At 48.4% G+C, this 144,179-nt stretch overlaps 1 protein-coding gene and 1 non-coding gene across 3 annotated transcripts; one reads left to right on the top strand and one right to left on the bottom strand.

Annotated features, from left to right (window-relative positions):
* Window positions 1–29,998: 29,998 nt before the first annotated feature.
* LOC144155649 (uncharacterized) lies at window positions 29,999–110,755 on the bottom strand. 2 transcript variants are annotated; one of them, XM_077687227.1, is made up of 2 exons: window positions 110,353–110,755; window positions 29,999–33,608 (listed from the first exon to the last, which is right to left on the bottom strand). In XM_077687227.1, the coding sequence occupies exons 1-2, from the start codon at window positions 110,648–110,650 to the stop codon at window positions 32,806–32,808; spliced, it is 1,101 nt and encodes a 366-aa protein (XP_077543353.1). In that variant the 5' UTR covers window positions 110,651–110,755; the 3' UTR covers window positions 29,999–32,805. The 2 variants fall into 2 exon arrangements, with proteins under 2 accessions (XP_077543353.1, XP_077543354.1); XM_077687228.1 differs by lacking the exon at window positions 110,353–110,755 and adding an exon at window positions 72,988–73,272.
* On the top strand, window positions 87,028–87,191 carry LOC144156376 (U1 spliceosomal RNA). The gene has a single exon (XR_013319766.1). It is a non-coding gene; the product is annotated as a U1 spliceosomal RNA (small nuclear RNA).
* Window positions 110,756–144,179: the final 33,424 nt, after the last annotated feature.

The following is a 144,179-nucleotide window of genomic DNA, read 5'->3' as shown; positions in this document are numbered from 1 at the left end:
AAGGAGCGCCGCTACTGGGTTTACGCTGACTTTGTTTGTTTTCAGCGGGGAAATAATGAAGAGGAGCGATATCTTGGGGAGTGGCGCCGCCAAAGACGAGCGTATGTACATTTGTCGGAAATGAGCAGCAGCGGCGAAATGAGCGGGTCCTCCGCGGCGCGCTCCGACGCGAGCCGGGGGCTGATTTTGCTGCTTCTTGTTAGCCACTCGTCGGTCGCCGTCGCTGCACCTCTTGCACCCGCTCTCCTCCGTTCGGGGCCGGCTCGTTATTAGGCCGGTTCGCCTGCCGGTGCTAGCGGCAGCCAGAAGCGGTCTCCGGTCACGGTAGCCAAATATTGACGGCCTCTCCTTGCCCCCTCTCCCCGCGCTCGGACTTTTGCTCTTGGCTGGAAACCGGATTAGCTGGTCAAAGACACCCCTCGCGGCCGGCTCTTTCTGCTGAACCCCTTTTCGTTCTGTTTGTCGACGTTCTTGCCTTGCTGCTTCGGCGCGCTTTAAAACTTCTGCTCGTATTTGTTTTAGCCCCGCCCGGCTGATGCCTCGCACTGCGTCTGGATGTGCGCCAACGTGTAAGCGCGTGCTGCACGCTGTGTGCCAACTAGGTTCCGAATCAAATTTCCGCAGCTTGTCTAAACAGAGATGTACCCCGTCTACTCGTCTCCGCGCGCCTCGGTACTTTTTATCCGCGCAACGAGCGGCGCTTCTTTTTTGTCTCCGCGCGCGTCGATTCCGCGAGGAATGCGCGCCGTGCGGCGACGCTTCGCGTGCGCGCCTCATCGCGTGCAGCCGCGTATGTTTTACTTGTGTCTTGGGGCGCGAGAGGCTCTGAATGCAAATGTGATTAGCGTTCGAAACAGCTCGATGAGTCAAGTGTTGATTTTGCTTCGTCGACCTCCCAGCCTGTTGTTTTTCACCGCTGTTGCGTCGCGGAAAGGAGGAGGCATTAAGGGGCCCCCATTATAGCTAGGGAACAGTAAGATAGGAATAAGAAAAAAGGACAGGCAGCGGTGTCTTGTGCATTGTACATGGAGGTTTATTGCCTTTTCAGCTGAAGATCGGAGCAAACAAAACAAGGCAAAAAATAATTCTACCCTCGCAGAAAGCGTAAAAACAACCAGGGGAGATTACAAAAGATAATAAAAATGCCAGACAGTACTCACTGAGAAAATTTAAGCGCGATTAGGTCGAAAGGGAGCTTGAAAGTATGTGCTGATCGTTCTAGACATAACCATCGTATTGCTCTTACAGCGACAGGTGATAATACCTTATAGGATTTACTTATGCGTCGGTGTGGTGCGCGGGTCGTGTGGTCGTCGCTGCGGGTTCGCCTCCGTGCCGAGCGTGTGGCCATCGCGACGCATGCCCCGCTGAGGACAACGTGGGAGGGGCGAATGGCACGGAGAGACGCGACACTCTAGTGGCAGCGCAACAGGTTTTGAGCAGGATCACCATAGCAACGGCCGCAGGTGCGAGCACCGCGGCGGGGGAGAAAACGATGGTGTACCCCTTTCCCGGTTCGTCACTTGCGCCATGTGTGCGATAAGGTGACTTTAACCCTGTGCGCTATATCCCTTCGTGTGCCACGTGCCGCCGCCTAAAGAACCCGTCGTCCCCGAGGGGGTTCGCGACCAAGACGTGCACATGCAGCCGCATGTGACTTCGGGTACATTTCCAGGGGTGGGCGAACAGCTGTTGTTCAGCTGGTGCAACAAGTTGCTGCAACACTGGATTAAAAAAAATGTACTGAATAAAACATGCGCAATCGGCTTGTTTCGTGTTTTTTAATATCTTGACTTCCTGCAATTTAGAGGAACGGAAGAAGAAATGGGGAAAGGTAGAGAGTTTTCCTGGCAGCGCATACAGTAAAGTCCTTCGGACTTACGTAGTCTTCGCTAGACAAGCAGCATATTTCAACCTTTGTGCAGTCTGTGTGAAGCAGTGTGTGTATTTCGGTACCAAAAATGCGTTAGGGTTTAATGACCGAAAGGTGTGACCGTCTTTCGTGTTATTTGATATTTTAACGGGGTTATGGCGCAGCTTTGTTTAGATAGCATATGAAACTAACTACCTTCGTATTCCAAAGTTTACACCACCGACTGGCGTTCCCATGGCCTGCGCTCAATGAACGGTCGTCACTAAATGAGACACGCACTCACACTCGCACGCGCGCTCCTGCACATGCACAGGCCCATTCCGCATGCTCACACGAACACCAGCACGCTAACTGGAAGCCACGCCCCGGTTCAGGGTGGCACCTATGTGCCACCCTGCGAAGTCGCAAATCTAAGCGTTTAAAAGCGCAACGGAAAGACGACGGACGTATCGGGAAGAAAAAGGTGGGCGCTGCTGGTCCATCTTGTCAGCGCCCGTACACGTATCCATCAACTGGTTATTTGGCTGCAGTTTCATAGTGTTACTAGTTACAGAATCCGGGTGCAACATTTATGGGTTCTTTTTCTTTCACACTCATGACACATATTACCTACACATTCTCACACGCACGCGTGCTGTAAGCGTAGCCTCAGTGCGGTAAAGGGTGTCACTCTTTTTAGGCATTCGAGTATTGTTTCACTGCATTATTTGGGAGTGCTTGGTGGTGCACGCTTTACAGGGGCCACTCTTCACTTGTTTCGCACGAAAAACACCGAAATCACGACATACGGGAGGTTTTGTTTTTCGCCTCCTTCAGAAAAGCGATCGCCGCAGCCGGGATCGCACCCGCATAATTGTGCTCAGCAGCACAACGCCTTACCCACTGAGTCGCCGCGGCGGGTGTGACGTAAAATGAACCTGTTTGTCTGTTTCTTATACGTTCAGCCACAGTCAGGAATAGAAAAATTTATAGCGAAAAAAGCTGCACAAGAACAGCAGATTTGTTCATGAAAATCTTCCTAACGGAGCAACAGATCCGTAGGACTGGTCTGAATGAAGCTCTGCATCAAGACTGCGCTGCTGCGCCCATCTCTTCTCGCTGCTCACCAGCGAGTCGATCCTGTTTCATGAGAGCGCATCCCAGGGAATAACGAAATTGCGCTATTTCGGCGCAACTTGGTCGTTGGGACCAGAGATATCGTACACGCCTCGCTAGTTGGTCCTGAACACAAGCGGGCCCTAGAGACACCTTCCCGCAGATGCTCCTGTACTCAGCATCACTATAATAAAGCTGCGTTCGCCATTTTGGCTGTCGAAGTATCTGGGAAATAGAAATAGGCAAGTAAATATTGGAAAAACGAAATCAGATCCCATGTATGCATATTCGAGTTTTTAAAAGCTTCTAAGGGCTTGTGGATTTGGAAACTTTTCCATCTACACAGACATGTAAAAACTCTTTCAGGCGCAACCGTTCTTATAAGGAGCTTGAATGCGACCGCCTGCACGATTATGGCCATGGTATGTGGCATAGCCGGACATTATATGCATGCGTGCATGCATACATGCATACATACATGCATGCATGCATGCATGCATGTATGTATGTATGTATGTATGTATGCATGTATGTATGTATGTATGTATGTATGTATGTATGTATGTATGTATGTATGTATGTATGTATGTATGTATGTATGTATGTATGTATGTATGTATGTATGTATGTATGTATGTATGTATGTATGTATGTATGTATGTATGTATGTATGTATGTATGTATGTATGTATGTATGTATGTATGTATGTATGTATGTATGTATGTATGTATGTATGTATGTATGTATGTATGTATGTATGTATGTATGTATGTATGTATGTATGTATGTATGTATGTATGTATGTATGTATGTATGTATGTATGTATGTATGTATGTATGTATGTATGTATGTATGTATGTATTTCATTCTCTTGCAGTACCTTGAGTAGTGGCAGCTGTCTAGTTTTTAAGATTATCAGCTGTGCTAGTTTGAATATCTTCTAGGTTCTCAGCAGAGCTGAAATGGGACAAGGCTTATTCGCAACGTCGTCTTATCAACATCGGGTCGCGTATTGCTTCAGTTTTAAGTATTTTGTTTTTAGTAAAGTGTGACAGGAGTATTGCGACAAATATTGACACCGCTATTAAAATGCGTTGATGATTACCTGGTCGTCACAAGGTTGGTAAGGCGAGAAGACGAAAACCTTTTAGAAAAGGCGGTTAAGGAGACCTTTGTGGCGTGTTCGGAGGGCCTGAAATTACAGACTAAAGGTGGCTTGGAGTTCTTTGATGCCTGTTTCACTTGTAGTGGCGAACACGCGTGTTGGGCGTATAGGCCGCGGTCAAAAAAGGCAATTTTAGGCTGTAGTTCAGCTCATTCGAAGATAGTGAAAAGGGGTATTGGCGTTAGCTGTCTTCGCGGAGCCCTCGAGAAGTCCTGTCAGCACCAAGTTGCTCGCTTATGAGATGCTGGCTTCCCTCAGGAAGTAATAGCGTCGGGGGTGAAAAGCCTATTGCGTGACGTTAAGTCAGGCGCACGACAACAAGGGCGAGATGAAATTCGCAAAGAAAGGAGGCATAAGTGCAGGGATTTATACACTCCCCTAACACCCCCCTCCAAAAGGATTCCGACAACCCCCAAAAATATTCCACAACCAGAAGCACCCTGCGAAGGGATTAATGCACAAAGAGGCAAAAGCCAATGCCCGTACCGCAGGCGCGGATAGAATACAATTGTATAATACCAGGGCTACCTACTCTGTGCTTGTGCTGCTTATACGAGCGCAAGAAAGGAAAACGCTTCTTTCATTACTCGTTCATGACCTGAGTTCCACGCTGGAAGAAAGTTAAAATGCACGCGGACTGCTCTTCAGCACCTCTCAAATGATCGAAGATACATGTTGCAAGTTTCTCGTCCAAAAATAGACGGGATTGAGTATCAACAGGCGTCTCGACCGCCTTTGGTGACTGAGCAAAGCAGGCATGACGAACGGGCCGCGGTGGTGACCGTTTCTCCTTTCGGCTCCGGCCTTTTCTGTGGATGATTCCTTTTTTGCTCGAAGTCTCAGGGCGTTTCACACTCCAGCGTGCTTGCTTCCGACATTTCCTGACGATAACCTGTCATCAAAGTGAAGTGTTCTTGCAGGATGGACACCCGAATGACTTTTTTTCTTTTCCCCTTTAATCCTGTGTTTATAGGAAGCGTTGCACGTCCTATCCGGGCGTAAGTCGGCGCTGTTCGGAAGCTTCCGGGTGTCTATGAGCTTCGCAGGCAGCGGTCGTTGGAAGCGCGTGCCCGGGAGCTTGGCCGCCGCAGTTAATTTGCCTTTGTGCGCGCCCATCACCTGCGCTCGACACGTGTTCCAGCGCGACGGCCCCCTCTGGCGAAACCCAGTGTCGGCCCTGGAAAAGCGAGTCTTGCCGCGGGGGACGCGCTGCCACTGCAAGGGCTCTCGGCGCGCCTGCTGACGCTGCGAACCTGTCCTGTCAGAGTCGCCTCTCGCTGCTCTTGCTCTTCTTTCCTCGTGAAAGGGGAAAAGAAAAAAAAAAGAAGAAGGAGAAAACCACGGAACAGCGAGCGCGAACTGAGAACAAAATTTCGGCTGCATAAAACAGCGACGTCAGCCTGCCGTCGTACTCCCAACTGTTGTTTTCTGAACAATGTGGAAGGGGTCACGCTCACACTGCTCAAAGCAAGTCCCACTAGGACAATTGTTGAGTCCAACAACAATGGCCGCTTTGCACGTGTGCGGCACGTTCCCTCCTTCAATAAAGAAACTGGGTTCTTTTTTGTCCCGCACTGCAGCTAACGCGTTATTGTTCCGCATTTAGCGCGAGAAAAATCTATCACGATGTGTTTGGGTTTTGAGCACCATGTGGATTCTTTGACACCCCGCTCATTTGGATATGTGTATCCCGACCGAGTATGTACGTTAGCAATAAAGGAACGAGGTGTATGGACGCTGCCACGATGCTTCGAAATATGGCTTGAAACAATGCTTGTCGGTGCATTCCTGAGCAGAGAATTTAGCACAGAAAGGACAAAGCACGAGGTGAGCGGCAAACGGGACTGGTGCAGTCATGTTCCCCTCTAGTGTGTCGTCTCTTCCTAAGGTAAATTATTCGCCGAAGGTTGGAACAGAATCTGCGTTTACAGGAATGGGCACATAGCAAAATTCGAAATAGGCATCCACTTTGGCAAGCTCTGCAGTGCAGGTGTATCTCCGATGCGTAATAGATTTTTTTAGAGGCATTACAATGTTACTGTGCATGTGTGTGGAACTTTGAGAGTTGGGCGCTTTAACAGGACATGGGCGTGTGTGATGACTGACACAGTAGCTATGGCGGTACGACTGCACAGGAATTTCACGACGATGGTGTGAGCCACCGCCACGAAAGTGTGGATAGTTATACCTATAGAGGCGTCTCCGCGCGTCACGCTGAGCCCCTTAACTCGCTGGTGACTACTGCGCCGCTGGACGAGGCAGCTGCGGTGTGCGCAGCTCTGTTAGGGACGTGCTGAAATCATGTGTCCCCTCGTTCACCTCCTTTGGACGCCGAACATTTGACACCGGCAAAGAGCGAAATCTCGGCCATGTTGTTGCCTGTAAAGGAAACACTAGGATGACACATGTGCGAGCAGGAGTTTGACCAAGAAGATTATTTGTCCCTCCCAAAGCTAATCGAACGCACGTCTTTTAAAACTATTGTACGAAGAGCTGATTCCCGGTACTGAAGGAATTTCTCCTACAGCACACCATCTTTCAACGAAGCGTCAGCTCCCGTTACCAATCGTAGCGCACAGTCAGGGGTCATCGCCAATTTTCGTTTTCTCGTTTATATTTTTCTTGCTTTATACTCTATTAAAAAGTATTTGTTTCTGTTTTTTTCCCTAGTTTGTTCTTTTGTGTTGGGGATGAAACCTTTCTGGGGGAGACACCGCAAACTTACGGGCTGTTCGAATAAAAAATGGCCACTGCTTGCCTCGGCTTACAAACGAAAGCAGCAGAAGCTCAGATTGCCAACTGAACGATATGGCCAGTCGAAGGTTCCGTACTGCGAGCACTCACTACCGTCGTTTCTTCAGTTTCCGAAGCCGTCGTCGAAGTCGAAGGCGAGAAGTCCATCGCCGCCTCTAAAGCTCGTCGCTTTCGTCTTTCTGTATCCTTCTTCCAATGCCTAGCTCGCCGAAGTTCCCATTCTTCACTCGTTTCCGCCTGCCGCTTAACGCGCTCGTACTCGCGTTTCCCCTTTAACTCATTAGCAAGCTGAGTGACGTCTGCAGGGTGGTCGGACGCAGCTTGCCGCTTTTGCCACTCGGACCGCGCGCACAACAGATCTTCAGCACAGATGTAATTCTGTCCACCCCCTACTATTCGAGACAATATCCTAACCCGGGCGCTACCTCGTAACATGCACCCCACAAACCACGTCGCTCGTAGGGAACAACGCGCACGTTACCTGGCAGAGAAATACCCCATCAAACCGACAACCCATTATGTGGATACCGCTAGCTACCGAAACCACATAGCCTATGCCTTGGCGGTCATCAACAGTCCTATCTCTCCCCCACACATCTTTCACCATCCGCACTTACTTACCCAGTGAGGCGGATGAGGCGGCAATAGCGCTAGCTCTTTCTCAGAGCCCTACCCCAAAAGTCATCTTGTCCGATTCTCAATCTGCTTTACGGAACTTTGCCCGAGGGCACATATCAGCCAAAGCTCTCAAAATTCGTCTGCGCAATCCCCTCAAAACGCCCGTGGAGGTCGTGTGGACACCTGCCCACCCACACAGCAGCTCGAGATCTTACTACCGGAGCAGGCCCTTCTGTTACCCCTAACCACGGAGCGCAATCCGCTCGAGATAGCCTTATTACGTAAGCGGCTATCACCGCGCACTAACGCCTCCTCCTCCAGAAATACCCCCCGGCCCACTCATCACCTTCTACAAGGGAAGAACGCTTGTGGTGGCTTCTTCAAACTACTACCCTTCCGTGCCGCGCACACCTTCATCGCATATACCCCGATCAGTACCCATCACCCCTATGCCCCCACTGCGGAGATGTCGACACCATCTGCCATGCTATGCGGGCATGCCCGTAAACCCATTATTCCTAATCCCTCTGTTGATCAATGGGAGGCGGCGTTAGGCGGCTCTGACCCCGGGGTTCAGAAAGCCTTGGTGGAACGTGCTGCAGAAGTCACCGCCGGGGTGCGCCCAGTGGTCACCACCCGCCCCTAAATTGCATACTGCAATAAAGTTTATTCCTCCTGCTCCTCCAGCGTCCTTGCTCCCTTCTTCCCACCACGGCTGCACTCACCCTCTTCCTCCTCCTTTACGCCCTCCTCGTTCACTCACTCCCGCATTCACGCCGCGGCGTCGTGAAGGAGGGAGGAGGGGCGGAGCTCGCCGCGGCGGAGAGTCAAGTGGTATCACTTCAAGGTCAAACTCTCACGCATGGCGAAACTCGCTGGACAAGGCCAATATGGCTTTCGCCCTAAATTTTACACAGACACTTAACGCTCCTTACGTGTATGAATACGAAAGCCGAGAAACGGCGCAGTTCACCACCGATTTCTTCCACTGCGCAGTTCCCGCCGCTGAAGTCACGTGGCTTTTGGTACCGTTCATGTTGACGCCGACGGCGATGATGGTCACTTTTCACGTTTGATGAGACGTACCGTAATAATATTCCTATGGCAAATTAAGTTCCGTTTTCAATTCGTCGCCTCTCGTGACTACACGAGAATGCCTGTCTGTAGAAGTTGCCTTGTCTGCCTAGCTGGGAAACGAAAGGGAAGTATTTCCCGTGAGGGTGTGATGGTCCTGACCGGCTTTATAGATAACCACCTGCCCATGCTCACCGTTTCCGCGTGCCGAATTTATTATTGCTTGTTTTCTTATTTTAGTTTGTAGGCGGCCGATGAGGCGGTGCGGCAGGGCCTACATTTATTTAGAGTTGCGTGGGGACGACAACATGGGCCCGAGAATCGGAGAGCGCCCGTGGAGTGCGGCCGAGCAGCGCAGAGGCCTGGGTGTTCTCTTTTGTGGCTCGTCGTGCCTCTCGTGGACACGCGCGCTGCTGACGCTGGCACAGCGGCCCATGGTGATGATAGTGGGCTGTTGCTCTCGATGACGAAGTGGCCGCTACAAGTTCATCCGACACCACTGCACTGACTGGCGCTGCATTTAATACCCCTTTCTCCGCTGTATTCGCGTTTTCTCGGCCTGCTATCGTTGTTATTTCGTCTTTCTCTGGGTCCGTTGGGCTCAGTCTTTGCCGATTCACACTGGGGGAAGTGCACACCTTCTGTGGGATCGGAGGCGGGCTGAAATAAAAGTTTGCAACGCGAAATTGTTACTTGGATAGGCTGGCGAGAGCGTGCACACGGCTGGAAGTCCACCGAACGCGCACACACCCGGATATCGTCCGCAAAAAACTCCATGCACACAGCTGCTTACCGTTTGCTAATGCGTTCCATGGCACTCCACGCGTTTGATAGCGTGCGTATATCGAAAAGATTAAATCAAAAAGAAATATTCAACGCGTTTCTTTCTACAGCATGCAGCAGAAAAAAATAATCAGGAAGAAGCACTTTGCTCGCACTGTTTCATAGAGTGCATCAAAAGGAAAAACGGGAAGAGGCACTTGGCGCGCGGTTGATTCCCATTGGCTTACGACGCATAGCTCGAGTAAAACAACAACAAAAAACTAGCGTGCGTCGGAAATATCCCACGCAGTCTTGGCATTCAGCTTATGAAGCAGTGTACCTGCAGCATGAATAGTAATTATCGAAAAAGTACCTGCAGTGAGTGTGAATGCTGACGTTGTAGGTTTCAGGTTTCAGGTTTCAGGTTTTATTGAAAAATATTTGCATACAGGAGAAGAACAATGGCAATTATTATTACAGAAGGAGGTCCCAGAGTTTACACTGTCGAGGGGACCTCCTGTGCTGAGTACAAAAGAAACGCACACACAGGCAGGTAGAGCGTTACAGAGATCAGTGAAGCGATATTTGGCAAAGAACAAAAAAACATCAACAGAACATAATTAAACAGATATATTCAAAGAACGGGTTAGACGTAATAAATCAAGGTTAATGGTCATTGATTACCGGCAAACTGTTGACCACAAGTGATTTTTTAAGCAGTTATACAATAAGCGTTCAGAGTTGATGAATTTGATGTTTGTGGGCAATGAATTCCAAAGAATTATTCCTGAAAAGAGGACTGTTTGTTTCCCGTAATTAGTGCGCACTTTTGGTAGTAGCATATTGTTTTGTTCCGTGAATCTGGTATTATTGGGGTTTAGTAATTGTGGGGCAGAAATATTATTAACGGCAGTACCTTTATTTCGAATTCGACGAATTAGAAGGCCGAGCTTTAACTGTAGTGAGTATGTGAGCGGAAGAATGTTCAGATTTCGGTAGATTGGGAGGGCATTGGGAGGGCAACAAAAGGTTTTGGGAGGGCAACATAGATTGGGAGGGCAACAAAAGGTTATAACAAGGTTTAGAACTGCGCTAGTTGGTATACATTCATTATGATGAAACAGCGGACACTTAACGGGGAAAGAGAAGGACACAACACGAGCGCTCATGTTGTGCGCTTCTGTCCTCCAGTTAAGTTTGCGCTGTTTCATCATAGCGAGTGTAGGCTATAGTCGACTTAGGATAGGTGCGGCGACAAAACTAGCTAAAATAAAACACGTTCGCGAAATAATGTGCTGAAAGATCCTGCACTATTTTTGCATCGTACTCTCAGTGAACATGTTGTAAGCGATAGTATTTGTTGCGCGCAGCTGAGCAAGCCCTGGAGGCGCACGGTAAAGGCAATACGTTTTCACCAGGCACCGATTGCTTAGGTACGGGGGCAGTGGCTCAAAAAGATATCCCAAAGACAACTGTGGTTCTCATCGCAAGCATTGTACTGGAACGGCTGCCATACCTAACTTTGCCTTTTGTTGGGCTTGCAAGCCACCCCGACGCAGCTCTTACAAACGGGGCGCTTCAGTTATGGTGAGAATGCCGCAGCCACTGAAAAGGTTGCCATTTATAATTGCTCCTTTTGCTGTAGAAACATTACGTTTTTCCTCAACAATGACGGCGCTTCCACGCGCAGAATGGGTGTTTATACAAATTCGAGCCTTCCCTGTGAACTTTTGCATGTGCATAGACGAACCTCACGTCAAAAGGAAGCTCCTCGAAATAACGCGAAAGTCGACAAAGTTTCCGCATGTTTAAATGAACGAAAGTGTTCGAAAATAAAGAACGCTAGTCGAGCAGGCGCAGATGGCAGCAGTGTGGTTTACCTGTGTACGCTGACGTTTGCATAGTTAAGGAACGGTTCTAGATTTAATCGGGTATACTCGTTGCTGGCCGGTATTATAGGTAGTGATCGGTACAATCGGCATTGATTGGTACGACCGCTACATCTTATTCGAGCAGTCGCAGGCCCCACTGCGAGCGAAGGGAAGCTGGCGAGTTGCACGGGGACGCGGGTTCGATTCCCGGCCGCGGCGGCCGCTTTTGCGATGGAGGCGAAAAGGAAAAAAACGCCCGTGTGTACGAGATTTCGGCGCACGTCAAAGATTCCCAGGTGGTCAAAATTAATCCTGAACCCTCCACTACGTCGTGCCTCATCGCCTGCGTTGCGTCGGCGCGTTAAACCCTACAAACAATCAGTCGAAGCTGGCGAGTTTGGGAATTAAACTTAGCCCAGCCTGTCGGAGCGCGCATTCCCTATACGGTAGTTTTTTTTTGGGGGGGGGGGGGGGGGGGCACGCTGGCTTCCATTGCCGTCGGCAGCGGTGGGCAGGTCACTACCTATAAAGCTGGTCGCGATGGGGGTAATTAGGCTCACCGACCGGATGGCATATTCTATTTTGAGGCATTTAAAGGAAAGGTTCCCTTCCCCATCATCGCCCCACCTTGTCTCCCCACACACACAAAAAAACTAGCAAGGGTATGTGAAGTCTGGCTAAGGCTGTCGAGTTCAATGAGGGGAAGTGCTAGAGCAGGAAAGCGAAAGCAAGTGGTGTCTCGCGAGCCTGGCTGCATCGCCGGAATGTGAGGCAAGGCAAGTCTGAACTTACATTATTTGGCCCCAAGAAACTGGAAGAACGACAACTTGCCAACAGTGGGCTGCTCTAGGCACGAGAAGTGCTGTGTGGCCCGAGAAGAGAGCGAAGGGAAAAAGCAGGGATAGGGAAGGAGAACAGAGCGAAAACTCGAAGCGCTGGGTAAAAAAAGCGGACTAAGCGGCGCTGGTCTCCTCAGCGCTCCGCAGGGCCTACAAACCCGGCTCTGTACGCGGAGCCGCCGGAAGAGCTTGTCTCAGCAACAAGCCTAGAGCGGGCCGTCGCAGTGCCCAGGCGGTCTCGCTGTCTGGCATGGGAAGAGACGGGAGCTTAAAAGATGAGGGGGACGAAGAACGAGAGGGAGCCCTGTGTGATAACGGATTGAAGCAACGTTTTGTAGCTCCGCAATCAAATTGCCCCGCGTGCTTCACAAGAGCAAGGGAATACGTAGTGCATGGTTATTTGTTACACGGAATAAATATGGTGCTAAACCAACCACTAGGGGAAAGAAGCATGCAGACCTGCGTCGCTGCTTCAGAGTGACGCGTTTTGCGCAGCTTCTGGCTGGTAACGTTATGGCTGCTAAGAAGACTTCGTGAGGTACTCCCGTGTTCTTAGTTTTTGTAGCGTGAGCTACACTGGCCCTGGTTGAGCAGTTTCGCGTGGCTCCTGGAGAGTCGTGCTGTGCATGCGCGAGGAGCAGTGACGTCACACAGCGCACAGAACGTTGCTCGCTGCCCGGCGTCTCTCACACACCAGCGCCCGGCGTCTTTGCCGACCTCCGTTCCACACGTGGCGGCACGGTCCACTTGATGATCATACGAGGGGTGGCCGGGTGTTGAACCGATTGCTCGTGCGTCGCAGCAACACCGGCGTGCGCCTGTGTAACCAGCTTAGCTCTGGGGCGATTGGTGGCGCTGCGCCCGGGCCGCTTGATAAATATACATAATGCGTATACCGTGTGTGTGTTTGTCATTGAAGCAGCAGTAAGCATGATAATCAAGGTAATCCTAGACAACCACGAAAGCTAAGAATAACCAGCTGAATCTTAGATCACGCTACGTATATCCTGGCATAGCCGAGCTAAGCCACTGCTGTTTTTTTTCCCTTTGAAAGCAACTTTGTGTTGGTGTCGATAACATAGAGGCGGAGAGAGCAAACAGAAAGGCAGGTTGATTGCCCCACACGAGGAAAGGTGTTGGGGGAGTCACACGAAAAAAGTTGGCCGCGTGTCTGCTCAATTCCCTGCAAATTTCGTCGAAAGACGATGGTCTTCTGCCGCCTCTGCCTCGTCAACGCTTTTCTTCTCTCCCCCGCCCACCTCTCATGTAGGAGGTTTGCTATAGCCAATTCTAATTTCCCGCTCTTCACTGGTTGCGCCATCTACTGAAACCTTTTGTTAGTGTTGAACTCGGGACACTTTCACGAGGTCCAGGCTCGCGCTAGCTCTGGTTGTATTTTTGGGCCAAAGTAAGGTTTCAGCGCGGCTTTCTTTTACTTGCCATCGCAAATATCAAGAACCAATCTTTTTTCAATTAAAAGAGTACTCCGAGTACCAGTTGTGCATTAATGTTTCGCCTCAAATATGCCTAATGTTTTCTTTTTGTTCAACAATGTTGACAAGTATGAAGTATGTTTTTAGATTTAGTGGTTGGGAAAGGTCTTGGCGACATAAACTTCTCGTTCCAGAATTATTTCAAAATTTGGCCATATGGCTGAATCGAGGAACAGGTGCCCACAGGGCGGGCTGCGAGAAACCCTGCAGCATGCGATCTTCGATTTCCGAGTTGCAAAGACCTACTGGAAGTTCGGTCAAAAAGTTGGCGCACGCACTAAGTCGCGCGACGTGTTTGTTCTGTTTTTGCTGTGCGTTGGTGCCCAGATCATCTGGAAAAGGCGCGACTCCGCGGCCGCAAAAGTTCCTGTTTCCCATGTTACGAAAAATGCGCTCTCGTCTATTCGATCATTTGGAGGCTGTGCTCGCCGCGCTGGGGGAAGAGCAGTTCCTTCAGTGGTGGTGCACTCGGTTTATCCGTGTGGTAAACAAGCAAATAGAAGTGTCTATTCTACCCTATTGACTGTTGTATTGATGGTGAAGTGTTGTCGTGAACTGTGGAGGTTCTGACCTGGAGTGAACTCTCGGTGTAATAGTGGTTATCGTAGTGTGTGTACTAGTGAACTGTTGAGAACTGTAGTGAGTGGTGTGATAGAGTTGCGAAGTGATACATGTAGTGTGCATGGTTTCCTGCTTGAGAGACATTTTAGTATGTTTTCGATTACAATCTTTGGAACTATTGTTATTTTTAGGCGACCCGTGTAGTATTTAGCACAGCGGGTCTTGGTATCGGTTATGATTAAATTTTCTTTTCGACAGGTAGGCAGACAGACACACAGACAGACTAAAATTTCCGGGTCTGAGTAACCTAACAAAGACTATTGTCTTTAAAAGAAGGAAACATGAGCGAATTCACATGAGCGCTCGTAGTGCAGCGCTACAAATGTTCGCATACGACGTTAGCGTCCCAGAAACGGAGTAGATTTTTCAGTCGATCGTCTTCTTTGGGAGCGAAGGTGGGGCCCATTTACTAAGACTGTCTCCACCTGAGTGGCCGAGCATCCAACCGGCTTAGGTTGGTGGACAGCTCACGTCTGTCAAGGAGGCCAAGGATGGGTAAATATTTCCTATTTCACAGAATTTAGGATAAGCAGGATTATTACAGCCAGAGAAATCGCGAAATGAAAGCGGGAAAAAAATGAGATTCAAAAGAAGCAACATAGGCAGCGATTATTTCACCTTCAAAGCAGTCTGTTTTGAATTTCGCCTTCGACATGTCTCGGCCTAAGCCGGCGGCTAATCACGTAGCCACACTCTCGCTGCGGACGCCCTAATTTAGCCCTGGGAATTATCTCCCCGGCGCTTTTGCGCCTCATTCGCGGCCGCTTTGTTATTGTCGTCTCGGGAGGTGCGCGCGTATGCCGGCCACGGGGCCCCCGCACCTTCCTCGCCGCCACCGCGGTGGGCAAAAGCAATGCGCAGCGCATGATCTCCTCATTTGCACCGCGCCGCGAATGCCCCGCCGGACGACGTAGCTGTTAGCGGGAGGCGCTGCCAGGGGCCGGCCGTTTGGCAGCGGCGCCCTGGGCGCCAGGACGGAACAACTCCCTGATTACCCGCCGGCGTTTGGCTCCTGCTCGGCGCGAAACAGGCCGACTCATAACGAGCTACGAGGAGGAGGCGGCTGCTGCCTGCAGGCCGCCGCCCCCGATGCCTCACCCGAGCAGTTCTTCGGTGGTTTCATCTGCCGAAGCCATTAAACTCATAATGACGCGAGCCCTTTACCCGGTCTGATTAAAAATTTAAAGGTGGCACAGGTGATCAACACCCAAAAACGGCTTGTTTATCCGGCCTTGCGCGCTTCTGGCTATGTTATAACAGACGCTACGCATGGTTGCAAACAAGGAATGGCCCCGGGTGGCCTTCTTTTTTTCCCCTCTTTTTTTCCTTTTGGAAATGTGCAGTCGCTATAATTTCTGCTAGGCGCAAGGGCCCGCGTATAAAGCTTTAATGAAACCAAGTTAAATGAAGCAAAGCGCGAGGCTCTGCTTGAACACGTGTCTGGCCGCGCGTTATTTACCGGCGACAATTAAGGCCGCAGTGTTTCAAGATCGCTTCTTTTGAAGCCTGGCGCGGGCTGGCGCTGGCAGTCTTTTCATAATGCCGGCGGGGCTTACACACGCTGACCTTTATTGGTCAGGGATGGCATCAGCTCAAAAGTGAAACGGCAGCCTGCATTGTTTCATGCTAATAACTGAGATCCGACTATAAGACGCGAAATTTAATTAGAGATCCTGCGCACTTTAGTAAATCATTGCAGCCTGTGGCGGGGAGAGGAAATTTTCTGAAAGCCGGGTGAAACAAAGAAAAGATCGCGCACATGCCAGGCGACCAAAACCCCCCGGGCGTGCCTGCACACCTTTTGATTAAATAAGAGATTTACTGGATTTCGCCTTTCTGGGTTAATTTTTATCGGACGTTCCCCAGTACGTTGTTTTGTACTTGACTGCCCACCTGAAGGATAAACATGCACCGTAGATTGCACGGATAGTTGTGCGTTAGAAGAATGTAAAGAGGCAAATCCTTAAATTGATTTTTCTTTTCACTAAAAGCGGTAATTGAAATTGCTCACCGGAAGGTAGTTAGTGTTAAAACGATTTAAGTAATGCACCATTCGACATAAAACAGGATCCGCATGTCTGTGTGCAAAAGAGTGAAAGTAACGCCAAGTCGCAGGTCACTGATCGGAAACTGCCGAACTCGCATTCTGCTGCAGTAAGTTGGAACCATGCGCTATAGAAACGTAACTGGTGGAAACGTAACGTAACAAAGCGCTGTGGAAACGTTACTGATGCAGACGTGTGAATTTTTCTTTTCATCTCAATTACTTTGCTTTGTTTACAAGAGCTCTCTGAAGAATCAGGCGTCAATACCAGGCTTCTTTCATCTGTTTTTATTCTTTGTGCCTTTGGTCATTTTGCGTGCCCTCCGTCGGACGTTCTGTGGGCCATACGGCAGCCATTATGTGTATCACCTCTTAGCCACGACGACGCTGTATTTTTGAACTACCTAGTTCCCTAATTCTTTAGCATTAAATCTCGGACGACAGCTACGCCCTTCTTATGAGTTGTGAATGCAAACCAATTAGGTCCAATGGAACGCCGCTGAGTGCTCCATCGAGCTTTGCCCTGCGAGCAGTGTTTTAGAATTTTATTTGGAGTATTTACGGTAAACTGGCGCGGACGGCCACTTTTTGCTATAGCCGAGGTTGCGGCCGCCATCTATGTAAGTGCTTCAGACACCAAAACTTTTCAACACCAGACCAGCTTATACTCCATGGTCCCTGCGCTTTACTCTTCCACGTGCTGACATAGCCTGGTACAGTATATCTGTACACCTATCTATACCTATACCTGTACTATACTATACACTATACATTATTTGTCATTACCCCAGCTACGAGCAGTAGGAAGAGAGAGAGAGAGAGAGAGAGAGAGAGAGAGAGAGAGAGAGAGAGAGAGAGAGAGAGGAGAGAGAGAGAGAGAGAGAGAGAGAGAGAGAGAGAAGGAGAGAGAGAGAGAGAGAGAGAGAGGACGAAATCTCGCCTAAAAGGCTGGTGGAACGGGCAATGACGGCAGCAAGACAAACCAGGGTTCTGGATTGAAGAATACACCCACCGCACGCAATGATGCTGCAATAAAACCCTATTCCTGCTCTTCATAGCGGTTCGGTACGTGCTGCCTCGCAGAGCGGCCAGGCTCACTGGTGACTGTTGCGCTGCTGGGTGAGGCCAGCACGACGCATGCTTGTTGACGTGTCGTCGTCGCCGGACGCCGAACGGCGGTCGCGGCCACAGCCGCAGTCTGCGCTTTCCACGTGTCTCTAGGCATACCCAGGCGCGTCCTAGCAGCGCGCGCATGTGCTTTATAAATGCGAAGCACTTGGAGCGCATCTCAGGAGATGGGAAGTTTTGGAGCCGTTTGGCTACTACAGACGCCAGGCACCGGCTGTTTAGCTCAATGTGCCATTTAGTCCGATGGTAAACGTTGGCCAATACAGCTCTGTGGTTTGTGCTACTTTTGGGTTACGTAACCCCGCGTGACTACTGAGACTCACACGAAAGGGAAAATCCCGGGGGTAAGCGCTGGCCATTGCACCTACGCAGGCATATGCTGCGCGGCGCAGGCATTGGAGGGTTTAGGAGCAGTTTCGCAGCTACAGACGTAGAATGTCGGAGGAAGGTTTTTTTTTTTTTTTTGCTGTGTAGGCCATTTATTGCTTTCGCATTAAAACATACAAGCGCACAAAATTATTTGTGCTTCTGCAAGTGCAGCGCGTCTAAATCTATGAGGGCGATTGTGGGGGAGGATCCCTGAGCTTAGCGGAGTTACTCATGATTCAGTAGAATCAACAGTTGAGCTAGTTGGTTATTGTATATAATTAAATAGCGCTTGAAGATGAGGGCGAAAGAACAGGAGAAGGAATATCGCCATCGTGTCTTCTATTCTTTCGTACTCAACTCCAAGCGCTATTTAATGATGTGCAAGATGATTGGCGCTCATACATTTGTGCGATGCACTATTTGAGATTTGTGTGCATCACAGCCAGTTTTAGTCAGTTACACTCACAAGAATTGTTTGGGTTTACCAATTTGACAGGTTCGTGATCATGTAGCATAAGTTCATTGTTGTTTCTTTCTGCCATACATTTTATTCTCAAGGTCTCAAGAATTCCCTGCAAATTTCCCTGAATTCTCTTTTCGCAGCTGATAAATCTTAACGTGGATTCCTGTTCGGCTATGGCCGTTAGCCAGCGCCACCTATGTATACTTTACGCAGCCTTCCGGATGCAGACACCGTTCAAAGAATCAGAGTTTCAGCGTGAAATAAATTCCGCTACCTCTCCCCCTGAGCAGCATTTGACCATGCTTGCTTTGCATGCTAGAGCACTAAGTTAAAACTGCCCGTATGAAAAAGAACAAGACATTGTTGGGTAATTGACCATTTTTTATTGGCTTAGATTCAGTGCACGCCGGTGTAGTGCCGAATTGGATCAACTATGCATTTAGCCCACTCGGGTGTTCTCTTGTGTGTGAAGAGCGATATGCTTCGGCGAAACATTGATGCTCTTGCAGCAAATCCTTTTGTAGTGGAATCGGGAGCGCACTCCATGGTGGCATTCAGACTCCCGCTGGCCAGCCTATTGCGCTTACGTGCCTTCACGTCGCCTACCCACGAGGAAATCCGCTCTGCGTCTGCGTTTGATGCGAGGTCTAGTTTATCGACATTATTATCTTTTTTGCTCCACGATTCCCAAAATTCCCTGCATTTATTAAAGAACTGAGATTTAATTAGGCTCCAACCAATACAATGCAAAAAGGCAAAAAACCCGACGTTTCGAAGCCGGCTCGGCTTCTTCTTCAGGGGTGACAGTGGCCACGCTGCAGCTGCGTCTTATAGTCACATTTGCTGGCCTCGCACAGCAAATGTGACTTCTGGGGCCAGCCAGACTTCTGGCTGGCCCCAACCAGACAGAAGTCTGTCGAAATGTTCACTTTCAAATTTATTAAAGATTCCGTTTTTCCCTTTGGCCGAACTTACGGCCGGAAATTCCCCGAAAAAGGGAAAATTCCCCGCACGGAACATCACTGCCCTCGACTACGGTGCTTAAAACGCCATTTGCACTTTTTGCGCGTGATAGTTAAGAGCTAGGGAATAATACAGACCCCGAAGGTTCTTTAAAAAAATTCATTACGCGTAGAAACCGATTGGGCCTCTATTGATAGGCACCCCCCCCTCCCCCCCCCCCCCCCCCCCCCTTCCCACGCGCACACTCACACGCGCGTACGCCCACATACATGCTTCCCCGCGGTGCGATTTGTGGCATCGCGAACCTGGAACGGTGAAACTGGATCGTTGGAGCTTGAGTAAGGTAAAAATATGTAACTGTAAACTAGGTGTACGTGAGAGCTTTCGCTGAGCACGCTCTTTTCCAAGGTAGGAATCTCAATTCCTGCACGTCACTTAGCAAGCTCTCTCAGTGCTATTGGTAAGATTTGCTTACGTTTTGATTTCGTTCGAATGTTTTGCAATGTCGTACGTTTATAATCGGAAGATTTATGCGGGCAACGCGGAGATTTCACGGTTAGTTACTGTCGGTGCTAATTATATACGCCATATAGGGGCACACGTCTGAAATGATTGGTGTGGTCTGAGATTACTGGTGCCACGCGACGTGTCCGGCCATCAGCCGCCATGATGGGTATCAGCTACAGGTATCCGTAGCACGGGTATCCGCTAGGTGGCAACGTCGCTCGCCCTTCCTCGAATAATTTTGCAGGTGGCTTTTCTTCACGATTTGCGACGGGATTTCTTGCGTTGCCAAAAAAATAGAGGGAAGACAAGGGAGAGAAATATCCAAACAAACAAAGCATCGTTTTTCCTCCAACAAAAGCGGAAAGAGCTTAAGAGCTTTCAAAAGCTTCATCTTCTAGGTATAACAAGAAGTCATGAAGCCTTTAGTGTGCCTTTAAAGTACACCTTTATCTCGTACAAGCGAGCGTTTTTTTTATCGCTCCCGCTTATATAAGATAAGCATCCAACACTCCGAGAATCGAGGGGACGAGGCCATGCGTGGTTGCACAACGCCTAGTACGCCTCCGCGGTGTGTCAGCTGGCAGCCATATGAAAGTCTAACGAGCATGTTAACGCCATTTCTATGACACCACCGCTGCTTTTCAGTTACGTGAAATATAAATCTATCCTACCGTGATAAAGGACGTCAATGCAACAGACATAATGCAGCGACCTGAGCTAAAATAGGATAGGATATTTTCGATCAATAATTGATTGATTGATTGATTGTAGGGTTTAACGCGCCGACGTAACGCAGGCGATGAGGCGCGCCGTAGTGGAGGGCTCCGGATTAATTTTGACCACCTGGGATCTTTAACGTGCGCCGAAATCTCGTACACACGGGCGTTTTTGCTTTTCGCCTCCATCAGAAAAGCGGCCGCCGCGGCCGGGAATCGAACCCGCGACCTCGTGCTCAGCAGCGCAACGCCTTAGCCACTGAGCCACCGCGGCGGGTTCGATCAATAATTCGATACCCCTGTAAACTGTATGACGCTAAAGTAAACGGCCTGAGTCTTTGGTGCCCCGGCTGAGCAATCAAATTAGTCGCGCGAAGAGAAAGCAAGAGCATACTCTTCAGCGGTTGGAGGTGCCCAATGCATCTGCTGCGGTGTTCGTGGGCACCATCTTCCGGCTCACCGCCTCCCGCCACTAATGGCAGCAATGGTAAAGCCAAGGAGGCTGTAGAGCAGACTCGGTGAAACCAGTTGCAGCCGCCATGGCGGGTGGCGCGTGGCTCCTTTTGTCGGGCCTCGATTCGTTCTTTCTGCAGGCGTCCTTGGGAGCGCGGGATTGGTGCGAAGCGCGTTTAATAAGCGTCGGTGATGGCCGCGCGAGGAAGGGCTGCTCCCGTGGCTGGCGGCAGACAGCGGCGCTCGAGAGCAGCCAAGGGCCGGTCATTACAAAGCGGCCCGGCCATCCATCATTCCCACCGCTGTGAGTGGCAGAGCGGCCGGAGCGAGAGATTTGAGCCAGTCGCGATTTCCCTACACCAGCCCGAGCTCCATCTCGGGTCGCTCGCGAGGTCCCCCGCGACTCGGCCCCTAATAAATAGATAACAGAGGTGCCCTCTCCTGGCTGCTTTCTTGGGTGAAACCTGGTGCCCAAAGAAGTATAAATGGTCAATCATTAAACACACCGGCATCCGGGAGCCAGTCGGCCGTCTCGTTCTTTCTCTTTCTTTTTCTACTTTTTCAATCACCGCATCCATCATGCGACATATGCTTTTGCGACGCTCGTGCTACTCAGCCGCCGCCCACTGGCCTGGCCCGACGTCACCGCCTTCGCTACTCGGGGAGAGCCATTTGTTGTGCGTGGCTGTCGTAGCCATCTCGGTTAGGGATTGGCGCATGGCTCGGCATGGCTCCGAATGGCCCACAACAAGCCGCCATGGCGGCTCACGAAGCACCGCTCTTTTGTTCTTAACCTTCTTTGTACTGGGCATTATTTATGCCCTCCGCAAGCACGGCCAGCGCTCGTTTCCTCCTCTTTGCTTCGTTCTCTACTCCTACAGTATTCACCGTTGTTCGAGATGTTGCTGCTTTCCGTTTGCACTCGCAGCAGTCGAGATGGCCACCCTTTTAGGGAGAAAGGGAGGTGTGTACTTCGGCGGAAATAAGCCTACGAGCCTGCCCCTCATCTCCCACTCTATATACTTCGGAGTTGATGTGCAGGTGAGCCTCCACTCCCTTCTACAATGCCGCGACGCACAAATCAGACTGCGTACGAAGCACCGAAGTGCGGTATATTAGCCAGAACGCCGATGAATATGATGACACACTCCAGTTATGCGTATCTCAAACCACAGGGTGTGCGTAAGAATTACATACTGCGCGTGGACCTCAATTGCATATGCAACCAGTTGAGGGTGTCCTCCCCTCCTCCCCCACCCCACCCCCCGAATTACCTGCGTCTAAAAACGTAACTGATTATGTTTTGTCAAGTGGTAAATAGGTGGCAACGATTACCGTTGCACTTAGTGTACCGTGAGATCATAACACTGATGCAACAACACATTTTGAGTGCCCCACACAGTGGTGTTTCTTCACAACGATGTAGGGCCAACAACTCACCACGGCGACAGCTCTAAACCACAGAACTGAGACAACAGAAGACATGGCCATCGCCTTGCAGCTACCGCCGTCACCCCCCGTAGCGAACACGCCATACTGGACGATCATCCCAGACCCCCAGGCAACCCGTCGCAGCTACACCTTCGCCTGTATCTCCTTGCAATTGTTTTGCTTCGTAAAGCAAAAAAATCAGGGAAGCTTGCACTCACGCGCAAGACTTGAATGGCGGAGCTGTTGTGGGTGAGCACTGCGGGACACATAATTAAGTTTCAGTATCATTGTTACATGCATAGTTACGGTTCTAGTAATTGTCATGTGCATCGAAGAGGTCGTCGTCTCCTTCGTGGCGAGTGGTGGATGTAAAGTCATCATCAGCATTGTAGACTTCTACCAGCTCTTCGTTATCGACTCGAGCCAGCGGTGGTGGCATCTGCAATTCGTCTCGGGAAAGATTGGTACTCTCGTAGCCATGTCTCCAATTATCCATAATGGTTTCTAGAGAGTGCGGTGGCCGTGGTTGGTGACCTCTCACAAGCAGGGTGTCTTTTCAATTTAGTAGGACTTGACTGCTGGCTAGTTGGTTCATGACGTCTTTTGCGCAAACTTATTCCTTCGTATGCCTTTCAACTTTAGCATTACCGCTGAAGTTTTTTAGATGCGCAGTAGCGCTTGACGACAGCGCCGGAGTCCCTTTTTTTTGCTAAGCCACTGCGCGAGCCGGGCTCGGCGGTCGCCTCGAGGCACGCGCTCACGAGCGCTCGCCATTTTCTCGCTCCTCAGTGTTTTTGCAACATTTTTTTTTTTGCTAAAGCCCCTGCGCGTGGAGGGGACGCTCGGAGGTCGCCGCGAGGCACGAGCTCACGAGCGCTCGACATTTTCTTGGTATTTTTTTTTTTTTGCAACGGCGAACTTACGGCCAGTGACAACAGCTCCGCTGTTGCAAACACTTGCTCACTGCCATGTCGTCTGGACGCCACGAGTCCCTCGAGGGAAATGAAGTGGCAACATCCCGGAGCCCACGCTCAAGCACTGCGGGCCCTTTTGCAAGGCAACGAGCTACCAATTTAGCCTCGATTTCAGGGCTCATATTACTCCATTCCCTTTATTACATGAGCTAAAGCAACCATATTCTACATCTACAGCAAATTGCTACCCTCACGGCACTTTACCATATGCCACGAACTATACTATCGGTAAACCGCAACCATGTTCCACGTGCATCGTATGCGAATGCTCCCAAACCTTACACCTTACCCCTAATCCCTACCCCAGTCATGGAGCCGTGGGTGGGGCCGCTGACCTATTTTGAGCTTTCTCACCAGCAAGTCTTGAGGCTAGGGCCCGGATAGAACGTCGAGGGAGGGGGAGGTAGCCTTTATTGTGGCAAGGAAGACTCTACGTCAAGTGGGGGAAGTGGCAATAGAAGGTGGGGTGTTTGTAGCTTGGGGCATCTTAAATGCGGACAGTTCGACCCAAAACAGGTGGGCTCCTTGGAAGGCTGGAGAGGCCGCGTGGGGTGAGGAGAGCAGGCTCACGACTCTAAACTGCTCGCGCTAGACCGCTTTTTAGAAAAAAAGTGTGCAATTAAAGCAAGCACAGAAGGTTCCAGTGTACGAGGCCCGGATAGAACTTCAAGGGCAAGTCAAGATTTTACACAACGATGTAAAATCTTGACCTTTATGCCACTAATGTCCCCTTTGCCCGAGCGGACTGGAGCTTCAGTCTCGCACCGCACCTGTATTCTTCTTCTCAGATCCTTCATGATTCGGCTGGTGTTGGGCGAGGCCGCTGACGGTGGCTATCGACTTTTTCCTCACAAAGCCTTTGGGACTCGCATGGCCTGCTCCAGTTCTCTTACCAGAAGTTTCGCCAGGTGGACCATCTGGGTAGGTCGCAACTTCATGAGGTTGCCCGCTTCTCATGCTGTTTCAGAGTCAGGCTTCCGGAGGCTGTGGTTGGCGTTTTCGTGCAAACGTCTGTTTTTAAAAGCTTTTAACAGCGGAGCTGCTGTTGGTCGAGCCTTTTCCTCCGTCTGCTTGCAGGAACCGCCTCGCCGGCAGTTTCCCCGGACCCACCGATAGAGGGCACCGTGGTCGCAGGACGGGTTTCTCTCCATTTCGCTGGGGGAGGGAGAGGGGAGGGAGGCTCCCGCCGCTGACATTTAGCTTCCGATTTTTTTTTGAGCGAACCATAGAATTTGTCCGGCGACGGCGCTGCTGTTCTCAGGCGAGCGCCCGTTTACATTGGAGACGACACAAGACAACCACAGCTCCGCTATTCCCAGCAGATTTCACCACACTGGGTGGAACTCAGTGTAATTTTTTGTAGGACCTGCAGGTTACTACTTTGCTTCAGGGCGTAGTAAAAAGGGGGAGGGGGTCCTGTAAAGCAGTGTTTTTTTTTCATAAGATCTACGCAAACTCTGCATATATACTCCTGACATTCTTTTTAAATGGACCCATCCTCGTACAGCATATACTCCAAGGGCGCACATTTTGTGGGGAATTGGTCGTCTACAATATTTACCATCTTATCGGGATGTGCTCTGCCTTTTCACAAGGACGAGCGGATCTTTTAAGAGTACACTACATTCTGTGTGGTGACCAGGACCATATTCGTCAAATGCGCGCTGATCCCCCTTTATTAGAGGCAATTGTAAAATTATCTCTCCAGAATGGTCTCTATAAAGCCGTTTGATTCGTGATTGACTCAGCCCTGCAGGGTCAGTGATTCTGTGACAAGTGCGAACTGAGCTTATAATGTGACAAGAAGTGCAAATGTGTTTTTGATAACTTTTATTTGCATACCTCTTCCCTTTTCCCACTCTACCCCATCCTCTTCAGGGTCTTATGACCTCCTTCAATAAACAGCTAATCAATCAATCAATCAATCAATCAATCAATCAATCAATCAATCAATCAATCAATCAATCAATCAATCAATCAATCAATCAATCAATCAATCAATCAATCAATCAATCAATCAATCAATCATATGCATACTCTAACTGCGAATGGAAATAAACAAGTCAAACTGGGGTCGAAAGGGCTTGCGAAGTGCGAAGTGCGGAGCCCTTTCCTTAAGAAAGGACCTTTCGCTGAAGTATTTCTTGCAGCACGCAGCTGCTTTGTGGTGAGCGTGTCCATGTCATTCCTGTGCCCGTTCAGGTATCTGCCGCAGTTAGAAGTAATCAAGTAACTCCTCCTGGATACTGTTCTTTTGTTACGTTACCATTTATGTGTGTGACGGGGGTGCACCTGACAATATTCTTTAAATAAGAAATAATGACAATCCAACATAGAAGAGGTCATCTAAATGAATTGCACATTCAACCACGTTGCATGGAGGCAAGGCGGTCAGTATAAGCCTTCCTGCCGACAATAATCTGTCCTTAGGAACTGTTTTTAGCTTCACAAGATGTTTTATTGTAGAACATAGAGCATACGATAAGATTAACTTTCTACATCGCATATTTTCTGCACGTCACGCTTTTTGCACTTTGATCTGTCTGCAACCATGTTTAAAATTCAGTTGTTTTTCATACTAATGATCCTTTCATTCAAAGTGTAAGACGACGGCGGTAAGTTTGGGTTTCCTTTCACTGCAATTGCTGTTAGACAAATTCCTTTCAAAAAGAGTATTTGTGCACCTGAGGGCAAAATTATAATTTCCTGGCGGTTCTGTCTACGGCTTTATTTGTGTGTAGTTTCCCATATTATTCCAAAACGGTGAGTAGTACTCTCTGAGGAATATACGTATTTTTTAAAACTGTTTGCGTTTCATATAAATTGCAGCAGGTAGCAAGAGCAGTGGGTAGGCGATTTTTCATAGGTCCGTGGATAAGGCTGCTCGATAGTTTAGACGTTTTTTTCAGTTTTGTAAAGGGAAGCTTCCAACCACTAACAAAAAAGTCTTGGTTTTCCGGACTGAAATTTGTACGCGGCCAGTTTGTTCGCTTGTCTGCGCCGTACCCGCCACGTCCAAAACGAAAGTCGTCGTCTGTAATAACATTTCAAGGCTCATTCTTAAACGACTATAGTTGGCGAGTTGAATTTTTAAAATGGCTCGAAAGTAATCTGCTTTTGGTTGCGGAACTCCGGCTTTCGCTTGAACTTTCATCCGAGGCATCCTGATATTCACAACCGCAGGAATGCAGTCGCATTTCAGTGCTTGGGAGTTTTAGAGCTGTCGGAGTGTTCTGTTCTTTAACAACTACTACTACTTACTTTGAATTGCTGTGTCTTTTCTTCAGCGTACAGCTCCATCATATCCTCCTCATGAAGTTGTCTTCCTTTCACTTCCGGCGTGCATGTAGTGAAGCGTTGTTTACAAAATGATTATTTTTTGCTTTTCACGGTGGACGGCGCGGGGAAAATAATCCACACTGCACACAAGGCGTTTGTTCGTAAAAAATAGGGACATTTATTGCTGAAGATGCAAACTCTAGTACAGGAGAAACCTCGAAACAGATGCATAGAAAGGGGACTATGTATAAGGTAAAATGAACGAGTCCTTTCATTTCCCCCAAATGTCGAACAACATTGCTCAAAAAACTTTTCGTTTCTTGTGTAAATCCTCACCTTAGAGCGACTACGAAGACGACAGCTACGTGGTCACTGCAAAATCTATACAACTGCCTATGAACTTGCTGGCTAAAGTGTCAGCGTGTATATCCGAAATACGTTGGATAATTGCGCTCACCGCAGCAAATCTGAACAAAACGAAAGCATACAGACAGCGATGGAATCCAAATACACTTCATCTTTCCGTTCAAACATTTTGAATGTTCGATGGCTACAGAGCGGTGACAACGCCGCAACCGCGTTGGTGTTTTTCTTGATTGGCAGGTGTAAGGAAAAAAAAAAACGAAATAAAAAGGCTTACTCTTCCTCCTTCGCTATGGCAGGTATCTACTAGCAATGAAAAAAGTGCCATAGCTGCTTGCACCTTTTAAGGTCGAAGGCTTCCCTTCCCGAGAAGAAACATTCATGTGGCTCGTTGGCACACACCGTTTAAGGGAATGCAAATGTTTCGGATCGGCGAAGCACTTCATCCGCATTCGATTACACAATTACTATGTAACATACTCAGCCACAACTAAACACACAAGAAAGCGCCCGAGTAACAACATTGTCTTTAAGAACGCTTGCGTACTCTATGCGGGTACAGCACATTCACATCATGAAGCTTTAAAAGAACAAGAAGCAGAGTTAGAAGTTTATTTAATGCAGTGAAACTGGTTGCAGGCTCATAAACTAGGCCCCGCCTGCAGATTCTCAGCAATAGTCGAACAGCTGACGTTGCCGGAAGGTAGAGCGCAGCACCACCCGTGGCGACCTCCTACGGCGAGCGCGGATTCCGCTAAAAGCTGAGAGGATTACACGCACGACGAAGTTCCGTGCACTTCAATGAAGCATCTAAAGGAGCTTCTCAGTGCATCAAGATACAAATGAAGCTTCAATGACGCATAGCCCAAAAGCCCCCTATGTGCCTTATAGGCATAAAACACGCATGGGGATGTCGTAATCCATTTACTACTGCGTAAACCTTCGTGAAAGCAAAATCTGTAGTCATACGTGTGCTGTTGCTAGCTTATTTGGCTGCGTTACAGCTATGGCATTCGTAAAATGAATCCTAAACCTTGACTGGATGGCATGCTATAGACATAGCTAAGATTGTGCTTTGTTTCTAAATCAGTTTTTGTCACAGGAAGCCTTAAGTGAAGAATTTGAGGGGTGCTACACCTGCGCCAACGTTTTTTTTTTTTCTTTTTCATACTTAATGTTCCCGCTAAACTACAAAACTGGGCGGCATGAGAGGAAAAATTGTCGGCGACAGCACCAGTATTCTGTCACTTTTTGAACTCCCTCAAAGCACCTATGTACGATCAGAAAAACACTGCGTGCCAAATAATAAAGTGTAGCGTATATGTTACATGGCTAAATGACCTAAATAACTTACACAGCCCACACTTTTAAAGTCCTGACTGTGACCATGATGACGCTTTTTCTTGAGAACTTGAACTGGTTTTACCAGACCGTTCCTCAACGCGCTCGTGAACTACAGGCACATTTTAAAGCAGAAAAGCTGAGCGTACCTTGATTTCTATTCAATTTGTCCTTGATAAACAAATTCATGGTCACATTTCGCTTTTATTCTCCATAAAATGTTTCCACATCCCCACGCAACCCCCGAACTGCTTTAGTTCTATTCTGAAGGCAAGACTGAACCAAACAGTACACGTAGGAAGCTTGTTTGGGGTGCAGCCCTCGAATGTCCCTGTTCCACCGAGTCCGGCATAACGAACCACATTATTGCTTCTTCATTTTCGCTCCATCCAACACAATAATATCAAAGTGTTAGCAACTTAACATCACGAGGTATGTTTTGTGACACGCCACCACATCGGAGCATGCGGTGCCATGCCTCGAATAGAGCATTGCGTGACAGTAGGTCTTGTGCCGAAATGTATGTAGTCATGTCCCAGCACCCCCTCCCCCCTCCCCCCATCTTGTCCAGCCAGTTTCACTGCCTAACGAATCGCAACTGACATCAGACGATATCACACAATGAGAACACTAGAACAATGCGTAGGAAAATGCGGAACAATTTCGGGACATCGTAGCATGATTGATCTGACCGACAGGGACACTACAGAAAACCTTTGCCACACTGCAATTTCGTAACAAACTGGAATTAAGCGCAACACATTTATTTTCCATGTGTCGCATACAGGGCTCAATCTTTCAAATAGCTATCTTTTTGTCGCCACTTGGTGGTAGATAAAGGTGTCAATTTTATGGTGGCTTGAAGTATTTGCAGTACGGCCTTCAAATCACTTTTTTACAAAACAATCGAAGAAAAACGTCATAATACGAGTATCTTTGACAAAAGACAAGATGAAACTCTCCCGCGTAATGCGTACGTTATCCTTGAAAGACCATGATTCCGCTCACATACATGTCGTTCTCGTACAGCGTAGAGGAATAAAAAACACGATGCACCGTTAGAGTGCTAGATGCGTCATGCATGAATGAATGAACAAACACTTTTATTCGCGAAAATTATTGCGTTGCTTTGAAGCATTGAAGATGAAGAATGAATGGGAAAGAAGAAGTGAAGTAGCATAGACGTGGTGGGAGAGCATCTATGATGGTTTCTAGCCTTGTTCTAGGCAGAAAAAATGAATACATCAAACGAGCTCTTTGCCACAGTTCCCGTGCTGGCAAGTCTGATCATGCTGGGTTGTCATTTTATTTTCTCAGCGGCTGCTAAAGTACAAGCGTTTGTAGTCATGTGCACTATTCTGCGCCTCTACCAACATGACGGCCCACAGCGCCCCGCCCTTCCTGCTTCATAGCCCAGCTCGAGCGGCGAAGAAAAAATGATCGGCACTCTAAGCCAAAGACCACTTCTTTCCTGTAGACGGCTAAGATCAACGTTGCAGCGTATTACGCCGAAACCTCGGACAGCAGTTAGCGGGTGTGTGAATAGAGATTAGCGCTGTTTTTATTTGGCACTTCCAACGTTGGTCTGTCCCAAATTAAAAAAAAAAAAGGTGGTAAGAGAGCTCGGGAGACCTACTGCCATTGTCGTGACGTGCGTTCTTGCTCCAGCGCAGACTAGCTGCTCGCTGATTTGTCCTTGCTAAATAATGCACACGGCGCCTCAAATTCCGGCACCGAAACAAGCTTTTAGCCTGATTGTGCTGGCCAAAATGGGTCGCATCCTTTTTCGTTCTATACCCGCGGCGTGGAGAACAACGAAGCACCATAAAGTATTTGGAGTTTTTTTTTTTTTTCAACGGGTATTGCTTTGACATTGTCTGGTCACACGCCACGACGTTGCGCCGTCTGGGCGAGATTGTCATTTCTTATACGCAGTAAAGTTATTGCTTGAAGATGAATAGACAGACAACGCGTTTTCCCGTAATTCACAGTCGATTGTGCACGCACGCAACGAAGAGAATCTAGGGTTTCTCAACAAGCCAGCCGCATAGCGCTGGAGATAGGCAGCCCACTGATTCGTGCTTTGTGTGACGGACACGATTAGCTGGCGTCGCCTGTCACCGAGTGCCACTCTGCTCGAGTGGCCACTTTAGAGGACGCGGTGACGAGTGTTCGGACACATGGCTGTCCATTAGGTGACTAGCTCTTGGAATTATTGTTCCTGTCTTCATCACTGTTTACACTAGCGCTTTGGAGGGTTAAGGCTCCTATCACTGAATCTGAATTTTGCAGTTGTGTGCCACCTGACGTTAGCTCTGCTTAACGAATAACACCAGTGTGCAAACTCTTCAATGCCACGAATGAGCCCCAGTCGTCCGTTATTGCTTTACTGTAACTACATTTTGACAAGAGCTTTCTGTAAGAAAAGTGGACACGCTGTCATTCGTGCATTGTGGAGGCAGTGCGCGCCGTTTTGCTGCCTTGCCATTTTAAACTAAAGATGCGGAAAAAGAGGCTAGCGAGCGCACGTATGTTACTGAAATCTCCTAAAACTGCGAGCACACCATTTCGAACGCAATGAAATGTTTAGGGCCAACCGCAGCGGAATCGAAGTGGGACGTCGGGTGTATGTAACCTGACAAGAGAGGCAATATACAGTTTGATCTTCGGCAGTTCCAAAATCACTGTCGTATGCCTCCCACGACAAATAATAAGAATATTGTGGGAATTTTCAGCGCGAAAATGATCATTTAGCTCCCGCCTTCGTAGAATGTGTCGAAGGAAAGCTAACGCTCGACCTCATTCGTCAGCCAGCGCAATGCTGTTACAGGGCTGCACAGTTTGTAGTCGTAACATTTTATACAAAGCGCTGCGCCGACGTGCGCCATCGAAAACGACACAAGCGAAGATGTATTCCGTTTCATTCACCGCTATCCTTAAGCTATCACAAAACCGTTATTGTACGGTAGCCTACGTTTAGGACGAGGAAAAAAAGAAGCGTCGACGGGCAGCAAGAAATGACACGCATGTAAAAGTAGCACTTGAATGACATGCCCACGTTTGTTTTGGTAGAACTGACACCCACCAGTACTGCCCCACCGCAGGCAGCGCGACTGGCGGTATCGGCGCCAGGAGCACGCGCCTAGATAGCGTCTCTACTCATGCGCATGTTTACGTGGTCTAAATATACTTTGAGACCTTGTAATATATATTCTCTACGTGTCTAGTGAGTAGTCTTCGTACTTGCGCTAATTCTGACTAGCACAGACCTATGTCCTTGTTGCAAATAAATGAGTATATACAGTGAAACGTGCAATCTTAAATAAGCGTGTATATAAAAAAAAACACCTATCAAGCTAAATAAATACAATGAGCTTAATAAATATCACTGCTATCGGCACCATATTACTAAAGCTATCGCTGTTCCCGCATAAGCAAGCGGAAGCCATAATTGGCCCTTTCTTCGATGCGACAGGTTCTCCGTGCTCAGCTTCGTGGTTCCTGACTAGACGTAGCAATTTGTGTGCCCCAATTTCAGGGCCCGACTTTTCCGCCATTACTTGCATTACTCTTAAAGGGTACATGCCAGAAAGTGTCCCCGCACGCACCGGAGGTTATTGCTGGAGCGATTTTCAAAATGAGCTTTGGTTCGGACGTTAGCGTGTGGGTTGCTACTATGACAGAAGAAAGGACAATAATCACTATTGCATAGACGCGTTTGGTAGTCGACGTTATTGCTTTGTTAATCTCCGTTCTTCGCATGACCCGCTGGAACTTGCTTCTTTTCCCCTGGCACAAGTGCGGCACAGGGAATGAGCGATGACCGGCTGTGCGACGTTTGATGGAAGGTACTTTCAAAAACAAAGAACTCAATCGCAGCGACTGGCATGCGTACTTAACGTACTTAACGCAGCTGCATTAAGTACGCAACATCGTAATGATCAAATATAGCATGCTCATTGCCTTCCGCACGTTTGCTATGGCACGTGGAACACGGACTTTGACCCGGAGGCCTCTGATTACGACGTAAACACCTGTGCAGGGAGGTAATCACGAATGGATGGCAGTTGCTACTTACTTCGGATTTATAACTGGAAAGAAAGACGAGAAACAACTTTCAAGCCATCAAACCAAAAACTTTCTTTTTCTTGTTCTAAGGTCCGACGCTTTACAACCGTGCGGAACGCTACCGGAACCCAGCGGTGGTACTTTGACTTTTAAGTGTGCTTTTTCAGGGGTGATGAGATGTTTGCGTTTCTGTACAATGCCCTGAAATGAGCCTCCTTTCGAGCCCAGTGTTCAAGTGCTAGCATGGCGCGTCCATGCACCTTGATTGCGGTGTGTGCAGAAACTCACTGTGCAAAAGTGTGACACCTGCAGCGTTTACAGCGGCTCGGAGTTTTGCGTAAGCTGCGACCGAGTAGAGGATAATAAATCTAACAACACTGACGGCAACCGCGATGCATGGTGCAGATTCGTTGATTAGGAGGGCGTTGTTTAGCCTGCCGAAGGCAGGGCGTCGAGGCAAGCACAGAAGAGGCAAACAAATGGTCAGGCGTCGGCACCGTGCGGGCCGAGTACTGGGGGCGTCCCAGCCGCGCCCCTGCTTACAGTGGCTCCGGCGCCACTTCCAGCGGCAGTGCTTCCAGCGGTGCTGGCAGCGCATCCAGGGAGTCGTCTTCGCCGCCCCAGGAGACGCAGCCCTCGTCCTTGAAGCAGGCCGACTCGAGGTGCTTGTTGAGGTAGGACTTGAGCGCGAACGACTTGTGACACCGGGTGCAGGTGAAGTGCTTGAGACCCGAGTGGGTCTGCATGTGGGCGCGCAGGTTGGAGCGGTCGGCGAACGCCTTGCCGCAGTGGGCGCAGCCGAACGGCTTCTCTCCCGTGTGCGAGCGCATGTGGCCCTGCAGCAGCCAGGGCCGGGAGAAGGCCTTGCCGCACACGGGGCACTTGTGGCCCAGAGTGTGCGTCAGCACGTGCATGGCCAGCGCCGGCATGGACACGTACACCTTGGCGCACGTGGGGCACTTCTTCGCAAGCTGCGAGTCCGGGCTGCGGTGCGTCTGCTTGTGCCGCGACAGGTTGGACGAGGTCGCGTAGTGCTTGCCGCACTCGGCGCACGCGTAGCGCTGACGCTCGGGGCTTCGCTTAGTGCGCAGGGAGCCGTCCCGCGCCTTGCGCCGGCTGCGTCCATCCACCAGCAGCGGTTTGTCGCTGCGCAAACCCGAGGGACTCGGCTCGGACACCACGTCCACGTTGCTTGCCACGTCATCGTTGTCCCCGACGAACTGGAAGGCTGGAGAAAGCTCCTGGTACTCCTTGTCCTCGGCCGGGCTGGGCGCGCCTGGCAGGATGGTCACTGGCGCCAGGCCCGGACTGCCGCCTCCTTCGTACGCCGGGCACGCGTAGTCTGCGGGAAAAAGGAGCGTTAAGGTCGGGGTTAGTCCCTTCTTTTCATGAATTGAAAGAACATATCAACACGTAAACACAGAAGGAAAGCTCTCATCAGAGATGTTCTCACGTTGACGAGGTGTCACGACATTATTCCTCTTGGGGAGACGACTCCCTATAATCCTCTCCCCATTGCAACGTTCCAACCTCAGGATCACCTTGCCTCTAAGGGGCAATGACGCGTGACTGCTCATCCCTCACACGAAGCCGCCTCCCCGTTCCACACTTCCCCACATGTGGTGAGGAGCGGGAGGAGGTTCTTACGGGCGTGATAGAGGTCCCGCTCATCGGTGCGTACCTTCTATAATTAGCGAGGAGGTCGTGGTAGCGGCGCCTAGTGACGTAAGCAGTACGTGCGGAGATCTTAATGCGTAGCATTCTTGGCCGAGTACCCCCACAGCCAGGACCATGTAACGTCCTGCATTTCCCCAATAATGCATATTTCGGGAAACTTCCCTTCTAATCGTTATAATAGCGTAAATGGAGATAATTGGTCGGACAGGATTTATAAAAACCCAAAAAATTGGCTGGAAAAAACTCACACTCAAGACAAGCGGCATAAGAATGCTACGCATTAGCAGATAATTCTCTGAATTTCTGTACATTTTTTTTCCCTGAAGCTGGGCACACATCCCGTGCTAAGATAAAATCATTTTCCGCGATAAGGAGGGACACAAGCGAGATGCATAAGACGATTGTGCAGCAGTGTAGCTACTCAACACTCTTCAGCGGTTTTTTAGACCCTGGCCGCTGGGCCTTTGCCGGGGGGTAGAACTGGATAATGTTGCGATATAAAACTTTATGACGTACGTACGGACGGCCGTCTGGAAAAATGCGTCGCTACCAGGCAAGGCATACATCAAATCTTGCGGTAAAAGCCCGAACTCGTTTCGTTCAAGTAACCACGTCATTTCCCACCTTACGAGGCTCGTCAGCCAGCATGGCCCGTCGGCAGTGTCAGCAGCAAAGTCGATGGGCGATGACTACTGTATAAGTCTTAACATAGGTCGAGCCAGAATACAGGTCCACCCCCGTACCTTGCAGTCGTGAAATGGTAAAAAAAATGGTACACAACATCGTTTTATTGAGGCTATGAGCACTTATTTTGTCTAAGGTCTCTGAAATCTTGTCGGACGACTGCTTCTGTGTGGTTGTCTCCCACACAGCAAGTTGTACTCAGTGCAGTCCGGGGAATGGCTTATGGAGCACTTCTTAAGACCATGTCAGTAGGAAGCGAGCGCCATGCAGGGGACACCCATGTACAGACCGTCACGAGAGACGGTATTGCAGGGGGCCAACAGGCATCTTAGGGTTGTCACCGGCCATCCATTCGTAGCGACGTCACGCAATGCTCGTCAATAAAAGTTGCGACCTTATCCTTCAGGTCCAAGTGCACAGTCTTCTGAGCTGCCCCTTCAGCTTACGCCAAGAGTGTCCACTCTTTTCGGTGACACCCAAGTGGCACTAGTCAGACATGTTGCCGTCAGCTTGGGCGTACTAATAACGTTTCTTTAAAATGCTGCGGGAAAGTGACGCCAAGTGCCTGAACCTAGTTTGAGCAAAGAGAAAATAGCATCACACACACTGACAGCGAGAGAAGCAACAAAACAAAGATGGCGGTGCGTGTGAATTTGATGTCGGTGGCGATGATACCTCAGCGGTTTGGATGGGCCCGATGGGCTGCCTGGTTGCCAGGTGACAACTAATATTAGGCCAATGACCGGTATATAGGTCGAGGGGTGGCTTTTCGGCAAATGTTTTGGTGAAAAATCTCGACCCATATTTCGACTTACACGGTTTTGTGTTAGCCTACACCGGAACTGCACCTTTTATGCTCCTTCGCTCCTCTCACAAGGTTTGTTTTGAACCGGGAAAGTGTTGCTGTGGTGTATTGAAGACGCGATTTCTTATTCATTTTCGACTTTTTACTAACACCACCTGCAAACATCGCGTTTAGCGGATTGCCTCAACAAACGGCAATGTCTGTTTACCCGACTGAAGCGAACAATCTTCAACAATTTAAAAGACAAGCAATTGTAGACGCGTGTCGTTGAAATGGCTTATTCCGGAGTTACGGTCCTCTTATGTAGGAAATAATTTTTGCCTGCAATGAAAGTCCACCTATTTGTCCCGTTAGTAGCGTTTGGTAAAAAACGTTAGCTCATGCCTAGTTTACGTTGTTTAAAGCATAAATTTAGGGATTGATAATATACTTCTCACTGAACTTTTAATTTCTATGATAGCAAAAAAGAGAAAGTGCCGATCGTAGGTTAAACTGCGCTGCTCGTAGAGTTATTTTGGGACCCGATGCGGCAACGGATCGACATCAAACAAATGCTGAAAGTTTTTTTCCTCAGGCAAAATAAATGGGCAAGCACAGCAAAGCTGAGCCTTGGCATTACCCGTGAAGGTCTTAGCCCCTGGACAGAAGGTTCTACAGGAGAAAAAATTAATCAAATCCGTGTACAGGGTTCCACTTGATTCAAACAAAATGTGCTAGGAGCTTTGAAAAAATCTGGAGTTTTCGGTTACCATTTGCATCGAAGAAAGAATATTCAGCACTTCGGCGCCAAAATATCGCACCCTTTGCAGACCAAACTTGATATATTCAGAGTTTTCATTCCCCGAGCATTAGTTTGACTTCCAGGGGACTAATATAACCAGGCTGTGCTAGCTGGCAGTGATACTGACGGTTGCCTTTTCTGTCATTCCAACGCATCCCAGAGACTTAGAGAGGCGAACCTCAGTGGCCTTGTTAATTTACGCACGGTAATTTGGTCGGTTGCAAACTAAAACCTTGCTTATTTCACTCGGCCTAGCCTCAATCCGTTTGAGGGCTCAGATTGGATGTAAAAATGTTCAGCGGTTATTAAACGTCTTCCCGTAAAAATTCTGGGGGCATTTATTTTTCGCCGGGAGTAATAAATCCTTCTCAACGTGGTTCTTTTCCCTGCACACACGACCTTTCTCGCGCGCGCTGGTGTCTAGACCAAAGCCATCAACGCGAAATTATGCCTGATGACCTACCATTAAAGGCCACGAATAAACTAAAAATTCGCCAGCCTCTGCTCATTACGGTTGGCCGAAACAAACAGGCGTGGCCGGCGAGATGATGTAGCAGGTGTAGCGAACAATGAAGCGGAATAAGCCCACGCCGACTCGAATCTTTAGTCTCGCTCTGTAGAGCCTCATTCAATTCCCCGCCCTCGTCGTTCTCCGCTCTCACTCCGCGGCGACAAGATATCTTTCTCCCTCCCCCACTACGCTGTATCCTCCACGTTTTCTTCTCTATCGCACTTTTTCTGGGCCACTGGTCCCGAGCGATTCCAAACGTTTCCGCGGTGGTTTTATTATATTGCCGCGCGGCGAGCACCTTTGTAGGAAGCGCCTTTTCATTTGCTCCAAGTCGTTTGCGCTGATGCGTTTTCGAGCTGGTCATTTTGCGGTCCCGATTTTTGTATCTCGCCGCAACCGTGGGAGGCCCGTGCTTAGCCGAGAAGATGAAGATAAAAAAGAGGGGGAGAGAAAAGGCGGCACTAAGGCAAAGCCTCCCAATTCGTGCAGGGTATCTTGATACAAAATGAGGAAAACGCCGGGAGAAACGCGCGCTTCAAACGAGGTGTACCCAGATACACGTGCGAAAAAAAAAAGAAAAAAGTTATCATCGAAATTGGGGAACCTACAAATGACCGTATAGATCTCCCGCGGTTTAAAAAAGAACAAGAAGGACTATCAAATGAAGGAAAAATTACCGGACTAGGAGACGGAGGTTGAATTGTCGCATAAAAAAAAAAAAGGCTTCTGGGCCGAGCTATGTTAACAGCCGTGGGTGGAATTGCCTCCTCCTCGCGAATAAAGAAAAAATGAAGGGAAAAAAGCGGAGACCAAAAGTTGAAATTAAAAAAAGAAATCGCAACGTTCGAGGCGCGAACAAAACGGCCTCGAGGCACGGCAAGAGGACAACGGGGATGCGACGTGGGGAGGCATTTTCAAATCACGGGAACAGGAAAGGTTTCTCCCGGGGAACAAAAATAGGAAGACGCCAGATACCACGAGCAGGCGAGCATCGAGTGCCGAGAGAAACAGACCGACACGTAACGTTAAACAGAAACAAATGTTCCCTTCCGGGTGGGAAACGACACAGCAAAAATAAGGAGCCAGAGCGATGGTGCCAATTTCCACTGCGCTCATTGTCAATAAAGAAAGAGGCTAAGCGAGCATATGCGTCTTTCACGCAAGCAAAAAGACTCGAATCTCGAATATGGGCCCGAAAAGGGCAACAAAATCAACATCCAGAAAAAAAAAGAGCAACACAAGGGCAGGGTAGGAAACAAGAATAGGAAACTATGTACAAACGAAACACGTTGCTGAAGAAGACAGGTTCAAATTCTTCCTATAATTGACCTAACTTTTTCCTGCCTATTCGTTCCCGAGTTGTCAATCAGCCCCCCTTCTCTCTCTCTCTCTCTCTCTCTCTCTCTCTCTCTCTCTCTCTCTCTCTCTCTCTCTCTCTCTCTCAAACTACAGGCGACAAGCAATACAGTATCAAACCAATAAACTCCTAAATACCTTAGATGTGAACGTAAATTTTGACCAATCCTTCCCTTGTTTCAAAAAGAAATCCAGAGCATTTCTCATCCATTTAGGCCTCTCCTAGATAATCTGATCACACGCTCCAGCTGACTACTATATCTGCCACTTTCTATACTTATGTTGTAGTCCAAATTTGATTTGATGAGTGGGCTACGTTCTCCAATCATGAAAATGCTGCTTCTGAATACTTGTTTGTTTCTTGATTTTTTAGTTCTGAGTTCGTGTTCTGAGTTCTGAGTTCATGATTTCTGAGTTCATGTACAACCTGTACTATACGCATTGTATTTGCTTATTATTGCATTATTTTTGTGAGGTTACGTTTGATGTATAGAATCGCAAAGCTGAACTGTTCATTATGTTCTGAATGTATGTATTGGATCGTGTAAAGGCATCGAGGCCCCGTCAGGCATTTTTCGCCTTTAGCCCTCGGTGCCCTCTTAGGCACTGTCTGAGAAAAATAAATAATATATATATATATATATATATATATATATATATATATATATATATATATATATATATATATATATATATATATATATATATATATATATAAGAAAAGAAAACTTTCACCAAGGTAAAAGCACGATTGTTGCCAACGTTTCAGCAAAGAGACTTGCTTTCGTCTCTTATATATATATATATATATATATATATATATATATATATATATATATAGCGAATCGAAATGAGAAATGAGGGGCTCGTTCAAAATAAGACAGAAATAAGGGTGGGCAGTCAAGAAAACCTCGGAAAGCAAAGGGGAGGATGTGGTAGGTCATTGAAACAGATAAAGAATTTGGAAAGAAGGAAAGTGGAGAAAAAAATGCCCGCCAGGTGGGATCCGGACCCACGGCCTCCAGAATACCGGTCTGGTGCGATAACTACTACGCTACCGGCGGGGCTATTTTTCCCCTCCACTTTCTGGGGTATTTGTGTCAATGTAGTTTTTTCCTGTGCTTGGAGGTGGTAGCCAGCGCCACTCCGACTTATCGGGGTGATGGGGACCTTCTTTTTAACCCCCGGGCCGTGACTAGAGTCTACGACATGTCGAGAGTGGTCGACCAGCGTTGAACCCTCTTAAGCTCCCTATGGCACCAAGACTGCCAGAACAGAGGCCCTCGCTATGCATATAGCGAATCAGAATGGGAAATGAGGGCCTCGCTGAATTAAGACAGAAATAAGGGTGGGCAGTCAAGAAAACCTCGGAAAGCAAAGGGGAGGATGTAGTAGGTCATTGAAAGAGATAAGAAATTTGGAAAGACAGAAAGAAAATTGAGAAAAAATGCCCGCCGGGTGGGATCCGAACCCAAGACCTCCAGAATACGCGGCTGGTGCGATGACAACTACGCTACCGGCGGGGCTGTCCTCCCCTCCACTTTCTCGGGTATTTATGTTAAGGAATTTGTTTCTTGCGCTTGGGGGTGGTAGCCAGCGCCACTCGAACTACTCGGGGTGGGACCTTCTGCCGTGACTCGAGCGCCTACGACATGTCAACAGCGGTCGACCAGCGTTGAACCCTCTTAAGCTACCTATGGCAACCAATGCTGCCAGAACAGCGACCCTCGCTATGCATGTAGCGAAATCAGAATGGGAAATGATGAACTGGTTGAACTAAGACAGAAATAAGGGTTGGCAGTCAAAATTGCTAAGGAAAGCAAATGGGAGAATGTGGTAGGTCATTTTATTATTGTTGAAACAGATGCAGATTTTTAATAAAGAAAGAAAGTGGAGAAAAAATGTTTGCCGGGTGGGAGCCGAGTCAGGGTCCTAGTCACGGTCCAGTCACGGTCCGAGTCACGGCTTGAATCACAGCTCGAGTCACGGCCCGGGGGTTAAAAAGAAGGTCCCCTCCCCTCCCCCCCCCCCCGAGTAGTCCGAGTGGCGCTGGCTACCACCCCCAAGCGCAAGAAACAAATTACTTTAACATAAATACCCGAGAAAGTGGAGGGGAGAACAGCCCCGCCGGTAACGTAGGGGTCATCGCACCAGACGCGTATTCTCGAGGTTGTGGGTCCGGATCCCACCCGGCAAGCACTTTTTCTCCCCTTTCTTTCTCAAAAACCTGCATCTGTTTCAACGGCAATAAAATGACCTGCCACATTCTCTCCTTTGCTTTCCTTAGCAATTGTGACTGACAACCCTTATTTCTGTCTTACAACGAGTCCATCATTTCCCATTCTGCTTCACTATATATATATATATATATATATATATATATATATATATATATATATATATATATATATATATATATATATATATATATATATATATATATATATATAGAGAGAGAGAGAGAGAGAGAGAGAGAGGGGAGAGAGAGAGAACTTTTTCTATAACTTTGTTTCTAACTTTCAGCTTAAAATCCTTTTTCATTTTTTACACTCCTACCTCCGTATGTTCTTAATTTAATTTTATTTTAGTTTTTGCGTGTTCAGACTCAGTGTACTCAGCCAGCTTTAAACAGGAATCCCCTGGTGGTCTCAATAAGTTTAAACTTAACAGAGGGTTTAACACACCAAAGATCCACCTGGCATATAAGGCGCGTCTTAGCAGTGATCTATAGACTAATTTATGCCATGTGCGGATCTTTAACGTGCTCCGCAACCTCAACAAATAGGCTTTCCTGCTTTCCGCCTCAATCTCACAAAAGGACCAACGAGCAGCACACCGCCCAGCAGCAGGCCACCTTAGGCACGCCTAGCCTTAAGACCCTTTCCGCGCGGTCCCCTCATGCTTCAAAGGCGAATAGGAAAGACCGGGTGGCGAAGATGTCTCCCCGAACTATGGCACATGCAATTTCCCTCTTTACAAAACGTGTTTCCGCTCAGATGACCCGAGTACGTCCATAATCCGCCTTTTTAATTGGTCGGTAAAGAAAAAACGACAGCCTTGATAGGTCAGAGAAAGAACTCGCCACGGGTATTGAACAAAAGTGCACCGAAGTCAAGCAAGAAATTTATCTCCATTAATTGAACACAGGCAGAACCATTTGGTAGTTTCCTGCGGTTTCTGTTCGAGTGCAGCTCAAAATGAAACCAATCGAATGTTCACGCAACTTTCTTGAACAGCGGAGCTATTTCACAAGCCGTAAGTTTGCCGTTGCAAGAAAAAAATCCAAAGAAAATGTCTAGCGGTAGTGAGCGCGTGCCTCGCGGCGACCGCCGAGCATCCTCGGCACGCGCAGTGGATTTAGCAAAAAAAAAAAAAAACTGGGGAAAACCCCGAGGAGCGAGAACATGACGAGCGCTCGTGCGCGCGTGCCTCGCGGCCACCGCCGAGTCTCCGGCTCACCCAGTGGCTTTAGCAAAAAGAAAAGAACTCCAACGCTGTCATCAAGCGCTACCGCGCATGTAAAAAAAAAAAAAAAAAACCTTCGCCCTAATTCTAAAGTTGAAAAGACACCCTGCTTGGGAGAGGTCACTGCGGCCACCGCGTTCTCTAGAAGCCATTACGGATAATTGGAGACATGGCTACGAGTGTGCCAATCTTTCCCGAGACGAATTGCAGATACCGCCACCGCTGGCTCGAGTCCATGACGAAGAGCTGGTGGAAGTCTATAATGCTGAGGATGACTTTGCATCCACCACTCGCCGCGAAGAAGACGACGGCCTCTTCGATGACGACGATTACCAGCAACGAAACTATGCAAATAAACAATGATACTTAAACTTAACTATGGGTACGGCAATTCTCACCTAGAACAGGTTCGCCATTCAAGTCTCGCGCGTGAGTGCAGCTTCCCTGAATTCTTTAAGCGCTGATTTATTTGAATTCTATTGCGCGAGGCAACATGCCGAGACGTGTTGCGATCTATGTGGGGCTAGTATTTGGCAGCACAGCAAGTACCACTGTAGAGGTGATTATATGTTTATATAGAAAAATGCAACATCATTGAATTGTCTTGCAAATAAAATACAATCATAGAAGTTTACACGGGCCGGGCTGCAGCAAAATTGTTTTTGTATATTACGTACACCGTGAAATCACCCCACCTCAATACGGATATCACTCTTAAGCGCAAGACACATGCACGATTACAGCACGCGATTGGCATGCGACTGATCGTTACGACTGATCGTTAGTACCGGTTTTGGCGTCGTACGCTCGTCGGAGGAGGCTCACGACGTGCGACTGGAGAGCCAGATGCAATCGTACCATCGTTGCGACCATCGTGCGGCCGCAGTCAATAAGAGCCCGAAGGTGTCGTCATAATTACGTCAATATGAAAGTTTCTTTCAAAGCCCAGTAACAGTTCTCAGTAGCAGTTCCCTGTAACCACCTGTAACAGAAAAAGTAAGTATTTTGTGCCTAATAAGTATTTTTGTGCCCGCCCTAAGAGCAGCGCCAGTATTAAACGAAAAGTGGAAAACAGAAATATAGTAGTTTCTTCTTGTTTTTTTTTTTTGTAAGATGACGCGTCATCACCCCGCTACAAAGGGGATACCACTATAAATAATAATAATAATAATAATAATAATAATAATAATAATAATAATAATAATAATAATAATAATAATAATAATAATAATAATAATAATAATAATAATAATAATAATAATAATCAGTTATTTGTGGGGAGCAGCTCTCTGCCGTCGCAGCCGACCCGCGAGCTCTCCGCCGACAAAACAGACGCCTGGTACACACATGTTGTCAGCGGTACCAACAGCATTGGCAAGCGGGATCGTCGGTGCTAAACCTCCCCACACCGCTTTACTGAACTATTAAATGCAATTTTTAACGTAATAGCACTATTTTCACTTCACGTTGATAAATGTTTTCTTTTCTTGCTCGGATTTCTCTTGCACATATCTAAATCGACCGGAGTGCGCCTAAACAGGTACGCAAACAAGGAGCGATAACAGTGCGCGGAGCGACGCCGACGACGCATCGCACGCGCGCATCGGACTATGCGTCTTAAATTCACGCGTAGGACTAGTCGTGGCGACCGCCGTAACGATCAGTCACATGGCAATCGCATGCTGTAGTCGTACATGTGTCTCGCGCTTTAGGCTGCAATAATACCGCCAATACCGCTTCAGGGTGCCATTCGTGCAGCCTCCTGTCTCCTTTTCCTACTTTCGTGTCCCCTTAAAACATCTAGCCGCACTTGTGAAGGTGAGTTCCACTGCCCTTCCCACCTCTGGAATTTGTGACTCAAAGGTTCTGGTAATCGGGTTGAGGTGTGGTGGGCTACAGTAAAAAAAAGAAAAAAAAAGAGCCTGGAGGATGTTGGTAATGAGTTAACTGCGTAGTAATGAGCACGACCCGAACCCGAGGTCTGGGTTCGGGGCATGCTCTGGAGTTAGTGTAGTGCCAGGGGCGACATGCTTACTTCGCGGAAACTGCGAGCGAAATAGAAAAAGTGAGCCTGGGAAACGTCTGCGCCTCCCTAAGAATGTGGCGAGGATGTTCACGCTTGTTTATATGAACACCTATCACATGTATTAGGGTTCGGAGGCTTTAACATTTGCTTCGCAAGAGAAACTAACCTCTTAGCTGGGAAAAGGAAAATAAGAAAAGTCAGAATGACGTCACGCAATTCATAATTCCGGTGTGTATGTTCCGTCGCAATGCCCCTGAACGAGCAGTCACTGGGACTAATATATAGCAGTTGTCGGAAATGACGATGCGCAGCATACGATCTAAGCCAATAATGCGCTCTGCGCGGTCTTGTTTGTGGTATTACGCGTGCTCCTGCTGCGTGATGTCTCAACGCGGGCCACTAATGACCGCGCTAAACAAATAAAGCTTTGCCAGATTTTTAATGGTATTAGATTCTGATTTTGATTTATTTAAGGCAGTGAAATGTGGATCCGCAACGTCACACAGCTGTAAGTTCTTAATCACCTCCGGTATTGTTACGGGCGATCAATACATGCGCGCAAATATCAGGGAATTTATTGGGCTCCTGTGTTTGCACTAACTGTGTTTGGGCTCCTGTGTTTGCAAATTTGCACTAACAAAGTCGCTGATGCTCATATTGACACTTGGCATTAGTACTTTCATTAGTTTCATTTCGCGGATCCAGCCGATAGCCAACCTGGGACTCGATTGCTCATGTAACTGGAACCACAACACAAGTATTAAAAGAGTTTGTCGTACAAAAAAAGTAAAAATAAACTTTGTCTAGGTCAAAACATCCATGGGTTCTCATTACGACCTGCGGAGTGCTCCGACTCTCAACTACTACCTGCTGCCGCAATTCGCCCGAAGAAAACATTCAAAACAAAGCACATACATCATTAATCACATTCTTCTCTTTCAGTTCATTGCTGTGTTTGCAATACGCTCCGGACCAGATGTAGTTAGGAGGGCGGTGGTTGCATAAACAGGGCTAAAAAATTAAGAATGCAGTGAGCGAGCTGCATAAACCTACATATTTATCCCGATTACACTCTATGGTAGCCAGTGATTCATGAAACAAGTAATTATCATGCATGGACCCAACATGTAAGAAAAGGCGGTTTCATTAAGGACTGCGAAAAATATTTTGTGTTACATTGTTCGAAGCAAATTTGTTAGCTGGATTAAGGCGGTCTGATAATTAATGACGTTGCCCAACAAGTTACGTGCGCAATTTTCAGTGGTAGTGTGGTTTCTGAAGCAATGTTACGCCAGAAGTACTTCAGCGGGGAGCTGAAGATTGATGGTCAATAACAGATTTAATCGACGCAATACTTGTGGCACGGTTAATATTGTAGTAAACAAACTGCGAAGGTATTGTTAAGTTCATCCGGCCGGTAATTCGTTTTTTGTTGCAGCAACCCCATATTGATGTGGCGTACCCGAGTTTATTTATGATTAGTGTTCTATTTGGTAAGAGTGGTTTAGTTTTCTTGCTTATTTTGACTAGTTTATTTAATGTCTCGGCCATTTTGAAGGAAAGACGTGTCCCCCAATGCTGTCGCCAGGTCCATTTAAGCTAGGGATCGAGAGCGCCAATGCGGTGTTATCATTCGATCACGTTATCGCCAAATTTAGACGTTTACGTCTTGCGGAAAGGTGACGGCTGCGACGCTAGCGCAACTGTCGTCACTCCCGCTGCGAGCGCAAGATGACGCGAAACTGGCCGTCCACACTCGCATTCGAGCTCCTGCAACGTCATGCAACTGACGTTTAGGACTTTAATTTACGACCTCCGCGTTCTATCGGACCTTTCCGCTGAGATGAAGATCAATCCTCAGAATGTTTTTACGACCCCATTATTATTCCGCCGAAGCCAGGAGACCGGTCGTTTTTCATTCGCTTTAGCAAGATTTACTCCGACCCTTACTCGAGGGAAGGCCTGCCTACAGGCTGGCCGTAAACCTCTCGAATCGTGGCAGCGTCGGTGTTTTCACTTTGGCCGCTTGCATGCCCAGTGAAACTAACAAACATCAGTAATGCGTTTGTAAACATAGTCTTTCTGCACGTTTCCTCTGACGCGCAGTGTAAACGCTCCCGAGGTGTCTCCTCTCCGCAACGCCGCTCTTCGGCGTTCTGCAAGCTTTTCGTACACATTCTGCGCCAGTGTACTTTTTTACTCGTTCGTACACGACGTGTACATTTCCCCCCGCGCGTTCTACTTTCCGCCGCCTCCTCTTTCTTCCCTCGGCGGGTCCCGATAAGCGGCCGGGACATTAAAGAGATGAAGCTTTTAGCCTCGCTCGCTTCTTCTCAAACACTGGCCTCCTCCCTTCTCCTTATCTGCGCCTCTTGCTTTTCCCGGCGTCCCGCGAGGCACGCGACGCTGGCGGCGGGCCGCAATCGATGGTGCTGCCGTGCCGCCTCGAGCGGGGAAAGGGGGATCAGGATTTATTCCAGCCCGCTCGCACGAGTCCGATCAACAAGTGACCTTTTATTTGTTCGCCCGGGCCTGTGGCGCAGTGTCGAATATGGCTCGGGGAGGAGGGTCGCACCGACAGAAGCCGGCCCCATGCGCGCAACAAGCGCCCCAAGCGGAGACTCGGGGCACGATTGGCACGCGGCGCCGGCCGATCACGCAAATGAATTGCCACGCCAACGCACGGGGGCCGGGTGCACTGGTGGCGCCTCGGTGCACGGAGTGCCGCCCTCCCTTCTTCCTTAACGTTTGTATCTCGAAGTGTATAAACGAAGCCAATCATCGGCTATGTTGGTGGCAGTTTTTTCAGGTGCGAGTAGGCAAAGCTCAGCGCCGCGACTGAGGATGACGAGTGTCTCCCGAAAACAGCCTTTCCATTTTTTTTTTTGCCGCGTGTGTGCAATCATTATATACCTAAACGAAAGCCTTTCGGTAAAACAAACGGTTATCGACATTGCGCCAAAGGAATTGTGACTTTCTAATAATGATTTGTGCACGGTCTCTACCCGCTTCACGGGTTGGTGAATACGCCGGACATTTGTTGTTGTCGAAGCAAAGCTAAAAGATATTCTTCTTGTACACTGACTTCGCACTGACGTTCGCGCCTACTTCTAAAGTTTCTGAAAAAAATAGCAAAGTTTTAAAGTTGCCTGAGTGACGTTTTGTGTAGGGTACTGCCGTTACCAAAGTCTACAAAAAAAAATGGTTCCCTTTACTGCAAACATCATGCCAAAACTCTGTTGCGTCTAATTTTAGCGCTTCGAGGTCCAACGTAACCCTGAGACATGCTTTTACTTCTCAGCTATTGTGGTACAAGAAACGGAACACGCGACACAAAAACAACAACAAAAAAAAAAAAAAAGAAGCGAGCCACGTTGGAATGACACTTGTCGTTCTCGCGCTGACACGCGCTTTGGCTTGTGTTGCTTTACTTTGCGCGAAATCGAAGCTTGATAGAGTGCGTGCTGCAGCGCCCACCAGCGACACACGCCGAGCGAGTAGCGCAGCAAAGCAAGGCAAACAAACAAAGAAACAAAAAAACGTGCCGGTAAAAGGGAAGTTTAGCGCTGGGAGTGCAGTGTCCTGCGAACGCCTCCATCTGGCGGGCCACGACAGCCAACATCAACAAGTAGTGGCCGGCGTTCGTCTGTAGTCGCTCGGGGCAGGCCGCACATACAAAGCAGGCCACCAGCGGCTGACCCAACTTTGGCGTCGAGCTCTTTGAGATGCTTCCGGCGCCTCGCTCGAACCCCCCGCACAATGGACTCGGCAGCGGACGTGTTCGCGCGGCGCTCTTGGCCCTCAGGGAGAGGAGCCGGCCCGGCGCCCTACCGACTTTCCCTTCCTCCCACAGCGCGCGTGTAATATACGCGCTCCGTGACAATTTCCCCCGCAGTGTCCGCAGGGTCGATACGACGTGTCTTGGCCCAACCATCAGGCCCATCTGTTTCAAGGAGCCCTCCAAAAAGGCGGGAAGCTGAGCACCACGCTCGGCACTCGCGGTGAGGCAAAACATGCCTCCAGTATCTTCCCTGCATTCCCTCGCCATCGCCACGGCTACCACACAAGCGGCCCGGCTGGCAGCGTGTGCACAGCGTTGCTAAACGAGCGCGGATCACAGTAGTTTCGTGTTCGGAGATTAGAATCATTCGAAATAAGCCTTTCGGAGACCGTGTATCGCAACATATTAGGTCATCGGGACAGAATCTAAACGGAAATGCCGTTACCGCAAATGCATTGACGAAGCTTGCCCCTAGCTTGTATTATTCCGGCTATAATTTTGAGGTCCTGTACCAGGTACCCATTCGGACTGCGACGGGCTCCCGCTGCGAAAAGCGTGAGTCTCCATACGGTTAGATCGCCACCAACGTGATCCACCCTGCAGTCGCTGGTTACGACTATTATAAACTTTTACTACTTTTATCACAAAGCCCAAACAATACGGCTGAGACCTCCAGTTTTAGAACTCTTTAATAACCACCGTTCATTTCATGACAGTGTCAGACACACTCTACAAGGCTTTGGGCAGGCATAATGATGATGATCGCTTTTTTATGGCGCAAGGCCGACTCCGGGCAAAGAGCGGTAAAACTTTTTGGCGCTCTTGTGTCTGTGTACGACTTAAAGATAGATTTTTTTAATGAATACTGCTTGCAAGAACGGGCATTGTGGTTAAAAAAAATGGTGCCGCTTGCACTAGGGGTGCAAGGCTGGAGAAAAAGCCGAGCTGGCGGCCCCTCTGCCTTCGTCTGAGACCTGGCTGTTGCACCTCATATGAATTTACGAACTCGCCGCTGAAAGTTCTCCATTACTGTCAGGTAGGAGTAGTTTTGTCCACAGGCTTCTTTCGCACCTCACAGTGGACCGCGTTAGCACGTCCTAGAACCAGCAGCCACAGGCTTCGCGAACTCGACGTATGTAGCGCGAACTCGGCGCCTGTGCTCCCCACTGCAGGCGCGAACGCATGTGAACTGACGAGGAAAACAGCACAAGAGGGATCACGCCACGAACGAAAATCGCATAGAAGGCGGTTTCATAACGCGATGGACCCATGTTAGATGCAGACCATAGGAAGCGTTCTTTCCCTTGCTTCGTCTCTTTTTGTTGCATGCGGCAGCAGTCTTTTAATTGTTTTCTGTTGTGCTTAATTCGGGTGGGCCAGGTGTTCGCTCTGTTCGTTTTTTTAATGTTTATTTCCAACCTCCCAAACCAATGTGTGTATTTGCCTTTCCGTCCTGTAATGAGGCGGCCTTGGAAGGCGATATGGAATGGTCTTTGCATGCTATGGGCGCTGTTAGAAATCAGCGCGCCGTTGTGCTTCAAGCTTCGTGCAACACTCTTCGGCTTTGTGGCGGAGCCTCCCCTACGCGCGCCTTTCGAGTGGGCGCCTCCGTGTCGGTGGCCCAGGCTTGCAGCCAACGGATCCAAACACGCCGCTACATGCCTGGGGAAGGCGGGATCACTGGCGCCTCTCTGTCTGCTTGATTCCAAACTTCGGCGGTGGCAGATGAGGCATTCAGAGACTTGTCCGAAGGAAAAAGACACCGTTGCGGAGACCTCCCCTCTCCCCTCTCTGGGACTCAGCGTGCGCCGCCACTACTACCGACCCCTCACGACCTCTGGAAAGAGCGTTGTGTGTGTCTGTACCATGTCGCACTGTGTGCAAAAACTAGAGGGAACGCTTGTTTGACCGTTAGCGCTTTGGGTATAAATAAGAGCACCCCCCCCCCCCCCCCCTTCCAAAGCGCAGAAATTCATTCCTGTTGGAGCAGTGAATCAACGCTGTCACTCTGCTCGAGTCCTGTACTGTAACCTCGCCCGTCGGGGCATTGTTCTTGTCTTGCTTCGGCTCATCTCCCGCCATGCAGTAAACAAGTTAAGTTTGCCTTCGGATTCTTGTCGTCATCTTCAAGGCAGCAACATTGGCTGGCCGCTCGCTTCACCACGCTACCACGATACCACGCTACCACGGCTCGCGTACGCCTTCCTGTATGCAACAGCGCCTAAATTTGTTGTTAGCTTTATTTTTTCCGCTTCAAAATTAACCCATTTAGCTCTAATGCTTGCGAAAATTCCTGTCTTGCCTTTTTTCCTTGTAGGTGTTGCGCACCTACAACGTGCGCACCTAGCTGGCGTCCGCACCCACAAAACACCTCCCGCTGCGACGTGTTCCATAGAGCGTGCTTCAGAAATAAAACACAAAGAAAGGGATCACACCCGTTGGCTTCGCCGTGTTCCGTAAAGAGTATTTCAGAAAAAAAATGTGTCGGGTTTAATACTTCCAAACACAGTGATCTTGAGTGAAAGGCCTGTTTGGCTTGGTTTTGCGAAGACTATGCACAAAGGGTTTTATGAAAGTTACGCTCCACGGCAAGTCTGGTGGTGTGTCGCTGTTTTTGAAATGCCCAAGAATATCTTATATGGTTCGTCTAGTGCTTGTGCTCGAGATTTCGAAGCCTGCCGTCCAGCCACACCTACTGGGTGGTTTGATTCAGCCCGTCGCTTGTGCTGAAGTTCACGAACAGACGGCCCAGCCGGAGCAGCACCCATGGCGAGACTGAGCGACGAAGCGCCGGCGAAGCAGCCGTTATATCCTCGTCTATAGGCACGTGGAACCGCAGCGGCGAGGCTCCGAGCGAGCACAGCTGCGGCGTTTCTCCGCAGCCGATCACGCGGCGTGACGTCACACATGCCACACTTGCGTTCCGGCTGCTCGAAGTCATTGCGGCGCGATGAATGAAGGGGCTAACAGAGCACGAAGATGCCGACATGCAAGCAAGGGAAGAAAGGACAAGCGCTGATCCTGTCTTCTCTTTCTTGTGTGTCGTCGTCTTCGTGCTCTGTTAGCCCCTTCATGATGCCCCACCAAGTAGCCCACCAAGCCATCCTCGAGAGCGATAAGTGACCTTGCGAGACATGGCATAGTAGAGCTTTCGCTCTAATAAAACACATTATACGTTGCCACCTACGTACCACCTACAAAGGGAGCGCGCTGTCTCCCGCAGTCTCAGCTGGTCTTAAGCTTCTGTGGCGGCAGTACTGCAGCATTATGGATAGTGTTTCTGCAACAAGTAGCTGCAGTTAGTGCAATATCGAGGTTGTACGCGTAGCGTCGACATCGGCAGACGGCTCGTCAACAAACCTGTTCTCTTCTCGTGAGCATATGCCTACAGACCCTCGTCAGCTTTATTTATTGTAGACTTTAAACACTTTGTCAATTCACAGCCCCTGTAGCCCTAAGGGAGTGCAAGAACAGCGAACTGGGATATGAAACTGTCCGCAGTGAGCTGCCTCGAAGGGTAGACATTTACTTCCGAAAGCTCGGCGCTTAGAGATGTCGTTGTCGTGTATAAAACAGTTTTTTATAGTGGAGTGTACACGCGTAATGAAAGCAGACATCGGGGTGTGGCTGGGTACAAAAGAGAGCAAGATAGCGAGTGCACTTCCGTGCGCCGGCAGTAAGAAACGAAGCTTCTGCACATTTCATGACGGGAAAAAAAGGACTGAAAGGTGAGCGCATCCGACGCTGCCGAGTAGCTAAAAGAACGCGAGTTTAGATATGGCACCGCGCCGTCATGTCGTGCGGGGTTTATTACGACGAGGATAAAAGACACGTGGATCTCCCTGAGGATTTGTGCTGGCCGTGGTGCAGTTTACCCTAATTTCGCCCTTCTCTCCCCGCTTTCAGCCACGAAGTCTACGCCCGAGAGAAGCGAGTCGAGCAACAGCCAGCTGTTTTGGGGGGACGGGGGAGAAGGGGATCGTGCGGTGGGGTGGTGCTGCGCTAAGAGGATTCTGCGCGTGGCACAGAACGCTCAAAACGCGGGGAGAGGCTCCCGCACGCTCGCGTGAGAAGGGAATTTCGTAATGCGGCGCGGTTAGCCCACCCGGCCGCCGTCGGGACGCGGGGAGGCAGCTGACGCCGCTGCGCTCAACTGAGCTGAGAGGAGCGCTCCCAGGTGGGTGGCGACTTTCATTGAGATGCGTGGCTCCCCTGCGGCTGACCAGGTGTTCGCTCCCGGCCACTCCGACGCCGGGGGAAAACGCTGGCGCAAATTGGCGCGGCCTCGCCCTGAGTGGCGAAAAGGGGCTAACCTTTGCTCCCCGTGGCAGATACCGGAAAGGGAAGGTAACGGCATATCTCGGGTGCGGCTGACCTGCCGAATACTTTTCCGGCGATTCATGTCCAGTTGTTCTTGTCTGCACCCTCCGTTGAGTTCTGTCATGGTTCTGCTCCTGGCAAAACTAAAAAAAAAGGCCACGTATCTTCCCCGTTCGCGTTGCAAATGTCGACGAAAGGCAATAGTCGACTGGCGCCCCTGCCAAGGAAATGCCTCCCTTCTCTTTTCCGCTCATATCTCATGCTGTTCCTCTCCCGTCTAGTTTCTCCCAAGATAACACGCTAGAGGTTTGCTCAAGTCAATTTAAATTTACCGCGTTCCACTGCTTCAAGTCGGCTGCCTCGATGCCAGCGTTGCCGTACGGCGGAGACGCGCATTAATTTAGGTACCCTACTTTAACGTTTATAGAACCACGTTGTCCTACTCCACGAGCGTTCCAAGCGGAACGTGGATTCCATCTAGTGGAACCTTTCGTCGCTATTGCCGTTTGATTTCTTAAATGCCGCCAGGAGGTAGAGCTGGCAACAGCAGGCAGCGCTGGCAACAGCAGGCGACGGTTTTCTGCAGTTGATGTAGTATTTCATTTGCTATCGCAAAAACCAAGCATCTATGCATTTTTTAATCACCGCAATTATTACTTATGTATTGATTTGAGGTCTTATATTTGAGTAACGTCTTGTTCTTGTTCAACAATGTTGGCAAGTATGAACACTGACGCCGGACTTAGACGTTTAGATTTGGCTATGAGTATATAAGACTATTGCGCGGCTTTTGTTTTACTTTGGCCGGGTGGCTAATCGAGTCACAGACAGACAGACAGACAGACAGACCAAAATTTTTTGCGTTTAAGTAGCCCAAGAAAGACTACCGTCTTTAAAAAATTATAAAAACAATCTTATTTTCATAAAACATTATCTTGACTTCCGGCCAATACTGCCGGTCTGAGTCCGGCTATGAGTATATAAGACTATTGCGCGGCTTTTGTTTTACTTTGGCCGGGTGGCTAATCGAGTCACAGACAGACAGACAGACAGACAGACAGACAGACCAAAATTTTTTGCGTTTAAGTAGCCCAAGAAAGACTACCGTCTTTAAAAATTATAAAAACAATCTTATTTTCATAAAACATTATCTTGACTTCCGGCCAATACTGCCGGTCTGAGTCCGACGGGCCAGTGTTGCCGTTCCAGTGTTGTCATTACTGCACGCTCATCAAACAGAAATAAAACCGTTGTTCTCGGTTGTTAGTGCGCCTCTGTCCTACAGTTATATATATATATTTTTACTGAAGTTGTTCTCGGCGCTTAAACTTCATTCCTTTGCTCTTAGCTCTGCATCGTCGAAACAGAGGCAACTGCCCTGCAAGCTGCTCGTCCACCACGCTACCACGACACGACGAAGGTCCGTTCATGAACGCCTTCGCCAATGTAACCCTACTCATGTTTAAATGGACCGCCGACTTGGTGGGTCAGTTGTGCATTCTTCACCGTGCATGGCGTGGCGAAAGTCTACAGATGTAGCTTGCTTCTTTTGTTCTTTATTCACGTTGTTAAACGCCAATGAGTCGTACAGCCTGGATCCAGCTGCTCCCTCCTCCTAACTCCGTTAGAATGCGCCCTTTTTATCTTGCGCTGCCTATTTCGGTAAGTGCGCGCGCACAAAAAAAAAATTGTTAACTTGACAATTTTTTTTTTGTGCTCACACACTTACCGTTTTATTGCCTCCGAGTCAACATTGCATTTTGTTGCGCACTTTTGGCGATCCTTTGACGCGTGAGCTGCAGCTGTGCACTTTAGCTTCATGCAGGCATCGCTTTCTCCAACAGTTTCGAATCGAGTTGGGCTATTCTGTGGCGTAACGACTTATGTTGATCAACGTAGCAAGGTTCTCCAGCACTGACACAGTTCGGTTTTGCGCTCCGCGCTGTTGTGTCCGGCTTTGACGTGCGCGATCGCCCTGTGCAACCGTAAAGGATGGGCCGCTCGTGCCTGCCTGCTCGACCTTGGGTGCTGGCTCAATAAGACGGGCACGGGGCTGAGCCAATGTGGGGCTCGTGATTAGTGCGAGGGCCAGCGTGACTGGCCGGCTGGCGCGGCGGCAGCAGGATCTGGCGGATTTGGGCGGCCCTGGCCAGGATTGCGTCGGGGCAGGCTTGCAGTGGTGGAAGCCGGACCGTATTGACTTTTGGATCGAACGCAGGGTTATCTGTGAGTACTCCGGCCGTGCGATCGTTTTCCGGAAGCATTCGCCGCCGGGAGCAGCAACAAAGCGAGCGGCCGCCGTCCAGCGGGCGTAGCTCGGCCACCCCCGGATGCCTAATAGGGTTCCGTCACAGCTTCTTTGACGCTCTCGAATCAATGCGTTGCTGGCGCGCTCGCTCTGCCGAGAGCCGATAGCCGCAGTTTTCCGCGGCAGCGTGCTCGGGGCCTCTCGACGAGCGGGTAGCCCGACATTCCGCTACGTAAACCCGCTGTTCCGTGCTCCGCCTCGGGCTGTGTGGCACTCGCACCAAAAGCCGAAGCGCCGGGGAGAAGAGAGTTGCAGTTTGACTTTTCCTGTTTTCGTATTTTCCATTCCATGGTATTGTTTTAAATTTCAGAATAGTTGTACAACGAACACTTGTTTGGTGGCAAGGTGAGCGCGTAAGCTGGTTATTTCATTCGCGTAACGAGGTCACTAAGAACGTGAACAACATGCCAACTTTTCGTGATCAGCGTTACCAAAATTCTAGCCAAGTGATAGTCCAGTTCGGTGTGCATCACACGGTAGGCGCCAGTATTCTAGTTATTACGCTGTACTTCTGTTCAGTGGCAATAAGATGCTGTTGTAATTCATTACCACGTTTGCGAGCATGTTTTCAATGGTTGGCTACGCTCGCGTCTTTTGTTTTTATTTGTTTAAGTCATTATCTTTTCGCTTCTATGGGCAATTAAGTGTCCTGCGTTTTAACCTTAAAAAGTGAACTTGAATGCCGCCACTTCCAGCTAACCACTATGTTTATTGAGAGCAAGGCGCAGTTATGATAATTGAAACGGTTTGGTTATTACTCAGACGCGACTTCATAAAACCTGCCCGCTACCCAAAATGCACTACCGGCTAAAATTTGCTTTCAGCTAAAAGCTTGGTTAGGTCATTGAATGGTTGTTTTGTTATGGAGGGGGTTAAGAGTCGTCTTCCAGGACTTGGTAGGGTTATGCAATAGAACAGTCATAACCAAAGTGTTCTAACCACTTAAAACTAATCAGTCCTTCTGGCCATGTGACTAAAGTTTTATATTACGCTGAGTTTTGTTTTAATAAAGAAACCTACACCAGGAAACGGGGAATATCGGGGAAACTACAATAGGTTTAATAACCAACAAAACGAACACGATTGAACACAAAATGATGAGTGGCTAAGGCATTGGGCTTCTGAGCACGAGGACGCGGGTTCGGTTCGCGGCCGCGGGGGGCGCTTTTCTGGTAGAGGCGAAAAGCAAAAACGCCTGTGTGTACGAGATTTCGGCTCACGTTAAAGATCCCCAGGTTGTCAAAATTAATCCGGAGCCCTCCACTACGGTGCGCCTCATCGTCTGCGTTGCGTCGGCGCGTTAAAACGTACGATCACTCAATCAATCAATCAATGAACATAAAATGCATGGAGAAGTGATCAAAAAAACAAAGAGAAGAAAAATCCCACGACGATTACTATACTCCCTGACGTGATATTAAGCGCAGTTGTTTAGCTGTTCTCATTTCCCAGTATACCGAGGCAAACAACTCGAGAAAGACACGCACGTGTGTACCGTTGCAGACGGCTATTTATGCGTCATGATTAAAAGAATGCTGTGAGAAGCATAGACAATGCGTTGATCGCCACGTTGTAAACTCAGCGGAGGCTGGCGTGACTGCCTCGCTAATCGCGAAACGTAGCGCGCGGGTGGGCTCGTTTCACAGCAGTCGCCGCAACAGACCTTTACTCGCAGCCCTCTGTTTCCAAGTTCACTGCTCTCTTCTTTCGCTATCCTCCGCATGCTTCCGCTGTAGCTCCCTCCGTTTTACCCATCGCGCTCTCTTCGCTATCGCCGTCATTTATTCTTCACTCTCTCTGCTCTCATCCTCCCCTGTTCCAAAGATCGTTCGCTGGGGTACGCCGCCCAACGCAAGAAGTGCCTCAAGAGCTGCGCTACAAATAAGGAGGGCAAGGAAAGCAGGCATGAAACGAAAAAAAAAATCCCCTTGTTGAAGAACGTTACGGTAGGTTGCTTTAGTGTGAGAACTGGCTAGCGCACAGACGCTCGCATTTTACTCGGACACGCGGTGGATTAGCTTCGCTTGCAGCAAAGACGTAGTAATCGTATTTCTACAAAGGCTGCTCGCTTAGGCAAACTTCGAGCAGCGCCCCGTGTCGCTGCAGGTGCGACGACTGTTTCGAGCCTCGTCCCTAACGCCAGCTTCGACCCAACAGGCTGGGAGCAACACGCTCGCGTGCACGGAAAATACCGTGTGCAATCCCTTTAATCCCGGGAGGGGCCACACTTTTGGAAAATGCGCGCTTGCCCGAGAGGCGACAGATGGCCTGTCGCAGAGGATCCGCTGATGGCTTCGCAGATGAGCGGGGGCGGCGGCGGAGCACGTGGCCATATCGGCCCCGCGATCTGGAGCAACACGGCGGCGGCCCTCTGAAACCGAGTCCCTCGCCTAATGATCGCGTGGCCGCTTCTCAGCGCTCCTTCGATCACTCTGCAAATGAGACTTCTCCGCGGCGGCGGGATCCTATCGTGGGCAGCGCGGGCGCGAACAAATGCGGGCGCTTAGTGGCTGGCGTGTGAGGTGCGCTATCTCGGGACCCAGGTACACCCGCCGCCGGGGCCCCGCCGCGCTGCTTTCAAACGCGCTCTTCCCGAAGCGTGGCTACGGTACAGGCGTGGCTCTTTGTCACCTTGGCGTGACTCCGGGAAACGTCTCGGGAAATATTTATAGGCGCCAGTCACGCCAGCTGTTGTTAAAGGATTACGCTGCGGGCCGCGGATAGCAGGCTCGGGTGCGCCGCAGCCGCGCCGCAGGTCCAACAAGTCGGCCGCCGAGCGTGGCGCACCATTTGCGGATCGGGCTCGGGCGCCCACTGGCAACAGACGCGGATGCACTGGCCTGCACACCTCTGTAAAACAGCCGGCCGTTGTACACCGTTGAGTCATTGTTGTGGCCTCATTTTTTTTTATCATGGAATACGATGCATGCTCGTCTCAAAGAAAAAAAAAACACGAAAGATATCACAACCATTTCAACCTGTGAAGAGGGAAGTCCAGCGAAGCTGACGCTCTGCTGGGATTTGCTATGTTGAATTACAAGAACTCTCGCACGACATCTACGTCACAGACTAAGGACATGCGAAATTAGTGGGTAGAGAAGACAATGGCGTCTCTAGGGCGCGCACAGGTAGCCGCCGAAAAGTGCGCGGCATTGCGCAATGTCAGGGTGGCCCGGAGGAGGGGGGGACGCCTCGCGTGGCGACGAGTACACACGACTGGGGAGAGAGGCGGCGGTGGTGGAGAATAGTATGAAGCGGGGCTGTAACCGTACTCTCTCCGCAGATGGTTGTGCTTCACTGTGTAACACACAACGTGGAAAAGCCAGTTTACAGAGAGCAAGCTTAAGCCAATCTCCTTCAAGTCGGCTTCACCTCTAAAAATAAACTTCTGGGAAGACATAAGACCTTACAGCAAAGCTTTATACATCTACCCACCAACGGTTTCATCTCCGTGGGCGAAAACGCCAAGGCCTAAGACGCCCAGCTCATGCGTCAGGCTAATCAGGTATACAGCATAGAGCTCAGAATTCGGGAACCACAAAACAAGCATCGAAACCGCATTGTAGATGATAAGGCGCAGTATAAACAAATGTCACGTAATTCGAACTGACGAATGATCATGGTGGCGGCACGGAACAATAGGAGAAAAGAGTGCCGATACTCTATACCCTTATGTAGTGACAGTAGCCGAGTACAACCGTTTCACATTTCACGGTTCCCCTTTCACCGAGCGCAACATTTCACACCTTCCTCCATCAGCATTTGTAGTGGTTTACAACACCGTTGCTGGGTATCCACTTTCCCAGGGCGGGATGGCAACCAAGTTTCTTCAGGAGCAATATGAGCCGTCATTTCTCAAAATATGGAGGCCCTAGGACCTTGCTTTATTTTTTACTATTTTTTTCCGTACGCTGAAAATTGTTTGTCTAAGCTCGGCCTGTCTCTGGAGACGATCTGCTGGATCCTAGCCATATACAGCTTCAGTGTAAAAAAAGAGAAAGACCACTTTACCCATTATATGTCGCAAAAGATCGTCATAGGGACCAGCGCCCCGTGTGGAGCGGATTGTGACCCCGCTCCCGGTGGCTGAGTCTTGAGATCCCTCTCCTGATGAGGCGGACCATGTTGTGTCATATATTCTTACCGGTTACTTCGACAGAGGAATTGACCCAAATTATTTGCCTTCGTCATGAGCAAGTAAAACCAAAAACTTGATTTGCTTTCAGGGACAAGAACCTGACACACTCGAAACCTTTAAAAAATGTCCCGTCTTTGCTTTATTCGCTGCGGACTATATGCAGAAGCGGCACGGGAAGGCTTTACAGAGCAACCGACCTTAACAACTGCACACCAGGTACTGCCTTCTGACCCGGCTTGCGCAAGCCCGCAATGTCGTAATGTTTGATCAACGCATCGCGCGCACGCGAGCGCGAAGCTAACGACCCGCCCTTTTCTTCAAGCGAGTGAGTGAGTCTCGCCGTGTTGACGGGCACAGGACACGTCTCTGGCGCACGTCTCGTAAGAAAACCTAAGCGCACAAGCACAAGAGGAGTTCCACGGGGAGAACGAGCGCCTTGATAGCGCCAACTATACTTCCCGCTCCGTCTTTAAACTACCCTCTCCCCCTCCCCCTAGACACACCGCAAATCCCCTCTCTTTTTTAAGAGGCGAGCGGTGTAGGGCTCCACGCAAGCCGTCGTTTGGATTTCACGGTGAATCGTTTTCACGGAACACAAACAAATATACGCCCCCCCCCCCCCCCCCCTTCCGCAAAGGAGACACTTTTGCAGTTCCCCTAGAAAACATACTATTACAAGAACTTACAAACGCTAGCCAAAAAAGAAAAAAAAAAGAGAGAGAAAAGCGTGCTAGAAAGGATGCACTATGTTTCCAAAATACTCTCCACTCTCAGGCAATATGCGTTCACTGATACAGAGTCCCAACATTAAAGGCCAATGAGCACGTAAAAACAGGCGTGCAAAATGTATCATTTCACGTGAAACAGCTGTGCAGTCCCGCAATGCTTGATTGAAAAAAAGAGACGGGACATTTCGGTCTGTTTATAAAATTTAAGTGACGTGCTTCCAGTAAACGAAGCACTTCAGTAACGGCATGAAACCGTAACTCTCAAAATATTTCACGCCTTAAAACATAGCATATGAAGAAAAAAAGTTTTACGTTTTACAGCGGAGCTGTTATAGGCCAGTTTTCCAGGAGATCGATGCGTGCGTACACCGAGCGCGTTACGTCGGAAAAGCTGGCAGCGTGAATACAATTGCGGTTTATACGCGTGCCTTACCCTCTCCACTCACCGCTTGTGCGTCGTCGGGCCGCGTTTCACAGCTGCGGCGCACGCTCTTCGCTAATCGCCGGTGTGTCACCCTTAGATGGCGCTATAGCCAGGTCTACGTCCAAACGAAATAATACGTAATACTGGAAATAGGCAGTGTGTTTCTCTTGGACTGGTGACGTCACGCACTGCGTATCGTCCACCGTCAGAAAGTGGAATGGTACGGATTTTGGGGGACAAATACTGTTGCCGCGCTTCTACGCGGACAAACACATCCTTTCCATAGCTCTGACAATGTATTATATTATACTTCCCCAAACGTACTCATACCCCTACGTAGTAGGAGAGGACCTTAGGACACGTCGCACTGGAATGGACCTCTCCCTGTATGTAAACACCATGACGTCACGAAGCGCACGTGCGCGACGGGTGGCGCCTGCTGGCGGACGCGAAGTGCGACTGCGGTTGGCAGAACGCGCCTGCTCCGACGGCCCGGCCCGGCCGCGCGGCGCTCGGGAGGAACGATTTGCCGTTGGTTCGGGCCGCCACTGGCCTTCTACATTGCAGCTGGGGGTATAGCTATCGTAGCTGCGGCTGCAGCACCTCCATGTAGCTTTCCGCATATACAACCTCCGAAACACTTCCGTATACCGTACGGTCAACTGACGGGTGACGGTTTCGGATAATCAGGGCACGACAGAGCAGCCTAAACGAGGCATTCTGAATGGTTGGTGCTGTTGCCACGCATTCCCAGAATGTTTTTTCGATGTTTTGTGTTCGGACACACACCAAGGAAAGCTCATTCATTGTTGCTTTGGAGGTCCGCTTAAGCTGAGCGCGGTGCCTCAGGCAGCGTATACGCTCCTTGTTCTTGGCCCCTTTGCGTCGCCCGGAGGGCGTACGCACGATTTCATGTCGAGGGGAAAAAGGTAAGGTAAAGCTGAAAGGATTAAAAGGTAAAATAAACAGCAACGAAACAAAAATATAAACAGAAGCCAAAAATTATTACAACAAAAATAGCGCGATGATGTCGTGCTCTACGTAATCGACCGATTGTTTTGTTACCTTTTTCTCCAGTGAAATCGCGACACGGTTCATCGTCATTGTGAGAGTAACACAGCAGCCACATATGGTTAGTGCGTATAGCTTGTGACAGTGGCACTGAAATAATTATCGGTAGTCATTATTTCATGATAGTTAAAGTTAGTGTCCTTGTACGCCCGCTGCATACGCCAGCATCGGGAGGCCGCAGCCAAAGAATACATTCACTGAGTCCGTTCGCTTAGGGAAAACAGATTTTTCGAGTTTTTTCGAGTTGCGTGAGCGGCCCATCTCGCGCCGAAAGCACGATGCTATATGTGAGCACGGCAATCATCTCTGTTTTGTCGCATCCTCAAGGCATAATATAATTCATCAAGGTAAAAATTTATCGCACTTACAAGCAATGAATTTCGTTCGTCTTGAACAGATTCCCCCATACGACTAAACTTGTCGTGGTCGATCTGGCGGCAGGCGGCAATCGCGGATCCCTCGTCGAAACATTTATTTCGCGTCGCCTAAGCAGGTTAGGCATTCATCGTCGTTTTAATACAGTACTCTACCTCGTCAAAACATGACAATATTTCGCAGCAAGCCCCTGCCCCTTACCGGCGGCACTACTTCACTGGACCAAATTTCTGCTGGTGCTTCATGATAGCAGATGGTTGATAAACAGCATCACAGCATCATTTCATGGCCCGAATCAGCGCGGACTGCCAATGTAGACGGCATGACCGCGCTTTCAAGAACAGCAGAAGTTCTAGAATTGGAAATGTTGCTATGAGTAAGAGCAGACCATGTCGCTGCTTTGGCTGCTTCGGCACATTGCGCGCATCTGCAATACACGCCGAATTTACCTCTTTGGGGACTCGGAAAATTCTGATGCCGTTGATTTTGCTCGCACGATTCGCGTAGCCGAGAGTACAGCATCCTACCGGCACCAGACAAGCCAATACATGAACAAAAACTCCACTTTTGCGCGCGTCTAATGCAGCCTCACTGCATACGCGCCGCGCGCCGGTCCGAATGTTTTGCCAACCACCCTCCCGGCCACACCCAGCACGTGCGCTCGCCGTGACGTCACGGCCGCCGCGTGACGTACCCCGGGAGAGGTCCATTGAGGAGGGGTAGAAGAACCAGAACGATTCACGTAAGGACAACGAAATACACTTTGTACGGACTGTGGTATACTGGGAAAGGATGAATGTTTACTGTCCGCGTTTGCATCAGTGTGCAGCGAAGACAACCCGTCAAACTTTTACGTCACCATATTGTTCGTTTATTGTTACAGGGATGAGTTAAAAACGACTCCCTGTTCCCGTGCCCGTGCAACCTGATGGTGGCCCCCTTGGCAGTTCATCGTCATTCGGGAGAGGTCGAGTTCAAATTGGGTTAGTAAAACTTGTTGCTGGGCTAGTTGGTTCATGATCATAAAAACTGGGATTAGCGCTTTAAAGAACAGGACACACGTAAGAGAAAATGGACAGGACTGGCGCTTCCTGTCCATTTTCTCTTACGTGTGTCCTGTTCTTTAAAGCGCTAATCCCAGTTTTTATGTTCAAATTGGGGTTTTACTCATTCAAGCTACGCCTCAGCTATTGGGTGCGCAACAGTGTATGGATACGAATGGACTTAGACCCCATGGGAATCTTCAACTAGCGCAGTTTCGACAGGCGAGCGTTTTCGTCTTTCGCCTCCATCAGAAGAACGACCCCACGCCCCACGTCTTCGTGCTCACAAGCATAACACCTTAACCACTCAGTTGTCGCGTGAGCGTTCGCCCCTCACTGCCTGGCTTGTGGTCATGTTGGGACATCTTCCCCGAGTACCAGACGGCGAAGACTCTGGCGGAAGCTCTGTGAAACTGAGTCCTACCTGCATCGACACCACCGCACGCCGTACTTTTCTTTCCTTCCGCCCAACCGTTGGAGGGCCATGTTTCAGCCGCGCGCGCTTTCCTTGGACCACCACTGCCATCATCATCATCATCATCGTCGTCATCGTGCCGCGGCCCGGCATCGTCTGCTAGTGGCTGGCAATTGTACTGTCCATTGCCTGCGCCTGTTTGTCACACATCCACGTTATAATTTCGTCATTTATATCCAGCAACCAATGAGCTGCCCGCGGTGCCGCTCGACGCTGGTGTAGGTTCCTCATCAGAGGCTGAGGATGTGCCTCATACCAATGACCTCTGGGTGCTGACGATCGGGCGAGTTGGTATACTGCTCATTATGACAGCCCAGAGTAGGCAGGACAGCATTCGTCCAGTTTATTCATTCTGTGTCACATCTACTCTGCGCTATCATAATGGGCCTCTGAGGCCACACATTGATTTTCCAGTTTATCCTTATATATTTATATTTATTTATATTAAATGCCCAAAGTACACCAGCCCAACAAATTTGTAGAATAAAAAATGACAGTTTTCTTGCTTATAATATCGATCTCGTTTTCTGGTAAGTATATAAGTTCTAAATTTGAAGTAATTTCCAAGTCGCATTGCTAGCAGCAAGACAGTTCTGTGTTGAATGCACGTGTTTACGAGCACTGATGGCGGTTCCACAGTGGGCGTCAGTGCAAGCACGAATGAACAGTGCCTCGTGGAGAATCCGCACGATGCACAAGCGCAGCAAGCGAAGCGCGCGAAAATGAGAACTTCTCATTAGCGGGTTGCGACGGGCGAAAACGCGAGCGCCGTCCTCCAGCGTATCATGGGCAGGGAACATCGTTGACAGAGGGGCCGTTTGTGCGGCTGTTGATTTCGCTTCGTTCCCGGCACGGCCGCGTGTGGCCGCCCGCCGAGATCGATCCAGGAGCGGTTATTTTGGCCTCCACGTAACTGACAACCGCGACGCGCAGCCAGCTTTGTGATTGAAAAGGACGACGGGGACGTGATTGGCGCTGCCGAGACAGCCATTACTTCGTTGCTGCGTGCCTCAACTCCCACGTTCAAGTGCCGCAGAATCGGTGCGTGTTGGTGGGTACACCCGCGAGGTACACGCTTAGGGCCCACGTGTTGCAGCAAAGCATCGAGTGTGAACGTAACGCATTAAATTGCACTCAGAGTGAACTGTGAGGAGGGTTTTCGTTCTTATTGGGAATTTTCGTTTCAGTTGTAACAACGAGTGATTGATTATGACGGCAGAGAACAGCGCGAAAGGAGAAAGTATACTGTGCAAGACGGATCTCCCGATTGCTTGCTTGCTTGCTTGCTTGCTTGCTTGATTGATTGATTGATTGATTGATTGATTGATTGATTGATTGATTGATTGATTGATTGATTGATTGATTGATTGATTGATTGATTGATTGATTGATTGATTGATTGATTGATTGATTGATTGATTGATTGATTGATTGATTGATTGTGGGGTTTAACGCGCCGACGCTACACAGGCGATGAAGCGTGCCGTAGTGGAGGGCTCTGGATTAATTTTGACCACCTGGGGATCTTTAACGTGCGCCGAAATCTCGACCACAAGGGAGTTTTCGCTTTTCGCCTCTACCAGAAAAGCGGCCGCCCCGGCAGTGAATCAAACCCGCGTCTTTGGGGTCAACAGCACAAAGCCTTAGCCACTGAGCCACCGCGGCGGGAAGACGTATCTCCCGCACTGAACCAATCAGAGAGCAGCAATTTATGCTTGCAGTAACGTAGCTTTCACTGTTTCATCGCATCAAGGAAACCTCGAAGCTTCGGTATCCCATTTTGAAATAAAAAGCCTAATTTTCTTAAGATGATCTGTAGAATAACAAAAAAAAAAAAACCCAGATATTTGCAGACTCAACTAACGGACACATACTGTGCATATAAAAAAGAAAACACCACACAAATTTCTGCTTCAAGCTGCCAAATATGCACTTCAGTTGGCCGAATCTTCCCGATTGTCCGTCGTTGCACAATGCATTTGGGGCCGATCTCAAGTCGCGAGGTAGGAGTCCGAGACTCGTCCCTTGCGACTCGATACATTGCTCCGCCGATACGAGCTGATGTATCCCCGTTATCGTTAGCCGTAAAAAGGCGACTGTGCGTGTATGAAGAAGATAAAGAGAGTCGCCTATTGCAGTGGCGCTCTTTGTGTTGCGTTCATTGTGTCTGTTGGCTTGACTACGCATCCAGCCCCGTCGAAAAAGCTTGGATGTCAGAACCTTCGTACCCAGCGAAATCACCTCGCTTCGCAACGGCGTCGCCAGGTTACTGCAAAATTTCATTTCAGTACACCACGAGCATACAGTAGGGGTACTTGCTATGGATACGCGCACTCATAAATGCGCCAGTGTATCGGCTTCACCCTTATCCACCCGAGTGACCAATCATAACGGCTAAACAAGGTGCAGCATATGGTTTGACTGGAAAAAGGCAGTCTACGCTGTGGCGTTACACAACGTAATCGTAAGTTTCTACAATAATATATGCCACAACGTAGGTTAGAATTTCCGCGAAACAGTATGCACGACTTCGCTATTCGCTGGAGGTACTCTCTTAGGCATAACAAGGGATCATTCAGGGGCACTGTGGTGAAGCAGGCCTACGGACGATATTTAAAGGTGTTATAGAGACCACAAAGCGGTCATTAACATCACCCAACAAAACCTTTCAAAACTAAAAATTGCTTACCTTATAATTAGTTACCTAAACCACACCTCATCCAGTTTCTCTCGCCACATATTGCGCTCGAATTGGGAATGTTTTACGGTTTTTTTTTAATTTTCACCCAAAACACAACGCGCACGCTCTCCTTCTCAACCAGCGATTTCGCGAGTTGAAGCAGAACGCTCATCCACTATGTCACGAAATCTTATGATGCAGTTAAAACAGAACGTACCAAGGCGAATAGGAAAAACGCCGACTGCTTCTGTTGGACGGCTTGTCTTTGAACCGGATTTCGCCTTTGAACCGGGCGGCTTAGCCTTTGAACCGGATTTTGCGCCGTCTTCTTGAATGGCTTCAGAGAGAAAGAAAGGATCGTTTCAGTAAAAATAGAAGCTTGTCGTTTTACTGCTACACCCTTAACTGTCTACGTCCCTGCTTTGCCAGAATGTACGTAAATAACCAATGACTAAGACCATGGGGGCAAAGTAGGCTAACGGCGAGGCCGAGAATGTTATTTGACTCTGTGACCCAAAGAAGTATGGCGTTTTGCATAGAGTACAAAATGATCCTTACATCGCAGCGAATGCGAAACTCTTAGTGTCTTATCGCGGAACGGATTTACTGGTACTGTAAGTGCCGCCGTACAGCGCTCGACCTCTAATGACTTCTGCGCAGACAGCAGATTGAGTGCGAAGCTCGGCGCTAGGAGGGTTGATGTCACATAACCTCTTGTAATCACCCTCTTCCTTTTCTTTTGCAGATTTTCACTCTTTCTCTCTACTAGTCTGAGACCGAGAACCTTGGCCATTCGCCTTTGTTAGACCTATATGCTTTATGCTAGGCAACCGTAATATTGACTCTCAGGACGTGCCAACCTACGTAAAATTCATTGCACGGGAAGCTGCGGGTACAGGTTGAGCACTTGAGGTCCCAAAACGTAACGTTAGGCCTAACGCCACGCCGCGCATACCCGCGTTCGCATCGCCAACCAAACAGGGCATTCAGCGCAAGCGTACTTTTATACTCGCCTGATTGCGACTTCTGTAATTATTGCGCTCAAATTACTGATGTATAGGCCTCGTACACGTCTCTAATGCGCCTTTCCGCGTCTTAGGCCACAACGCATGCGTGCAGCTGAGCCATCGAGCCGTCGTGGCGCTCGGGATGCGTGCTCGCCTATACCAATTCGGGGGCCCTCGATTGGATTCCCATAGGACCCCAAATTTACGCAATTTTCGTTTATTCTCAGTCGTTTTACCAGTACCATTGTTTGCGCCGTCGGCCATTTGTTTGCCTTTTATGTGCCAGAAACACCGTATTTTTCGACCTGCTAAGTCACCTTACGCTTGCACTTTAATACGACGCAATTAGAGAACCGGTTCTTGCTTGACCCGTGAGCGGGGCTCATTTTGCAATGAGTGGGGCCATTAAAAAGGAGTGTCCCGCGGGAGATCACTAATAAAGGGGGCATGGTGAGGGAATAACGTCTGACTCAGTCCCTTCAGTGGACGTGTAATCAGCACTGCCGATTTCAGAAAATAGCGCCTCAGTATACGCAGGGATGCAAAATGCATTAGAGACATGCTTTATAAGCGCTAAGAGATGTGCGAGCTGTTGTACAGGCCACCATCAGGTGGAGCTTTTAGACTCATCACAGTCCTTTCAGGGGACTTACTCCGAAGTTACCGAGTCCTATTCGAAGCATTTGCGCACAGTTATTATCGAAGGTGTGAGAAGTTTCATGTTCTATCTGAAGAGACATCGCAAGCATAATTTGTCGCTGCATTGTGCAGTTTAGTCCATGTAATCAATTTGACGATGTCGTGGAACCCTAGAGCCATAGTTTATTCGCAATTTGCTGCAGAAGAGAAAATCGTAATGACGTACTACTGGCTTCCAACGTGTTTTCATAAAACCTTCAACTTCGTTTTATCCCCAATTTCATGGTTTATATTGCCTTTTTGTTCGTGTGCGGTGTTTACCGGTGAAACATGCCAGCAGTCTCCTAAATGTATACCCCTACGGACTTACAGGTAAGTATAAATTTCATGCGCACCGGTTCAATGATTGGTATGTATCTTTCTGCTTCTCCAGCATTCATCATTTGCTGAATGATTGCACGTATACGGTAAGGGCTGACCGGCCTTAATATTACATCTCACCGTCGTACATCATTAATAACCTATACCAAAGCTGGTGTTATGTTGCTTTATAGAACTGGTGTTAAGTTGCTCTGCGGAACTGATTTTCCCTTCAGTTTGAGAATGGCGCCCCATCCTCGTATACAGTCCGCACTAATGCATTTGTCAAGACTGTTTGCCGACACGGACATGAGCGCACGCTACTTCCTGGTGCGAGAACAAGCCATCCGTAAGCTGGCCGAAAGGGATGTGAACACGTGACGGTCGCCCGTGTCAACAGGAACGCACGCAATCTACACTTTCCACTTGGCGCCCTTGCAGTATTCTCACGATCGAAACACAAACGAGACAAAGGTGCCGAAGCATATTGCCAAAACAAGAGACGAAAGAACAACGAAAGGCGTGCCCAGGTTATGTTAAACACGGCAAGGCGTTTACGGCGCTGCTTGGCAAGCGATTGTGTACTCGCAACAAACAAGTTTGGCTTTCTCCCTCTTCACCTGCCGTTTGTGATGGATGATGGCGGAGGCGTTTCGTGTTTCCCGCTTATTTTTAAAACTAAAAAGAAACTAAAAAGAAACAGGATGAGAGGGGAGGAGAGAAGCGCATCACTATGCTGCTGCGCTCTTCTAACACCTTCGCATACACGAAACATATTTCACTTGAAAAGAAAAATGAGAAAGAAACCCCGATGCGTTCTTTTTATGGGAGCAAGCCCTTCTTCCCGTTGCTCACTTATCGACAACATTCCATCATGCACGCGGCGAAAAAGAAAGCAACACCACCTGCTGCCTTCGGTGGCATTTACCCGCATTCAATGGGAGCAAAGGCTTTCTGGCTAATTGGCCCGCGCAACCTGTGCCACGATTCCACGCAACTTCTTTCTGCTCGATTGGTTTCTTCTGAGTAAGAATTTGGTGCGCTAATAGAAAGGGATTTGCGCGGAACATTTTTGTGTTCTCAACAGACGAGGGAAATATTCGTGCGGCTGCCAACACTCGTGAACACACACAGAGAAAACTAAAAAAGAAATATCGTGCTAAGACGTGATTAGGCACTCCATTCTAAGGAAACGTATTCGCTCATGCTGGACTATATGTTTCGCTTGGACTTGGAGAGACCCTTTAAAGAACTCCACGTACCGTTCGTGCCCCAATATGAAACTGCACGTATCTCTGATCTCGTTCATAACCTTTGCGGTCATGTTGCGGCGATTTTACTAGGGGCACTACTTGTAAAGCATGCCGACAACGCGTATCTATTAAGCACAGGGTTTGATGCCTGATTGTTATTTCTTCGGACGTGCATAGCTTTGCGTTGAAGACACGTCCCTTTCACACGACCCACTAGAAACTGGTGGCTAAAGAGGAAGCGCAGCGCTACCGAAACGGCGACCGCTACTTGTCGCGTCTGTGTCCCGCGAGAGTACATAACGCAGTATCGCAAGCCTACAAGTAGCGAAAGTGCTCGGCCATTGTCGCGTCGTATGGTTGTTGGCCTAGCAAGGGGGAAAGGGGGGGGGGGGGGGGGGGAGGGAGATGGGCACTTCCCCCACACAGCCCAGCCGTGTAGTGGCACCCCGTGACGCTTCATGACACAGGAGCCGGCCTGAAGCGACGGTGGCACTAATTCGGAAAGCCGTTCTAGTGTATACGCAATTAGTGTTTCCGGCCTAACAGACGCGCTGCGAGCAGCGCCGTCCGCCCGGTGCCGTAATGAAGCGGCTCCGTAGACGCGCAGCCGTGCCCTGCTGCAGCAAAAAGCGCCCGTCGCTGGCGAGGCAAAATGGCCCGTATATATATTGAAGTCTTCTAATTGCGCGCTCGTGGCCGAACAGGTAATTATTGCGAGATGTACGTGACGCCCGCACTCACGTGATCCCGCGCGGCGGCCAATGGAGGAGGCACAACAGATGTCCTTCCCCTTTTCGCGGCTTTGCCTGCGATCGTGGCCCGCCGGTGTGGCTGCTGGCGCTTTGGTTCGCTGTGCGTGCGTTTTTGCCCCCTTCTTTTTGCGTCCGTTCCTCGCCAAGCGGAGAGAACCGACCCGGCGACTTTTGGAGCGAGCTGTTCGATAGGCTGTGTCACGTACGGCGCTTCATTTCCTAATGGCCGAGCGCCCGGGCCCCGCTGCCATGGTCGGCCGCCCCGATGCTTCCGGCCCCGCTTCCAGGGGACGCTCGTACGGCGTTGGACCGAGCACAGCGAAGCGACGCACACGAGCTGGCATGAGCGCGGACCCACTGCTGTCCGCCGACCAGACTCGCTGAGCAGCCGCGGGCACAGCGACCGATGTGGCTGAGGTAGTCGCCTCCTCTCCCCACGCGTTCAGGCTACTTGGACATGCCAGTTTCGGTTCGGAAGGCCGCTTCGACACGAAACTCGAGCATCGTAGCGTATTCCGAAGGATTGCGTTCGTACTGCGGCTTGGTCAGCGCAGTCTACGGGGCTGATTCCGTGCGAATGCTTGTCTTGAATTGACTCATACACTTTATGTTTGAGTACTTTTTTTTTTCTGTGACATCGCCCGCATAGTAAACGTAGGACTCCAAACTGAAATCATTTGGAGGACCCCAAAGACTTCGACGTACCTACGACATAGTTAGTTTATTTACCGCATTATTATTATACTGCATTATTGGAACGGGTTTTCTTTGTGGCATAATAGTGAGTTCATTTTTATAGGTATTGGTTTCACATCTAGATGGTAATAAATGAAACACATCGCTGGGCCTGTTGTTTCTTATTTGGGGATACGTAAGTTACACTAAGGTCGCAAAAATTATTTCAGCCCATTCGCATAACGGGATGTTATTAATTATTAGTGCCCGTGTTGCCTACTACAGTAGACTCTGGAATCATGTTATTTTTTCCCGACTCTGCCACTGTGTTCGTAAGGGCTTCTTGTCTTTGAGACTTTTTGATACCCACGGCCAAGAGATGCTAGTGGGGCACCAAACGCAATTTAACTTCCCCCTATGCATCACTTCAGGCTAAACGTGGTGTGGAGTACAGTTTGGGTGCCCCAGCATGGTTCCACTTACATTAGAGCCATTTAGACGATTTGAAGGCTTTAGAGCCCCGTAGCAGGTCCTCCAATTTCTTGAGCATTCAATTTTGACGGCACAAGGCCTCAAAGGGACCGGGCAATACAGACCACGACTTCTGTCGTCGTACTTTTGTAAGGTGGGAATGTCTGAAGTGGAAAAGGAGCTAAACCAACAAGTCTAGCGAGGCTGGGCCTGCGCAAGTTACTGCGCATGCTAGAAGCCTGTTTCCTCCCGTAGTGCTGTAAAGGTGTGCTCCAGTCTGTACAAGCCGCACGTGTATTCCTCCGCGGCAGTTAAGTTGTTCATTAAACGAAAGCCTCAAAGTGACAATACTCCTCGTTTCTGAATACCCTGGGCCTCGAGTTCAACGGTGAGGCATTCTGGAAACGCTGCGAATCGGCTAGTCGACGTAGTGTTTTGTTCTCGTCGATATTGTGAGATGTAGCAAGTTGTTCCAATAATACATCAGGAGTGTTTCAGAATGTCAGGTTATTCGCCCAGCTGAATTAAAAAGTTGTGCACGAGGCAGCAGATTAGGGAAGTGCACAGGACGAGCTTTGGTCTTCTACTTTTTCGTCTGCCATTCCGAGTGTTACTACCCAATAAGCGTTGGATTGCGCAGGCCAAGCATTTCGGGACATGGAACAAGTTCCAGCAGTAGTTAATCGCTCTCCAGTACCGAAAACAGACGACGGGGGTAAAAGGCTAATGTATTCGTGATAAATGAGTTTCATTAATGGCTTGTAAAGGTTCCTGAAAGACGAAATCTGCAGCTCCTGGGGAAAGGAGTTGTGGCAACACGAGGCAATGAAAACGCCGTGCCACATAACAACTCATATATTTAGAACACGTCAGCAGCTGGCGGGCCAGCGGCAGCTATGCCTGGCCGACCGCCCGGAGTTCTTAGGAGCACTGACCGCTCGCGCCTCGAGGCTCGCGCAGCGAGCCTCAGAGCGGTGCTTTGTCGTCTCCATCTTCATCAATGCTGCTACAGAGTTTTGATGATTGATTACGCGTAAGCTCTGTAGTATTTGCTAACTTTCTTTGCTCAGTGAGTATATACAATGCAAAAGCTCGCTGTGTGCAAAATGTGGCGTCTAAGAAATAGTTCAACTAGCTTTCTTAATGGCGCACTTTTTGCCCAAGTAAACAGGAATGATTATGATATCCCCACGCTGGTGTGTCCCGTCTGTTCGCGGTATTACGTATAATTTCTTAAGGAAAACATTAGAACCCGAAGTGAGGCAAAAACATCGCGAAAATGAGCCTGTGCAGCAGAAATCTCCGTTGCCGCGGAAATGAAGGCATACTGCCGGTCTATGTCCCCAGTGTCACTTTAGATGAGCGAAAGAGCTTGAGTATAATGGGCATCGTGTAGGTGCTGACGTTTCCAGCAATTATGGGGGCGGTTTAACCAGGCTAAAGCGACGAGCCTCAAAAAGCGGACGTAGTAAAAATAGCGCGTTGGCCGTTCTCTCCTCAGGCATGCCGCCACTCCCACCTTCTCTAAAAACTGTGGGATTGAGTAGCTGCGAAAGCGGGGTAATAATGCTTATTCCTGAATAAGGCACTGCCCAGCTGATAGACAGTGTTTGCATAATAGACATGCGCTACTGCATGGTTTAACCGGAATGCAAAGCAATGCTGATCGTTTTCGACGTAAGGAGCGAAGCGAACGTTTTTGAAGGGATAGCTGCAGTGTTTCCCTTATGCTTCATCTACGTTTATAAGAGGCGACATTTTCTGGGGAAAATGAATAAAAGCTGGAACCAGAGAGGACAATTAGGTTGCGATTAATCATTATTCTGCAGATATATAGATCATTTTTGCGGGGAAGTTAACGCGATAAAAAGGAAGCATGTTGGCCATACTGAGAAGCATGGTAGCGAGGTTCGTTACGGAAAACCCACAGGAAAATGATGGATAAAAAACAAAGGCAACAGGTACCCTTCATGCGTATTTGGCAAACAATGTTATCTTCGAATAGCCATGTCAAAGGCGTTAAAAGAGTTAAACGCCACCACCGGACGGTAAGCTCTCTGGCCACATGCAAGCTCTACTGGTGGGTGCAGACACCTGCAGTCGCTTTCGTCCAGAAAGTAATCTTTCTGATCGCAAGCGCCTGAATCTTAGAAACGCAATGTGCACACCACACACGAACAGAATTGCGAAACTGACCCAGTGGATGAAGATATGGCACCAACTCCAACGTTTGTGACAACTTGTGCTTCATACCACGTAAAACAAACCGGCTGCATGCGTGCCTCGTAAAGGCGTGTATGTATAAAAGTAAATTACACATCGGCATTGCGACATTTAAGCCGATTATAACCTGATGACTGCGCGGCAAACATACGGCGACATTTGCACTATTTGAAAAAACAAACAAACAAAAAGGCGGTATGAAAACCCAGGAAGATGGTTGCAGGGCTGCTTTACTTTGCGGGTACACTAAATGAACCGGCTCGTAAGATCAGCTAACCGCAGTTGGCCCTCATCAACAAAAACAGCTGCGAAACGAACTACCGCTCGAACGAATATTGAGCGCGCTAAAGCGTAGAGCTGCAGGGCCTTGGCAACATTTAGCTACTCGGCTGCTGGACCCTTACGGGCTTCAGTGAGCGCCCTCGCCACAGAGGCCAGTTGTTGCTTCGGGAGGCCACTGTCACTCGGCTGCAAAGAGCGCCGAGCGTACAGTGTCTGCATGCGTCGGCCGATGTAGGGCCGGCCTCTCTCCCAGTGGCCGGCAGTGGGCGCGTGTCAGCTGATGTTTCGTGTGGGCGAGTGGACCTGTTGCGCGTGTACGTGTGCAGCGGGCGCCTATCGAGCGGGTGGGGCATAATTCGGCGCGGACACGCGACTCGGCGGCCGGTGCACTTGTGGCGCAGCGGCACTCACCGTAGGCTGGCAGGGCGACGGCGCCGCCGCGGCTGGGAGAGCTGGGCTGCGGGCTGGGCACCGGCGCCGCCTCCGTGGGGCTGGACGGCTGCCGGTACCAGCGAGGCCCACCGGTGTGGTGGTTGGCCACCGGGTACTTGACCTTCTTGACCAGGAAGGAACGTGGCATGTTGGTCGTTCGGTGGACCGCGAGTGCGCGCGATCGCTCGCCCCTTCGTCCTCTTCCTCGTCGAGTGCCGCGACTACCAACTTTCGCTCTTCATTTTCCCCCGGCCAGCCGTCGTGTCTCGAGCGCAACAACTACCCCATGGTTGCCAGAAAAGGAGAGCGCGATCCCGCCGCCGGTGCTGCCACCGCGGCCCGAGCCCTGCTGGCGAGGGGGTGGGCCCAGTGCGCGTGCGCACTCGGGAAATCTGCGTCACGGGTGATCGCTCGGGCTCTTTTTTGCCCTTCCCCGGCGCGCCCTCTCCCCGTGCCGGCGCCCTCGCCGAAATGAGTTCCCTTTTCCCTATTCAACATGTGATGTTCGCCGGCGAGGAGGCACACCGGCCTTTGAGGGACGTTGCGGGAGTCTCGCGCCGTGTCCCGAACGGGGACCAACTTTGTTTGCAGAACAAGCGCCGATCCGCTCCGATGCCGCCGGCCTTTCTCCCCAATGTTTCCATGGCGTGGCGCTGCCGCCGCTGTGGCCGGCCGCCCTTTGTTCCCGCCCAGGCTGCTGCTGCTGCTGCTGCCGCGGGATGCCCGGGCGGATGACGGAAACGGGTCCCCCCCTCGCTTAGGCCCTGCCTCGCGACGACAAGCGCCTGCCGAAGAAACGACTGCGGGCGCCGCCGCGCTAACTGCTGTAAGACGAGGGGGCCCGCTAACCAGAGCGAAGGGCGAAGTGGCACTCTCTGAAGCGCCTCTGCATAACCGAAAATCTTTTTGTTTCTTCAAGCCTGTTTGCCTTCATTTTCGACGTACCTACGTAATCTGCAGCATCCAAAAAGCAAGCGACGAAATGTATCTGTAAAGCATGCTCTAGGTAGACAACACTGCGACGTTTAAGTGCACTAAAAAATGCCAACTGATGGGCAGTTTTTGCAGCCATTGGTACGGTACTAAACGTTTCAGGTTTATTGCCTTTTATAAAGGCTTATGATCATGTTTTATTGCGAAACGACTTTGATTTTGAATTTAATAATTCGTATTTCTGTATGTTCAGAACCTGTTGCTCTGGCCTGTTGCTCAGAAGGTCGCTTTCCGGCAGCCGTCAGTGCGAAGTAATGTTCACTGATCATGCGGCCGGATTCCGAGGCACAGTTTATCTCTCATCAATCAGGTCAGGGCTTTCTGCTACTGGTACATATGTGTACGGTGCCAGGTCCCAGAATCAGTCGAACATTTTGTTTTCCCCGTTGCCGCCTCTTGGAGGAGCCGATTAACCATGCGGGACTGAGGCTTTCTATGCCCGTCGTTCAGTTTTTTGTTGCCGTAAATCTGGGTTGCGTAAAAAGAGAGATTCATAATTTTTTTCAAGCATGTTTCTACGAGAGGTTACTTGAATAGATAGGGGAGTCATAATTATTGGGTAGTTCGGAATTTCATCGAAGTTCACTTAATTTCTTTTAACGCCGATATTTTGGTCTCTGGAAAGTAATTTCAATGTATTAGGTCCAACACCAGTACAGTAAGCGTTTATCCCTGGCCAATCCCCCCACGTGGGTACGTGGCAGACATTTGAAGTAAATCAACCCCCCCCCCCCCACAACCGTCATCGTCGTCGTCGTCATCATCATAATCATCACCATCAGCATCATCACAGGCAGCCTCGGTGCCGCGCATCTCGCGAAGAGAGTTGCGTCCCTCACAAAGTCTAGCTTTCAGGGGATCGTTATTTGACCGTGAGAAGGACACTAAAGATGTTGTTGTAGGGCCTAATGCAGCTTCACTGTCAAGAACTAGCAGAAATAGAAAATTTCCCCTGTACCTGCGTCTTCGGTTCTGAAAAAGCCGACCTACTAACAAATCTGGCACTAGGCTTCAAAAATCAAGGGCAAACTGAACAAATTTCTTTCAAACTCATTGTTAAACTGGCAGCTCGGCGATCGTTAGCCCGTGTTTGTGGGTATCGTGAAATGCTGAGTGCTTGAGCACTTACGTTGTGCGACGTAAAACAATCGCAGTGCACGCTGTAGTGAATGATGGGCAGGAAAAATGCAGATTCATAGTGTAGGCTTTACTTTCAAAGGAACGATTCGCGTAGTCTCCAACAAAACGAGAAAGAATAGTGCTTTTCTGTGTCCGTCGTAGAGGTCATCCGGCCAACTTCATCGTATAGAATGCTAAAGCTTTTCAGCTAGCAAGAATCAGTTTTGTTGTCCTTGAAGGATTTCTACCACTTAAAGGAGCCATGAAGAGAAAACACAAGTTTGGTTCATTCAAAAGGTTGCCTCGTTAGAATCATGCTGACACCACTTTTAACGTAAACTTCGCTCAAATAAGCTACATAGTTAAGAAAAAAGGGAATGGCCATGCGACCCATTAGCTCATTTCCCGCAACAGAACCTATGATGTCATACCAGCCAGCTGTGCGATTGGCTGAGGACGGCAAAAGCAAACGAAGATTAGGCAGAGCTTATAAGCTTGCCGAACGAGCTATTTGCGCCTAAATTTAGGCCACATTCTTTTTAAAGGCGTAAGAATGGTGGGACAAACAGTGGAAGTTACGAAAGCACACGTAAACATAGAAGTACCGATGCGTACTGCTGTTGGTACTGCGCGCACTATGCTTGGTTTAGCTGCACAAGACTGCGGTACTTTGGGGTTGTCTCAGACGACACTGGCCGATGGACACAAGCAACGGTGTCTTACGGGACCATATTTGTCGAGAGAGCACTATGTTTAACGAAACGATTATTTTCTCCCTGAACAAAAACAAGCCAGATTTAAATACGGTCAAAAGCAAACCAAAGGCAGAAAACGGCTTGCCACGGTATGGTGGCGCCATCAAGGTTCACTAACGGTACACCAAGCTTCTCAATTGGCTGCAGAGCGGTCGGTTCCTGTGATGTCATTGCAGACCACGCAAACGCACGATTAAGCGGGCAAATCAAAATTTTAACTTAAATTAATTCATTTCCCAGTAAATAAAGCATCATTTGCATTCGGACAAACACTGCGGGCACCATAAAACACGACATCTTTCGAATATTACAAACTTGTATTTTGTCTTCATGGCTCCTTTTAAATGCTACAGCAAATCAGAACAAACGAATAAACACACGTTCATTGAAAAAAATTGCACCATCAGTGCCCAAAAATGGGCACTGATTGTAGGGTTTAACGCGCCGACGCAACGCAGGCGATGAGGCGCGCCGTAGTGGAGGGCTCCGGATTAATTTTGACCACCTGGGGATCTTTAAAGTGCGCCGAAATCTCGTACACACGGGCGTTTTTGCTTTTCGCCTCCATCAGAAAAGCGGCCGCCGCACTATTAAAAATTTGGGAGGCTGTACATGTACCACTACAGAGAGCCTCATCTTTATAACATTTTGTGAGGTGAGGTTCCCGTTTTGACGACGACGACAACGACGACAACCTCGCGGAAACATACCCACGCAGTACTCGTGCGGGGATTGCCCTTAGTGTGGCTGCGCTGAACGTGGCAAGCCACACGAGGGGCTGACGTGGGCCAATGGGAAGTGGCCACAAGCGAAGATCGGTGGAGGCGAGGGGAGAACCGAGGAGAACGCCGGGAGGAGTGGACGGAGCAGGTTCGTGGAGCGGGACTTCCAGGTGGAAGACTCGAAGCTCGTCGGGTTTTCGGGACCCGAGCTCAAGAGGGGTCTACCTGGCGCCTTGGCATCCTGGAGCCCAGGCGCGACTCCTGACTCGTTGAGGCGCGCAACGTTGGCGTACTCCAGCGCTGGGACGACCCGCCGCCTGCTGCCCGTCGGCGACCGGCAGTGCACGGTTGCATCCTGCCCGCTGCTACAGGGCGCCGCATCGTGAGCGGCTACCAAGCAGACCGTTGTATACGAGGAAAACGGTGCGTCTTCCTCGTCGATACTCCGGCGTGCGCGACGCCGTCGTCATAGCCCCGCAACGCCACACCCCGCCTCGTCCCCAGCACCCACGACGCCCTGCGGACGGCGTCTCATCGCCCTGAATGTTTGGTGGGGACTTTTCTTTGTATTTTCTTTAGAACTGGTGGTTCTCAGAGTTACGTACATTTGGCAGACCTTTGAATTGTAATTGGCTTTCGGGTGTAATCTGTTGTGGTTTGATGTTTATTGTGTTTTTCTAAGAATATATATTTCTTTGTGCCGTTACCAAGCGCCCTCGTCTAATTATTGGCACTGTGGCAGGTCCCAGTCGCTACAGAACACCTGAAAGAACCTGCGAGGGAGTTTCCCTTCCCCCACACATTTACGTGAGCGCTCCAAGAAAGGCCTCTGTCGACAACTATGCCGAGAAACATGTAATTTCTCACATAAGACACCCTTTCGCCATTAATATACAAAAACTATGAGTACATAGGCTTTCGTGTAAACGCAAGCACTGCACATTTGCTGCTGAATATTTCCAACTGCCTAAGTAGATACGAGGTCGTCAAGTCAGGAAGTCGAGCCAATTAGTGTAAGGTTGAACAGTGCAGGCCTCAGGATGCCTCGTTGGGGAACACCATGGTGAGTATAGTGAGCTGATGTGGGTCCGTCTGCTGTAATTGCAAAGAATGACCGCCCCGTGAGGTAGTTCCATATCCACTGGCAGAGCCGGCCACCGAGCCCCACAGCCTCTAGTACTTTAAGAATCTCATCGTGCTCCACGTTATCATAGGCCCCGTTAACATCGAGGAACAACGCAGCACATATGCGCTTCACACGTTTCCGCGGCTGCACAGAAGTCCCCAAATCAATAACACAGTCAATGAATGAGCGCCCACGACGGAATCCATCCATGTCATCAAAGTAGACGTTGAAATGCTCCAGGAACCACTCCAGACGTGCAAGAATGATTCACTCCACCAGCTTTCCAACAAAACTCGCAAGTGCGATTGGTCGGTATGCCACTGGATCCAGCATAGATTTTCCGGGCTTCAGAAGCGGAGCGAGGCGACTAGACTTCCATTTTTGGGAAGCGGAACTATCACACCATAGTTCATTGAAATATACTAACAAGGCTTGTCGGGCATCCTTGCCAAGGTGACTGGGAGCAGCATATGTGACTCAATCAGGCCCAGGAGACGGAGATCACCTGCATGCAGCCAATTCCGCCTCCAGTTCTTCCGTGCAGAATGGGACGTCCGTCCTTGAATCCCGCGATGCAGGGATGTCACTGGTGAGCAATAGTCCAGAAGGCCCTGCTCCCCTGGCTATCCCCCTGGCTATCCTTGGCCACTTCGAGCTCTCGGTGAATAGCCAGGGCCTTGAATTGGGAGCGCTGCTGTACGGGAGCCATTAGCAGTCGCGCAGTTTCCCATGTCTTGGACAAAGGCTTGCGAGGGTCGAGCGAGTCGCAAAAAGATTTCCAACGTTGCGCTTGCACTTGGGCAATGCGTCGCTGGATCTTTTGCGTTCGTCTGCAAATTCTTATATCTTCGAGACATTTCCTTCGCCGGTATCTGTGTTCGGCGTGGCGACGAACAGCCCATAGGCTCTCTAGCTCCACGTCAAACTCGGTCACATTGGGAGACAACCGGACAGAGCGATTGCAGGCTTGCAGTGTGTTTCCAATGGCAAACTCTAGATTTTCGAGCTCATCACTCCGGTAATTCTCTTCCATTCTTGATTTGAACTTCGACCAATCGGTTACCCGAATAACATATGGATCGAAGGAATATCGTAATCGATTTAAATAGGTCAGAATGTGGTCGGTTCCTTGAGTGTCTATGTCTGGGAACCACTGTGCACGAACTGAAAAGCATCGTTTGATTGATTGATTGTAGAATTTAACGCGCCGACGCAACGTAGGCGATGAGGCGCGCCGTAGTGGAAGGCCCCGGATTAATTTTGACCACCAGGGGATCTTTAACGTGCGCCGAAATATCGTACACACGGGCCTTTTTGCTTTTCGCCTCCGTCAGAAAAGCGGCCGCCGCGGTCGGGATGCTAACCCGCGACCTCATGCCGATAGGCATCGTGACACAGACGCTAAGTCTAAACAACTGCAGTAGGTCGTTCACGTAAATAAGTGGGCCTTTCGTCGTTTAGAAAGCACAGCTTATGGTCTGAGGCAAAAGCTACCAGGTTCCGACATCGCCTGTTTGTGTTTAGGCTTCCCCAAAGCATGTGGAGTGCATTAAAATCACCGATAACTATCCACAGACCCGCTGTTGTGTTTAATATTTCTTCCAGCCTATTGCGTTGAAAGCGAGATGTCGGGTGTATGTGCGCACCCACAAGAGTGAAAGTGAGCAGGCGCTTTCTGATGGTGAGACAGACGTACTCATTGCCCCTATAAGTTTGCACAAAATGGTGAACGTAGCAGAGTTCACACCTGATGAAAACAGCGACTCTGCTGGGCTCCCCGAATGTGGCTGATATAATAAGTTCATAGCCAGATATCCGAATAGGTTTGGATATGTTCGGTTCGCAGATGACGAGTACAGGAATAGACTTCATAAACACAAACTGGCGAAGATAAGAAATACGGGACATTAGACCTCGGCCGTTCCACTAAAAATGGCAGCCTCTTTGATGTCCGCACTCAAAGAAGAATGTGCGTCCACCGTAGACCTCGCTTATCCGAGGCTTGTAAGTACTGGATCCTGGGCCTCCAGTATCTGAAGTGCACTCAACGCAGATAGTCTATTCAGACTGGTGAGAAGTGCGCGAATGGCACTCATGAGGGACCTCATGGCCGCGACCGCTTGCCGATCTGGAGACGTAGCCGGGGCGGAAGATCTCGTGACTGTCTTCAGCACTGGACGTTAGGGCTCAGTCGGAGGTATAATCGGTGACAGTGGGGGCCACGTGTCAACCGGCGATGTTTGTTGTATCTTGTTGCGACACCTCCGCGATTCCTGATAGGCTGGAGGCGGCGGAGGTGGCGGTGGTCGCGGGGGCAGCGGTGGTGGAAGTATATAGTAGCTGCACTGCTAGTGGCGGAGCCACTTGCATAGAGGCGTTTGTTAGAAAACGGCCAGCTTTCTTTGAAGACCTCTGGCGTTGAGACCGGTGGCGCCGCTGCTGTCGTACCGTCGCGGCAGCCTCTTTGTGCGTGGAGTGGTCCCTTACCATCTTCTTCAAGACAGCGACCCCCCTTTTCATACGTAGACACTTCTTCGATGAGGAATCGTGAGGTCCCTCAAAGTTGGCGCACTTGAGGATACCTTCACTGCTGTCGCTGGCCTTGTGGGGCCCAGTACATTTGGGACATAAAAGGGCGCTCCCGCAGACTGCAGCGACATGGCTAATCTTCAGCACTTGTGGCAGTGGAGGGGTTTTGGCACATAAGGTAGGACAGGTTGACGGAAATGACCCACGTTAAAATGAACGGGAGACTGTCGCCCCTGAAAATAATCTTCAGGCCCCTGGACGTACCAATGCGGCTTACTTGTTTGATGACAATACCTTGATCTGCAGGCTTGGTTAGTATTGGCCGGTCCTTCTCAGGGATAGACGCATCGGCGTCATAAATGACGCCTACCGTCGTGTATACTCGTACGGAGTGGCATGGGCTTGCCCTTTTATGTCTTGCAGTTACGGAATCTTCCGCAAAACCATAGACTCCGATGTTCCGCCGGAAATTTATCCTAACGTCCTTGACCTCACCGAGCACAGCAGCTTCGAGGAACGCGGAGACTGCTTGCTTGTTGAGCATCCTAAGTTGTCCGCCTTGGCCTCCGGCACGAACAGTATCGTGTACTCAAGGTGTTTAGGCACGGGCTTCACAGTCGAGGTGCTCGATCGCGAAGAAGTCGTGAGGTGCCTTCTTGTCACCTCTTTTCCCAAGTACAGTTGAAATCCATCGCTGGAGTCCTCGTCACTGGGCGCTGAGTAGAGCTCGGCGTCCTCGCTGTCCGCGTCAGCTGGGAGGCTGACGCACTTACTGAAGGGGGTGCCCGCCGGTGGATCGACGTCGAACGGTTCCTCCGGGGGGTCTCCGTCCATCAACCCTCGGACAGAAGCGGTGCCTTGTTGGTTGAGCGTAAAAAAACCGCAAAATATCGCGGACGAAACAAGCTACAAGAGGCACTTCTTCGTCCCACAGGATAATGTGCAGCATTATTATATCGATCAGACCACACGGTAATGTTCAGGTTTATTCTGTGGACCGTACCACGGTACAGTTGATCCTTAATTATTCGCCTAAAGCAACCTAAAAGATACCAATCCAGGCTTATTTACAGAAATAATGCGTAGAATTGACTGAAGAGTACAGGTTACAGCTAAAAATTCACTTGGGAAAAAAACTATATAACTGCTGGAACTCTAATCCAGGGCGTTAGCACCAAAACCCATAAGTCTACCACTGCACCACGGAAGCCGACGAGCGAAACCCTTTTAGCAGCAGCTCAAAGCAGGACATAACCGTGAGGTCTGGACCACAAAATAAATCTGAACATTATCCTATCCTACGGTCTGGTCCACACAATAGGCAGTGCGTGCATTTTTTCCCAGTCGCTAGAGAGCCATATTTTATTTCCTTTTCACTTTTATGTGTGCGTCTTTCCATCTGATTTTTATCGTATTAATAAAGCGTACCGATTTGCTATTTTTTTTTTTGCTTCTGTGTTCCAACTCATTCCTTCTTTATTCTTGACGCCGGTGGTCTTTATAGTAACCTGCAATTATTCCATCCCACTAATATATACTAGATGGAAGCCTGGCGCTAGTGCCCAGGCGAGCCGTCTTTCTACAAGCCAAGCGTGCCATCGAAGACTCCGGAAAAGTGTTTCATTTTTACTTGACACGGCTCGCAAACAAGCTCAAACGGTTCCTGTGCCTGCAAAAACCACAATATCGTTGTTAAAAGATTGTTACAGTTGTCTCATCAGTATAAAAGCAAAGTTCACAAAATATTTATCCATCACGGGTTCTTTTTTTTTTAAACATCCTTCAGTACGAACAAGAAATAACCATCGCCCCTGTCTTTTCTTTTGTCCTCAGAACCTAAAAGAACCTATATTGCAAGCCATGCCATGTAAGAAGGCCAAGTCAGCCCCCGTTTCCCCCGTATTATATTTGTATGACACTTACTAAGAAACAGTGCAAATTTGCATTTTCTTTGTAATTGGCTTGGCTCATAACGCTTTGCAGAGTGGGAAATCGACTCAAATGACGCGAGAACGCTGAGAAAACTATTTGCGCAGGTAGGAAATAAAAGCACCCCAGTAGCACCAAAAAGGCAAATAAAAGGCTTATTGCGCTTTAACTCTTTCTCTTTCAGCAGGACGGCTACGTGAACGTTTTTCCTGTGCCACCCCCCCCCCCCCGAAAAAAAAAAAAAAAAAAGAAGTGTACACGTTCGAGAAAACAGCACCGTGGTGAACCCACGATAACTGACGTGCAGTTCGTAATGGCAGACAACTACACTCGGTGGGGGAGGGAAGGGGGGATGTGACTACAGGCAGAAGTTTTCGCTTACTTATACCACTTTTGCAGACTGTTCTAATAATTCGTTGTTTTAAAATAGTGGGGAAGTTATTCAATGGGGTTCGGGGTCGTATTTTGAAAGCTAAAACGCTCTTTTTAATGGCTGGCTTGGTCTGTCCAAATTTCAGGCGAGAAATGTTCATGTAGTCCTCTAAAAAAGAGAGAAAAAAAAACGGAAGAAAATAAACATAGTTCCCTTTGTCATTCGTACAGCGTGTTTTTATTCCCTAGCCTTTTTCAATGAAGACTTTTCCCTATGTTTCTGTTGTATTTTACACGTTTTCACGCCACCCCCCAAAATTTTACAAGCCAAGATAATTACGAAGCTAACACAAATCTGCCGGCCCACACGGCTTCGAGCAAGTCGTTTTGATGATAGCGCCCCATTCCTGTGCATGTAGTATAGTATGCACGAAATTCTATTGATTGCTCGGATTTCGGAGGGCTTCGCTGCTTAGAACTCGGCGACAATGAATGACTCAAATGCACGTATTAATCCCACCTCAAGAAAACTTAAATAATAATTATTGACCTTATTAATTAAGCCACATTTAAAAGGCCCATTGGCTCTACGCCTTTCGTTTCCGAGTCCCACCTCAAAAAAACTTAAATATTAATTATTAAACTGATTAATTAAGTCAGATTTGAAAGGGCCATCGGCACTACGCCTTTCGTTGCCGACCCAGCAGTATCTGCTGGCGATCACATTCTTTGCAAAGAATAGTTATCTAGACATTGGAACAACGCGGGGAGCTTTAAAGCAATACGGGCATCTTCCCGCTTAACGCGAAATTTCGGCGTCGCCGGGAGCACATTGGTGGGCTCAGCAGCACTGCACGGGCCGGATTTTAAGGCCCGAGCCCAGCCCGAGCCCGCTTTGTGAAGCCCGAGCCCGACCCGGGCCCGTAACTCCTAGCCCGGGCCCAGCCCGGGCCTGGGCGTCCATAAGTGAGCCTGACCCGAGCCCGGCCCGGGCCCGTCGTCTCAAGCCCAGGCCCGGCCCGGGCCCGGTCATCTATTTTTGAGCATAGGTAGGGCCCGCGTGTGTGTGACCAGGCCCGGTCTTAGACGCTGAAGAAAATTTGTTTATTATATTTGGTTGAGTGTCCTCGTAGCGGGATATCAGACGAAGCAGCTATAGTTTGTTCAAGGACTTCATGAACTGATACAGAAAAAAATCAGGGTTTAAAAGCGCACGTAGTTTAGCTTACGCCGCCTGCAGTTCACGCCACATCGGCGTAATAACTCGTATGCTTACACGGGAGACACCACCACTTTTGATGACCATGCTCTTGGCAACTTGACGTGGTTGTCTCGTCATTAAGAAACGTCATTAAAATTAAGAAACATCATTAAAATTACAGTATAGTAACTATCAGATCTAGCAAAACATGTTTTGAAAACAATGCGTACAACTCACATCAAGAATCGCGTAAAAGTACACTCAGAATATTCATTTTAATGCTATTTTCTACACTTCACGTCGGGACTATTAACGGCCGGGCCTAGGAATTCAAGCCCGAGCCCGGCCCGGGCCCAGTGTGTCGAGCACGAGCCCAGCCCCGGCCCGCGGCATTGAGCCCGGGCCCGGCCCGGGCCCGCCAATACTCGGCTTCGGGTGGCCCGGCCCATGGGCCGGGTCGGGCCCGGGCTGTTGGGCCGGCCCGGGCTTGTGCAGTGCTCTAGGCTCAGGAGTAAGGAGAGCGAGCCGTAGTGGCACTTGAGGCTGCGGTTCAGTTGACTCTCTGACGTTTCTGTCAATTTCACGGCCCTTGAAAATTACGCCAGAGCAGCTTTAACCCCCCCCCCCCCCCCCCCCCCCCCGTTTTATGTGTGACCTGGCCAGCGCGAGTCATCAATAAGACGCCGTTTTGGTGTTTCGAACGTTCAGACGCGAGGCATATTGGCGAGGAGATCGTCCTATAGGGGGCGCCACTGCAGCTAGGGGGCGGACGGTCATATTTCTAGAGTGGAAATTAGCGACCAAAATACACGGGTTTGTATAGGGCACTGACCGGTACCGCAGGTGGGAAATGATGCGCGGTGTTGCAGTGAAAATCTGCGGCACACTCATTAGACATTCGCCTGCATTGCTTTCCGCAACCCTACACCCAACGCAAGCTCTGCATATCAAGGCTGAAATTTTCGGTGAATGTTGGACTCGGCCTGCAGTAGACACTTCACTGCAGAGTGCTTCCGGCATATCTCACACGGAAACAGTAATAACAGCAGGTAAATCGCTACAGACACGAAAAGCCGGCCTAGAAGACTTTACAAACATTCTCGGCGGTGAAAAAAACAACTTAAAAGAACAGCTGTTCCATCGAGCAAACTACCCGGGGTGACACGATAAGCCGGCGGAAGTTAAAAGTTTTTGGAGAATTCGCAAAGAAGGTTGGCTCTAGTTCATTTTAATGAATCAACGCATTTTAATGAAAGCTTTTAAGTTCCATACCTGCGAATTTAGTTGCGAGTAAGTGTGGCAAACGGCACCGCTTATGAAAACGATAGATACCCCACAGTGCGCGCTACGCCGAAATGAAAGTTTAACATTTTAATAACGGTGCTCTCAAAAGTTTTGTTTTCGCTAGCAACCCTCGCTTCAAAACAACGCACGCGACAGTGGTCCAAAGACGCCTTCAATGCATTAAAAATGCGTACGAGTCGCATTACCGCCGCTTACATGCAACGACCACAGGATTCAGAATAGCTGACAGGCGTCGCTAAGGCCGCCGGTAAAACAAGCTGTCGCGTATCCAAAACTGTCAAGATACGGCTACAAAAACGTACAATTGTACGGACGAGCATAGCGCAAGAACACATAACAAGTTCTGTTTAATTTAGAACCCGTTTCTCACAGTCAGAAGCGCGGTGTTCCCGCGTAGAAACGCAAAACACACTCCCAGCGCGGACGACGACCTGTAATCCGTACAAAATAGGCAGTGCTGCACATGTCACCACGCGCTGTTGTGTGAATCGGTATCCAATGGTCATTAGACGTCGTCAGAGGGAGAGATGGCAGCGCATATAAGACGGGCGAGCTGACACGTACACGGTGATGGACCAAGCACAGGAAATCGAAGGCAAACCGCGAGGTGGATACACTGCACACCGACACAGGCCAGCTAACTCAACCGGCGATAAGCGCACACCTTCCACCCAGCCTTACTTAGCACGTCGAGAGAAAACCAGTACGTTTCAAACAGAAGCTGCCGCCGCGACACCAACGCTCATTGGTCTAAAAAATCATGTGACCCGTGGTTCTGTCCTCAAACAACTGCCTATAAAAAAGAAAGACAAATTAACGTTGAGGCAGGGAACGATTCATAGGGGGAAGCTAGCCGCCGCCTCACTCCCCCCATTTCCTTTCCCTGCACTCCGCGCTTATTTGACTGTCGGAATCCACACACACTCAGGAGGTCGCTCCTGTTTTTTGTTTCTTTCTCCTGAGCGGCAGCACGCGAAGAAAGCGGGGGCAGAGAGAGAAAGCCGAGAGGCCAGTTCGGTGGCTCCGACAGGCGCGAGCGATTACTGAACTTGGCGAAGCTTCTTTTCATGCAGATATGGTTAGTGTCGCGCGTATTGGCGCGTATATCGTCTGCAAAAGCCTTTCATGATATTTTAACTCGGCTTCTGGGTGCGACCATATGCTGAGTGTGGGCGAACACATTTTGCACCAGTTGGTGAGAACTAGTACACGGACGCGAATGCTGTTTCTTATCAACCTGTAATTTAATTCGGACGCTGAGAACTGAGGAAACGTCGGATGCTTCGCTCTTCTGATTCTTCTTTTAGTAAGTTTTCTCATGCAACAGTTGTACGCATTCCCATAGTCATGGTTAGAATTGCTGAGCGCGGCTACTCTCGTTGAGGGATGGCGGAATGTCAGGTAATTGGCGCTTTGTTTCAGACAAAACGCTGTACAATAGCCAGAAAAATCTCCTCAGGCGATGTGTGCAGTTGGACTAATTCTCTCAAATCAACATGTACTCAAAAGTGCTCCCTAGAATTGGATAAATAGCTAAATATCGGTCTCCGGAAACTCAAGGCACCTCGTCGTCTGCTTTGTTTGCTCTCAATTCAGTTTCGGGTTGGTGCCGCTAGGGGCGCCACTTTAAAACCTTCTCCCCAATACTGCGCGCATGACACTCACGAGACGTGACATCAGGCGCTCCCTCTAATGTGCTGCCACTTACTATGTGGTGGCAGTTGTGAGAACTGTGAAACTTATGATTTCCTCTCAAGCATACTTAAAGAAGAACTCCTGAGATTAGCAATAAGCAATTAAATGTTTGGATTAAACATTTTGCATTCTTTAAACTCTAATGCTGAAATACAACTTATTTTAAAGAAAAAGCGCTTGCCCAGTAAAATATAAGCCAAAAGATTTGTCGCATCAGCGGCGAACATAGCCTATTCTTGCTGCATGGAGTTGCTTCCGACATTGCTGCTTGGTATAGGTACCTGGTGCCGGACATTCCAACGGTCACGAAGGTTGGAGTCTCGAGTCGAGGCCTTCCATTGCACTTCGGGAAGGCTTGTACTCGCCTCTGTAACGAATCGTTACAGCTGGGGTGCACAATTTTTGGTAGTGGGGGAGGGCGTTCGCGCCTTCACCCTTCGCAATTCAATACAAATTCAGAATCGCGGTCATGTCTTCACATGGGTACACGAATTAACTTTGATGCAGTAGTATTAACTCTATGCGTAATTGTCCTTCGCCCGTATCGTAAGGTTGCGCCCTTGCAGTATGCATTCAAATCTGCTCGTTCGGAAAGTACGCGTTGAGTTAAATGGCGAAAACCACAGTTACAAGGTGTATGGTTTACCCAACCCTGCTCGTGTAAGACTGCGAGTTACGTATATGTCGCAAATTCACTAGGCCTTGGAAAAATTGGCCTTATGATTTTCGTGGTCAGGAAAAGGGATAATTTCCTATGAATTCAAACCCGTGAGCAAGCTCGGGGTCGTAACCTTAGTGAGGATATTTTGAAAACATTTTTTTCTAAATGTGTAACCCTTATTGCGCCTGTTTGCCCGTCGTTCGCCCATGCAAGATTAAACATTTAGTTTTGTTGATTTTTAAACTTCGGGAGTCAGAAAAAAAAAGCTCATATAGGCTATCAGGTACCTTTTGTAATCATAGACACAAAATAAGGGTGAAAGATCGGTATATTTGTTGAGAAATGAACCAGCGTAAGATGCGACTCTGCGTGTGCTGTGAATTCACTATGGCTGCCACAATTGGACGAAAATACGTCCAATTCGTCGCGGTTTTGTGCGCTGTAGCATGTTTTCACGTTCCGATGCTTGTATGTTTCGTATTTGGTTTCTGCTTGCCTACTCCCCACGGGGGCTGAAATGTCGCAGTTGAGCCAACTGTGTCCCTACGAAGTTAACTGCAATGCCACCAGCGACGACTGCAGTATCGTAAAGCTTAACTGCATGCGTTTTGTGAACTATGGTTGCGTCCTTCATTTTTCTCTGTAAAAATAAGTCCGATCCGTCGTGGCTTTGTGCATTTTTTGCACGTTTTTCGGTTTCCATGCCCGTTTGTTTATTGTCATTTCTCTCTCAGCGGAGAAGGAAAGGTCGCAGTTCAGCAGAGTGTCTTTCTTCGGCGTTCATTGCAGTGCTAGCAGCGACGATTTACATTCTCATTTTCTATGTGCAAATTCGGCCTAATGTTTTGCGGTATTTTGCGTGCGAACTTATTTTCCTGTTAGGAGTACTACCTTCAGAAGGGGACCATCTGAAGAACGCCGAAGGTCGTATACCTACAACCGAGGGCAATCCCGTGGTTCAGTTTCCCCACAATGCACTCAGGCCTGCGATCCATGCCGCCAACAAAGTGAATTTGTCGAATGGCATCGACGTGCACACCATTTGACTCAAAATGGGATCTGCGCTTTGTACTGCGCAATGCGGATCGTTATGCGTGCACTGTGTTGGCACAGCCAAGTCCGAACTTTTGAGTGAAATCGTATTCTCGACACCGCCATTCGACGAAATTTAATTTCATCGTAGGCTGCATGGATAGGCAAATATAGTGCATTGGGCTTAAGTTTAATCACAGGATTGTCTTACTAGTGTAGCTTGGAGTATCGCCCACTAGAGTAGGAAATTCAATGCCATACGATACGAGTTACAGTACACTAAGTGGATGCTGACATATAAGGAAGGTTTTTTGAGACACAAACGGCACCACCTCACCATCACGGTATTTGGTCACTTTCTGGGACAGTATTTTAAAGGTAGCGCAAGAACTTTTCGCACTGGGTATAATTCTTACGCGGTCTCACGCGACTGGAAGCGTGCTCCATAACGTCATGGATACGCGCGGAGACCGAGTAAGAATTCAACCCCTCCGGAAACGTTGCGGCGCCCCGGAGAATACGCGCCCAGGTGTAGTATTCGGCTGAAACGTTACTCGGCTGAAACTCGGGACACACTAGCGGCCCTCGGTCCCCAGCAGCTGTAGAGCACTTGACCAAGGCGACGCCCAGGTCATTGCGACAACAGTGTGTGCTAAGAATCTTTGGGTCCACGCAGGCCGCCACTAGAATTTGAACCTGAGAACGATTAACACTAAACTTCTGTCGAGAGGAGGCGGCTTAGCGGAGTCATTAAACGCGAAACTGTAGGATTCAAAGAACAGGTGAGGGCTATAAGGTGTTGAGCAGTGGACATACTTTTTTACCGAGGGCATGCAGAAAGGAAGGCGCTTGGAATGAAATGGAGCTTGGAATGAATATTTGCCCGCAAACTCAGGAATAGAAAACTACCACAGCAAAGCCCAACGGTAAAGCAAAAATGAAATCGACTTCAGTGTAATGGCAGTACAGGCATCAAGCACTGTCAAGAGCAGTGATCGCCGGTTGCGGACGTGCAAGCATAGGCGCGGTTGATGAGGAGCTCTCGCGCCGCTTCGTCGGCTTCCTTGCTGCCATCGATGTAGACGCACCGGGGTATCCAATCGAGATTCACTAGTTGCCCTTTCACTTTAACTGCCCGGGAATCTTGCTTGGCGGGTTGGACCGAGGACGTGAGGTAGCGCTATCACATGCACTTTCATTTCTTTTTTTTTTTTCATCTTTAAGACACGGGAGCATTGCATGAGGGGCGGGGGAGCAACAAATATTAAGGGGGAATGTATAATTCGTTAGGTACTAACAATAAACATTACAATAATGTTGGTCATTGCAAAACAAAGCTTGAATTGGTAATGATAACTATACGAATAGAAACAAGTTGGTCAAATAAGTAACATAACGTAGTACATTATTACAAAACATTCCTGAACAGATGATTCGAGAGCAGCCAGCGAGTCCTGTTTGACGCGTTCTCTGTGGCTGTTGTAACCGACGAAGCATGCTCCGTAGCCTCGCCATGACACGCAACTCAAGCTCGGTAGGGTCGATTACGTCCGCGGCGGGCGCCTCCATGCGGGTGGTTTCGGTGCGGTCAGGACGCAGTGCCTGTATGCGAGTACTCCGCAAGCACCTTACAGGGTGGCCTGTGCATTCGAGTACGTTCACTAGTCAGGTGAATATGTTTGCTATTTAATACCTTAAAGCCCTCACCTGCTCTTCTAACCTTCGTTCTTCATCCTTTATGTTCCATGACTTAGGCATGCCGCCTGGTGAAGATGGTGCAGCGATGTGGTTGCTTTGGTTCAACATTCCTCAGAATGGGTATAGACGATGATGATTGCTATTGGTTTCCCCTTTGTAGCGGGGTGATGACGTGTCATCTTACCAAAAAAAAAAAAACCAATATACCTATGTTTCATACTCTTCGTTTAATACTAGCGCTGCTCTTAGTGCAGGAACATAAAAACGTATTACGCACACAATATTTTTTTTGTTACCGGTGGTAGCAACCTTAGGCAATATTCCCCTCTCTGCTTTTCGTCCACCAGCATTCTAATCTTCTTTTCGTCGCCTCGACAGCCTTGAAGTTAACTCCCTCTGTTCTACCCATTAAATCCTAGGGCCGAATATTTCCCTCATGTAGATTTGGATGGATACCCTCGCAATCTAACACTATGGGCCGCATAGTTTCTGTTTCTTTTCTGCAGACCACACATACCCCATAATTTTGTGAATACTTCCCCACAAAGCTCTTAGTTCGCAAGCAACCTGCTCTAGCCTCAAAAAGCACAGCACTGCCCTTGGAATTATCGTAGAAATGTTCCTTTCTTATGTCCAATTTCTTAGCCCTGTACACCTCTAACGACGCGACTTCTGTAGCGTCCTCCCAGCGGCCACCTCTGCGTAAAGTGGCAACAACAACAACAAAAAAAAAAAAAAAAAAAAAACACATCCCGCCCCGTATGAGCAATACCACCCAACCCTGCGGAGTATGTGCGAGCCGAGCTTGGCGGACGACCTGAGCAGCCTCCGTTCCCTTGCGGATGGGCGTGCTACGGAGTAATGGGCCCACTAGTCTTTTTTTAAGAGCGAATGCCTCATGGTGGCTGATTGCTTAAAGTATATGTAATTAGTGCCACATATACTGACGGACGTAAAAAAAAAAAGCACACTACCACAACGCCATTCCACAGGGTGGCACCGGCGTGGTGGAGAACTGGCTAAGGCTGGAAAGCATTGAAAGACAATGCTAAGACGTTTTTTTTTTGTTTTTTTATAGCGGCAGATTTACTTGGGGACTTTCGACTGCGAAATTTAGGCATGTGAGTGCGAGCGTGTGGGTGCGCGTGCGTACGTGTTGAGTGCGTGTGTTAGTAGTGCATGTGTGTGTTCAGTTAGTGCACATGCGAGTCAATCGAAATGATGCGGCCCGAAAGTCAGACGCGTATACGCACTAGAAAAGTTTCCCTGAGCCTGCTGTGACATCACGCACTGCGAAACGTCATTTGCTCATTCAGTAATTTCACAGCCTAGAGTCCAGTGGTATGCCGGGACTCGTAATTGGCATATTATGCCGTTTAATCGCCATGACTGCCCATTCAGGTGCATTGTGGGGAAGCGGAGGCAGGTCTGATTGTACCCGAGCTTTCTAAGTTGGTTTAAATCCCGAAATACTGTCCACATTTTCGTGGAGTGAGCGGAGCCGTCCCCATCCCGGCCTCAGCTTCGCACCGTTTCGGCGGGGAAGCTATCGTTGAAGGCACGTGGGCCATGTCGGGCAGCTTCAGCCTCGCCGCTACCACAACTCGACGACTCGATCATTTCCCCAGCCCGAAAGACTGAATGAAGACCAGCCGTAGCCAGCCGTGCCGAAACGAGCCGGCGATGTGCCCCCCCCTTTCCCCACCTTCTCTTCCGACCGGCCTTCGAGCACCTCCGGCGATTCGTCGCTGCATTCAGGACGTCTTTCTTACGGGGCCAAGGATCATCAATACCATCATCGTCATCCGTGGCGCCAGGCACTTCAATGTTTAATGTTATCGCAGCGCTCATCCTCATCGTATCCGTCCCGTCGCCGCGGCGTCGACTGGTATACGGCCGCCCTTAACCGGGGGGCTATGTGACACGAAGACGAAGATGTGGACTTTCGTACGTAGCACCATACTCACCAATATTTGAAAAAGATGGAGCTGTGTGTAGCGCGCAGTTTGCGCGGTAGCTTCAACCATCGCATCACTCTCCACCGCAGTTCCCACGACGTAGCAATATTGGGAATGGGTTTGTCCCGCCAACTAATGCGTTGATTTGAGTGAACAGGGGCATTGAAAATGCCATGAACAGATAAAAGAACAAGACAAAACAAAGGAAAGAAACGACACACACGAGCACTGGCACTTAAATTTGCAGGCCACGAGCGTTTACAAATATACCTGCTTTGTTGGATCTATTATGTGCTGAATGGTGAGACTCCGTGCCGTTAGAGACATGCATCATGGTGGATTTTATAATGGAATTCGGTCCACGTTGGCTCTAAGCATTAAATTTGTCCGTTCATAGGCACTTACATGTCGGCACCACCATCGCCATCGTCATTGCAGTCGTCATGACCTTCTGCTCACCTCTGTGAAGAGAAGTATTTCATGAGTGAGATCGCCACCCCTGATCGTCATGACAGGGAGCTGGTGGTGAATGAGTGGACAGTATCGTAGAATCAATGGCTGTTGTCTGTAAACTGAGGAACGGTGTTATGTTCGTTCTCCTCATGAGAAACTATCACCCGCTCTCAGGCAGAATGAGGAGCGGAATTGACACTTCTCCTTAACGAGGCCAATAAGATTGGGTGTGTGTGAGTGTGCTAGCGTGTGTGTGAATGCATCGGTAACCTGTCACAGAATTCCTTGTTCCTACCAATTCCTTGGCGAGGGATAACCGTGGGTTGTTTTTCGTGTTCTCTTTGAACGCCTGCGGCAAAAATATTGAACAAAATCTACACCATGCCGTTATTATGACATTCTAACTCCTGTGACAGTTTTTTTACAGTTTTAAATTTCTTGCTCAATTCTCGGTCTGCCATAACACTGGCGGGGCAAGTTCCCGCTGTAATATTGTCTGAATAATCTCATCTCGTCCACACCGTTGGCGAAATACTAAATGTTTCCGCTGTGGTGTACGAGATCCAATGAAACGATCATAACTGCCAACGAGTACAAGCAATTGATGCTCTGCCATAGACGCGGTCAGTGCAATGCGGTTTTAATGCAGAATCTTGCCAGCTCCACTGCTATACTCAGATAGAGTCGCTTCTACTCCGCGCAGCTTGCCCTCGCAACTCGAGCTGCCGCCGTCAATACTTCCGTTTCATTGGCCCTGCGTACATCACTTTGGATCGGCCGACAGGAACCGTCAGTTCGACGACGTACCGAGCGGCGCTTGGCCACATACTGGGCGCAGCTGCACTCTTCCGCAACGCAGCCACGAGTCCGCGGAATATCGCACGCGCAGGTTCGCGCTGATGCGATCTCGCGGTGGATCACAGTGCGCGCTCTGGCTGGCTAATTGCGAGCTTGTAACGAGGCAGCCTCTATTCTCACCCGCGCTTCATTAATCTCCGGCTTAGAGCGCAGCGAGTTGAACTCCCGCCGGCTGCGCATTCCGCCCGTGGTCCCCGGGGGAAGCGGCCGCCAGCTATGGCTGGACGGAATGGCGAATTTATATAGATCGAGCCGGAGAGCGCCGCCGATCGCGGGGGCTCAAGTCGTTTCTCGGTGGCACCTCAATCCCCGGCGCCGCACGCGTATAGACTACACGCCCGAGCGCTGCAACTTCCGGCGGCAATAAATCAAGTTAACGACCCCCATCCCGCCGCGGCGGCCATTCTTGGCGACGCGTCGTCCTGTGGGCGCCTTGGCCCCAGCGACGTCGCACCGAGTCGCGCACCTGGTGACAGCGGCGCCGTCAACAGGCGCCCCTGTGGCCGCCGGGCTAACAAAGGCTTTCGGTTCGCAGGAGAAATGAAAGCCCGCAATAAGGACAGAACCACGGCCAGCCTTCAGTGCCCAGTCAATACCATGTTGCAGGCCCTGATGATGTCGTTAAAACGACGCCTTGACGACGTCGCGTCATGAGTACATCGGGGCTGGCTTTTCTTATATGGGTTATATATATATAAATATATATATATGGAGAGAGAGGAAGAAAGGGTTTTAGCGCTGTTTTTTTATATTCAGGAAGAAAGAGAAAAAGCGAGAAGGAGAGACCTTCTTTTCTTTGCAGAAATGCTTCACACAGACGGACAGTAGCGCACCATCTTCTATAGTTCCGACTGAAGAGCGAAGCGATCGTAAGTGCAGCACATATTGGTAAATAATTCTGTACACAATTACCGCTATCTTTTCTTTGCAGAAATGCTTCACACAGGCGGACAGTAGCGCACCATCTTCTATAGTTCCGACTGAAGAGCGAAGCGATCGTAAGTGCAGCACATATTGGTAAATAATTCTGTACACAATTACCGCTACCTCGTGTGATAATTCAAGCACGGTGAGAGTGAGCACTCCACCCTTGAAACCTAGCAGAGCCTTGTCAGTAATTTGGGGTGGCGTGCTCATTTGTGGGAATCCAGGCTCCAATTCCATTCACGAACGAGTGACAGTGAGATCGCAAGCTTTAATGGCGCCTAAGAGAAAGACGGAGCTCCTCGAGCGAGAGCCGACGACTTGATGATGGACACAGATGATGATGGCCTCATCGCTGCCAGAAATTTTCTGCAGTGTTTCCTTTAACGTCCTTGTATAGTGGCCAGTAGCATCGCCTTGCAGAGGGCCCGCCACACGTCGCGTCGTGAGTTCATTATGCGTGCCTGTACAAATGGCTAGGGTAACAGCCGCAGAGCGCTGAGAGATGGCAGAGCGAAGATACCGCTGCACCGGCTGGCTTACTGCCGCGCTTCCACGCGGCACTGATGATGCTACCTGCCAGGTATCTCAGCTTCTTCATTCGTTTTAGTTCCGAGGGATAATCTCCTTGAGTGGGTTAGTGCCGTCCTTTCCACGCCACCACTACCAACCCCGAGGCCAGCGTTGAGGATGACGGCTGCCTAGTATGTCACACCATAGTTCAATGCCATGGCTACGAATATAAAAATGAAGATACGCTAGTCCGGTGAGGTTCCGTTTCCTTGTGGGCACAAGCCCGGAATTTCCACTGCGCACGCAGCACCATCTCCTGCTTCGCTTAGAGCACTTCTTCTGTTATTGTATGCACCTTCTAAAAGAGCCGCGCTGTCGTGCCTCAGTAACCTAGGGGTTGAACCGCGGATTTTGGAACGAACGCCCCGGATTCGAGCTCCAACCATGCCAATGTCCTCTTCAAGGCCCGTGATTGTTTTATTGTAAAATGTTCTCTTAGCTCAATTCTGCACATTATTTATGCAAATAAAAGTCGCTTGGTATCTTTTAGGCCGGTTTAATGGTGGGGTGCCGCACATCAACCCGTTTAATTAACGTTTCGCATCGCACAAACAGTGCCCGGCCTTTACCTACCTTTGAGCGGGGTATCGCGTGGCTTCATTCTACTTGTTCCTCTTCTGTGCTACAGCCACCCGTGAAGGGAGACAGCCTGACCACTTACGGGCACAATAAGGCAATAGGGTTATAATAATGCTCGAGGCGTTGCACGTGTACCGTGTCGGGGCCGCTGTGACGCAGGTCTGACGACGAGCGGGCCAGCGGCGCAACAATGTAACAATGCAACAATAAGGAGAAACGGGGAGGTACGTTCGACTACGTGGTATGGACAAGATACTTGGACGTGAGCTTGGAGAGACGACGGGTAGTAACCACAATCTAAAACCATTCGAGGGAGCCGGGAGAAAAAGTAACTTGTGGGTTGTCACCATCACGACGCTTTCTGGGAGGGGTTCGTCTTCGGAGGTTAAAGTGCAGGCAAGTTGGCGACTCTCTTCGGCGTGGCGAGTATTCTCGGAAGCATCGGGCCGGTAGGGTAGCGGTCATAATCGTTAACGACCATAAATGAGAAAAAAGGGAGAAGCCTGCAGAAATCTGCGCCATAATTTTGTACGCCTATACATTACAAAGGACAGAATCGTGTCCCATTTAGGGTGGTCGGATGATACATACTTCGCGGGCACGTCGCCAAGGGGGTGGTTAAATCTCTCCGTACGCACATTCATCAGCGGCTGGTAGGCCATAGGTGCGGTGGGAGACATTGAATTATTTCAGAAGAGCTTCAATCATCTAGGATAAAAAGACACGCCCGCTGCAACTTGGGAGTTCCCGAGGTTCTTCGTGATGGTTGATGAAACGATGTGGATGGAAAAAACTTGGCGTTCCACCGGGACCAGGAAAAAGCGTATGACATGGCCATTGAAGCATATCTGGTGCTTATCAGACGTGCACCTAAAGTTCGCGAGGAAAGGCGCCTAACGAAGCGGAGCGAGGGCGGTGTAGAGGCGGGCGAGCGTTGGGGGTGGGCCGTGCATCTACTTCAGCGTGGCAAACCGGCGCCACCACACGCAAAGGCTCACAAGCAACTGGTCAGAGTTCGGCGGCTTGCTCACGTATGATTTGACGGAGTGGTAACGGCAGGCAAGGCTCTTGGCCTAGCAACGGTGGTGATGCTCAAGAAAGTATGGGGGTTCCGTAAGTTCCGAAACTAACCAAGGATAATTTACTGCATCTAAACAGTTATTCCGTTTTACACGGACATGGGTGCTGCCGCTTTGAGTGCAACTCCTCTTTAATGGAAACTAAGCCCGGGATCGGAATCTTTGGAACGGACATTTCCATATGGACGGACGCTTCCGATTCCACAAAGTTTTGCCGTATCCTGCTATAGCATCATCGAGCGAGCTATTATGCTCGAAATTCTGCATAGTACTGGACGATTTCTGAGCTGGGTGCGTTCAACTGGAACTCTTATTTGCGGCTAGTAGCATAATTATATCGGAAAGCCTTTTACCGTAACAAGAACAAGTAGAACCGCTGTTTCACTACGTGATTTGGCGGTTTTAGTCGGGTAAAGTTAACCTGGTCTGCGTTTTCTATATTATTGCGGGACGTTCTTGTGGGCGGATTTTAGGCTGAACGGCCAGCATATACATCAGCGTGGTTGAAAATCTATTTCTGTTGCACTGGGTCATCAAAAGAGTACTGGAAAGTCATAACGTATAGCGCAAGCAAGTTACGTCATCATGGCGCACGTCTGCGATGCCGGCGTGGATGTCGTGTCGGAGGCGCCAGATATACTTTCAGCAGCACTTTGGCGGAGTGCAACAACAAGCAATGGCAGCCGCATACAGTCGCCTGTAACCCGTTCAAAGAATCCACGGATGCGCGTTGGTTTCAGTTTATCCAACAATAACACTGTCTTCGATTTCAGCTGTTCAAATACGCGTATGTCACTCGGCGAGCATGTTTAGTGGGCAGGGAAGCGACGAATGCGGTTTTCAGTGGTACCGTGAGGCTTGAGTGGCGGTGGGTCGGCCGGGATTGATAGGGCAACACAGCGTGAAAAGGTAGCGATAGCCAGTTTCTTGCGTACTATAGAATGAAGCCCACTGCGTTATCCGCGAGCACGTTTTAAGCATTCTCTAGTGATAATAAAAGTTGGTTGCACCTCGGAGATGGCACCGAGGTTGAGATTGCGGTCGTTCTTTCGATGGTGTCTCTCCCGGGCGGCTAGCTGATTGTGTAACGATCTTTCATTCTGAGAAAAAAATGTTGCTGCTGTAGAAGCCTTTAGTCGTGGGACCTGCATGTGCTTTGTAGTTTGTATTTTCCAGAATAATTGAACAAAGCTTGAGGCATTTAGGGGCTTTTGTTTGGAACGCGATTCTACCCTGTAATTATATTAGTTTTATTGGTACCCGAAGCTTTAGCGGAGATTTACTAAGGAGAAAGATCGTCCAATGTGATCCGCAAAAAATACGCGCCAGCTACTTGGAGCCCCCACTTTCCGCAGCAGTGCACCTTGATTTCTCGAATCACGCCTCTCACTTTCGAAGTGTTTGTGACGCAAGGATAGCAACTTCGAAGAGTTTCCTTATGGATGTCACGTTTCGAGCTGTCGATGTTTATGAAGAAGGCGGAACAATCTCGTTTCTGAACGTAGACTGTTCACAGAGGCAAAATACGGCCCCATATTTTCGGGGTTTCGCCAGCCGCGTTAAAGTAAACCGCAAGAGTTTTAGAGGGGCAATAAAACAATCCTCTGAGGCGTGTTTTTTTTCTCCCCCTCTTGGGTCAGTCGCTTCGCTACGCTTTTGTTTTCGCAGTTCTTTCCAAACACCTGAGTGGAGCCGCGGGCCGCCTGACAACGCCGCGACAGTACCGGTGGCGCAAGTGAGAGTGGCTGGAGCTCCCAGTGACAAAGACACATTTTCCTGGAGCTCCGCGGCACCACGGACTTGACAATGCTGGTCACAGCTGGCCTGGCGGAATGAATGCCTCTGCTGGGCCTAGCAACACGGCGCCTAGGCCGGACCACCTCTCTGGGGTCCCCTTCGCTTGATTCGGGTTGCCTCAACCAGAGGGAGCCCGGCCGTGCGGCCGATAGCTCCCCAGCGTACTCCTGCCGCGGAGAGTGCAGGGTACGTTGCTGGGGCCACTGGCCGACGCCGCGCACATTCGGACGATGCACGTCACATCTATTCGCTTTTTTCCCCCCAACTTTTCACCGCCGCTTTTCTTGGTTTCCGGACATTCCCATCTTCGCGCTTCCAGCCCCGTCTCGAACCTTTCATGTCTAGACGGGAATATATTTTTTTTAAATAATTCAAGCTCTGAAACTGGAAAACAAAAGGCTGCGGCGAAATTGTTATCATCGTTCCAGCTGCCTCACACGTTCCGCTCGTGCTCAAACGTTCTTCGGCTCAGTATTCTGCTACGGGTTTTTGTATTACGCGGGCAGAAGGAGGTGCTGATGTCGTCAGGCGACGCTACGGGTTACCCCTTTGCGCTTTACTACGACGCGGAAACTACACCGACGCGTAAAAGCCGGGACAAAATAATAAACAAAAGAGGTCGGTACACTTCTGGGGTAGAAAACCATAGCTTCCAATCAGCTGCAAACAGTTTCTCCAAACAGCCTTCCTCTACTGTGAAGATGGAAGACCAATCAGGCTGTATGGGTGGATAACTATATTGAATTATTTATGGCGACGTACTGTACTGATCGCATAAAGACACAAACGTATAAATTCTTTGAAATTATATCATAATTAATTCTCATATAATGTGTTCCGGGAGTGTTTTAATGAAACAAGAGTTGTATCCGTTTTCTGTAACCACACTCCCTCCGTAGACGACCAGGCATTGGCAGCGGAAGGGGATTCTGCAAAGTTTTCTACTTCGCCATGAACTAATAACGACAACTAAATGAAAATTGGCGTAGAGATATAGTCTTAGCGGCTAATTACACTATAAAGTTTTCCAAAATACCTATATTAGACTGATAACTATAGAGCATTTTACGCAAGTTCTGAAGAGGGCGCGTGCGGTTAGCGCACCGAATTGGCGCAAGAAAGCTGTGCTGTAAAAGTTACGCAGGTACACTACAAAATATACCTTCCATGTAACACAGATCACGCAAGTAATTGTAGTGCATATTTACGCAATATCCCCCCCCCCCTTTCCCCTACTGCATAACAGAGAAAGCAGGTATTGCATTCCCTGCGTGGACATAGAAATTACGCAAGACAAGCTAGACATGAAACTTAGACAACGCGCTTTCGAAAAAGAAAAAAAAATCAATCTGCATTATATCACCAACTTGAATTTGGATCGGTGTCGGGTAGTGTTTACAGATTGTCGTGTCCCTCAGCAATTCCTTTAGTACGCCTATTGAACATTTTTATTTGTATCATTAGTGGGTACGGCACGAGCCTGCGCAAAAGGCGTGGACGAACGAAGGCGAATAGACGCGCACGGCGAAGCTACTTTTCAACTTGTTTTGTCCTTCTTCTCATTCGCCTCCTTCTACTAACCATGTTTGGTCCACGTATTTTACACAGTTTTGCATTCTAATAATGTACCTAGCCCAAGTTTGTGTTCGGCATGTACCTAGTGCATTTCGTAATGACAGCCTCTGTATGTTAAGAACACGTCGGCTCGCATTTCTGTGAGAAGCCACAATTTCACGCCCTCCAAACAAAAATGGCCACATACTTGTTCCATTTCCCGCACGAACAGGTAGCGTGGTCCGCACTCCCTACTCTGCATAAGAAGCATTTCGTCTGTCCTGAAATGTTGACTTGTATTAAATGTCTCCTGCAACCCTTCGAAAGCACGTTGCAATGTGCCTTACGCGTGTCCGCCTACATGGGTCGAAACCCATTTGCGAAGTCATTACCTCTAGCTGTGCTGGGTTCCTTGCACGACGAAATGCGTGCGAGCGTCTGCCATTACAATTTCTACTACAACGCTGCCACGGTGACATCAGGGGAGCATACGAGGGGGCACGAATGCCTGCACTGTCTTGGTCTGCACGCAGCGCACCGGAAGCAGATCAGTTTACGCTGAAGCAAACAATATAAAAAAATGCCCGGACCTGTGAATATTGGAGGTCACTGAAGGCGGAGGCTAGCTCTTGACCCCCCCCCTCCTGTTTCAACCCTCAGGAGGAGAGTGCGCAACCTTCGTCGTGGTATGCAGGGCAAGATTCAGCAGAGAATTAAAGGCGCACGTTACGGTGAAGCCGATTTTTCATCTTTTTAGAGTAACAGCGTTGATACTGCATAAACTCTAAAAATCATTATAGAGGAGACTTGTGGGGGAGCAGAGTTTACAACGACAGGGCTTCTGGATAGTCGGTGAAAAGTGTTGCCTGGTCCCGGTAACGATCCTTCTGGCGGGACGGCCGATTTGTATTTGTAAGGAGAATAGTACATATACCGAGTCCAATTTTAAACAAAGCAGACCGATTTACTTATTTCAGATTTGCACTACAGAATATTTCTTCGGAATGCTTTAAAAATAATGGCACGTATTACAGAACCTATTATTTTTTGCAAGGCGGAGTGAGCGAATTTGTTTACAAAATGGACACCACAAAAAGGTTGTGAATGGGGACTGTTTTCATCAAGTAAACACTAAATAACAGTACAAAATCAGCTGATTGATTGATTGTAGGGTTTAACGCGCCGACGCAACGCAGGCGATGAGGCGCGCCGTAGTGGAGGGCTCCGCATTAATTTTGACCGCCAGGGGATCTTAAACGTGGGCCGAAATCTCGCACACACGGGCGTTTTTGCTTTTCCCCTCCATCAGAAAAGCGCTGCCGCGGCCGGGAATTGAACCCGCGTCCTCGTGCTCAGCAGCACAACGCCTTAGCCACTGAGTCACCGCGGCGGATCCAAAATCAGCTGAAGGGAAGTAGAAATCTAGACGTGTAGAATTCTGATACCCGTTAATTTTTTTGTCTTAGTTTTGTTTGTAGTAAGGTTAGATTTATTATGAGGTTTAACGCACTGGCGCCACGCAGGTGATGAGGCGTGCCGTAACGGATGGCTCCGGATACGTTTTTGACCACCTGGGGTTCTCTAACGCGTGCCAAAATCTCGAACACTCGTAGTAAGGTTAGTAGCTTGGCCACCCGCCGCGGTGGCTCAGTGGCTAAGGCGTTGCGCTGCTGAGCACGAGGTCGCGGGTTCGATTCCCGGCCGCGGCGGTCGCTTTTCTGATGGAGGCGAAAAGCAAAAATGCCCGTGTGTACGAGATTTCGGCGCACGTTTAAGATCCCCAGGTGGTCAAAATTAATCCGGAGCCCTCCACTACGGCGCGCCTCATCGCCTGCGTTGCGTCGGCGCGTTAAACCCTACAATCAATCAATTAGTAGCTTGGCTACAGTGCCTAGAATATATTCCAGGCACTATAGCTTGGCCATCAGCTTAACAACGATACATACGAGCTTTCGCGTGGTTTCGTTGTGCTGCATTGCATCCGACTGAGCACCCCCCCCCCCCCCCTCCGCACCTCCGTCGGCAACGAATGGAATTTATCAAACGTCAAGGCCCAGTGCAACACTGTACTAAAAAGGGTGGTCCACGTATGTTGCTGATCATGCACGCCAAATATGGCATTTAGCATTGAGTACCGACATGGCGTAGGGTTTTTTACACCGAAGCTTTAGCCTCTCGTTTCTGGGAAAATTTCGTGTCGCACAGAAAAACCCAGGCAGGACTCAGCAGTTCTCGCCCAAGACGCCGAGCGCATGCGTCAGGCTAATTAGGCATACAGCACAAAGCTCAGTATGTCCGTAAAAACCACAAAACCGCGTGATGGATGATAAGGCGCCTGTGAACAATGGGAATCCCCCCCACGTGTTCCTGGTAATGATTAGGTTTGCAGCTTCTCTCCAAAATGGGCGTTGACGCCATTCAAGGATGAGCGCATGCATCAGGCTTGGCAGGACCCAGCATTTGCAGCCAGAGAGGCCGAGCCCATGCGACCAGCCCGCCGAGACGACGAGGAACATTTCATACCCTCCCACATCGGCATGTGTGGTGGTTTACAACGGCTTCGCTGGACATCCACTTCCTCATGGCGATATGGCGGCCATTTTTTAAATCAAATCGCATGTTCTGCCCTATCGTTGTAATAACTTGTTCTATTAATCATTAAGGTTGCTAATTTGGGTGTGTTGTGGAAAAGTAGGTCATCGGAAGTTCAGCCTCCGCCAGTGCACTGGCGGACGCTAAACTTCATGACTAAACGTCAGGACTAAGTTGTTCTATAGTTCTGGGGTTGCAAATAAAAATCGGGCCTTACGCACCGAGTTTATACTAATACGAGGCGCGCCGTAGTGGAGTGTTGCTGATTATTTTGACCACCGGGCGTCTTTAACACGCGCCAGAACCCCGCTACACGGGCCGCTTTGTTTTTAGCCTCCATCAGAGAAACGGCTGCCGGGAATCCAACTCGCTACCTCGGTCTCACCAGCGAACGCCACTGAAACGCCACAGTGGTGTTTACTCTGTAATACGAACAAACATCGGGCGGATTGAGCCGGATGCTTGGCTCGCCGATGCTAAGCACCGAAAAAAAAAAACTTTTCCTACTGACGGTTAGCCTTCTGGGGTAGCCTGAGATTGAAGACAATAAGTGGCAAGAACAAAGCACGCCACTCGGGACGTGAGAAGGGAATTTAATGACTTTATTCTGCCAGGGAGGACAAGAGGCCCTGTTGTGAATATGGGAGCAAGGGTAGGGCAATCCGGTTCAAATAAAGCTTGTTCACGGCAATTATAGCGTTCACTTCCATCTCACCTGTTACCCCGGGCAGATGCTTGCTGTATCCGGCAAGCGCAAACCGACAGCCTTTTGACCCCACACATACCGTATCAATTAGAAGGCCATGGCAGCCCTGCACGGTGCTGTTAGTGTTCTGGATTTCTGAATACGCCGCATGTTCTTTGGGACTTACTAAGGCTTGACGTTGGGCTAGTTGGGTACTAAACACACTAAAAACAGCGCAGGGACGAGGACGGAACTATTCACACTAAAAACAGCGCAGGGACGAGGACGGAAGAAGTCTTTGGGACTGTTCTGGTTCGCAACCATCCCTTTAAACTCATCTTAAATCCCTTTCACCTCTTCCCTCCTCTCTCCAAGACTGCTCGCGCCGCCATAGAAAACTGACCGAGCGGCCTGGTGGCTCATTTTGGTCAGGTCCTCCCGTTTGAATAGATAATTATTTTCTCCCAGTCTCTTTGTGTCAATAAAGTTTATCAGCAACAACTTCAGCACGTCAGGTCAGTCGGCGCATAATACTGCCCGGGAGTGTTTATGCAATCCGTCCATGGTTCCTTCGTCCACTAGGGAACGACCCGACCCACAGTAGGCATGTGAACTGCACTGGCAGCAGAAGTACCGCCAAGTTAGGAACCTCAGCCGGCAACGGTCCCCCTTCTTGCTTGCTCCTCTGCAATCCCCCGATTAAGAGAAATATTCGCCAACCAAATCTATACCCACTCGGTCTACACTCCAGACGCCGCCTCCAAATGGACAACTTTCAGCTACCCTATTGGTCCTATAGGTGCCCCTACTTTGGCAATAGCAGCACACCCAACCCTTTCCCCCTGAGACACGTATAATAAGCCTTCTCAACTGGCCCCAACCAGCTCCTTACAACCTAAGTGCGCCCAACGACTTCTGCAGAACTCGTCCAGTGTGCCATGGACAATCCTGAAATAAACTGAAGCAAAATGGAGAGGCGAGCTAGTTGGTTCGCAAATTCCATGAGTGAAACTTAAGCGCAAAATTTTTTCACAGGGACGAGAAAGGGAACGACACAGGCGCTTAATCCTGAAATGTTACGGGAAAGAAAAAAAGAAAGAAAGAAGAAACGGTCTTATTTTACTAATTCTTGAACCATTCTAAAATGTTGTCTAGAGCGAGAAATCTTAGAATAAATTTTTGTAACTTTATTTTCCCCGCATTTGACTTTATTTTCCACGTAAGTATAAAACGAAAATATTAGTGTGCGGGATATCAATTTGAACAAATTGCTGTAAAAGTCACTGCAGTCAAGGCTAGTGGCCACGTAAGATGAATCACAAATGCAAACACCCTTGATAGATCTGGTGACTCGAATGCAGACTTCGGCTGCTGAACGGGCTTATCGTTCCCCGCTAAATGAACGTCTGACGATTGCTCTCTATTGCATCGCTGATCTCGCGCATCACCACTTCGGCTACAGGTGCGAATCATGCGCTTTCTCGCGGTCCTGCCTCCGGTTGCGGGCCTCTGAATTCGTGCTCTCCCCCGGCGTCGTTGTCTCTATGACAGACCCGTTTTTGTTCCCGCACTGCTGTCGGAGTCCGTTTTCCATTTCCGCGACCGACTGCTCGGAAAGAGTATTGTTCCGCGGTTTCTCTTCTCACGACACAAAATGAAATATCGGCACCGAAAGTATCCCCGCCGAACAATGGATCTTTCAAAATGAGGTCCCACGCCGTACTTGGCTGTCTGTTGGGCGAAGGGTGCACTTTTTTCCGCCGCTCTCGCTTCCCCTTCATTCCCCTAGTTTTCTTTTGTGTGCGCTCACCTTCTCACTCGCAGCTTCAGTCTCTTCGGGCGTCGGACGTGCTCGTTTAAATCGTCTGTGTGTGCAGCTCCCGAGACGCACGCTTTCTCCTCCGCTCTGCTCGCAGCTGAGACCGACAAACACTGCCCCGATGAGAAGGATGATGCTTTCTCACGGATTGATCACTCGGGGCCGACACGGCGGAAGTGGACGAGTTGGAAAAGACACAAGTCACAACTTCGGTGCCTAAATAGAGCGCGTCCCGCCCAGCGCACGGCGGGGGCAGGCGTGGAGCGGTTATCAGCTACGCTGCCTTCTCACCGCGTTGGTGTGGCGCAGGCCCACCTAGGGCCGGCTTTGCACGCACGCTATTTGCCGCGCGCGCCATTATGCGCCGGATTTCGTGCATCGCTCGAATGATCCCGGATGAAATATCGCCGCTTAATGTAATCGTAAATAAAAACTCGTATCGGGTGCAGAAGAAGAAAAATCAAAGCAGCCCGCGTCGCTTTTCCCCGTGTTTCACGAGCCGGGCGGCGTTATATTTAGTTCGTACGAGGCGCTTCGGTTTCGCCGTTTCCGAGCTGGAACCGGCGGCGGCGTTTTCGTCGTGAATCGAGCTCGGATTTGTTTATTTCGCGGCTCGAATGAGGTGTTTGTGAACTCCTCGGGCCTCCGCATACGTGGGCGCGCGCCCGCGTGCGTGCATGACTGCGCGGCACGCGCGCCAGCGCATACGCCGCCGAATCGATGCGTGACGCTTCTTCGCGGTCGGCCGCGCTTGCTTCATTGAGCGCGCCGCTTTCGCGATGCTCTAGCTTCCCGAAGCGCACCCCCAGCTGTCCCTGCCCCGGCCCCACCAGGAATCGCACTCGGACCCGAACGGTGATGGCAGTGCCGACCACGTGGCATTTTACACTATGGCAGCTGCCATTACATTCGCAGGGTTAGTTCATGTTCTTCGGGAGTTTACGATATGAATAGAAATGTCCGCACGCGGCTGTTCTTGCTGCAGTTTGCCGCAAGTACGGCTATAGCAGCCGAGCAGATGAGGCTCTGGATCCTGGGATGGAAAAAAATTGGGCCCATCTCCCCACGAGGGGGGACTCGAGTAAATGCGTCGCGTATGCGTTAACGTTAGTGTTTGGGGGGTGGTGGTGGGGTGGTAGTGAATGTGTTAACTATTATTGCTTATTACTATTAATTATTATTATTTCTTTCATATATTAATTATTACTTTCGTGATTTTGCGATTTGAGTCCCCCCTCGTGGAGAGATGGGTTTTTCTTTTTTTTTTTGTGACGCAAGAAGTGAAGGCAAGGAGTAGGTTGTTGTAAGTCGTTATTTATTTATTTGTTGCTGTTGTCGTTGTATTGGACGCTGAGAACGACGGCTTTGTGGTCGCTAAAGTGTACTGTTAAGGGGTCTTTAAGCAGTGGTCGTGCGTTGCAGCAACTGGTGAAGACGAGATCGATGCAACTGCTGCCGTGTATCAGCAGCTTCTTGACGTAGTTTGAATGAGTCAAGGATATTAGGCGCGTTCGTAGCCTTTGATTCTGTGTCGGTTTTGTGGCGCAGTGGGAAGAGCACCATGTACCTCGCGTTCCGCCCACAGGGTCGTGGGATCGAAACCAGGCGCCCATAACTATTTTTTTTATAGTGTAGGGGGAGGGGTGCGGACGGACAACAACGCTGCACCTGTTGTTGAGAGCGAGGAGGGTACGGGGGAGAGATGCGCACCTGCGCCTCGCCGCGACGCGCATGCGCAGTGAGCGTGTGGACGCCGCCGCCGACGGTCGAGGGACATCATGCGACTAAGAAACGCTCCGCGTTTAAAACGCAGAATGATGCTACCAAAAATTCCACGACGGGTTTCCAAACAAAACGGCAACGAAAAAATTCCCCCGCATTTCCCCGAGGGGGAGAATGTGAAAGTGCGAATGCACGGTTGTCGGCCCGCTTGCGGCGCTTGCGCTCGGCCCCCGCAGCCCACCGCCTCGCCGCCTTCTCTTCCATCTCTTCCATCGGGTTTGTAGTATCACGTGTACACCACGCAGTTATCAAGCCGCTATAACGCCGCTGAGTCGCCAACGCACGCCGCTGACGACGTAGTTTGAATGCGTTAAAGATATAAGGCGCGTCACTAACACTGATATCACCGTCGCGTCCGTGGCTTGGTCGGTAGAGCGTCGCGCTGCGGCCGCAAAGTCCTCGGATCGAAACCTGGCGCCGGATGCTGTTTCTTTTTTAAATATAGAGGAGCACTGCGGACGCCGCCGCCGCCGCCGCCGGCGGTGGATGGTTTGGGGTCGCTTATAAAGTGCATTCGCACTTAAAACCCAGGCCCGATCCACAAGTTCTCCCCAAGATGTCGAGCGCATGCGTCAGGAAAGGCGGGACCCAGCATTCACCGCCCGAGAAGCCCAGCGGAATCGTTCTTTGTAATCAGGCAAACAGCATTCGTTAAAAAACCACAAAACAAGCATCGAAACCGTACGATAGATGACAAGGCGTCTGTGAACAATGGTACCCCCCTATGTGTTCCTGGTAAAGACTAGGTTAGCCGCTGCTCGCGAAAAGGGGCGTTGACGTCATTCGAGGGCGAGGGAATGCGTGAGGCTCTGCCGCCAGAGAAGCCGAGCGCAAGTGACCAGCTCGCCGAGACGACGAGGAACATTTCACACCCTCCCACGTCAGCATGTGTAGTGGTTTACAAAAGCTTCGCTGGACATCCACTTTCGAAGGGTGGGAGGACGGCCATTTTTTATTATTTATTATTCATCTGATATCCACAGCGCCATGCTGATACCCCCTGATACCACTTGCTGATACCATTTATCTGATACTTACATATGACATATGCCTTGCTTCCAGAGCAAACTTGTCCACTTAATTGGTACACTAGCTAGCTCGTATGTTCGTTCGTGCGCATGCACATCAGGACATCCCCCTGTCATCATCATCATCATCATTATCGTCATAATAACTCAATAATTACCCTTCATACTAGTTTAAGGTGGCAAAGCTATGAGCAAGGCTGGGGTTGGTTGAAGAGGCCAAACGTGCGCAGACGCGAGAGTGAAGTGTAAAAGGGAGGAAAATGTTCACAGAACAAGGAAACGACACGCGCTTCCATGTTCACAAATATAGCGAAGGTTTAATTTGTATTCGAAACAAATGTCACCGGCTCTGTTTTTCCACAGGTTTTACTCGGTCGGCACTATGGACGCGTGACAACTCTTACTTGCATACACCAGTACTGAACTTGCAAGGCTTCATATTTTATAGCACTTAACCTACGAAAAATGTCAAGTTTGTAATAGTACCTATATTAGATTCAGAGCAACGTAGCATTTTAGGCTAACCCTGGAGCGAACATGTGCGATTAATTGTCGAAGCGGCACTATGGACGCACGCAATTTTGGCTGGAGTCAGCGCAAGACAGCTCCAGTGTAAAAGGGCTAAAACGAGCATCTTTGTGCCGATTCGACTTTCTGGCTATCGGCATTAACAATTTAAATATGAAAACTGTGCCCGACATGTAACATTGAAACAAGCAAAACACTAAGTATGGCTGCTGCGAACGCTTCCGTGGCCCCGCTGCAATATTGTTTAATTGAAATGTAATGAGAGGTTGTTTGTATTACTTTGTCTCTTTTGTATTACTTTGTCTCCAAGAAAATCTGGTACAAAGGTGCATAATTTTTTTTTTGATAAGCAGCGCTGCGAAACGGTGAAGTCCAATGGCCTGCCTTGCAGTTCGGAAAAGTTCATTGTGATGATGGGCAAAAACAAGGAAAAGCTAAACATTTCCAAGGACAAAAATGCCATCAAGACGAATATCTTTAAAAGACAATGGTTGCAGTGTGACATTCCGTTCCCGTGTAGATGCGCTGTTGGTGAGCACTTGAAATAAATAAATAAATAAATAAATAAATAAATAAATAAATAAATAAATAAATAAATAAATAAATACTAGGAAAGAATGAAGCATATATTTCCAAGAACATTTTACGCTAAGTGTATAATCTTGAAACTTGGCCAGAAAATTACTGGGACTAGAACCCCGACCATTACCGTTAGAATCGGCGCATCTACTCTTATAGGTGTTCGTTTCCCGGCCGCGGCGGCCGCTTTTCTGATGGAGGCGAAAAGCAAAAACGCCCGTGTGTACGAGATTTCGGCGCAAGTTAAAGATCCCCAGGTGGTCAAAATTAATCCGGAGCCCTCCACTACGGCGCGCCTCATCACCTGCGTAGCGTCGGCGCGTTAAACCCTACAATCAGCGTTGCGCTGGTGAGCACGAGGTCGCGGGTTCGACTCCCGGCCGCAGCGGCCGCTTTTCTGATGGAGGCTAAAAGCAAAAACGCCCGTGTGTTCGAGATTTCGGCGCGCGTTAAAGATCCCCAGGTGGTCAAAATTAATCCGGAGCCCTCCACTACGGCGCGCCTCATCGCCTGTGTAGCGTCGGCGTGTTAAACCACACAATCAATCAAAACCCTACAATCAATCAATCAATTACTCCTATAGGTCACGGGGGTCGTACAACAGTTGCTGAAGAGATAGCGCGAGTGTTCAAAGCGAACCAGTAGATGGCGCTAGATGTATGCAGGACGTACCGGGCTTATATCACATGGGAACGGAATGCCACGATTGCAACAGTGCAGCACATAAGTGTATTGCGTGGGTTGTCTCAACCAAAAGCGCGCCATGCGCAACCGGTGTTCCGCGCAACCAGAGAAGGCTGTCCCCTTGCCAATGGCGGGCGGGTATACGAAAAGGCTGAAATAAAACCATGCTTGTTAGTCCCACTGCTGCACGAGGCGGCTGTCTTGCTTTAAGGGTTTAACGCCTTTACAGTGGACATGTTTAGGGGTAATTGAACAGCACGATACTTGGTATTCTCTGCTTATCATGACCTAAACGGTACGAAATCTCCAGCCGTTCATGAATATAAGTACGTCATTACCTTAGTGAATGTGCCACTGAACCAGTAGAGTGAAGGAAAAAGAAACGAGAGGAAAATACTACAGCGTTCGAACCAACGTATCAAGCACAGAAACCCGAGGTATGGTCGGTCGATCTTTACGCCACAGGACTGATCAGCTGGCTCATTTTAGCAGAGAATCACGAGGCTCTTTGGCGTTAAAAGTGTGACGCAATAGTGTCTGAATGACGTCCGGACCAGAGAGGTTGCTTTGCGTCGTAGCCCTTGGATTGCAAAAAGGAGTGGCCGAGACGACAGCTCTGTCGAACCTGGTTTGGGGGACAGAAACAACCAAGGGGAGTGCACGCAACCAAGCGCTATCGGCGGCAGACGGGTAAACCACAATATCGTGAAGGACAACCGTTCCTTTAGTACTTACCATCGTTGCTGTGATTTTGTTGAGTTCTTGCACCCTTTTCTTGAGCCAAACTCGTGGTAATGCGTTGTGGCAACTCGATGCCACGGATGTAACCCCCATCGCGGTCGCCATATCGCTGTTTTGGATAATAAGCATGCAACTGCACCATCATTCTCTTCATTTGGTTCAGAAGTAGTACACGCCCATTGCATTCGTGGAACTTTCGCGTGAGAAACCGCAGGTAAAGAGGGTACGCGTGAATAAGCGCAGGGGCAATACAAAGAAATACGCACACCGGAGCGCAGAGCGTCCGGTACATGCGAAGTTATCTGGCTGCCAAGTTCGAAAGCTCTGCGCACGCGCGAGTGTTCCGCACACTTCTGAAAGTATACGTCCTGCCATTAAACCGGGTTCGGGCGCAGGGAAGCAACGCTGCTTACTTCTGTAGTTGCACATTTCAACGCTACTACCTGCTACTACTACACCGTTGAGCAAGAGGCAAGTTTAAGGCCCAACTTTTCCAATCTGATATGGCCTATTTTATTTGCAGCGGTAGATAGGACTGGCTCCCCGTCATCGATAAGGGCCGCGCATGCATGCTGTCATGCTGATGCACATTTATCAAAGCGAAAGCTTTCTTAGTGGGACCGATGGCGTCCTGTCGAAAAACTAATGCATTTCCCCATACACCGGCTGGTCAACCGAAAAGTTCTGATAGGATCTGTGGGATACAGATAAACAGACCGACTTGTGGGAGACAGATAGGCCTGCTGGGAACACAATGAGAGGCAAGTAAAAAAAAGCAGTGGCAATTATAAGACATTGTTGAGTACTTTGCTGTCGTGACAATCTTGTGCTTAAAGGAAAAGCCTGAGTGGCAATAAGTCAGTGCTGGACACGCTGTATCTGAGTTACACATATCTAAAATAATATTTCAAGACAGAATTCGAGTACCTAGTGTCTTTATCCAAATAATTTCGCATGGTTCATCTTAGTATATCGAAGATAGTTTCGGGGTACCTTGCATCTTCACACACCCAGTACTTTACCCAAAATCGCTAATTATTCCAAGATGCATTCAGTTTTTAATTGCTTAGGTGGGAACATAATGGTGGTACGGAGGTCTTAGTTCTGCTTTCGTTTTGTTTCTATATGGTGTGCAGGGCAGGCTTGAAAAAGAAGCATCCATAATCTATTCAAACACCACCTGCACCATGATGGAAGAATTTTTCTCTTAATTCTAACACTGATGGGTGGTAATGGGATTGTAATACAACACCTATCCCTTACAAGCGTTATGTGTTGGCTGCGCACTGAATTTTCGTGTCTGTTAACCTAGCTGCACGGGCGACCAACACCTAATAATCGTCTGACTCTCTTCGCCGTGAAAGCAGCAATTTCGATGAAGTAGAGCGATTCAGTAAAATTCAGTAAACCCCTATTATTTGCGGCCAGTTCAGCTGCCAGATATCAACGTACTCAGCTCCCGGATTCATGTCAACAGCACGGTTCCTAGCTCTTCGCAGACGAGGGGTTCTCAGCTCGATGTTTTTATGTCGACGACAATACTGCATTTTTTCTGCAAAAGCCTTCCGGTCTACCTAGTCCATACGCCGATTTCGAAGTGGCCGAGCACAGCAGCCTGTTCAGCTTACCTAAACCGAAGGCAATGCGCCAGCTATGGGGAACTGATAATAGGAAACCAAATGTACAGCGTTTAGAATCGTCTATACTGCGTACGTCAACAAATTTCAGGCCGTCAGGTTCGCTCGCTCAGGAAGGGAAGGGAAGGGGGAGGAGGAATAAACGTTCATTATGTAAGTTATAAACTAACAGAAGCTGGGTGGCCTTCTTAGTTGATTGTGCGGTTTAACTCGCCGGAGCTACACTTGGGCTATGAGGCGCGCCGTAGTGGAGGGCTTTGACCACCTGGGGATCTTTAACCTGTTGCGCCGAAATCTCAACACACTGGAGTTTTCGCTTTTCGCCTCCCTCAGAAAAGCAGCCACCGCGTCCGTGATCGAACCCGCGTACTTGCGCTGAGCAGCACTACGTCATAGCCACTGTGTGTCCACGGCTGGTGGCGTGCTTAGTGCAGGTAGCCCCGCCTACTCTTTTAATGGCGGGAAAGAAAGGAAGAAGGACGACGGCCCGGCTTTTGAAAGCCAAAAGGAGCTTACGACTGAGCTCCTGTGGAACAGGGGGCTCAGAAAAATTCTGCAGGGGAATTGGGGGCGAGGGGCGGGGGATGCAGTGACTTTTACCGTTGGCTAGATCCCCACGTAAGCAAATCACATATTTTCCTTTGCACCTACTCTGAGCTTCTATTCAGCATCGAATTAAGTCAGGAGACGCCGAAAAACCATCGGGATACTGTGCCATTACTTTTCATGAAATTTCGCTCCAGGCGCATGAAAAATACCTTTGCGACCTCTTTGCAGTTCCGCTCGTTACCATGTCACATGTTTACTACAACCAGTACTACCCCCATCCTGAGTGTTACCGACAGCGTGATTGGCCTGCCACGTTATCGTGTATTTTTTTTTTTCTTTCGTGGCTGGCAGAAAAAAAAATGTTCCTTTTCCAAAACAAAATTTGTTGCTTCGGGCCATTGCGCAATGCCTCTAAATTTTTGTATTGGTATGCCGGCCTTGTGGCCGCCGGACAGGGATCACCACGCACGGAAGCACAGAGAAGAATTCACATGCGCCAAGGGATGGAAAGAACTACAGGGACGACCAGTAGACTTCTTCAATAGTGCTACGTTCTCAGAGTTTCCTACGTCCACTCACGTTTTTCTAGTAAGTGGGCTGACTCCAGATTAGCTCAACAAGCATGGCTAATAAATCCGGTAATGATTAACTAGTGAATTTATTTATGGCATATTGTTGTTACGGTGAAATATTGGCTAATGTATCGAAGTACATGAGATACAAATTAAAAGTATCAGTATTGGATACAATTTTCCTGTCTGTATGTCTGTACCTGCATATTGAATACATTACAGGGTGCGAGGGATCGTGTTTCTGTATCCCCCATGCAATCACAGAGTACCATGACCATCTCTGCAATTTGATTCAAACTTTACGAAACCTCCCTGGTTCAAACTCTGTGGTTGGTTCAAACTCTTTAAACTTCCCCTGGTACAAACCCTGCTTCAAACTTTGTGAACTTTCCCCGCACATACGTGCATTTATGCTGTCTATAGCGTAATGTGGAGCACCCTTTTCCGAAATTATGAGTTTTAGAGAAGGGAAAACTACAGGCGAGGTTTATCATGGTACTTTGAAGTATTCGTGCAGATATTGCTCTCTAAGTTCCAGTCGAGTTGTGTTGTCACGATGTTTCTGTTCAAGCGTTTGAAGGGTATCAAAGCTTGCGGGACCCTGTGTGTGTGCGCTCCAAGTTTGTTCACTTATAGTTAGCATTTTTCGTGATCTTCAATGAGTCATTCAGCTTCTGGGAACGAAAACAAAACACAACAAAGCTCAATCAGCGCTCTCTGGCTTACTTAGACATAAAGGGGCCCTAAATAGGGTGACGAAGGCTATACGGCCTGACGTTTTCGTAGTTTCCTCGCGCCTCGAAGTGGTGCGGATGCTACAAGCTCATAAGTTCGGAGCCAGGCAACCTAGAGGCAGTTGTGAGGACCCTTGCGCTCCGAGATACGCGCAGCTATTGGCTCCGCTTGGTGGTACGTAAAGCTTTTATTTAGCTGCCGACGCGCATGCTCCACCTACTACAGGCTGCGCGGCACTGTAAGTCGGCTTAAGCCTTGTAAGTAGATTTAATTTGATGAAGCAACTAAGTCATCTATGTGTAATAAGTAAGAACAGCGGTGAATGGATATAAAAGTACACATTTTTAGACAATTTTTTTGCAATAAAAATATTCGAACGTAATAATGAATCTGATAAGAAAATCGCTCTGATACTCGTGACGAGACAAAAAATTCGGCACCTTATCCTTATCTGAGCTTGTTTTGCTGGCTAGGTATTAAAATTAATCAAGAGCGTTTTTATAGTCTGCGTATAACTTTACCTGCTAAACAAAACACCCCAAATTATCTTCAAGGTTTCGCTTTTACGGCAAGCAAGAGAAAATCATCGTTGCGCTCTTTGCATCGTTTAGCGCCACGAGCGGAAGGCAAACTTTTTGTTAAGTGCATGGGGCATTGTTTCCAATGGAGATAAATGAAGAGTTGCGTTCCGCCGAAGGCAGGAAGCGTTACGCTCCACTCGTCGGCGCCACATAGCTGGGTCTCTCTGGCGACACCACGCGAACAGCAGCAGCAACCAAAATTAGGAGAGCCTGGCCTGATGACGGCCTCGTGAGCAGCGGTGGTTTCAACCACGGAGGCAGTAAAGAGGCTTGCTGGGTTCCGAACACACTATGGTGATTAATTAATGCCCGAGACAGCTCCAAGGAGGCTGGCGGACGAGGAGGGCGAGTAAAAATTTGCCGAATGTTTTGGAAAGATCGGAAGCGGCACGACTTTAAATAAGCGCTAAAAATAGGCGCTGTCAGCACGAACTGCTGCAATCAACAAGAGGAAAAAAACGGGACAGGGGATTGGGGCGCGGAAGCGAGTATCTGTCCGTGCAAAGTTATCGAGCGGGTAACTAAATATCCGACCGCATATGTAATATGCGGCCTTGATTTCAGAAATCTAACCTTTCATTCAATCAGTGATGTAAAGACCCCTTTTTGCTCGTAGCCGTTTCGAAAGACAATACAGCCCAGCAGAATATATGTATTACTGTCAGGGCTAATTAAAGCTGCTCTTAAAGTGCGCCGAGCAATAATTTTGTTTTACCCGCCGCGGTGGCTCAGTGGCCTAGGCGTTGTGCTGCTAAGCACGAGGACGCGGGTTTGATTCCTGGCCGCGGCGGCCGCTTTTATGATGGAAGTGAAAAGCAAGAACGCCCGTGTGTACGAGATTGCGGCACACGTTAAAGATCCCCAGGTGGCCAAAATCAACCCGGAGCCCTCCACTAAGGCGCACCTCATCGCCAGCGCTGCGTCGGCGAGTTAAACCTTACAACCGATCAGTAATTACGTTTTCTTTTCATTAATTTTGATCGAACGCTCAGCACACCGCGCAGCAATAACAGAATGTTTTTTTGTTTTTTTTTTGGGGGGGGGGTGGAATTGTGAATATAGTTGAAATCCTTGTTTTTGCCGCGTATAGTTGTCATTTTTTACTGGCGTTCGCGAGGGCGAAAACACATCGCTTGCTTCTGCGTTGACTTATACCGTCCCCAAGCTTAATAATCAATCAATCAATCAATCAATCAATCAATCAATCAATCAATCAATCAATCAATCAATCAATCAATCAATCAATCAATCAATCAATCAATCAATCAACCAATCAATCAATCAATCAATCAATCAATCAATCAATCAATCAATCAATCTGTTTATTATAGTGTCCAGGTACAGCAGTAGCCTTTGTTCTGGTGCACTTAAGAAAAAGAAAGACGACGACACACCAATACATCCGCACGTAATGGCGATGATAATGATAATGATGATGACAATAATAATAATAATAATAATAATAATAATCAATCAATCAATCAATCAATCAACCTTTATTATAGTGCCCAGGAACAGCCGAAGCCTTGGTACTGGCGCACTGAGAAAAAAAAAAGAAAATGCCGCCTTGAAATACATCAGCGGCTGACACATATAAAACCAGGAAAAATGTAGGTGAATGAAAAACAATAAACTGGAATACCACAGAGAAAAAATTAAAAGTATCCAAACTACATTATACGAAGTTTTGGTACATTGCACAAACAAAGCGTACAATGACCATAGCAATCGGCTGAAGCATCAATTACACAAAAACGTATGAAATAAAGTACAGGAAATGTTTGTAACTATTCACATAAACTGATAAGTTATAGAAACATTTGTTTCTATAACATTTGGTTCGCCTGGGCCTCTTAAACATATGTATGAAGAGTTGACTACAGAAGTGTAGCATAGTACATACAACGATTACGCCCGCAGCACTAACAACATATATGAACAAATGAGAACAGACTCTGTGAAAACAACATAATAATAATAATAATAATAATAATATAATAATAATAATAATCAATCAATCAATCAATAAATCAATCAATCAATCTTGTTTATTTACGTGCCCAGGAACAGCCAGAGGCCTGAGTGCTGGCGCACGGATAGTTATATGAAAACAAAATACAAGAAACATATTGCAAGAAACAAACAAGCGACAAGACACACACATATTGAAGTAGCGAAAATTACAAAAATAAAGCACAGGCGGAGCCTGGGTACAGGTAAAAAAGAAAAAAGAAGATGCCTTTGTGGCTCAGCTTATTGTAATGAATACACAACAAGCAGAGAACAAAGTTTGACAGTAAGACGACAAAAACAATGACAAGAGTATAGAGACAAATGATAAGACAAGCATGATAAGTAAACAGTTTCAAAAACAGGCAACTATATTGGTTAAACAGAACCGCAGAGAAACCAAATTTCAGCAATAAAAAAAAAAAAAAAACGAACGACAGAGATATCATAGATGTTTAACATACTGTGTTCAACAGCGCAGTACGGTAAATTGTAAAGGAGCTTTGAAAGATGTCAAGGCGTTCAGAGAAGCGGTTGTAGCAATTCTGTATTCTGCGCACTGGAGAATGATTGGAGTTGCGCGCAGCGGTCAAGAAAGGGCGATGCGACCTGGTGGGCCTCTGTGGAACACTAAACTCTAAACAGTTAAGCAGGTCCGCGCAAGAAAGGTCACCATGAACAACTTTGTGAAGAAATGTAAGGTCTGCACGCATACGTCTGCAGGTCAACGAAGGAATGGAAGGAACTATGGGTAAGTCAGAATCAGGACCCGGACTGTGATTGTGATGACGGTGCTTAAATATGGATAAAAACTTCTTCTGAACACGTTCTATTAATTCACTACTAGATTTGGAGATGCCGTTCCAGGCAACAGAAGCATATTCTAACTGGGGGATACATATTGCATTGTATAGCATTAGAAATGGATCTGGAGAAGAGAATTCCTTTGTAATCCGACACACATTTCCAAGACTTCAATAACGACAATAATAATAATAATAATAATAATAATAATAATAATAATAATAATAATAATAATAATAATAATAATAATAATAATAATAATAATAATAATAATAATAATAATCAATCAATCAATCAATCAATCAACCTTTATTTTTGGTGCCCAGGAACAACCCTAGGGTCTTGGTACTGGTACACCATATACAAGCATTCATAAAAACAAACTAAAATCAAGACAACACAACACAGAAAACCGTATATATGAAAGAAACAATAAGATAAAAATAGTTACAGAGATCCCAGAAAACAAAACAGCAAAACAGCAAAAAAAAAAAGGAAGCCTAGTGTTAGAAGCCATGACACCCGGCCAGCAAAACGTTGAAGGCACGTGAAAAATTGAAAATACACAAGCAAATACTCAATGCACATGACGGAGATAGATTATACACATAAAACAAAGGTTTTGTAACAAAATGTCAGGAAGTTTCAAAATGGAAAAACGAAGTTCAGCGTTACAAGCACTGACACTTAAACCGACAGAAATTCAAGCAATACAAAATCAGGAAAAGTGAAAAACAAACAAGCAAGATGATGATTTGCATAAAATAAATACGGAACAGAAATACGGCACATAAATGACATAAAGGCACTTAAGTTACAACAGTTTTCAATTCATTAGAGAACAAAGACAAAGAGCTCTGGAATATATCAAGACGATCAGAATATTCATTATATGCACATTGTATTCTGCAGATGGACGAGCATCGTTTACTTAAAGCATCCGTTCTGAAAGTTCGAAATCTTCGGAAAAGTTTGTTCGGCAAGTTGACATTGATAAGTGCAACCAAGTCATCACACAAAATATCACCATGAAGAAGTTTATAAAGAAAGATAATGTCAGCTCTCATTCGTCGACACCAAAGGGAAGGAATACTTTTGAGACAAGACGTGCTGCCGTTTGCGTCTTCTTGTACATCACGGAAACGGTGCCTAAAGATAGAAAGGAACTTATTTTGAACCCTTTCGATGCGGTCACTATTGGACTTGCAAGTTCCATTCCAAACAACAGAACCGTATTCGAGAAGAGGTAAGCACAGAGCCGAATACAACTTTAAGAAAGGAAGAGGACTTTTAAACTCTCTAGAATACCTGCAGACAGCACCCAGACATCGAAGAGAGCGTCCGGTAATTTGTGTAACGTGGGAAGAGAAAGTCAGTGAAGAATCAAATAGTACTCCCAAGTCCCGAATTTCGGTCACCCTCGGCAGTGCAGTGCTTGCTATTTTATAGGAGTATTGCAGCTGTTGAGTTTTCCTACTATAGGAAACAACTTTCGTTTTTGAGGGGTTCAAAATTAAGTCGTTTTTGGTGCACCAACGATGGAATGACACGATATCAGCCTGAAGAGAATTACAGTCCTGAACATTACGCACTTCTCTGAAGATTTTCACATCATCAGCATACAACAAAAAAGAAGAATTTTTAATGGCAGAAGCAACATCGTTAATGAAAATGGAAAAAAGAAGGGGGCCCAGAACAGAGCCCTGGGGTACACCACTGGTTGCTTTGTACCTAAATGATGTTTGATCATTAACACTTACATAGCAATATCGCTCCTGGAGATAGCAACGTATAAGACCCACTAAGGAAGCGTGAACATCTAACAGAATGAGCTTGGCAAGCAATAACGAGTGGTTGACTACATCAAAGGCCTTGCTCATGTCACAGTAGACCGCATCAAGCTGGCTTCTACCAATGACTGCTGGGACAGCCTGCTCCATGAAGCATGCGAGGTTTGTGGAAGTTGAGCGACCACGCATGAAGCCATGTTGATTAGGAATGAGAACGTGTTTAAGTGAGAAAGACAAGACCTTATGAAGAGATAACTCGAATATTTTAGAGGCAGAACAAAGAAGCGACACTGGCCTATAGTTCATGGGGTCGGTTTTTGGGCCTGACTTGAAAACAGGGAATACACGACAGATTTTCCATGATCGAGGGTACGTGCCAGACCGGAGACAGTTATTAAATATTGAGGTGAACACAGGAACAAATATATTTGCATACGTTTTTAGAATTGCAGCAGGAATACCATCTGGCCCAGAAGAAAACGAGGGCTTTAGCCGCTTGATGCTGGCCCGCACGATGTTCTCATCCAATTGGAAACAAGCGGAGTAACCGTCCTGGTGACAAGAGACGCTGCCGTCATCACTACCACCGCTAAGCCCAAACAAAGAAGAAAACTGACGAGCAAAGTAGTCGGCCGCATCTGCAACCTCATCACCGTTGGAATCCAGTAGACGAATAGATTCTTTCGTTGTACTAGATCTAGAATGAATGTACTTCCAGAAGGCTCCCGGCTGATGAGTTGCTTTAGCTTCAACTGACGCCAGGTACAAAGCATGATCACGTTTGTGCAATATTTTGCATAGGGCACGTAGGCGCCGGAACTCCTGAACGAACTGATTCGCACCAGAGCGCTTCATCTTTCTGTGCGCGCGTTCTTTGAGTTTCAGGGCATCCCGCAATTCAGAAGAAAACCAGTGTGGGAACTTGAACTTCTTTGGTAAATATTGCGGGATGTATTTCTTCATACCCAAAAGCACAATCTCAGTAAAACGGTCAACTTGTTCATTGACATCAGAGTGGTCAATGACTGTTGACCAAGGGGCAGCAGAAAAGTAGCCATACAGCCCAACGTAATCTCCCCGGGCGAAAGCGTAGCGAGGTCGCGCATTGCTTGAAATTACAGAACGGTGGAGCATTGTAGGAAGGCAACAGGAAATAGAAAGAGGAGGATGATATTTGTCGGGTATTACTAGAGCACAATCAGAGCGCGACACATTAACGCCATCGAAGTTTGAAAAGCACAGGTCCAGAATGTTTCCACTGCAGTTTTTTATGTGATTGCGCTGTGCCATGGAAGTGAAAGACGAAAAATCTAGTAACCTATTACATAATAATAATAATAATAATAATAATAATAATAATAATAATAATAATAATAATAATAATAATTGTTTATTTTTCATACTTTGAGATGCGGGAGGTAAGGGGAAAAAAGCTGTACGAACAGCTTGACTAGCTACCCCCCAAAGTGAGGTACAATATAAAACGTTCAAGTTTTAAGCAGCGTACATGCACACACGGAACAGCGCAAACAAGAGAAGAAAAAATCATCATAAATAAGAGGAAAACAAACATTCCGAAGTTCTTTCAATGACAGGAAGCACGCAGCAGTCTCGGTTACACACATTGTTTTCACGCAGTAATCCCAATAAGTCCCGATTACGCACATTTTTCCACGAGTTTATAAAAAATAAAAATGAGAAAGGAACAGTTGCGTGCGACTTGTGGTTGCCACGCGCAAGCGCAGGAAAATACATGAAACAACAATGTGAAGCAGCCCCTTGAAATCATGAAACCATTCGCTTGGACAGGGTGAGTTTTCGTTGGGGTCACTTCGCTGCCTAGCAAAAAACCTTGTCATTAATGTAACACTGAGCATGGCGGTACCCTCAGTTTATTGTTGCAACCATCGGGGACGGGCTCCTACTATTTGCGGGGTTTGTACACTTTCACTGATTCGTAACCGTACAAAGCTGCCAGCCATATTCAACCAGGCAGGCCTCTTTTGCGGCTTAAAAAAAACGAGGTTATCGGGTATACACAATGCGTTGTTATCACGAGCTGCTTTACTGATGTCATAGGGCATTTTGTTGAACGAAATAGGCAAACTCGAAAATAAGTTGTGTGCCCTATAGGCAGGGCAATACAAGGCTGTTATGACGTACTTAAAGCTGGGCACGGTTTTTATTCACTTCCATTACTCCTATGATGCATCAGTGAAAACTAAGAAGCGTACATAAGAGATATTGCCCAGTCATTTAGGTTCTGAATGTTTTGTATGACTATTTGGTAAAATTGAAGCAACACTCCTGCCATTTTATGCCGCGCACCACACAATAGAAAGTCAGTGGAATGATGAGATGTCGCTGAACTTTGTAATCAACAGTTCTCAAGTTTCTAAACATTTCTTGGGTCATCAGCTTGTACATGAAATGTACGTTACATTTCCACTATTCGCACTCACACGTCTTTTTACTGAGAGTGAATACAAAAAAAATTTCGCCCCTTTCCTAAACGAAAAGGTAAAACACGCGACGCTTGATGGTAAACACGCAATCGGCAACGACAACTGGGTCCTTCAATGCTTGCTGGCTTCCAATTCCGCCTGAAGAATTTCGGGGTCCGCATGATTACGCTCCGAGCGCGTGCCCGCATAGCCGCCTGCTCTTCGGCCGAACGAATCACCCGTGGCCTACCCATAGTCCTGCGAACGTGAATTCAGGTCATCGTCATCATCAGAGCTCCATAAGGTGGGCGTTACTGTATGGCGTTTAGATCAAACATCGCACGTTCAAGTCAGTTAGTTTATGCTTCGCTTGAAAAAACAACAAAAAAGAAAGCGTAAGCATACGCAAGCTTTTGGGTCATGTTTACACATCACTGGTGGTGTTAATAAGTGGGGACATGCTCCTTTGCGATTCCTCCTACCCGCGGCTGTCGACTGGGCCCGTGCTACCACAAAATATAATCAGCTTTTTACTAGTCCTACGCTCTCAATCAACAACTTATAAAGCAAGAATAAACTCGCCCTCCGAGGAAAATATTGTTGAACTTGCGGAGTTCACTTGAGTGTGTACTCCGAGGTGTCTATTGCGTGTGAACGTGACGCGTATGGTACTTAAGCACAATGATGATAATGCCACCTGTTATTGGAATCACGCCGCCTGCCCTGGTTAGCCTAGGGAAGTTAGCTCCACGAAAATACAACGAAAAGGGTATGTCGTTAAACCTCCCTGTGGTCGCGGACCTTTCCGCGAGATCATAATCAAGCCTCTTGCAGAGCTCGTCTACCGGTAACGCTATCCAGCGGCCCTAAACGATGCCTCGTAAATTCTACATCTTTCTACTCGGTATTCTCCGAGGAATCGGTACTTTTTTTTCTTCGCTTGCTGCCGAAATGAGCAGAGGCAAGTAGCACTTTTAGGCCCCAGCTCAGTGTTTTTTACGTGAGGACGCAGCTGATAAGGCTCCAGAGAGAGGGAAGGGGGGCGGGGGAACAGGGAAGCCCGATAAAGTCGAGCGTCCGGGAGCTGAGCGACGTAAAGGTGTTGGAATCCAAGCGGCGCGGGAGAGCATGGCGGCCGAGGCTAGGCAAGCAAATAAAGTGTCTCCCCTTATCTGTAGCTAATGATGGAGGCCGGAACCATTATGTAGTACGCTTGCACTAATGCAAAATAAACGCCGCCGGCCGAGATTGGCGCGAGGAACCTGGACGCGTGTCGCGCGCCTGCGTGGACCGCCGCACCATCTCGCCTCCACCTCCCCGGACGCTTCCGCTTCTTGATGAATAATAACCAGCCGGCCGCGGTAGTAATGAAGAAAGTTTGACCCGGCGCCAAGGCGCCCAAGATTCGGCGCCTGGTGCCAGTCATTAATAATCCATAAAGGCGGCGACGGGAACAGTTCTCGGCCGGAAGGCTGTGGGGCCCGCATCATGGCCGTCACGGTGCCCCTGCAGGGCCCGCCTTCCTGTGCTGGGCGCATCCTGCAGTGACGATGCCTTCTCGGAGGAAGAGCAAGTGTGGGCGTCAAAAAAAAAAAAAAAAAGGAACAAAGATCGGTGCTCTGTAACTGCGTTAGACGAGCATGCACGCCAGAGCATGGTAACTCGGTCTTCTTCTAGGTACGCGACTAACATGAGGAACACATGAGGTGAGAAGCAGCAGGCTCTGTGCGGGTGGCCGCAAGCGATGAGTACATATCCCTTTCATGCTCTATTCATCTATACACATCTATTCATCCATCTACTTAGCCAATGCACGTCGCTTCAAATGGGGAACTCAGAGCGCAGGGAACGGCGGCACTCAGCGAATAAGGGGACGCGACACACACGTTTGGCCTGCACGCAACCGGTTGCACTGTAAGTGTAGCCTGCCTGTGACGTACACGGCCCTCGGACTCTTTTCCACGTCATGGGTGGAATCATTCGATACCCATTTCCCCGTGTCGCGCGAGATGAATATATGGCGGAGCCCCTCATGTTTCAAGGGCTAGCGAAACAAATGCCCTCTTTCATGTTGGAGCAAAACGAATGTAGCGCAATGCCAGAAACATGCTGTGGTAGGAGAGTAGACCACCGAATTCCCACGAATGAGAGCAGCTCTCCTTGGCCATTAAGCTGAGTTGTGTTCCCTTATAGCATCTCACACCCTGATTCGCCAGCACGTACCCAAATATCTGCGTTCAGCTGCTCAGTAATTTGTACAAGTTGGAGGGTTTGGAGAATGACGACGACTCACACCTATCCATAGGGACTGGCAAATGTCCGTGAAATGAAGGGCAGCTCGGCAGAAACGTTATTTGATCGTGGTCGGTGTCGATCAATGCCGTAAATACAAGGGGTCGTTAACTGCACGAGCAGGAAACTGGACATCGTACCAACTAATCAGCGGGTCAGCATGCCAGCGAACCCGCTCGCCGGTCCGCCGACATGCCGGCATGCTGGCCAGCCAACGCACAGTGGGCTTGCAACGGTTCTCGAGGGCGCGCAACGGTCAGCACAGGCTCGAAATAATTCACAAAGCGGTCTTGTAGAGCGGTATGCACAATTCCCGGCGGGAGACAGTAAAGACACCTCACGGGTGGCCCAACCAATGGCCACCACAACGGGACGGAGGAAGGAAGGAGGTAGAAGGAAGGCAGGAACGTTAACCTGGCCAGAGCCTAGCTTGCTACTCTGCTTTCGTATAAAAGTATCGAGAAGAAATGCACAAAAGGACGCCGTGTTTGAACTATCGTCACTGGTTGCTGTAATTATCTGCGGAATGTGTTTCGCTGTCTGCATTGCGTTGGTTTGCATTTTGAACTTGTAAAGACACAGTGGACACAGCAACAACACAATACTGGCTCCAACAGTAACGCTAACAATCCACCTCCGAACTTCTTGTGCAAGGCGTTGAATTCTAACTCTAAAACTGGACAGCTGCGGTGGACTTGCTTTGCCCTGACTGGCATCATAAATCTTGCATCAACGTACTCGCAGCAACAACATGGATATCTATCGTGTAAAGGTAAAGCCGTGCTTTCGGTCACATTCAAAACAGCAGACCCGCCACTGAGACATATCAAAGCGCGGATACCAAATACCTTTTACAGTCGATGGCCTTTGACTTTAAAATCTTCGTCGGGAATTGCCTTTCCCCTACCTCTACTACGCAAACCTCCGTCTTCTTATTCCAAAAACATCACAATTCTCGGGTTTTACGTGCCGAAGCTACACGTGGACTGGGATTTACTACGCAGTTGAGGGGCCCGGATTAATTTTGACCGCTTGGGGGTCTTTGAAGTTCGCTGAAATCTCTACTCACCGGCGTTTTCGCTTTTCGCCTCAGATTATTATTCAACTATTCAAAATTCAGCGTCACAAATATTGCTCAAAATATTATTCAAATTAAAATTATTCAGCGTGAAATAGTAAAAATATTATTCAGCGTCATTAATATATTTCAAGAGGCACGAACCTCCCATGCAGGTAATGTGTTTAAAAGAATTGTTACGGTGGTTAAACCTAGGTTGTCAAGCAAGCGCAACCCCTGGGAGCATTTTTTTTTTAGCCTGAGCGATCTACTGGACCACTTGTAAGGAAATCGCCTGGTGTGGGAAGCCAACCTGGTCGAAAGAGTGTCCAAGGAAAGAATATCGAGCAAGAGCTCGTCTCCGGCGCTAGGCAACGCCCAGGCCCCTGAACGCCTGATTCGGCTCTCACTGTTCGCTTCCGCGGCACTCGTGTGCTAAGTGTGAAATCCTCGCCTTCCCACTGCTTGTCCGCTTATATCAATCTTGGGCAGAGGGCTGTGACCTCATTTACAACCATGGACAGGCTTAGTTAGAACGCTGTCAAAATAGAGGGGAGCAACAGCAGAAACTGCGACAGACGGAGCAACGTGAATACGCCGATCCCGTCATTGTAGAAAATCGTAGAAGCTCCCATGCCTTGCTTAGCCTTGCCACAACCTTACCCAACCATAATAAACCAGTAGAAATCACTGGCACATATACAGCTCTCGCACTACCACGCATTCACCGCTGAAACGGCTTTGAAATTGTGCGCCGTATGAATGTCTTTGCTATATATACATAACCACCTTTAACGAAACTACAACCTTGCTAAAACAACAATAGCCAGGAATCCCCAAGCGGCAGCACCCAGCTATCATGTTAATTTAGAATTTATCACGCGACTAACTTTTTCTGTTTTGACAAGTCGTCATATTTGCCAAACTGCGACTGATTGATTGTAGGGTTTAACGGGCCGACGCAACGCAGGCGATGAGGCGCGCCGTAGTGGAGGGCTCCGGATTAATTTTGACCACCTGGGGATCTTTAACGTGTGCCGAAGTCTCGTACACAAGGGCGTTTTTGCTTTTCGCCTCCATCAGAAAAGCGGCCGCCGCGGCCGGGAATCGAACCCGTGACCTCGTGCTCAGCAGCGCAACGTCTTAGCCACTGAGCCACCGCGGCGGTTAAACTCCGACTGACAGCCGCTTAATTTTTTTCATTGCATCAACTATTTTCAGATCACCTTTAGCTGTACCTAGGTAATTCTCTTGAAGTCGTGCACAGGCGAAACATCCAAGTACGTTTCTGTTGGTTGTCACCGTTGTAAACCGACGTTTAAAACGGGTAAAGAATTGATGCGGTGATATTTTCGTCTTGATTTGGAGTTACAGCTAAGCGTTGCGTCTGCACCGAGTTGTGCCTTTGCCAGAAAAGTTTTATTTAGTATTGCAACCCTTCGTTGTTATCATACATATCTTGGGGATGACTTCATAATTCGAGGAACGTGAATGGGGTTTTACCAGATTTTTACAAATATCTTTTGAGAGGGAGGGGGGATGAAGTGTCGCGCGAAATCTGGACTTAGTCGGAAATGAATTGCCTTTAGTATTTGCTACACTGGTATGAGCTACAAGGAGTTGCAAATATTGGCGCTAGGTAAATATATCAGTTGATTGATGTCAACTGATTTAAAATGTCGCCTGACCTTAATTCATTCGAATTAGTCTTTTGATTCACTAGTATCAGATCGTACCAACATCTGTCGATGGGTGTCTGCTACCTCATTGTACTCGCATGTTATTACTCTAGGCTATTTATTTATTTATTTATTTATTTATTTATTTATTTAAAGTACCTTACAGGCCGTGACAGGGCATTGAGTATGGGGGGTACATAAGAAAAGTGCGAAATTAATAAAATTTTGAAAAAAGGCATTAGAAAGAACCACAGTCCAAGAAAACATTAGATGAGAAATTGGCCGTAAATAGATATCTAGAGAAACGCAAAATACAAAGATAACGTGGGCTATATTTGCGTGAACAAAGACCAACATACCGCACATTCAAGGTAGAAACAGGCAAGAGTAAACAGACACTTGATACACAAAAATGCGAAAATACAAAGTTCACATAAAACAGTGATAGCAGATTGGTACAGTATTACGAAAAAAAGTGAGCATGAAGAAGGTCACGGAATGCGCCGAGCTTAGATTCGGCGGCAATGTTATCAGGAAGAGCGTACCAAAGCCTGATGGCCAGGGGAAGTGCGGACAAGTTAAATGCATCAGTTTTACCGTAGTGCCGGGAAAAACTATGTTGAATATTTACATTACGTGAAATGATAGTCGGAACTTTAAGATGAAGCGTTGAGTGTGCTGAATCGTAAACATATTGGTGAAAAGGCATAAAAGAGAAATGTTGCGTTGGAGATCAAGCGGGTGAAGCGAAAGATTTAGTTTAATCTTTGATACACCTGAAGGGTACTTGTAGTTGCATGAAATAAACCTTGCAGCTCTATTCTGAATTGCTTCAATCTTGTTAATCAAATATTGATGGTATGGGACCAGATGGGTGACGCAAACTCGAGGTGCGATCGAACGTGTGTTGTGTAAGCTAGTTTACGAATGTCAGATGGAGCATGACGCAAATTTCGACGCAAGAAACCTGATGGCCTGGAAGCCTTGGCGCAGATGATGTCGATATGGTTATTCCAGGAAAGGCCTCCTGTGAATGTAACGCCTAAGTATTTGAAGTATGAAACGCGGTCCAGGTGGCTGGTATTAATGTGATAGTCGAAAATTGATTTTGCACGCTTACGCGTAAAGGAGACAACATTGCACTTCGAGATGTTTAGTGACATTAACCATGTGTTACACCAATTATAAATTATGTTCAGGGCATTTTGAAGGGAGAGGTGATCATGCAGTCATTGGCGAAAATAAGCATGCGAGAGGATATATTAACGGGCAAGTCATTTATGTATATTAGAAAAAGCAAGGGGTCAAGAACGCTTCCCTGTGGTACACATGTGGGAGAAATTAAATTATTAACATAACATTATATATGTGGGAGAAATTAAATTATTAACATCTGCATACTGGTGTCGTAGTGAAAGAAAGTTGCGAATCCATGAAAGGGCTAGTGAAACTAATCGAAGAGCAGACTGTTTAGAAATAAAGCAGCAGTGGGGTACATGGTCAAATGATTTCGAAAAATAAAAAAATATAGAGTCAGTTTGTTGGTTATTGTCCATATATATCAGTCGTAAATTCAAATAACTGTGCCCCGCACGATAGGCCTTTTCTGAATCCATTTTGGTTAGAAAAGAAAGGCTACTACTGGCACATAATAAATTCGATGTATGCCAACCGTACATTGCGGCCGCAGTAATCGCAATTTCAACAACCGATGCTGTGAAGTAGTGCCGTGTACACGGAGAATGACTCGCCTAGCATATCTAGAAATTTTCTACCCTCCCCCTCCTCCTCTTCTTTTGTTCCCAAAATTATTGACGGAGGGAGTTGCGAATACAACATACTTTTTTTCTGTAACACATCGTCTTTGGGAGGGCTGGTGTAATTCAAAAACTAAAATTTTCACTTTTCGCCGAAAGAACAACCGCATCTCCGACCGCTGCGGCAGGAGAGGACGCCGTTGTCACCATAATAATCATTTCTGAAGCAGCTGGCGGTAATTACCTCCATGAACGGATATCTAAGACCGCGCTCAAGACACTGAATACCATGGTACTGCTCTCCAAAATACTACTAGTCCTGATAGCGGGAAACGGGTCCCTCGAGGGTAATGAGGCGCCACATGCCGCTGCCCGTGCGCATACACTCCGGGTCATTACCCAAGAGGGACCAAGCTCGCCTGATGCGCCCAAGACCGAACTGCTCCTCAACTACGCCGACATCGTCGCATTACCGTCAAGAATGAAGAAAATCCCCGTCGCCGCGCCCGAAATCGACAAGAGACGAAGCCACCACTCTTCGAAGGCTACCGACTAATACATATCCCCAAAGCACTCTCCTCCCCGTCATCCCCTTATATCCTTCTACCTGTATTCAGTGCCCTTCACCCGGCACTCTGCACCATCAGGTATGATATTATCAACTAAACCCCCCAAGATAGCCAGCAGTGCAATATGCCTGCCCAGCCCCCACCATACCATGCAGCAAGAGGGCCGGCCAGCCAGATGCAACCAAGCTATCCTGCACTGTGAATCCCTGACTTGGGCGGGTTCCAGAACATCAGCACCTGATGCTTGGTTAGAAAAAAATTATTTAAAAAAAGCAGTAACACGTCCGTAAATTCGCCCCAGAAAACGAAAAGGACTTGTGTAGTGACCGCAAGGTTTTTCTCCCAAGATTTTTGGCAAAAACAAAGAATGCTACATCTCAAACATAAAACAAGATTTTATTTTCAGATGAAAAGGGGTTTTTTTTGTTTTTTTTTTACTGGGTACTACTCTAACCGGGCGGGTGCCCCTAATGCCAGCAGCTTGCTGTTCAATAAAAATTTATCTCTTCTCCGCCACCTCAACCCCCTTACAGAGCGCTATTTCGGCGCGAGTCAGAACTATCAACTCTGCTTAACCTCGTCAAAATGTTGCTTCTTAGCGGAAATGTGTTATTTATTTACGGAACAATATACAGCAATTAACCGACCCAACTTGGCACTATAACGAAGTTCTGACATCGTTATGGCTCCGGTACAAGTGCGAGGAAATCAACACTTGCAAGGTCGTTGGTGTGGATTACACACGGGCAATAAGTTTAACCAATTGGATTTTTTAAAGAGTGCGACGCTTACACGAATTTGCCAGTTGCAGTTACAAGCGTACGAACTATTCCTGTCTGTTCGTTGTTGTGGTGGTTTCAGGAAAAGTACAAGGAAATAAAGTGCACGGAGGATATTATTGAGCTCGGCAGGAAGCTCACCGGCGTACAATCCAGTGCGAGGGAGGGGAAGTAGAGGGAGAGTGAAAGGGGGAGGAGGAGTGAAAGCCACATTACTTTCCGGGAAACGTCTTCTTTTCCGCAATTTAGCGCCGGCACGCATCATTGCCTGTATCCATGGCACCCAATTTCAGAACTTTAGAACGACTTCTGCAGGGAAATGCAGAGTTTCTGGAATGGTAAGTTATTAGCGAGTCTTTGCACGGCGTGCGTCACGCGGTATACATGCGGGAAATCGAGTATGGGCAGATTTTTGCAAAGATCAAAGGCGTGAGATTCGGAAAGGGGAAGGCGAGGGGAATCGAAGCCGTAATAGTGATTCAGTGGCGGACGGGCTTGTATTGTTAATTGAAAGTTGGGGGGAGGGAGAAGAGTGTTTATTTATTTATTTATTTATTTATTTATTTATTTATTTATTTATTTATTTATTTATTTATTTATTTATTTCAATATCTCCACTGCCACGGGCGGGGGGTTAGGGGAGGGACGTTTGGAAAAGTGAGTAGGTTTTTCACGATTGCAAAATAAAATATTATACATGGGGAGAATACGTAAATTATACAAATGGTACGGGTTGCACAGAACAAACAGAAATCTTCAGAAGCTTTACAATACTATGAAGAGTCTGACGCAGAAAATCTCAGTGGTTATGACGCTGTGCTTCTGAGCCCAAGGACGCGGGTCCGATTCCCGGCCGCGGCGGCCGCTTTTCTGATGGAGGCGAAAAGCGAAAACGCCGGTGTGTTCGAGATTTCGGCGCAGGTTAAAGATGCCCAGGTGGTCAAAAAACATCCGGAATCCTCCACTACGGGCGCCTCGTCGCCTGTGTAGCGTCGGTGTGTTAAACCCCACAATCAATCAATCAATCAATCAATCAATCAATCAATCAATCAATCAATCAATCAATCAATCAATCAATCAATCAATCAATCAATCAATCAATCAATCAATCGGACGCAGAAAAAGAGGAAGGTAATACAAGCAAATAAATACGGCCAGTTACACTGGGCTACGCACCCACATCCAGCCACGACGACCAAGCAGTGGAACGCTTCTATGAAGATGTGGAATCGGCAATGGCTAAAGTAAAAACACAGTATACCGTAGTTATGGGGGACTTCAATGCTAAAGTAGGCAAGAATCAGGCTGGAGACAAGGCAGTTGGGAACTATGGTCTGGGCTGTAGAAATAGCAGGGGGGGACCTACTAGTTGAGTTTGCAGAACGGAATAACCTACGCATAATGAATACCTTCTTCTGTAAACGGGAGAGTCGGAAGTGGACCTGGAGGAGCCCGAATGGGGAGCACAAAAATGAAATAGACTTCATATTATGCGATAACCCTGGCGTCGTGCAGGATGTGGAAGTGCTCGGAAGGGTAAGGTGTAGTGACCACCGTATGGTAAGATCTCAAATTAGGCTAGATTTGAGGAGGGACCGCAACAAGCTAGTACGAAAGAAGCCGATAAATGAGCTAACAGTAAGACGTAAAGTAGAAGAATTCAGGATCGCGCTGCAGAACCGATATTCCGCCCTTAACGAGGAAGCCGAGCTTACGACACAGGAAGCCAGCGACAACCTTACACGCATTATCACGGAGTGTGCAGTAGAAGTCGGGGGCACTATGGCTAGACAGGATACTGGTAAACTCTCACAGGAGACGAAAGATCTAATCAGAAAACGGCAAACCATGAGAATCTCTACCGCAGCTGACAGAATAGAACTAGCCGAGCTCTCGAAGTTAATCAATAAGCGTAAGACAGCTGACATACGGAAGTATAATATGAAGAGGATCGAATACGCTGTAAAGAACGGAGGCAGCGTGAAAGCAGTGAAGAGACGTCTTGGCGTCGGGAAAAATCAGATGTATGCACTTAAGGATAAGCAAGGCAATGTCATCACAAATAGGGATAAAATAGCCACAGTGGCCGAGGAGTTCTATAGGGATCTGTACAGTAGCCGGGACATACAGGATAATGCCGAACGAGACAGTAGTTCAGAGGAGATAGACATCCCACCAGTAACGACCGAAGAAGTAAGGAAGGCTTTGAAAGAAATGAAAGGAGGCAAAGCACCTGGTGAGGATCAGATAACAGCAGACCTCTTGAAGGATGGCGGAGAAATTGTACTTGAAAAACTGGCAAACCTGTATACGCAATGCCTAATGACCGCAATGGTACCGAAATCTTGGAAGAACGCGAACATCATCCTAATCCATAAGAAAGGCGACATGAAGGACTTGAAAAAAAAAATTACAGGCCGATCAGCTTACTGTCAGTCGTCTACAAGGTATTTACCAAGTTAATCGCTAACCCAATCTCTGCAACCTTAGATTTCAGTCAACCTAAAGAACAAGCAGGGTTCCGTAAAGGTTATTCAACAATGGACCATATTCACACGATCAATCAGGTGATAGAGAAGTGCGCTGAGTATACTGAACCCCTATATATAGCCTTCATAGATTATGAGAAAGCATTTGACTCGGTCGAAACCCTAGCAGTCATTCAGGCATTACGCAATCAGGGGGTAGATGAGCATTATGTAAGAATACTAGAGGATATCTACAATGGGTCTACAGCTACCATCATCCTCCATAGGGAGAGCAGTAAAATACCTATAACGAAGGGTGTCAGACAAGGAGACACAATCTCTCCAATGTTATTCACAGCATGCTTACAAGTAGTATTCAGAACGTTGGATTGGGAACAGGTGGGAGTAAGGGTTAATGGAGAATACCTCAGTAACCTCAGATTTGCTGATGACGTTGCCTTGCTAAGTAACTCGGGGGACGAATTGCAAAGCATGCTTTCCGCACTGGGCGAACAGAGTAGAACCGTAGGCCTGAAAATTAATATGCAGAAAACTAAAGTAATGATCAATAACCTCGGGACAGCACAGCAGTTTGAGATAGGTGGCGAGGCAGTGGAAGTGGTAAGCGAATATATCTACTTAGGCCAAGTTGTCACCCCAGATCCCAACCATGAGGCAGAGATAATTAGAAGGATCAGAATGGGGTGGGGTGCATATGGCAGACATTCTCAGATAATGAATAGCAGCCTACCATTGTCGCTGAAGAAGAAAGTGTATGACAGCTGCATCTTACCGGTACTCACCTACGGGGCAGAAACTTGGAGGCTCACTAAGAGGGTTCAACTTAAATTGAGAATGACTCAGCGGGCAATGGAGCGGAAAATGATCGGTGTAACATTAAGGGACAAGAAGAGAGCGGAGTGAGTCAGGGAGCAAACTGGTGTTAAAGACATATTAGTAGAAATTAAGAAGAAGAAATGGACGTGGGCAGGGCATGTAATGCGAAGGCAAGATAACCGCTGGTCATTAAGGGCAACAGAGTGGATCCCTAGAGAAGGCAAGCGTTGCAGGGGGCGGCATAAAGTTAGATGGGCAGATGAGATCAAGAAGTTTGCGGGGATAAATTGGTCACAGTTGGCACAGGACCGAGGTAATTGGAGAATAATGGGAGAGGCCTTTGCCCTGCAGTGGGCGTAGATAGGCTGGTGATGACACTAAAAAGCCTGCCTGAAAGACCGAAAGAAGTTTGTAGGAATGTACAATACCTGTATATACATGCGCAAAATGGGAATACGCGAAATAAATTTTTATTGTACCAAAAAAAAAAAAAAAAAAGGAGCGAAGGATGACCTTTGGTGCTCTAACGTTGATCATCCAGGATGCTGGCTTCCCTAGTGCGGGATACCATGGCCTTCTGCTGGTTGTCTGGCCCGTATCACCAAGCCACGCTGGTGATCCGGGCCAGACAAGCAGCCGAAGGCCATAGCTTCCCGGACTAGGGACGCCACATTCCTGGATGAAAGGTTGCAAAGAACAGGCTGCTCTCATCTCCCGACGGTAATGCACGCGCACGGATCTCTGTAGTGATTGAGGTTAGCAGGTGGTTCCATTGATTTGACGTTTTCGGAATTGGAGAATAAAAATATGTTACTATGCCAATGCGCAACGTTAACCTTGTAAGGATGATCGGTGCGCCATGATATGCACGACGGGCTAGAAAGCAGTTCGTTCTCCGGAATTAGATTAAGGTGGCATATATTGTGGAACAGATTTGGTCGGGCTCTTCTGCGCAAATAAAGGCTGGGCAAATTTAGAGGTAGTTCGCAGACGTTATGCTTGCGGTGCGAGAGTAATTAGCTGAGCTAAAGCGCACACTGCGGTTTTACACGAACTCTAATGCGTTATTAAGAACGTCCGTGTCCTGTGCTAGAACATTCTATAGTTCAGGATGAATTAGTGTTTGGTAAAGTAGGAATTATAAATTGTGAGGTGCTATAAAGAAGTTACTCGTCGATTCCCAAGAGTTCATAATAATTCGTGGATGCTCCTCTACCAAGAGAAGTTCGAGTTCACGTTGGGCGGTGCTGTGCTAGGCGTCAGAATAGTGTAATTGAATGACAGACAAACAGCGCTGCTTCTTGTGCATAGGAACGTATTTTACGGCTAATCAGAATAAATTTCCCCGCCCTAGATCAAGGCATGTGCAGAAAGGGAGTGATGGACCGACAGACATAGAGCTGGCGGTAACTTCGAGGAAAGGGAACCAAGGTATCAGTAGCGAGGCCCGCGGGCTGTGCCGAGCCACTGAACGGGCTTTAAAATGCCGGACTGAGTTGACCGGAATTTTACATAGCTAAGAAAAAGGGGTAGGGCTTTGTACTTAAACTTACCTTGTTCCTTAGATGTGAAAAAGAGCCGCGCAAGGGGTTATTATTTGTTTCCTGCTCTTTTCATTGTATTTGGTGCTGTTGATTAAGTAGCACAGCGATTTTTTTTTTTTTTTTTTTTTGCTCTGGGTCCGTCATGGCGTAAACATACAAAGACAGTTACCATCCGCGTATTCCCCAGGCTAACAGAGATGCACCGGGTTCCTCGAAATTCTTGAAAGGTGCCGGCTCCAATTCTTTCTCAGCATAGTTGCGCAGAAGTCGCCAGCGGATCATTTTTCAAGAGTAGCCACTTCGCAGTCTTTACTTCGCAACCTGCGGTGGCGTGCCGTGCGGCTATTACGAACTTGCGGCGCGCTCTTCTCCAGGCCGAGTCTGCGGCGAAACTTTTGGCCCTTCGGTTTTGTCTTAGGCGACGCTTTTTTAGCGCCCGGTCAGTCCGAGGCTTTCTTACGCAGTCCGCGCACTTTCCCTTTCCCTGCCGGAGTGCGTTCGGTCGTTTTGAGCCTCGCAGCGAAGCTCGCGAAAGCGGTCGGCGCGGATTGGCAGGCTGTCCGGCGAGAGTGGTCGTTGTTGCCCGCCGCACTTGCATTCAACGGTGCGCGAGGTGCGGAAGAGCGGCCGCCAGGTTCTGGCAGTGCCATTAAAAAGTCATAACGAGCAGCCAAGTCCTAAATAAATGTCCGGATTAACTGGAAGAATCGCGCTCTGAAGAGAAGAAGGACAGGTGGGGAAAAAAAAGAAGAGCTAGAAGCGAGGCGGGGGCGAGGAGGGACCCAGAGGAGCAGCAGGCGCCGACGCCTGCGGCGTGAATTTTTCATGAAGAATAGCGGCCTCGAGAGGCCACCGATTATACCAGCTGCACTTTTGCTCCCGCCTTGTTGGCCAGCGTGAGAGCGTCGAGAGGTCCCTGGCGCCCTCCCTGCGGCGCCTCACTGTTTTGCTACGTTTGCCCTCGTCCAACGGTGGCCCTTCTGTTGCTGCTCACTGCTCACTGCTGCTGCCGCTCCCTCGAGTGCGGGGTGTTGAAGGAGGAGTCGCAATCTCTACTTTTCTTTTCCGTTTGCGGGGAATTTATTCGGCCCTTGCGTCTTTTTTTCTTACTGCAGGTCGCAGGTTTATATAAATGTTACTCGTTATTATTCTAATGAAGGAGACGTCGTTCGATAGTGCTGAATGTCATCGTTACGGTGAGTAGTCAAGAACACCGTCCTTTCTTGATTTAGATATAAAAAAAGATGTGATAAGAATAAGACAGCACAGCTTCACGGGGCACCCGATTACCGCCGAAACACGTGGGTCTACAGCAGACGAAGACCGCGCGCGCTTCGAATAGTCCGGATGAAGTGCACCGTGAGATAATCTTGTTTTTCGCACACGCGCACTCCTTGGGGCAATAAAAGTTTTGTCTCTCTCTGTCTCTCTGTCTAAGGAACGCTGGTGTTCAAGGCGTGGGCTTAAGGCCTCGTTAGGAGATAAATAAATCTCATTTGACTCCTCCCACGGTTGTGTATGTGCATGCCGCAATAAAGAAATTAAACCGAATTAACTTTTGTTTCTTTTGGATGCTGAAAGAAGCTACACAAAATATTGCGGTTCTTAAACGTCGATGATGCACATCAGAGGGTTTGAAACTTGCTTGCTGCAACTTGACGAGAGGGAGAAAGGTAGATGGAGAGATCTGTGCGGCGGGTGCGAGGGATTCGAAATGTTTTATTTGCGGAATGAATTCGGGTAGTTGGGATGTAAGCAGCGACTATTCTTGATTTAGCTAATTCTTGCCCCCATCGATATGAGAAAGGTGAGGAGTGCGAAGGGCGTTAGGGCGTCAGCTTAGGGAAAGCGAAAAGGGAGAGTGCTAGATCTGACTTCTCTCGCTCTTGGGCTGCCGACAATGAGGGCAATAGCGTGCCCACTTTAAGTGAATATTAACCACCCACGCCCTCCGCTCTGTCATTAGGACATTTCGAATGCTAATGGCAAAATAATGGCGGGACAAAACAGATGTTCGATTATTTGCTATTACTTTTGAGCGGTACTTTCGAAGTCCATCTGCCTTGCAGCTATATTTGTCGTTACATAGCTTCGCAAGCAGAGGAGACAGACCTGTCCGAGGGGCTTCGTTGGATATTTGGGAGAAGAAAATAAGATAATGGATGAAGCTGAAACCGTAAAAAAACGAGAGAAAGAAGACTAAACTCCGTTCGGCGAACGCGAAACGTGAATGATGGTGATTAAAAACAAGTTGTTACTTATTAATGCAAGGCTGTGGGCACGACTTTAATTAAAAAGAGGCAAGGTTTTAAATTAAGACGATGGCCCAGATTAGCGGGGATTCACAGCCTGCGAGCGTATCGTTAATGGACAGGAATAAGAAAGAAAAACAAACCCGTTGCGCCAGATTCGAGGTGTGGCCAGTCGGTGTTGACACCACATTCGCTGCAACTGTAGGGGAGCAGGTGGCCTGTCGGGACGTGCGGCCACGTTCGAGAAGCGCCAATAAATTCCCACAAAAACACCACTTCAAGGCAAACGCTTCGCGAGTAAGGAAAAAAGAAAAAGCTCATTACGATGTACAAATTGAGCCCGGAATTACAGGGGAGCTTGGGGTTATTCTCAGGAGAATGATGCCCCTTTGCATGATTAACGTTACTGGAGCGTGCTTTATTAAGGAAAAAAAAGTAAAGAAAGAGGAAAAGTAGACGCAGTGCATGCGACAACGGTTTAAGCCGCTATGGTTACCTAAAACTTGTCGAAGCCATCGCATCCGGGTATAAATAAAAAAAAATTACGGGGCCAATTTATGCTGTGAAGTTGGTTGGACCACGATAGCGTCGTGTACGTACGCTTCGTAACAATGGAACTATGGTATAGTGCTATGTTGGGATTACTGTGTGAGCTTTGACATTTGCACGTAACGGAAAATTTGGGGGACAGCGTTGGCCGATTCACCTCTGTGGGTGTGTGTTGCTTTGCGGATATCTTACTCTGTGCGAGTTCTAAGACTCACATGAAACGGTAAAACCAGTGCATCGCTACGGGCATGAGCTATCGCCCTCTTTAAGCTTAACCTTGGTAGCACGAACGCTCTGCATAACGACGTGCCAAGCAACGTCCAGCTTATTGTAATCCTGTTTGCAGGTACCGGTCGGTAGACCTCAAAGCTTTACGTTAGGCTTATGGTCAGGCCATCGAATACCAGCACCCCCCCCCCCCTCCCTTCCTCTCCTCTCTCTGAGACATAAAATACCGGCAAAATAAAATACTTAAAGCACGAGACATAACATACCGGGGGGTAAGGGCTACAATAATGTAGGGTTTACTTAGAACTTTCTAAGAATGTGATAGCGAACGCCTTGCTGGGCCTTCTGTTGATAAGCTGTTGAGCTTCCCGTTGAACTATGCGGCCGCGTCTGTCACCCTTCATCGGCCCCCTCAACAGCACCCTTTTTCCGAAGCTCAATCACCTCGCTTGCCATCGCCAGGAGCCAACTGTTCGCCCCTTGTTGATGCCTTCACTTCTCAAAGGGGCTCGTGTTGCGCGCGCGGCAGCGACCTGCCCTTCTCCGGCGCTGATGTTTCCCTTTATTGGCGCACGCTCCCGGTTTCTGTGCGATTCTGTGTGCCTCTCATGCATTCCAGATATCATAATGATCTCAGGCTTCAGCCTGGACAGAGTTCCATATTCTTGATTTTCTTGTCCATCTGTCCACCCGTAGTCCCCAGTGATGTTCGTATTTACTAACGGAAATCGTCAAATGATCATCAAGGTACCTCCGAAAACTTTAAATACAGTAAAGCCCGCTTATATCGAACACGGATATATCGAATTATTGCCTATATCGAATCCTTGTATAATTCTGGTAAAAATTACATGTATTTAAAACTTTTTATATCGAACGCGATTTTGCTCACAATGGATATATCGAACTCTCCGGCGCGGGATTTTTAGCTCTCCTTAGGCATGCGGCAGGCTTTCCCGCAATACATCGGCGCGCAGCGGTGGCGCGGGTGTCGTTTGCGACTCCCGCGCGAGCTCGGGCGCGTCCAAACCTTGGTCCAAACCGGCCGTGGTAGAGTGGGCCAGCCTCACGCATGCATGCTGTTGGAGCCGAAAGGGCCACATTTGGCGCTGCGGGCTGCGATGTCACTGAACTTCAAGTCCGCGTCACTCGCAGCACGCACTTGCTCGGTTCGCTGGATTCGCCGTTATTCGCTTGTAACCATGTTTGTCTCCGCTCTGTCGAAGACGCCGAGGACTCCGTACCGCTTCCGAGCACGAGCGAAGCCGTCGCTGCCGTGGCCCTGATACTGCATTGCCATTGAGGACAGCGGTCTTGTGCTTGTCGACTGCTTAGATACCGTGGAGTAAGCAGTCACCAGCAACGCGTTGCGCTCCAAGAAGCAGGCTGCACTCACGAAGTTGTTCCACCCCTATAAATTATTGTTTTCTCTCCGAGAAAGTGTCGTATCAATAGTGAACTGCAGGGTGGTAAGAGCTCAGCGTTAGCTCGTGACTCAGTCGGAAAGATTTCTCTCATATAAGTTTTTTTTTGCTTCACTTTCTATATCGAATTTCTGCTATATCGAACTATTTTACAATACTCGCGCTGTTCGATATAAGCGGGCTTTACTAATGTTTCCAGATCTATTTCGGTATTTTTTTTTTCTGAAAACACCTTCAGTCGTGGGGAGTACTGTTGCTTATATATCGTGGTCGTTGCAGTTTGAATCATTATTCAGCAGGCCCGTATCAGACCCAAACACAGTCCTTATTGATGTTCCAAAAAACGCGGAGGTTTAGACTTATAAATGGAATTCATGGTACAAATTCATGCTTGAGCCAGTAACGTAACTACCCACTGCGCCCAATTTCACATCATATTAGACTTATATGTCAAGTGTAGTATTTTGAACTCCTAACGACTATCACTTGTAGTAAACAAAGATTTATTAAATCAAAACAGCGGATCCTACAACGGGCTACGTTTAAGTGTCCGTCTGTAAAAAAAGCTCGGAAAGCAAACACGAACTTCACTGTGGGAAGTCACTTCGGGGATAGTCAGCAACTCTGCGGGGCCTGAATCGCATCACCTACAAATTAAAGCACCATACTTTCCAGAACAACACAACACAATAAAGCCGCAGCAGAGATGGTCATGCCAACTACTGGCACCTGCCACGCTCAAGCTGGAAGGGGCAGGATGCCGGCACTGAGAGGGAAACCAGCTTTATTATCAATATCAAGGCAACGAAATGTGCCCTAGTACAGCGCTTGAGTCTGTGTTCTGTGAAGTACGGAGATGAAAAGGTTCATGGCCAGGTTGTCGTTGATCACTTCTACGTTACCCTTGCCAACGACTGTTAACAGCTACCCGCCGCGGTGGCTCAGTGGCTAAGGCGTTGCGCTGCTGAGCACGAGGTCGCGGGTTCGATTCACGGCCGCGGCGGCCGCTTTTCTGATGGAGGCGAAAAGCAAAAACGCCCGTGTGTAGGAGATTTCGGCGCACGATAAAGATCCCCAGGTGGTCAAAATTAATCCGGAGCCCTCCACTACGGTGCGCCTCATCGCTTGCGTTGCGTCGGCGCGTTAAACCCTACAATCGAAATCGACTGTTAACAGCTTTTATATTTGTTAGGGCCCTATAAACATTTCTTCCGCCTCCCTTACGGATATGGCCCCCTAACCAAGAAAATCAACTACCCCTTTGTCGAAACGACAACGATGGGAGAACGTGAAGCTTTCCAAAATCAAGTCCAGCACCAAAGTAACCAACCGAGAAGTTACTGGTCGAGAGTATAACGTAAGGCTGTGCGCTCTTTATGCGAACACCTCTTTCTTATCGGCACCGTTCACTGCACTGCGACTGTGCTCTCCACTGCTTTACTGATACTGGCATTACATGGCTTTCTGTAGCGTTCAACCATCGTCGTTGCTAGACGGAGGGGTGCATTTTCTGTCTAGTTTGGAACGTCCATGCACCCCTCTCCAAATCCAAACTGCATCGACCGTATCGGAATGGCGCACTCGAATAGATGTCGGCTTCATAACGCGAGGGACTCAGGTTCGATTCCAAACACGGGCAGCGTTGAAATTTTTCTTCACTTCATCCACGATCATCATCATCGTCAGAGAAAGTTCGCTATCCTGCAGTGCGTTTTTGCGCTCTAGAACCCGCGGCAACCGGCTTCACGAACTGGGCGTCTTTAGCGGGAACTGTCTTGTGTTCCGCCCTTGTGGCGCGGACGCACGTGAACTGTTTAATATTTTTTTGCGAGCGCCACGCACAAGCCTGAACGACGCCGGGCACTCCTCGTAAAACTCGTGCTCACGTGCGCGGTAAACTGGGGGGGTAACTATGACCAGGAGTTTTCTTATGTTGCCGCACACATTACGGCCAGCAACTACAGCTCCGTGGCTAAAAGTACTTGCGCGCACGCGCGCCAGTACTTTTGCGCGCAAGCGAATCAGAATAGGAAATGAGGGGCTCGTTGTAATAAGACAGACATATTGGTTGGCAGTCAAGAAAACCTCGGAAAACAAAGGGGAGGATGTGGTAGGTCATTGAAACAGATAAAGAATTTGGAAAGAAAGAAAGTGGAGGAGAAAAAATGCCCGCCAGGTGGGATCCGAACCCACGACCTCCAGAATACCGGTCTGGTGCGATAACCACTACGCCTCCGGCGGGGCGATTTTCCCCTCCACTTTCTGATTCGCTACATGCATAGCGAGGGCCTCTGTTCTGGCAGTCCTGGTACCATAGGGAGCTTGCTGGTCGACCACTTTCGACATGTCGTAGACACTCGAGTCACGGCCCGGGGGTTAAAAAGAAGGTCTCCTACGCCCCGAGAAGTCGGAGTGGCGCTGGCTACCACCCCCAAGCACAGGAAAAAATTACATTGACATAAATACCCCAGAAAGTGGAGGAGAAAATCACCCCGCCGGCAGCGTAGTGGTTATCGCACCAGACCGGTATTCTGGAGGTCGCGGGTTCGGATCCCACCTGGCGGGCATTTTTTCTCCACTTTCTTTCTTTCCAAATTCTTTATCTGTTGCAATGACCGACCACATCCTCCCCTTTGCTTTCTATATATATATATATATATATATTTATATATATATATATATATATATATATATATATATATATATATATATATATATATATATATATATATATATATATATATATATATATATATATATACAACAGGGGGCAGCCCCGTTTCGTAACTCCGCTTGTAACCCTCATGGCTTCCACGTGGGAGTCCTTTGTAGCAGCTAAACGGACGGGACACACGCGGATAAATTTTTGAATTTGTGTCGTGCTTTGAGTTACTTTTTTTGCTTCATCCATGACTGACATACCGGAGCTTCCCGCGTACTCAAACACTTGAGCCCCATGAACAGCATTATCCCATTACGGGCCTATGCAGGCCATCCCTGCGCATTTTTGTTGCCCGTTTTGTGAGCGCGTCTGTAATAGGGAGGGATGGAGGTCACAGTGGTGGGAAATTATGGTCCGCAATCACCTGCTGCTTAGCCCCACTGCACGGTGGAGGACAAGCGTAACGAAAGAAAGAAAACCTCATGGTAACTCAAAGGGCAAAAAAAGAGAGAAGAGAGAAGGACAAAAGTCTTATACACGCCAAATTGTTCAAGCACCTAGTTGCTGATTTTTATGCTGTTCATATTCCTGTCCTTTCTGAGAATGCTTTGCGGAGCGCAAGCGCCTGTATTCACTCAAGTGTCTAAATGTTGGCGAGAAGAAATTTCGCAAGGACACAATAATTATAACCAACAAGTTCTATATGTTCGCTAGAACGAGCACCAGAACCGAATAGATAAAAGTAAATACCACCCTTCTTTTTCCACACTGTTGCAGAAAAGCCAACGGCGACAGAATAGCTGCCTATGTAGTACAACTCCACTAATTTTAAGGCCAGAGTAGCCCACTTCATTGCATTAGAAATTTAAAACCGCACTTTTCAGATCAAAATCATGAATTCGCTGAAAGAAATGTATCTTTAGCGAGGTTCGATTTCGTGACAGCTTAATTGTATGCAGTCCCAGCGGGTTGCGTCGCCATTTCAGCCATGGCCTAGCGTGGCTGCGGTTCTTAATGGGCCGTATAGTTGCTACATCAAATATAAGACACTCGAATTTCGCACTTTATCTAGTACCCGACTAAATCATTTGATGTCAGTCTTCATAGCAGCTACGTTGAGCATTTCATTATTAGGGCTTGCTCAGAAAACGCCATGTGAGCCCCCGCGGTTAATTAATAAACAGTGGCTGCATTGGTTAGGGTAGGTCACGCATTTGTGCTGCATACAGACCTCTCCACCCTGGATATTAGCCTAAAGAGGCGCATTGCTTCGGGAACTGGGAGTATTTGCGTTAAGAAACATTTACGTTATGAGTGCAACTTTCTTCGAACCTGGGAGTGTACTTCAGATTGGGCCGGCGGGGGGGGGGGGGGGGGGGGGGGGGGAGCTAAAAAATTTACATAAATTGTGGCATATGCAGGCACAACACCGTTATTCAATTGCATATACAGCGCTGCAAACCCTTTTTTATAGCGACGTTGCATTCCTGTTTGGTTCAAACATGTCAGCGGGCGTGTCAAACGGTTATTATAGCTGCCGCTTACAGAGTCCCCGGTAGTTTTATCAAGGAAGGATAGTTGGGGAACTCCGGCAACTTTTTCGCCATCGACTTTTTGCCGCCGCCCTTATGGCGTTGCCTTTACTTAGAATCCATTTTCAGCTCCACTTGCGAAAAGAATTTCTGCCATAACACATCGCATCACCTCTTTATTATCCTTTTGTTACAAAGCATGAGCCAATCCCAAAAAGATGCTGTTTCAAGCAGCTGGACGAGGTGGCTGGCCCAGTACTGGCAGCAATGATCGGCGCAGATTTGAACAGAAAAGTAAAGTTTTACATACTCACACACCGTATACATTTCCATTCATGTAACCTAAAACAGCATAAACATAAAAAACGCAACGAGGAATACAATTGAACTCGCACACACAAAAATAAAATGATCACCGCTATCTACCTATTCGTGATTGCAAAAGAAAAGAAAAGGAAAGGAAAGGATCCCTCTCTGCAACTCTGTCTTTTCCAGTTGTGAACACAACAGCGGCAATTTCATCAAGTATATGTATACATATATTGGTGCAAGAAGACGACGATGACGCGAGTGGAACATAGTGCTATGGTGCCCACGTCCATGGAAGAAGCTCGGTGTGTGGCTCGAGGCTCCGTTATGGCCGCTTGTAAATAGATCCTCTCATCGTGTAGATACAGCTCTTCATATTCAACCATGCTTCGTGTCATCCGTTCGGCCGCCACGTAAAAATATATAGGTAAGACCTTTCCAAGCTATTAGCAGTGTTGTCAAGACTCGTACATCCGAACATTGTTCAGTGAAAAGCAAATGTTCGGCAGGATCAAGGCAAAAATGAAGTACATGACCAAAAATGACAGGGTTGTTTTTATTAGCAAGTACTGCCCAGATGGGGTTTAGTAACATAAAAACGAGAGCTAACGAAACGGTATCTTAGGGAGGCGAAATAAAAGCTCAAGGAAAACAAAAATACTGCAAAAGAGAGCCCCTATACAGCGCAGGTGCGCGCGCGCGCGCACGCACGCACGCACGCACACGCACACACGCACACACGCACGCACGCATACACACAC

The sequence above is a fragment of the Haemaphysalis longicornis genome, unplaced genomic scaffold, assembly GCF_048455015.1.
Source record: "Haemaphysalis longicornis isolate Haplotype H1 unplaced genomic scaffold, Haemaphysalis longicornis Haplotype H1 scaffold_1, whole genome shotgun sequence".
In the NCBI taxonomy this organism is placed as follows: domain Eukaryota; kingdom Metazoa; phylum Arthropoda; class Arachnida; order Ixodida; family Ixodidae; genus Haemaphysalis; species Haemaphysalis longicornis.
This window is presented reverse-complemented; position numbering and strand designations above follow the sequence as displayed.

Coding starts and splice junctions, on each gene's coding strand:
- LOC144155649 (XM_077687227.1), bottom strand. CDS start 110,650: ATGTACCGGACGCTCTGCGCTCCGGTGTGCGTATTTCTTTGTATTGCC. Junction 33,609..110,352: donor ACAAAATCACAGCAACGATG/GTAAGTACTAAA, acceptor TTTTTCCCGCAG/ACTACGCGTGCCCGGCGTAC.